The 138756-nt window shown below is 37.4% G+C and overlaps 16 protein-coding genes across 21 annotated transcripts in view; 9 read left to right on the top strand and 7 right to left on the bottom strand.

The window, feature by feature from the left end:
• Positions 1 to 11187: 11187 nt before the first annotated feature.
• On the top strand, positions 11188 to 15032 carry LOC112182318 (serine carboxypeptidase-like). The gene is made up of 9 exons (XM_024320782.2): positions 11188 to 11556; positions 11793 to 11961; positions 12521 to 12640; positions 12897 to 13040; positions 13126 to 13276; positions 13533 to 13621; positions 14082 to 14340; positions 14434 to 14567; positions 14689 to 15032. Exons 1-9 carry the CDS (start codon positions 11225 to 11227, stop codon positions 14815 to 14817), a joined length of 1527 nt encoding a protein of 508 aa, XP_024176550.1. The 5' UTR covers positions 11188 to 11224; the 3' UTR covers positions 14818 to 15032.
• Positions 15033 to 19200: 4168 nt separating this feature from the next.
• LOC112174455 lies at positions 19201 to 22667 on the top strand. 2 transcript variants are annotated; one of them, XM_040511351.1, is made up of 8 exons: positions 19201 to 19420; positions 19774 to 19847; positions 20175 to 20216; positions 20701 to 20742; positions 21023 to 21106; positions 21544 to 21631; positions 22076 to 22177; positions 22261 to 22667. In XM_040511351.1, the coding sequence occupies exons 1-8, from the start codon at positions 19255 to 19257 to the stop codon at positions 22296 to 22298; spliced, it is 636 nt and encodes a 211-aa protein (XP_040367285.1). In that variant the 5' UTR covers positions 19201 to 19254; the 3' UTR covers positions 22299 to 22667. The 2 variants fall into 2 exon arrangements, with proteins under 2 accessions (XP_040367285.1, XP_024168004.1); XM_024312236.2 differs by having other exon boundaries at positions 19202 to 19420; positions 22076 to 22173; positions 22261 to 22645.
• Positions 22668 to 44410: 21743 nt separating this feature from the next.
• On the bottom strand, positions 44411 to 45587 carry LOC112182326 (U11/U12 small nuclear ribonucleoprotein 31 kDa protein). Its single transcript, XM_024320802.2, has one exon. It carries the CDS (start codon positions 45537 to 45539, stop codon positions 44748 to 44750), a length of 792 nt encoding a protein of 263 aa, XP_024176570.1. The 5' UTR covers positions 45540 to 45587; the 3' UTR covers positions 44411 to 44747.
• A 1829-nt stretch (positions 45588 to 47416) lies between these two features.
• Positions 47417 to 51394, top strand: LOC121049643. The gene has a single exon (XM_040507492.1). It carries the CDS (start codon positions 47417 to 47419, stop codon positions 51392 to 51394), a length of 3978 nt encoding a protein of 1325 aa, XP_040363426.1.
• A 177-nt stretch (positions 51395 to 51571) lies between these two features.
• On the top strand, positions 51572 to 52300 carry LOC121049645 (secreted RxLR effector protein 161-like). Its single transcript, XM_040507495.1, has one exon. The coding sequence runs from the start codon at positions 51572 to 51574 to the stop codon at positions 52298 to 52300; it is 729 nt and encodes a 242-aa protein (XP_040363429.1).
• A 2995-nt stretch (positions 52301 to 55295) lies between these two features.
• Positions 55296 to 56111, bottom strand: LOC121049647 (putative F-box protein At3g58860). Its single transcript, XM_040507497.1, has one exon. The coding sequence runs from the start codon at positions 56109 to 56111 to the stop codon at positions 55296 to 55298; it is 816 nt and encodes a 271-aa protein (XP_040363431.1).
• Positions 56112 to 58498: 2387 nt separating this feature from the next.
• On the top strand, positions 58499 to 60303 carry LOC112182325. The gene is made up of 2 exons (XM_024320801.2): positions 58499 to 58659; positions 59377 to 60303. Exon 2 carries the CDS (start codon positions 59404 to 59406, stop codon positions 60193 to 60195), a length of 792 nt encoding a protein of 263 aa, XP_024176569.1. The 5' UTR covers positions 58499 to 58659; positions 59377 to 59403; the 3' UTR covers positions 60196 to 60303.
• A 725-nt stretch (positions 60304 to 61028) lies between these two features.
• LOC121050648 (U1 small nuclear ribonucleoprotein 70 kDa-like) lies at positions 61029 to 67352 on the top strand. Its single transcript, XM_040511436.1, has 3 exons — positions 61029 to 61313; positions 66377 to 66423; positions 66687 to 67352. Exon 3 carries the CDS (start codon positions 66718 to 66720, stop codon positions 67216 to 67218), a length of 501 nt encoding a protein of 166 aa, XP_040367370.1. The 5' UTR covers positions 61029 to 61313; positions 66377 to 66423; positions 66687 to 66717; the 3' UTR covers positions 67219 to 67352.
• On the top strand, positions 67305 to 71554 carry LOC112189156 (SART-1 family protein DOT2). Its single transcript, XM_024328429.2, has 6 exons — positions 67305 to 67579; positions 68271 to 68412; positions 68500 to 68554; positions 70908 to 71021; positions 71122 to 71218; positions 71384 to 71554. Exons 1-6 carry the CDS (start codon positions 67488 to 67490, stop codon positions 71502 to 71504), a joined length of 621 nt encoding a protein of 206 aa, XP_024184197.2. The 5' UTR covers positions 67305 to 67487; the 3' UTR covers positions 71505 to 71554.
• A 4464-nt stretch (positions 71555 to 76018) lies between these two features.
• LOC112182331 (probable prefoldin subunit 2) lies at positions 76019 to 78485 on the bottom strand. Of its 3 annotated transcripts, XM_024320806.2 has the most exons (4): positions 78044 to 78485; positions 77841 to 77902; positions 77583 to 77632; positions 76019 to 76686 (listed from the first exon to the last, which is right to left on the bottom strand). In XM_024320806.2, exon 4 carries the CDS (start codon positions 76680 to 76682, stop codon positions 76245 to 76247), a length of 438 nt encoding a protein of 145 aa, XP_024176574.1. In that variant the 5' UTR covers positions 76683 to 76686; positions 77583 to 77632; positions 77841 to 77902; positions 78044 to 78485; the 3' UTR covers positions 76019 to 76244. The 3 variants fall into 3 exon arrangements, with proteins under 3 accessions (XP_024176574.1, XP_024176575.1, XP_040374022.1); XM_024320807.2 differs by lacking the exon at positions 77583 to 77632 and having other exon boundaries at positions 76019 to 76688; XM_040518088.1 differs by lacking the exons at positions 77583 to 77632; positions 77841 to 77902; positions 78044 to 78485 and adding an exon at positions 77470 to 77577 and having other exon boundaries at positions 76019 to 76688.
• A 192-nt stretch (positions 78486 to 78677) lies between these two features.
• Positions 78678 to 83823, bottom strand: LOC112182329 (protein FLOWERING LOCUS D). Its single transcript, XM_024320805.2, has 6 exons — positions 81973 to 83823; positions 80800 to 81561; positions 80659 to 80704; positions 80390 to 80511; positions 80199 to 80243; positions 78678 to 79364 (listed from the first exon to the last, which is right to left on the bottom strand). Exons 1-5 carry the CDS (start codon positions 83735 to 83737, stop codon positions 80212 to 80214), a joined length of 2727 nt encoding a protein of 908 aa, XP_024176573.1. The 5' UTR covers positions 83738 to 83823; the 3' UTR covers positions 78678 to 79364; positions 80199 to 80211.
• Positions 83824 to 84942: 1119 nt separating this feature from the next.
• On the top strand, positions 84943 to 102294 carry LOC112182333 (exocyst complex component SEC8). 2 transcript variants are annotated; one of them, XM_024320809.2, is made up of 27 exons: positions 84943 to 85381; positions 85887 to 86062; positions 86860 to 87072; positions 88840 to 89013; positions 89551 to 89655; positions 90156 to 90265; positions 91649 to 91822; positions 92507 to 92663; positions 92753 to 92859; positions 92978 to 93285; positions 93385 to 93548; positions 93692 to 93807; positions 94776 to 94846; positions 95238 to 95368; positions 95484 to 95533; positions 96899 to 96999; positions 97552 to 97664; positions 97805 to 97912; positions 98382 to 98579; positions 98752 to 98837; positions 99857 to 100043; positions 100124 to 100201; positions 100522 to 100623; positions 100772 to 100846; positions 101426 to 101521; positions 101615 to 101664; positions 101750 to 102294. In XM_024320809.2, exons 2-27 carry the CDS (start codon positions 86021 to 86023, stop codon positions 101835 to 101837), a joined length of 3204 nt encoding a protein of 1067 aa, XP_024176577.1. In that variant the 5' UTR covers positions 84943 to 85381; positions 85887 to 86020; the 3' UTR covers positions 101838 to 102294. The 2 variants fall into 2 exon arrangements, with proteins under 2 accessions (XP_024176577.1, XP_024176578.1); XM_024320810.2 differs by having other exon boundaries at positions 85907 to 86062.
• A 6102-nt stretch (positions 102295 to 108396) lies between these two features.
• On the top strand, positions 108397 to 113707 carry LOC112169784. The gene is given in 2 exon segments (XM_040512521.1): positions 108397 to 108496; positions 111015 to 113707. A coding segment is annotated over 1 exon segment (2499 nt). The 5' UTR covers positions 108397 to 108496; positions 111015 to 111046; the 3' UTR covers positions 113546 to 113707.
• Positions 113708 to 118349: 4642 nt separating this feature from the next.
• On the bottom strand, positions 118350 to 127728 carry LOC112182334 (kinesin-like protein KIN-UC). 2 transcript variants are annotated; one of them, XM_024320813.2, is made up of 21 exons: positions 127323 to 127728; positions 127147 to 127247; positions 126901 to 127023; positions 126616 to 126801; positions 125983 to 126204; positions 125729 to 125873; positions 125247 to 125396; positions 124849 to 124937; positions 123897 to 124109; positions 123592 to 123726; positions 123159 to 123329; positions 122719 to 122895; positions 121783 to 121902; positions 121495 to 121623; positions 121262 to 121421; positions 121034 to 121126; positions 119885 to 120010; positions 119483 to 119608; positions 119105 to 119248; positions 118898 to 119026; positions 118350 to 118744 (listed from the first exon to the last, which is right to left on the bottom strand). In XM_024320813.2, exons 1-21 carry the CDS (start codon positions 127531 to 127533, stop codon positions 118596 to 118598), a joined length of 3099 nt encoding a protein of 1032 aa, XP_024176581.1. In that variant the 5' UTR covers positions 127534 to 127728; the 3' UTR covers positions 118350 to 118595. The 2 variants fall into 2 exon arrangements, with proteins under 2 accessions (XP_024176581.1, XP_024176580.1); XM_024320812.2 differs by having other exon boundaries at positions 123159 to 123338.
• A 2893-nt stretch (positions 127729 to 130621) lies between these two features.
• On the bottom strand, positions 130622 to 133996 carry LOC112173661 (putative ribosomal large subunit pseudouridine synthase SVR1, chloroplastic). Its single transcript, XM_024311347.2, has 10 exons — positions 133504 to 133996; positions 133309 to 133388; positions 133126 to 133226; positions 132972 to 133038; positions 132709 to 132802; positions 132577 to 132625; positions 132189 to 132339; positions 131870 to 131926; positions 131321 to 131376; positions 130622 to 131123 (listed from the first exon to the last, which is right to left on the bottom strand). Exons 1-10 carry the CDS (start codon positions 133955 to 133957, stop codon positions 131036 to 131038), a joined length of 1197 nt encoding a protein of 398 aa, XP_024167115.1. The 5' UTR covers positions 133958 to 133996; the 3' UTR covers positions 130622 to 131035.
• An 800-nt stretch (positions 133997 to 134796) lies between these two features.
• The window catches only part of LOC112182339 (glycerol-3-phosphate dehydrogenase SDP6, mitochondrial), a 4579-nt gene continuing 619 nt past the window's right edge, over positions 134797 to 138756 (bottom strand). Inside the window, exons 1-7 of the mRNA XM_024320817.2 lie at positions 138577 to 138756; positions 137797 to 138270; positions 137033 to 137364; positions 136245 to 136405; positions 135744 to 135999; positions 135312 to 135618; positions 134797 to 135211 (exon numbers count right to left, since the gene is read on the bottom strand). The exon at positions 138577 to 138756 is cut by the window's right edge and continues 619 nt beyond it. Of these exons, the coding sequence (XP_024176585.1) occupies positions 135319 to 135618; positions 135744 to 135999; positions 136245 to 136405; positions 137033 to 137364; positions 137797 to 138270; positions 138577 to 138756 (1703 nt within the window). The 3' untranslated portion in view covers positions 134797 to 135211; positions 135312 to 135318. The remainder of the gene's footprint in view (positions 135212 to 135311; positions 135619 to 135743; positions 136000 to 136244; positions 136406 to 137032; positions 137365 to 137796; positions 138271 to 138576) is intronic.

Consider the following 138756-nt stretch of genomic DNA (forward strand, 5'->3'; position numbering starts at 1 on the left):
GTTCAGGTTAGTAAATGAATCACTCTATTTGTTATTTTAAATTATCTTTGTTGATTTTTTGTAACTGACTGTGACCTATTTTATAATAGGGCAATGATATAGGGCCTCAATGAGGCCTAAGATTTGTGGCCTCAATCCTAGGTGTCAAGTCATGTCACCTATACACCTCACTAATTTGTCAAATCATGTCATGTCATTCTTGAATAAAAAGACTATCTTATCATTTCAAAATCTAATGGCTCTAAATTATTTTAGCTTTCTTTTAGAAAAGATACATTATTTATTATTATTTTTTTTATTATATATATATAATTCGTCTAAAAAATTATATTTATATATTTTTGTGAATATATATATATATATATTTATCTATAATTCGTCAAAAAAAAAAATATATATATATATATATATATATGTTGTTGAATATATAACGGCTCTAAATTATTTTGACTTTCTTCTAAAAAAAATATTGTTTGGTTTTTTTTCCTTTCTTTCTTTTTCATTATTTTGGATTTTTTTTCATTATACATATTCAAAAAAAAGTATGGGTGTATATATATAATTCGTTAAAAACAAAGTTATATATATATATATAATTCGTCCAAAAAATTTATATATTTTCGATGGAGAATGAATGTGGTGTGTGTGTGTGTGTGTGTGTGTATATATATATATATATTAATATCGTAATTATAATCCATGAAATCTGGTAAATTAAAGTAATATTTAAATCTTTTAATAAATAAAATTAATGGAAGATTACTACCTTACATTAACAAGTTAATTTGAAAAGTCAAAAATTAAATTGGATTCACAAAAAATGGAAAGAAAATGTATTTAAATCGTAATTTTAACTCATAAAATCTGGTGATTGAAAACCTAGATATCTAAATTGATTGGGAAGTTGATATCTGAAAATAAATTGCTTAATATGGAATACAATATATTGCACATGAGGAAATTAATTTTTGAAAGTATACTTGTTTTGTTGATCCCAAATTTTTCAATAGACAATAATGATTTTTAAATGTGAATGATAGCTTCTATTTTAGTGTAAATATGTCATTAGAAAAAAGTTCCCAGTGAACTCTACTTGTTCATTATTAGCTACTTAGTACTTTTTTGTTCGTATAAGACATGTTAGTACTTAGCTGACTTTCATTTTCAATGTGAATGATATATGGCTTCAATTTTAGTGTGAATATGTTATTAGGGAAAGATTCCCCGTTGAACTTTACTATTGGCTATTAGTACTTACTTGTTCGTGCAAGACACACTAGCTTATTTTAAGTTTCAATGGATGATGGCTTCTATTTTTGTGTGAATATGCCATTCGGGAAAGGTCTCTAGTAAACTTTACTGGCTCATTATTAGCTACTTGGTACTTATTGTTCATGTAAGACATGCTAGATAACTTTAAATTTCAGTGTGGATGATGACTTCTATTTTAGTGTAATTATGTCATTAGGAAAAGGACCTCAGTGAACTTTACTAGCTCATTATTGGCTACTTAGTACTTATTTGTTACTGTAAGACAATGTGGATGATGACTTCTATTTTAGTGTAATTATGCTATTAGGAAAAGATCCTCAGTAAACTTTACTAGCTCATCATTGGCTACTTAATACTTACTTGTTCGTGCAAGACATGTTAGCTTTTTCAGTTTCAGTAGATGATAGTTTCTATTTAAGTGTGAACATGCCATTAGGTAAAGGTCTCCAGTGAACTCTACTAGCTTATCATTGGCTACTTAGTACTTATTTGTTACTGTAAGACATGTTAGCTGACTTTAAATTTCAGTGTGGATGATGATTTCTATTTCAGTGTAAATATGCCATTAGGGAAAAGTCCCCAGTAAACTTTACTGGCTCATTATAGCTACTTATGACTTATTTGTTCGTGTAAGACATGTTAGCTGACTTTAATGTTAATGTGGAAGATGACTTCTATTTTACACCTTCCTTAATTGCACTTTTTCTTTGATTATTGCTGTGTTATACACCTATTGTTCATTGAATTTCTACATAGTATTAATAACATTATAATTGTTTTTCATGTAAACATAAACGAACAGTTGTATTAATGAAGTCTCACTTGACCTTTAAGGAACACTTCCTAATGTTGCGTTTGGATAAGACAATATTAAATTATCGAGAAATTTTGAAATGATGGAATCTAGAATTTTATCAATTCAATTTATTAATGATATTTTCTTACCTCTTCAATTACCAGATTTCATAGGTTTTACTTACGATTTCAATACATTTTCTTTCCATTTTTGTGGATCCAATTTAATTTTTGACTTTTCTAATTAACTTGTTAGTGTAAGGTAAACTAATCTTCCATTAATTTTATTAAATTCATTTATTAAAAGAGTTGAATATTACTTCAATTTACCAAATTTGAGGGTTATAATTAAGATATTAATATGTTTTCTTTCCATTTTTGTGGAATCAATTTAAATTTGACTTTTTTTTAATCAATTTTTTTTATTTTGTGGGTTAGAATTATGACATTAATATATATATATATATTTATTTATTTATACACACAAACACATATTTGTATATAATTTTTTTTTGACGAATTTTATATATATATATAATTATATATATAACAAAAAAAAAAAAACCAAAATAATATATTTTATTTTTAGATGAAAACCAAAATAATTTAGAGCCATTAGATTTTGGAAGGATAAGATAGTCTTTTTACTCATGAATTACATGACATGATTTGACAAATAGGTGATGTGTGTAGATGACATGACATGACACCTAGGATTGAGGCCACAAATCATTTTCCTTTATAATATTGACACAATGAGAATTTTTAAATTAACAATTGGGTGACTAGAGTATTTATAATTTAAATTATCAATTGCACTCCTAAATACTATCTACCAACTATAAATTTGAAAACTCTCATTGACTCTTTATTACAAGGTACACTATCGTTAGAGACTCTCATAATGTTAGATGAACCAATCTTTTAGGTACAATATAAAAATTACCTTATATGATAGAACATGTGCTTTTCAACAATTAGCCAATCAAATAGTTTTTATTAATGATGTAATTATACCAACATGAGTTGTTGTTGCAATGAAATACTAATACTTCTTTTTTTAAGCGTAAATGTCATCCAAAAAATTTTCATTAACTAAATTTTTTCACAATTAATCATAAAAGATAAATATTGAAGTCAGCAAGAAATTTTGTATTCGTAAGGTTAAGTACTCGGGAAGGATCCAACATTGAAATAAATTTTAAGAATTTTCTTTTATGTGAGAATTATAAAAACATTGTATATGTGTGCATACATAATTATAAGTATACCTTATGGTGGAACTGAACCATCTAGCTTCTTGTTTGTCGTGAGACAGACATTTATGCAAATGAAAACTATGAAAGAGGAGGAGGAAGCTAAAAAGATAAGGCAGAAGCTGAAACGTATAAATTCGTGGATGGAACGAATTGAATTCCCTTGGCCAAGGGAAGAAATCGAGACAAAAATTAAAGAAAAGTTGCAAGAAAACAAAGAGGCTAATGTTGAGAATGTATCGACTCTATTATCTTTTGTACCTTTGGACTGCTACGAAGATGTAAAGAGTGACGTCTGCTGGGCGATGCTAGAGGATGTAAGTCTTCAACCCCCCTCTCTCTCTACGTGTTCACTGTTGAGTTCTTAAGTAGTTCTATGTATATGGATCATCATATATTTTAATTATGAAAAGCTAGCTAAGCGCGCAACAACTTAAATGCAGCTTCCAGTGTTTAAAGATCATATGGGTAGGCGTTTGTTGTTCTACATTTCTGCCAGGATGAAAAAGGAGGTGTACGCCGAAAATACTTTGATTGCTGAAAAGTACAAACCATTGGATCGCATGGTTGTCATTACAGAAGGGATTGTGGGGGTCCACACGACTAGCACGGACTCCTCTCCATCAATCATTCAAGGGTCTCTTGAGAAATGGCATGTCTACGGAGTTGAACAACTACTGAGTTGGGCCGCGCACTCAACCAACGGAAATATCGACAGCCTTCCTATCTCACAAGAAACCGTCAAGTGTCGTACCAAAGTAGAAGGATTTGTTCTCACAGCAAGTGACTTGAAGGAATTGCTCTCTGGAATGGGCATAGATCACGCGGCAATTAGTAATAATATTGAGGGGGAAAGTTCTTCTAGCCTGAGATCAGCCCTTCGTTTTCGGCGACACCTTCAAAGAGTTCGGCCTGTATTAGATTTCGACCCCTCTAGCTACAGAGGATTGTGAGAACCTGTGGAAATACGAGTCTAATGCTAGTGTAACCACTGTATATTGGTTGCACAAAACTAATCAGCTGTGATCAGCTGGTATCCGTATTTTTATTTTATTAAATTTGTATTATGATTTATAAACTAGTACATTCATTTTCACAAATAAACTCTATGAGGCTCCAAATCAATTTCAACTTTAGCCGGATCATTACTACCATGATACAATTATACTTCCAAAGTCCTTTCAAGTCCTATTAAGGTTGGATGACATAATTATAACTTATAAAAATGACATATACTAAACCAGTTAGTTGAGTCTAATTCTCCAATTTATTAACCTCTTCCATACATGAAGATATATGTGGATTCGCATCCTCTTCACTTCAATCTTACATTATAGATTACAATTAATAGAGGTTTTGAGTATGAGTCATGTTGAAGTGCTCGATCAATTGATTTATTTTCTCGTTATATCAAATATTTTTAAAATTTAAATTTAGTCCTGAAACTTAATAAAGAAGATAAACTCAATCTGAAGACAATTGTGTACAAATTGTACCATACAATTAAGATTAAAAAAAAAAAAAAAAATCGAGCGTATGAATGGAACTCCCTCGAGTGGACTAAAGCCATGAAATTTGAAGTAGCATCACTCGAGGAACCATTAGATTGGTTCGACATCTCAGTCCAGCACAAAGCCCCTCTCTCGTGCACTCGTCTAACTATGAGCCGCTTTACTCGTAATTACATTAATTACTAGACGGTTGACCAATTCGATTGGATTTGAAAATATGGTGAAATTGGCCAATTTTTTTACCACACTCATAATTTATTGTAATAATGTCATCCAACGGTCCATTTTTCCATTTTCTTTGAATTGATAGGGGTTGCTCTTTGGAGTGTATGATATATAGATATAGGTTTATAAGAGTAACTAAATTTGACCTAGTTGATCGAATTCGAAACGAAAATCAAATTAGCTGAATTTTTTACAATCACCATAAAACATTACAATCTCTCAATCGAGCGGTTGATTTCTCTAAACTCATTTTCCACTTCATGGTTGCTTTAGAATGAAACTCAACAATTTAAATGCAATATATAAGTCATACAACTTTATGAGACAAATTAATATAGGCCAACATTTTTGTAATTAAAATTGAAATTTTTATCTTATGTCCACGCACATCCATCGATGAAATATTTACAGACGTGATGTGAAAAAATAAGCACGTTTCGCGGTCGTTATGCCATCGGTCAACCAAGAAAATATACAAGTGACGACGGTTGACCAATTCGATCAGATTCGAAAATATGGTGAAATTGGCTAAATTTTTTACCACACTCATAATTTATTGTAATAATCTCATCCAACAGTCCATTTTTCCATTTTCTTTGAATTGATAGGGGTTGCTCTTTGGAATGTATGATATATAAATATAGGTTTTTAAGAGTAATTAAATGGGTTTTTGTCCATTTACACCATTTTTAGAGATTTTTTTCCCACTTACCCCACTAAGTTTTTTTAATTCTCTCTTACCCAAAACACTCTAAGGAGGTCTTCCCTAATACCCCATTAAGATTTTTTTTTTGTTTTTATTATTTTTTTAATACCATTTTACCCTCACCATTGTTACTTAGAGAGAGAGAGAGAGAGAATGGAAGAGAGAGAAACCATAGGGGACTTCGCCGGAGTCCGATCACCGGCAGCCGGATTCCGGTCACCGGCCGCCGGAATCCGGCCAACTTCGCCTGAATCCGGTAAGCGGTCGCCGGAATCCGGCCAATTTTCGCCGGAATCCGATCACCGGCCGCCGGATTCCGATCACCGGCTACCACCCACCGAAAAGTTTTTTTGCCCCCAATAGACGTCTATTGCCCCCTAATAGACGTCTATTGCCCCCCAATAGACTACTATCAGCCATGTATTGCCCCCAATAGACGACTATCAGCCATGTATTGCCCCCCAATAGACGACTATCAGCCATGTATTGCCCCCCAATAGACGTCTATTGCCCCCCAATAAAGGAGCATTAGACGACTATCAACCATGTATTGCCTCCCAATAGACGTATATTAACCATGTATTGCCCTCCCAATAGACGACTATCAGCCATGTATTGCCCCCCAATAGACGTCTATTGCCTCCCAGTAGACGTCTATTGCCCCCCAATAGAAGTTTCGATTACCGAAATGAGAACTAATTTTTCTAAAATTACACAAATATAACTTTAATTAAAAAAAGAAGAAGGAGATTACATTAATTTAAAACGTCTATTGCCCCCCAATAGACCTGTATTGCCCTTGACATAACACATTTTGTATCTTATTACTCCAATAATTTACATTTTATATTACCACAATTTCTCATTAAAAGGCAAAAAGATGAAAAGAGAAAAAAGAGAAGAAAAAAAAAGAAGGACCCGGTGTTTAGAGGTACTAGTCACTGGGGCAGGTGACGAAATTGATTTGGGCACCCTTCTGCCTTCTGTGAAGCTGTGAAGTTGTGAAGTCTCACCGGAAAACAGCCTTAGGTGGGCTCGTTGGTGAACTTTAGCCGGGGGAGGGAGAGAGTGATGTCGCCGTCGACCCCACCGGAGCTCTATCACCACCCCCGCCACATCTTCGCTTATTCTCAACAAATCAGCCGAAGATCTACTCCTCCGAAGCTGAGTCAACCATAAGCAAACTCCAAAAAAAAACGATTGCCGTCGCTGGCGATCCCAATCGGAAAAAATATGGACGAAAATCAGACGAATCCTCAAGGATGCTAGCGCAGACCTCAGAGAGCTCGGCCTCGACCTTGGATCTGTACTCCTTGACGAGCGCCACGTCCTCCTCGTTCTTGCGGCCCTCCTCATTCTGCTCGATGCGCTCCTCGACGGTGAGCTCCGACGCCGTGGTGGATCCATCTCCTCGTAGCGCATGGCTACGACGACTGAGCCGGGGGAGGAAGCACATGGCTAGGAATCTGGCGTCGGCGATCTGCATCGAAAGTAAATCACAGCGAGCAAAACCGAGGGGGAGATGAGGAGAGAGAGAAACGCTGGCAATCTACACGGTGAGAAAATCATAGCGATCAAAAACACAGGCGGTGATGAGGAGAGAGAGTCCGGCGCCGGCGATTGCACCGAGGAGGGAGAGGGAGAGAGAGAGAGAGAGAGGGAGAGGGAGAGAGAGAGACTGCGTCGTGACTGGAGAGAGAGAGAGAGAGAGAGAGGAGAGAAGGGATGTGGTTGTAATTCATTAATTAGACTAAGGGTAAAATTGTTATTTCATTTCAAATTGGGTTAGGGGGAATAAAAATCTTTTGCTGGGGTAAGTGGGATAACTTTGGCTCATTTTGGGGCTTTTGGTCAAGGACCCTAATTAAATTTGACCTAATTGATCGAATTCGAAACGAGAATCAAATTAGCTGAATTTTTTTACAATCACCATAAAACATTACAATCTCTCAATCGAGCGGTTGATTTCTCTAAATTCATTTTCCACTTCATAGTTGCTTTAGAATGAACCTTAACAATTTAAATGCACTATACAAGTCATACGACTTTAGGAGACAAATTGATATAGGCCAACATCTTTGCAATTAAAATTGAAATTTTTATCTTATGTCCAAGCACATCCATCGATAGAATATTTACAGACATGATGTGAAAAAATAAGCATGTTTCGCGGTCGTCATGCCATATGTCAACCAAGAAAACATACAAGTGACGACGGTTGACCAATTCGATCGGATTCGAAAATATGGTGAAATTGGCTAAATTTTTTACCACACTCATAATTTATTATAATAATCTCATCCAACGGTCGGTTTTCCCATTTTATTTAAGTTGATAGAGGTTTCTCTTTGGAGTGTATGATATATAAAATTATAAATATAAGTTTATAAAAAATAGAGAAAAATGCACCATCAGTGTCTCAACTCTTGTGCACCGGTCAAGTTGATACCCGGACTCTCAGTGTTACCAATGTGATACCTGAACCCATATTTCGCTATCAATGAGGAACTTCCGTCAGATTTAGCTAACGGGGACGTTAAAAAAGTCACATGCCAAGCACGTGAGCCTAAAAAAAAGGACAAACACATCTTTTTGCCCAAAATGTAGCCCAAATTTTTTTTTTAATACAATTTTCTCTCTCCTCTTCTTCTTCTTCGGATAAACATGTTCTTCTTCTCCTTCTTCTTCCTTTGTTCAGTTGTTCAGTCCAATGAAGAAGGTAAAGACCAAGTCTTTATGTGGTGAACTATGTGCTTTATAATTCAATAGCAGCGATCCCATTTTAGATTGATGCTCTTCCATTTGTATCCCTTCCGATGCCGTGCGAAAAGACAAAGACCAGAAGCGATGCAAATTGGTTTTAATCCCAGCAAAAACCCTTGATTGCGGTAAAAGGTTTGTAATTACAGCTTCAGATCTATGGAAAATCAAATCTTCCTCCATCCAACCAGTGTATTTGTGCCCAAAAGAAAAGTCGATTTCTATCCGAACAAGGTTCCCTGTCTTCTGCAATTGAAATCTTGCAACGGCTATCACGCTCGCGTTGATTGCATCTGATCATTAGATTAGTGAGGACAGAGAAAACCCTGGCCACGGTGGTCGCCACCTCACAACAACTGCAGCCCAGAACCCAACTGATTTCTATCCCATTTTTGTATTTGTTCCGTCAAAGGTGGACCTCCCCGGACTGAAAAAGGAGGAAGTGAAGGTTGAGCTGGAGGAAGGGAATGTCCTTTAGATCAGTGGAGAGAGAAGCAGGGAGCAGGACTGCAGGAGGAGAAGAACGATAAGTGGCACAGGGTGTAGAGGAGCAGCGGCAAGTTCTTGAGGAGGTTCAGGCTGCCAGTACCGTCGCCGCCTCCGCACCGCCAGAGCCTCGAGTTCACCGTCAAGTCGCCGGCGGTGAAGTGCTATTTGAAGAAGGCGGCGGGGATTGAGTCCGGGAGTGACAGGCCGAGACACCTGGGTTTTAATTTGTTCGGTTGTTCCTCTGTTCTTATGTTAAAGCTTGAAGCTTTTAATGTGGGTTTGGATTAATGGGTTTCTCTCAAATTGGAAAATATTCTTCCGTAAGTGATTTCTGGGCAAGCATTGATTAATGGGTGATCTAGCTCCTAAGGAAAGAAAGCATAAAGCTTGAGTTTATGTTTAACAGATGGTTTTTTGATTTTGAATGAGGTTAAATGCCAATTGATTGGATAATATATTGTTTTCCAGATTTGGTGTTGGTTTGTTATCGGATTTCAATTTTAGTCAAGACTTGCAAGTGGAATTGGAACAATTTAATTTGAAGCTCTGAGATTTTTGGGATGGTGAAGCACCTGCATCTGTTTGTGCCTGATTTACAATGGCAATGCATTCATACCATCTACGTTCTGGGCACTTGGGTTATGTATGTGAAGTAAAGCTTATGAAAAAGAAAAGGGATGATTTGGATTGGATTCAAGGACATGAACAATTGCTGGTTTTTGTTTTTGCTATTTTGGCATCTTGGTTAATGGTTATTCTGGGTTCAAGAGCATGAATAATTGCTAGAATTGAGGGATGAAGTTCATAAAAACTAAGCGTGAAGCAATCATGATGTGGTAGAAATTTTAGAGAAGAATATTTGGAAGAAGATTGAGATCCCAGCAACAACTGAACAAAGGAGGAGGCGGAAGAAGAGAGAGAAAATTGTACCAAAAAAAAAAAATATATATATATATATATATATATGGGGTCATTTAAGTCATTTCAAGGCATTTTTGGGCCCACGTGCTTGGCATGTGACTTTTTTAACGTCCCCGTTAGCGAAATCTGACGGAAGTACCTCATTGATAGCGAAATATGGGTTCAGAGAGAGAGATTATTCAGAGCACCGTTGTGCACTTGCACCAACATAAATGAATGGTTAGATTGCATTAAATACACTTTTTGTTTATTAAAAATAAAGTTGATAATAAATATCAAGGGTTGAGATTATTTTATAAGCGTTGGGTCACTTACACCATCGGTGCATAGAATAATTTCCATCAGGTATCACATTGGTAGCACTGAGAGTCCGGGTATCAACTTGACCGGTGCACAAGAGTTGCGGCACTGATGGTGCATTTTTCTCTAAAAAATATTATCTTTAAAGATTTCTTGTAAATAAAGCCCGCAAGGCCCTCGAGGCCCGCATTAAATGGATGGGCTTGGATCCTTCAATTTATAATAAAGCCCGGCCCGCTACTATTTAAAAATGGAGTAAGGCCCAGCCCGGCCCGTTGATGAGGCCTATACTCATGCATACATAAACATCTAACAGTTGATTTGCGCTAATGTAATTAAAAAGTGAGTATTCCCAAACCATTGATTAAAAAGTTCTCATAAAATTCTCATTTTACATTTAAATTTAATCCTAAAACATAATAAAATAGATAAACTCAATAGTCAATCCGAAGACAATCGAGTACAAGTTGTACTCTACAATTGAGTAAAAAAGAAGAAGAAAAAAATTGAGCATATGAATGGAACTCCTTCGAGCAGACTAAAGCCACGAAGAAGTAGCATCACCCGAGGAACCAAGCCATTAGAAATTACTCATATTAGAATGGATCAACATCTGAGTCCAGCACAAAGCCCCTCTCGCGTGCTCTCCTTTTTAACTGTGAGCCGCTTTACACGTAATTACAACCCCCTCATTCCCTTTTTGCTTCTTTTTTTTCGCGCCCCCACCTCACTTTTGCTTATTTTAATTCTTTTCGTTTCTTTCAAGCCAAAGCAACGAGGACACGTCACCACCACAAACCAAACCGCCATCTGGCGCTTAATCCCGTCCGTTCCACCCGACCGAATCATACATGGACCAACACTCCAACGGCCAGGACTCATTTTCCTTCCTGTACCTTACCACACCGAATCACCCCTCCCCCACTCCCCAACAACTACTTAACAGTCCCACCATTTGAGAGACCGTTAGCTTTTTCTCTGAAACCAAAATGGAGCTCCCGATTTCTCTTCTTCTCGTCTTCACCCTCCTTCTCTCTCCTCTGACCGCCCTCGCCGGAGTCAGCGACCCTCGCGCCCTCGGCCTCGCCAGGTCCAGCTTCCCCTCCGTGCACGCGCAGCAGCTGATCAGAGCCCTCAATCTCTTCCCCGACTCAGATGCCAACATCATCGACGGCGGAGATTCGTCCCCCGTCGCCGCCGGGAAGAGGATCGTCGAGAAGCTGTTCACGCTCCCCAACGTCGTCGGCGAGTCTGGGGTTTCCGTCGAAGACCTCGGCCACCACGCCGGTTACTTCAAGATTGAGCATTCTCACGCCGCCAGGTCAGTTTTCCAGACGTTTTAGGATTAAGGAATTCGATGCTTTCTGAATTTGACTGTGGAATCTGAAGTCGAATTTGTTTGGAATTTATTCGAAATTTAGGTTTGATGACTAGCTGTGTGCTAAAGTTCTATGGAAATGAGTTTGAAATTTGTTAAATTTTGGGAAATTTGTGATTTTGATGCGGTTTGGTTTTTAGCTTTGGTTTGCTTACTGTTCAATTTGTGTGATCATGTAGGATGTTCTACCTGTTCTTCGAGTCTCGCACCAACAAGAAGGACCCTGTTGTGATATGGCTGACTGGAGGCCCAGGTTGCAGTAGTGAATTGGCGGTGTTCTATGAAAACGGTCCTTTCTCGATTGCGAATAACTTGTCTCTTGTATGGAATGAGTATGGTTGGGATAAGGTAATTGGTCTCTGTTAATTTATTTCTTCCGTGTGTATGGTTGGACATGATTGTGTATTTCCCTTGTTGGAAGTATTAAAGGATTGATACAACTTTGGTATATGTTGTTAGAGGAGTTAATTGCAACTTCTATGTTCGGGTCTCTGCTATTGATCAATTCATTTTATCTATATGCCAAATTGAATCGAATAATAATTACCCGTGTGCCTAATCAAAATTGTTTCTCTTGTTACTTGAGAGTCTTGAAGAGAGAAGTTGCAGACTCAAGTCCTTGAATATTTATTACTACTCTTTATCTTTCTCTCTCAGTTGTTGTCAAATATGAAATTGTTAAGAGGGTTTATATGATGTTTTCTAGCTTGGTTGGTCATGTTGTGGTCAGTGCAAAGTTTATAATCTTTTCCAATTGCGAATTATAAGTATGCAGACTGAGTACTGCATGTCTTAAGGCCATCCAAAGTATAAACTGAATAATTGAATTGAAGGTCTGTGACTCTCTGTATATTGGTCTATGTTCCTTTGCAAGAGATGTAACAATGCTCTTTCCCTTCTTTTGCAGGCATCTAATCTGTTGTATGTTGACCAGCCTATTGGTACTGGATTCAGTTATAGTTCTGACAGACGTGATATTCGTCACTCTGAAGATGGTGTTAGTAATGACCTCTATGACTTCTTACAGGTGTGTCATTTAGCCTTCATTGCTAAAACAATGAAGTTCAGTGTAGTTTTGCTAGAGTTACTAAACTTTTAGTTTCTAAAACCACTGAACTGATAGTTAAGTACTTAAGTTGTTTATGGTATATGTAATGAATATCAAACTTGAAGGCAGCATCTTTTCGGGAAAATCTGCTTTTTCACCTTTAGAATTTCGGTGGAGGAAAGCAAGATTTTAAGTTTATTAGTATTGACTTATTGTGATCTTTCTATGATATCAGGCCTTCTTCGCTGAGCATCCTGAGTTGGCAAAGAATGACTTTTACATTACTGGAGAATCATATGCCGGGCACTATATTCCAGCTTTTGCCGCTCGAGTTCACCAAGGAAACAAAGCTAAAGAAGGAATTCATATAAATCTAAAGGTATGGACCTCCAATATCTCCTAGTTTTGAGAGTTTTAATGGATCATTTTATGGCTTATTAAACTGAGAAAAATGGTTGGAACAGGGATTTGCCATCGGCAATGGGCTCACTGATCCTGCAATCCAGTATAAAGCATACACAGATTATGCATTGGACAATGGAGTAATCTCGAAAACTGACTACGACCGTATTAACAAAGTTCTTCCTGTTTGCGAAATGGCTATAAAGCTGTGTGGTAAGTGACAATGAGTGGTCCCTTCTCATTTTGTAGTAACTGTTTTTGAATTCTCTCTCTGTTTTTTTTTTTTTTTTGGAGATTCCTTCAATCTCCTGTCTTCTTTACTCCATGAATGTCTATTACTATTTTTCTATTGGGTTGAGTTCTATTAAGCAACACCATCTCTTCTCATTTATTATCCATAGTGGTTGGTCAAGGGTCACTGCCGACTCACTGCTACTTGTTTAGATAAATATTTGAATTTTTGTTTCAGGTACTGATGGTACAGTCTCTTGCATGGCTTCATATTTTGTGTGCAATACCATATTCAGTAGCATCCTCGCGCGAGCTGGAGATGTTAATGTAAGATGACTTGTATTTCTTGCCCCCTAGGCTCTGGTGTTTCAGTCACTTTTTGGGTCGTGTTTCTTTGAAAAATCTTACGCGTTATTGACAGTATGATTGGTCTTGTTATGATTTCACCTCAATCAACTTCTGCGAAAAACGCATGTGAAAATTATGGCTGTGAAACTCTATAGGAATTGGTTCTTCCAACCTTAATAATTCTAAAGAAGTGAAACTGATTCTCAATCGAGTTCTGTCAAATATCTGATTACTTGATTAGCAAACTAGCATGTTACTCAACTTTTATCTAACTTCACCAAAAAGTATTTTTGGACAAAATTTAGCAACTCTCCTAAACATTTGTTACTCAAGCAATGAGTCAAATAATATGTTGTGGGTCTTGCCATCCTCAAAGATAATGGTGCCTATGGAACACCTTATAGTCTTGAACTTTGACGATCATTATTTCACCGTGCAGTACTATGACATCAGAAAGAAGTGTGAGGGGAGCCTCTGCTATGACTTCTCAAACATGGAAAAATTCTTGAAGCAGAAATTTGTTAAACAGGCACTTGGAGTTGGGGACATAGATTTTGTGTCATGTAGCCCTACGGTATATCAAGCTATGCTCGTGGACTGGATGAGGAACCTTGAAGTGGGCATTCCTACTCTTCTTGAGGATGGAATTCAGCTGCTTGTGTATGCCGGAGAGTATGATTTAATCTGCAACTGGCTTGGTATGTCATTGGCTTCTATTTGAGATAAACATGTATTGCGATATATTTATGTTATGCGATTCTTACCAATTGGTATAAATATGTATGTTATAGGTAATTCAAGATGGGTCCATGCCATGGAATGGTCTGGTCAGAACAAGTTTGTGAATTCTCCAGAGGTTCCTTTTGTTGTTGATGATTCCGAGGCAGGAGTTCTTAAGAACTATGGCCCTCTTAGTTTCCTGAAGGTCTCTCTCTCTTCCCCAATCCCCACACAGAACAAACTTGCTCACACACATATCATCTGCTTTTACTTTAATAAATGATGGATGATTACCAACGATGACCTAATTTATATGTTCTAAACAGGTCCATGATGCGGGTCACATGGTTCCGATGGACCAGCCCAAGGCCGCACTGGCAATGTTGAAGATGTGGACTCAGGGATCCCTTTCTGAAGCCACGGCTGAACCTGAGAATCTGGTTGCTCAGATGTGATTTGTGCCCAGAAGAAAATAGTGACCAGTATATTTCCCTGGTTTCTCAATGTTTGTAAATATGTTAGCTACCATGCTGAAGCATTACTGGGAGTTTCCCTAGTTTCTAACTTTCTATACAATATGTTATTTTTGCTTAATAGTTGATATACTTCAAAATAAAATAGACTGCTTGTGGATGGTTGTGTATAGTATTGTACTTTCATGTTTTCATTCTGTCTGAAACTTATATTAAGAGGAATATAATTCTGACCTCCAATAGAGAGAGTTCAATCTTACAAGGGAAGTGAACTGATAAATGGTGTAAATAATGGTTTTCTATGGCTTTTGTATGGTGAAGTACGTCACTAACAAAACTTACGATTGTTACGCCACAAAACTCATGTGCTAGATCCTCCAAAACAAGCTTCAGATGAGCTTCAATTGCTCGGGGTAAATATACTTGAGAATTTGCATCTATGAAACTCAAGAGTGGGTTACTAATGAGCAATGCCCCTCTGTAAAGTCTAAGCTTGTCGGTTTTTAATCTTTACTTTTCATAAGCCCCACTTGATAAAGAATATAAAACGTAGAAAAATGTCTTCTTCTTTTTTTTTTTTCCTTTTTTTTTCCTGTCTAATAATGTTTTTGTGGTACTTTGTGCTCATGGTGGCTGGAGCGCACAGCTGATACAATATGACAGCCACCATAGCTATGTTTATACTAGTGTATTGTTGAATTGTAACCTAACCCAGATGCAAGCTAGCATATAGTAGTACAGACTATAGACGACATATAATTTACATGCTAGGTTGGATGCTCTAGTATCTCATGGTTTTATTAATGTAATAAAATGCTTCTGGTGCACAGTATCACGAATTGGCAGCAAAAGCTTTCTACTTAATGGCTATTGTCTTTGACAAACTGGGAAGACTAGAGAGGACAGAGAAGAGGCTGCAGCTTCATTTAAGATCACATTTTGGCCCTTTGAGAACCCTCAAGATGAGGAAGATCCTCTGATCGACATGTTTAGAAGGACAACATTGATGTATGTATATTCATATCTGTATAGATTAGATGCTTTTGAAGAACAGATATTTTGAGGACAATTTTAATAGATGAGAGTCGAGTAACCGCCGGGTTTTAGGCCTTGGGGCTGATTTCTCACTGGCAAGGGCAGGTCATTTCTAAGGATCTTCCAACCTTTTGGTACCCTATTTGGGATTTGATTCTTCAAAGGGTTGCCTATCTCTAGCAATTATGTCTAGTATTGTATCATCTGAATATCATATCTTAAAGAGTTGAGACCAAAACCACATTTTTGACCAAAAGTCGAGTTTAGTTATTATGTACGTGTTAAGCTAGGTTCGACCCCTTGTCACTCAAGTGAATTGAATTGAAGCGTCTGTTTTGTCATGGCATTGTTGACATTACTTTGCTGGGAACCTAATACATACAAACGCTAGCATACAGAGTTTGCCAGTGTCATAGTGATGACTTATCATCAACGTTGATCATGCTATCTACCATGCCAATACATGTTTTATAGCTTATATTTTTATCTATTCATTACGGCTAATTCAAACAAAAGCATATTGTTTCCTGTTCAAACTTGTGGAATTGCCTTTACTCAAGGTTACAGTGACAATCCAAATCCTGTAGGTTAAAATGGAACTCTAATCATGGTAATATGGATTCGGAAAAGTGCCTAGGGGAATTTTATGTAATTTCTTTTTTTGGATGAAACCTCGACGAAGCGAGGAAAATTTAGTTCGAAGTTGCAATTTCACTAAGAAGTAAGATATGTTATATGGAGAATGCTACAGAAGTTTGAGATTGTCCTGGCTAAATGGATTTGAAATTACTCATTCCAAAAGTTTCCTAACTAAGCAAACAGAAGGGTTACCTGTATAAACATTTGTGGTGAATATGGAGTAGGAAGACAGAAATGTGCTAGAGTCCACAGGCAGTCAGTATCATGAGTCTGCAGTGGTAGTTCCCTAATCAACCATTTAAGAAAATGACTTGCTTTGCTAAACACTAGCTTCACCTATCTTCATTCTTGAAATGTGGCAGTGTGATTTGAAGCTAGCAAATAGTATAAGACAGCCAAAGCCAAAATTCCAGATTTCTTATGTGACACCTGAGATGTGGACATTGAGGCCAGCTAAGTGCATTCACACATCACTGTTCTAATGGCATGTCCATTTCTGCCTCATAAATCAAGTAAATTAGTATTAAACTCCCCTTTCATTACGTGGTGTCCTCATTTGTTTATTATTCCTGATTACTTGAAGCAGAATAAAAAATTATGCAGCATATATAATTGATATAATAGTTCATTTCTAAATAGTTGGCCGCGTGCCCCGAATGCTCTTCTAACCTATATTTTATTACACAGTGTTATATTATTCTGCAGTTACCTTCTACTCTCTTGAATTGACCAATGTCTGCATCTGCTTCCATGTAAATCCAAACCCTAGCATTTGCTTTGAAGTTTGATGGGTCATTCTCTGAAAATGAGATAAGTGTGGTTTCAGTTTGGTCAATATGGATTCCTGTGAAGCTTTCTTTTCTTATTGTTTTACAAACCAACATCATTTTCAGCATCTGTAATTTTTGTGTCTTATTCTGCTACCACCACCTTCAAAACTTAATCTGCATTGTTAGCCTTAATATTTATAGCTCTTTGAAGCATCCACTTTAGCATAATATCTGGGAGGTGAATCCTAGGCAGGCAGCTAAGACAGCAAAGTAGAATTTGTAAGAAACTATGGGGAAGAAAGTAAGCCAAACATCAGTGAAAATATATAAGAAAGAGAAGGAGGAGTTTAACAGTTTGATTAGACTCTTGAGGCCTAAAGTCTACATCACTGATTGCTCAAGCTTCAAGACCCTTGTGCAAGACCTCACCGGCAATGGAAGCTCTAATATCTCAATCACTACTTCCTCATCACACCCTCAGCAACAGCACAGAGTACCAGTTGTAGATGTTGAGGAGTATCAAGTAGAGCCTGAAAGGAGTACTAGTGTCAGTAGTGTGGATATCTCAACTGATGCATCATTTGATCCTTCCGAGCTCTGGAACCAAGAAATGTTTATGAATGACCAAGAAATAAACCAACTGTGTTACCAGATGTATTCAGATGAGTTGCCATTTCAAGATCTTGAGTCATGGCTTTTGAGGACTGAGCCTTTTGATCCTTCCAATATTAATGGTTATGGTCAGATTGATCAAGAGGTCAGCATATTTGACTATGAGCTGTCAGGGCTACTATGATCAGATTGTTTGTTCTTCGAGTATTCGTTATGTAGTCTGTAGACTGTAATATTCTTCCCTTCTTCACACTTCAGTACATTTACATCTACACAGCAATAGATTTATTTACTCAATGTGTATTACTTCTTTGTATAGAGAGCCCATTTGCTCTTTCACAAATTACTGTTTTTGTAATTTGTTCAATCTATACTTTGGGTTCCATATAATTTACCCCATCCATGTTCAGTTCCGGATACTTGTACAATATGAATGCTACTTTTGAAGATTCAGTGGGGGAAATCGTTTGGTATAGTTAGGTAATAATTTGGTGAATTTTGAAGATTCACAATTATAATGATCGACTTTATATTTACCAAAAGTCCAAAACCCTTGCTGGTGCTTTCACGGTTTCACCAAAATAAGCATTCAATATTGCATCTTGATGAAAGAATTCCATATGTTTTACTACCAAGTACTATGAACTTAAAAGATTTGGAATCAACAGAGTGAGAGTGCGGTGCACTCTTAATTTGGTTTTAGAAAAATTGAGTTTATTGATCTGAAATGAGAGTGATCTTTTCCATCACTCAGCACGTTTGAGATTTTACGACTTCAAGTTGCTATTCTGCACACATTTCTCTGCATAATCACAAAGAGTGATAAACTCATCTGCACGTCGATGTTTGTTTGGTCATCAATGCTTCTCACATGAACAGAACATTTCAACAAGTGGCGTGTACAAGTTTGTTTGTTACTAAAGAGTGATAATTCTCAAACACTTTTTATTCGAATGTGCAATTACAATGAATAACAATCTTAATAGACACGAAAGGAAAAACAACAAAACGAAAATCCAGCAAATAAAGTAGTACGGAATTACTACTTAAACACAAATGATATTTTCAAACCATAGTAGAAGTAGAACAACATTCTACTACTCAAAAGTCAAGACATGGAAGGAGAAATCTGACTACAAATTACCTGATGGTAACTAAAGCTGTTTTACGAGCCTCGCATTTAAGTAATTAAACCATCAAACTTGGTCTAATTACCTGATGGTAAGCCTAAGGCTGTTTTACTATGCCCCGGTAAAAGAACAATTTTCGCGTAAAAAACTACAAAAGAAAAACAAACCCGCTTTACATATATCACTTCAATGTGGAGAGTGGAGAATAGAAAACACAAGAACAGTGTATTCAAATGGCATCTGCTCTTGCCTTCTCTCTGAATTCTCATCTGCTTTTGGTTCCTCCTTCAATTTCCTTAACTCCTTTGCTAGCTCCACATATTTCAACAGTTTCTTCATCATCAGCAACCAAAACCCATCACTTGAAGCTCAAGCACTCACCCAGAGCGTCTGCTGAAGGTAACTTTCTCCTCTTGTGAAACTTCCAATTTCAGAATGAAATGGACGTTTTTGGTGATGGGTTTCTGCTATATTCAGTGTCCAGAGCTAAATTTTGGTGCTTTCTGGTCATTTGTGGGTGCTGGTTTGCTGTAGTTAATATTTGTATTTTCTTTTGTGTATTGGTGCATGTTGTTTTAGTTGTTAAAAGAAAAAAAGAAGAAGAAAGTGTTAATTGGAGTTCCTCCATTGCTAATCTCTATGTTGAGATTGAGTTTGTTCAACAATGTTTCTCATTACTTCTTTTACTTTCCTCAATTATACTTCCTGCTTACTTTTTTGCTTATGTTTACTTTTCTCTGCAATTTTTACAGGAGTTCCCAGTGAATTGGGTGAAGATTCCAAATTCGTTCCTCTTAATGCTGAAAGTATGATATTTGGTCCACCTGTAAGTTGTGGTCAGTTTCGCTCCAGTTATCAGAAATGTTTCCTGTCATTGCTTCTACCTTAACATGTCCTCCTTAGAACTCTTATCTAAGGAAACAAATGAATGACTTTGAGTAACAAAAGCTTTTGAAATCGATAAAGTTGCCTACTTTAGTTTTAGCCATTTGTTAACTGTGGTCATAATGAATTTTCTAGTATTTGAAAGAATATTGTTTTTTACATAAACTTGGATAGTACATGTATATCCAGGATTTATCAATGAAATGATACTTGTTCTGGAGATTAACATAAGGACTAAGGTTAAAGGTTCAGACCTTTTGTTTTTCAGGCTTTGTTATTGTTGGGCTTTGAAGTGGAGGAAGCTGCGACGGTAACTTTTTATTCCCTATTGTACTTTTCTATTCATGAATCTGGTTGACTAGTTACTATGATTTTGTTTCTTTGACTGGGGAAATTTTATAATCACTTCAGTTGCCCCTTTTCCAATTTCTAAATTATTCAGTAAATACTTGATAGATTATGAAGTTGTTGTACTTCTGCTGTAAAGAATGGACTTCTACTTCAACTTGTCTACTGAAACCATTCCTGCACGAGAGAAGTTTATACTAGTTTCAGTAGCTTATATGCTGAAGCAATCCTATTATGTCTTTGAAACTGAAATTTTTGAAATGAACCAAACTTTTAAATATTACTCACTTTCACCTTCCCATAAAGCACAGAGCAGAGATTTGAGCCTTCAACTCAGAAAGTAGATAGTTTTTGTCTCTATAAAGGGTTAACGTGTAGAGTGAAACGTACGAACATTGGTTCTGGCTCATGGTGCTCACCATATTCTCTTGTGTTTCTTGGTGCAGGTACAAGATTTTCTGAAACAGATAGGAGGTGATTTCCTCAAGGTAACTTTACATATTATCAGCAGTTCATTTTCTATCTACAAAAGAACAGAATAGAGGCAATTTTTCTTGTCAGGGACCTAAGACCGAAGATCGTTTGTCAATCTTAACTTCAATAAAGGATTTACTGATTGCATAGTGAAATTGTTTAAACATTATTTTGGCTCATTGTCATGTGTTATCAACTTATCACTAATGGAATTTTATGGGTGGTGGACTCTTATCTATCATGCCTTCCCATTTGAGTAGAATACTAATCATCATTATCATTCTTGTTGTGTAGGTTATTTATTGTACTGAAGACATGATCACTCGTTCACTTTGGGAAGCAATGAATACAATCCAACCCAATTTGGAGGAAGTGAAGGTCAAATTTTCTTCTTACTAATGACTATTTCTTGCTCAAACCATTTTGATTTAGAACGTTTATGATTCACATATGGGTATGTGTTCCTTGCTGTGCTCATCACACATGTTCTAGTTGTTAGATCAATGATGATAACGTGATATGGATTTGACCACCATAGGAACTAAACGATTCCACCTTTCCGATACTAAGTTAGATTTTACAACTATTCCATAGTTTTCTCGTTGCTTAAAGAGTTTCTAAAGCATCAATTTGCAAAACCTTTTAACATTTTTTTAGTTTTGTGCAAAATTGACCAACACAAGATGCAGTTATAGTTTTTCAGTTCAGTGGATTTTGGGCAGGAGGCTGTTTTCTGTATCACCATATTCCCCAATTTGTTAAGTCCTAACTTACAGGTATAGTCTGGAATAATTGTGGTATGTCCTGCTCTGCAGATTGCTAAGCCGCTGCCGCGAATCTGTTTCTTATCTGGTCTTAGTGGGGAAGAGATGATGATGTTGATTGATGATTTTCCAGAGACAGGTGCCTTATCCATCCCATAGCAAGTTATCTTTTGGCATCATGATTAGATTGCTAACTTCGACCTCAAAAAAGAAATAGTAATTTCAACAAAGCTTATAGATTCATGAGTTCATAGTTGTGCATTTAATTGAATAAGTTTGTAGGACTGTACGAGTAAACTTAATTTTTTTTTTAAGAATCTCAAATATATGTTTTTCTTTAGCCTGAAAATATACTTTTCAAGCAATTCAGATCAACTGTAATACTCAACAGTTAATTACTGTGTTATAGATTTCCCAACCGCCTAATTAATTGGATGTCACTATATGTTTAATTTCCTTCCCCTTCTGCTCATCAATGCTCATCAATATGAAAACTCCTTTACTGAAGATAACCCATTATCCCTCGAGTACTATTAGTCATTTTCTTATGCGTGACTGGAATTGCTCCTTTGGGTTTGTACAGGACTTGAACCAGCTGTTTTTGCAGCTCTTGTTCCCAACAGCGCTGAGAAACCGATAGAGGAGTTGATAGACGAGATTATGGCAGATCATGAAATGATAGTGAGTAATATTCTTGCTCCATTCATATAAGTATGCAGAAAATCATCTCTCTCATCTGATCTATTATACTTTCTTATTTCCATATAGACCAAGAAAATGGAAGAGGGCATAGGCAAATCCGATAAATGATGGAATTTTGTTGCTGTGGTTGAGACTCTAAGTTATGCCAATTCTAGATAAAATCTAGTTTCCAGAAAAAGCAATGTAATAGTAGAGAGGGAAGTTTCGTTACACTAACAAAGTCTTCACTGGGACTTTCACAATTGTGTCTGCACTACGCAAGCCTACACTGAACTGATATGTACAGCAGTTGCAAGCATACACTACTGATATGTGACTTGCATCTGCAAGGGCTATGTGTTTTTTGTATTGTTCTTTGTTAAATAAATTTATCAATAATGATTTAGATTCGATGAATGTGAGGATATCATCCTATCACATATAACTCGAACAAAGGTCAAGTCTTGCTTTCCATGTGATATTAGCACACTGTATATTTCATAGCACAAGATAAACACACTTGATCAACTTGAAAGTCATAATTACATCAAAACCAGTATCCTCTGTTATCTCTAACTAGAACATCGAATCGCACATGCGATGGGAGGATCTTTTTTATGCAATTGAGCAAGGCCAACAGCAACAAGAAAGTAAATCAGATTCAGGTAATTTGATTGTTACAGTTGTCTCCTGCAGAAAGCAATATTGGAACTTTCAGAACTGTATGAAAATATGTTCTTATGTTTAAAAATCTAGCAATTCAAGTCCCATGAAATCAACAATGCTAGTTAAAATACAAAAATCAAACGATATTTTTATGTCATGCACCATAATCCTGTCTTTCTTGCTTGATTTCAAATCATCATTCGAACCATGTCTGTTTTTACTAACCGACCTAGAAATTAATTATGCGGCAAACCCGAAACAATATAGCTTACCCTAATTGAGCCGATACAAAAAATCCAAATCGAGTGAAGAAGAAGAGAATTAGAAGAGCAGATATTTATCAAAATGTAATAATAAGCACTAAGCTTGAAAGTTATGGATTGCGAATACTCAAGTATTAAGAATGAGTATATTATCTAATATAAAGATGAGATTGACATAATACTAGTTGAAATGTCAAAAGAAAATTCAAATCAAATGTTAGACAGATCCTAAGTTTATGGATAAGAAATTCATTGATAAGAAAGAAAAAAGAGGAGAAAACAAACGAAAATCTCAAAAAAAAAAATGTTATTTCAATTCAATAATTAGTTTTTGTTTAAGTTTGGGGGAGTGGTTTGAGAAAGTGGAAATTTTGAGCATCTTTAGTTCTTAAGTTTTTAATCTCATAAAGATTGTTGCTTATTTTTTTAAAAGGAATGATTGTTGCTTATTAAGTTGCTCGAAAATTGTTATTCCATTCCATTTCATTTCTTTAACCCTTCACCCTAAGCCTCATTATATCCAATAAAAACCCTTCTTCATCCAAGATGTGATTTTGTTGATAAGTGGAGATAAGATTGAAGAGCAAGCATATGACGGTATTGCACGAGATTGTTTTGAGTGTAGAATAGTTAGCCCCTAAACATTTGTGTGAAAACTAGAGTGAATATCTTGTGAGTCTATGGTTAACATGGTTTGACAAGCATTCTCAATTTTGGTATGTTGAAATGACAAATTAGAGACATGCTACACATTTCAAAACGCAAGCATTTGATCCATGATTCGTGATCCATGAAGCTTTAAGACTTAACTTTATTTCCTTGCCCTATCTATATTGTGTTCTTTGAGGAAATTGTTGGAAGGATTAGGTAGTTGTTGTAGTGTCGGATTTGGGTTAGTTTACTTGAGGACAAGTAAAGTTCAAGTTTGGGGGTATTTGTTGGATCATAATTCATATACATATTTATGCCCTAAAACATGAAAATTACTTGTTCTAAAGTCCGATTTAATGTTGACTAATCCAATTTCATTATTTTTCTAATCTTGTACTTTACTTAATCTTTGTGTTCATTTGTATATATTTATTTTCCTTATCATGTTAGGAAATGATGGAGAAGCATGAAAATGCACTAAAAAGTCAAGCTTAGCACATTTTTCTACTCCGGATAGGAGAAAGTGAGCTAGACAAGAAAGGAGGGGTATCCGCCTGACCAAAAGAATTCCGAATGAGTTGAAACTTTCCAGTTTCATCCTAGACATCCCAAGAATCATTTGTTATGAAGAGTGCCAGAGCTAGTTTTGAGCGGAAAGCCTTCAAACAGTCAGTCCAATTTTCTGAAAGACGAAAACTGGAAAACCTGACCTGTAGGTATTTCAGAAGCATTTACGGCCGAACCACAGTGAATTTAACTCTGAAATTTTACCAGGATGATCTAAACTCATGGAGGAACATTTGATATGTAGAAGTCAGAGGCCCATTCTGAAGTCCTAGTGGAGAATTAATTGAAGGAATAAAGGGGCAGAAAGTGATCTAAAGTCAGAAAGTGGAGAATTAATGATGAAAGCTCAACATTCATCATGTTCATGTTTCCCACCCACATAAAGAAAGCTAGATGCTTTTCTCTTTTTCCTTAGATATATTTTTCTACTCCAATCTCTTTAATGGATCATCATTACTTCCATACTCCACCTTCATGCTTTGTTTTTATTCATCATTACTTCCCTATTTTTCTTCTCTATATAAACCATCACCCATATACCACTCCATCACATCTTTTTCTCTCTATATTCTCTACAATCTACTATCATCTCCTCCCCTCCATCACCACCACCATCAATCCACAAAACCTCCATCACCACCAAAGCCATCATATTTTCCATCTACCCATTCTATTTCATATACATAAAGCTTCACCATTCCACCATTTCACAACTTCATCATTTCTACTTCTCATATTCCATCATCAATCTTTGAAGAAGAAGGAGAGGAGTTTAGCATCACTTGAGGAATCATCATCACATGACAAAACCTCCATGAGTTCATCTACATCATCCTCAATTTGATCATCACTAGTCACTTCTCTATCCCTACTTTTTAGTTTGATGTTCATAAACATGTTAGAGCTTATGTATTTGATTATGAGTGAGTAGTTAGTTTGTTGGGGCTAGGGCTTTCTTGTATGACTTTGATGTAAATGTTATGTTTGATGCACTTTTCTTTAGCACCTTAACATGCTAGTTCAAGAGTTAAATGTTTATGCTTAAACTTAATCAATTTGGGTATAAATATTTGCCATGACATGAGAAATAATTAAGGCTTGATTAACCTTGGTTGTTTGAAGCATGATAGCATATCATATGTGCATGTTAGGGTTGTGAACTACAATCACTTAGAGATAAGCTTGGTTGGTTTGCATAATTTCTTCATCTCCAAGCTTTATGCACTTAGGTAAATGCATTAGATACCTAACTGGATTGAAATGCATGACTTAAGTGGTTAAGTACTACACCCGAGAGGGGTTGCTTGATAACATCAAAGGAGCATGTCCCTTGTCATACCCGAGAGGGATGTAAAGAGAGAAATTGGCTAATTAAAATGGCAACATTCATTATAGAAGCATCATTGTTTGCAAGAAAGGCTAGAGGTGAAAACCTTAAGTCTTAACTCTCATCCATTTTATTACATCTAATTTAGCTTAGGCTAGTTTACATTTCAAGTATTCATTTAGCTATTGCCAAATCAAATCATCTCCAAAACCAAAATCAAAACACTACCCCATCTTGCATATAATCACTATGAACTTTGGTTCACTTGTGAGCCCTTGTTTGTAATTTGTACATTTGCATATTCATCTAGCATCCTTTAGGTTTTCCTTAGTTAGAGTGAGTTTTTCCAATCCATTGGGTACGATATCCCCTACTCATAATCCCTACACTATAACTTGGCCCTTATACTTGATGGTGGCTATTTGGCTAACAAGTTTTTGGCGCCGTTGCCGGGGATTGGAGTAAAATCCTATTCCTAGCTCGGTTTGCCTTCGGGTAGCTAGAAATTTTACTTTTTTTGTGTTTCAACTTATGTTCTTATATTTTCTTTGTTTTGTTAGTTTTTGTGGTAGTCACCTTATTTTCGAAATTGTGGTAACTACTTTGATAAGTAAATTAGTAAATTGTGGTAAGAAAAAGATAAAGTGTGAGCATGTTGAAAATATAAATAAAAAAAATAAAAAAATCTTGCTTATTTGCTAGTTGCTATTTGCTTATTACTTATTGCAATTTCACCTTTTAGTTGTAAAATTAAATATTTGATACTTAGATTTATTTCTTTTGGATTAGAAGTTGGTAGAAATTTTGAAAAACAAAATAAATAAATAATTATATTAATTAGAGTAAATTAGATTAGGAATTTTATCTTTGTAACGTCGAACTTACTCGCTCAACATAAGTAGGCTTACCCAATTAATGCGATGTCTAGGCAAGGATCGAATAAGAGAAAGGTAACCGAAAGGTTGAAAAGTGAGCATTACTCCACCGAAATCTTTTCCCTCCTTATCTGGTCGCATTGAAAGGAATTACCGAACTATTGTGTGATAGGCAACACCCAAAGATCGGATTCCTCTTCTATTTACTTAGAGAGAGAGAAAAAAGAAAAAGTTGTAATTTTTAATTTTTGTATATACCTTGCATTTTTTTTTAATTCTAGTTACTTATATCCTTCACTTTGTGTGTTGTTTAGGTGTATATGAATCTTATAGCTCAATCAAGTGAAGAGCATCCATCTCCTCCAAACACACCAAGTGACGATCAAGACTATATCATTCAAGAGGATAGTGGTGAAGAAGAACCTCGTCCCATCGGTCCACCCACTCTACTTCAATACGTTGATCAAAGAGCAAAAGAGTTTATAAGGCATCTAAGGGAGGAGCGTCCTAAACTAAAGATGGGTGATGAACCAAGGCCATTGAAGGACTACACCGTTCCTACTTTCACAAATCATCCAAGTTGCATTGTCTTGCCACCATGTGCTCATGCTTTTTCCATTATGCCAAGTACCTTGCAACTTCTACCGGCTTTTGATGGTGGCTTCACCGGTGATCCATTTAGGCACATCAAGCTATTTAATGAAGTTTGCTCAACGGTCCAACTCAATGGTATTCAGAAGACAACCTTAGACTAAGGCTTTTCCCCTTCTCATTGAAGGATAAGGCCAAGGATTGGTTGTACAAGATTCCGGCGGCAAGTATCAACTCATGGGATGACATGAAGGCTGCATTCCTCAAGAAATACTTTCCACCATCAAAGATCAATGCATAAGGAATTCACTCATGACTTTTCATGGAATGACATGGAGAAGAAATACTTCTCATGGTGGAATTCTTCTCCATGACTTTTCATGGAATGACATGGAGAAGTGTAGGAATTCTTCTCCATGTCATTCCATGAAAAGTCATGAGTGAATTCCTTATGCATTGTGTGACGTCCCGAACCCGGATTCACCGGTTTACTAGTCATTTGGACAGTAAACAACTTTTACTTTCACTTTTACTGTCGTTTCAATGCTTTTAGGGGGCCCTAAAAGTTGACTTTTTGTTTGGGTCAAAATTTGAGAAATTTTCCTTCATGAAGGTTGTAGAGGACGTTAAACCGAGCGCGTGCATATGTGGTACGTAAAAATCGGACTTCGTATGCGAGAGTTATGGCCAAAAATGTGAAGTTACTGTTCATGGTAATTTTTGATTAAAATAGAAATTTACCCTGGGTAGGTTTCCATTTCCGGAAACCCACCCCAGCTCTTTCTCTCTCCTCTCCCCCGACCTCTCTCTTCTCCGGTTCGACCATTTTCCCTTTCCCTCCGATTTCCGGCTATTCCGGCCACCAACCGGCGTGCCACCTGTCACCAGAGGAGCGCCTCCTCCCTCCGAGCACCCTAGCAACCTTGGTTTTCCACGATTTGGCCGGAAAACCACGGATCGAAGGAAAAACTCCTCCGGCTGCAGTTTGAAGCTTTTGCCGATTTCCGGCAATTCCGACCACCTCCGGTCCCCATCTCGCCGTCGAAGGTTCGGTTTTCATCACTGATCATTTCCCCTATGGCCTTGTATCACGATTTGTTGTGTAGATGCTGAATCGACGAATTGAAATTCTAGGGTTCTTGAGGATTTCTGGGTTTTTGTTCATTGAATCGATTTCGGCCATTTTTAATTGTTATTTGGGAATGTTGTAGTTGAGAAGTTGAATCAGTGTGTTGAGAAGGTGCTACTGCCAAATTTTGGTGGCCATCGGAGATGGTGGCGGCGGCGCCGCCACTGTGGGCGGCGGTAGCGGCGGCTAGGGTAGTTTATAAATTTCAATTTTTAGCTAGTTAAATTCTATAATTATCATAGAGCTTATATATGAAGTTTGGTGAATTTTGGAGGAGTTTGGAATTGTTTGTGAATTTTCGAAGTTTGGAGTTTTGTGGTGGAATTATGGGAAATCCGGCCGTCGGATTTCCCTCGTTTTCATTATGGAATATGTAAATTGAGGAATTAGAATTGTGGAAGAGATTTGGGTTGAATTTGAGAAGTATTGGAGATAGGGATTTTCGGATTTCGTTTAAGTTCGTAATTATTTTATCGGATTGCCGTTTACGGAAATATAATTGTGTACAGGGCAATGTCGCGAGCTACGGTTAGATGAAGGAACTCGTTTGCGTGGTTGCCAATAGTACTGTGAGTGGACATTTGTTTTTAAATTAATTCCGCATGCAGTATTATTATTATTTTCTTCCAATTGAGATTTAATTATGTTTTGAATATTTGAGATTTAGTTTATCGAGATTTATTTATGGATTACGAGATTAGTATTGAAATTCCTTCCCGAGGGCTTTTAGTAGATTCTTGAGATAGTCATTCATGAGTTATTGAGTTGGGAAATGATTTTCGGGAAGTGACTGATTCGGAAAAATATTATGAGAAGTATTGTTTTCGATTATCAGTTTTTTATGAAGATATACGAGTGCGAGGGATTTAGCAAATATTTGAGCATGATTGATTTATCGAGATTTATTGGGTTTTGAATTCCGCACTTATCAGACTGGGGTTAGATGGAGCTTTCTTTCCGAAAGCAATTATTGAATTATAGAGTATGTGATTATGCTTTTGAGGATTTATTGAGATATCGAGGATTGAGTTAGTGAGTTATTACTGAGTTATGCTTTCGGTGAATTATTATTGATTTATTGAGGTAATATCGAGTTTCTTTCCGAAAGCAAGTGATTGAAAGAGGTTATGTTCAGTTCTTGAGGAGGCTATTCAGTTTATTAAGGAGGCCAGTTTTGGCGCATGCGTATCTTACCTAGTTGGCAGTCCCTTCTAGGTAATAGTCTGGTTGGCAGTCCCTTCCAGACTACAGCTCGGTTGGCAGTCCCATCCGATGCGTCACCTGGTTGGCAGTCCCTTCCAGATGACATGAGGTAGTTAGTCGGCAGTCCCGTCTACTACCTGTAGTTAGTCGGCAGTCCCGTCTACTACATGTGGCTAGTTGGCAGTCCCATCTATCCACCGCCTCCTATTCCGGTTGGCAGTCCCTTCCGATGCGTCATCTGGGTGGCAGTCCCTCCTAGATGGCATGAGATGACTAGACAGCAGTCCTTTCTAGTCATCAAACGAGCCTCATGAAAAGGGATGTTTTTATAAGGATTGAGGATGAGATTTTAAGAGATTTCAAGATGTTCTTGTTACGTGATTGAGATTTCAGTAAAGAGGATGATTAAGAGTGTTTTCAAGATTGTTACTGCATGCGAGATTTTAGAGAATAACTTGGGAAAGCATTAAGTTTTACTTATTCATTTGAATTACTTATTTTTCGTCCACTTACTCTAACGGATTTTAAATGTTTTCCCCTGGGCCCTTCGGTTTTAAATGCCCAGTTTGCAGGCCAGTTTAGCTTGAGGTCGAGCGTACTTGGGGTTGAGGCATAGCTGTCATAGCTTCCGCATTATAAAAGCATCGGTCATTTATCTTGCTTTCTATTCTCTTGTTCGCCTGTATATTAGATTGCTCTGATAACCTATGAGATTAATATTCTTAAGTTTCAGAATTGTTTGGTGATATGAGAGATGTTGTGATATATGGAGCAGGGTGGCTCCAGGAGAATAAGGATGGATGATTTAGAAGTGTAATTGTTTTTCTACAGGTTTTGGGTTGTCCATTTTTTGGGGAAGTTCTGTCAAATTTTTGGTAGAATTTCTTCTAAGGTGGGCCCCGCAGGGCCTCTTCGGATTTCAGGGTGAAATCCGGGGCGGGTCCTGTCAGTTGGTATCAGAGCACTAGGTTTTAAGATTCTGTAGACTTGTTTCGATCTGGTTACCTTATATGCTTGATGTTACTCAGTACCTCCCGAGTGATGGCCCGACTGCAGCGGTTCCCCATCGTTTACTCTTCGGTGCTGAAGTATTCATCAAGTATGTAAGGTACGTGGTTGGTTGATTTTCCTTCAGGTGCTATGCCTCTTATACGCCGACCTCATAGGGATCTGTCTGCATATCAGATTGTTTAAGTGTCTTGCACCTTTTTATGGTGATGGTGATGTTAGATTACTCTACAGGTTTGAGTTATGTTACGAAATGTGATCCGAGGGAATGTGGTGGTTATCTCTCCCTCGATGCCAACAAGTTTGTTGGGGCAAGGTTTAAGGTGCAAGACTGGAGTTCGATTTTGTGTTTGATTGTTAGAGTTGAGTGGACATAGCTTTGGGCTATCTCTGGTTGCTATAAATTGCTTTGGAATCAGAATTTTTGATGGAAATGGAACTAGTAATATTAGTGGTTTTGATGTTGAACCCAGTTTCAGGATTTGTGGTACATAATGTGATATGTCATGTATGTGACATTTGTAATATCATTGATAGTTGTTGGAGATTATTTGGAAATCATGACTGGTCATCTTGGGCCTTTGACCTAACCATGATATTTGGATCTAGTTTTGTTTGGATTGGAAGAAATTGATTTTAGATACATTGACTTATAATTGATCCTTTTGAAGTTTTGGATCGTATTGAGTAAGGAGATAGACAGAATTTAAGTTTTTGATATAGTTTTATGTTTGAAACTTGAGTATTTAGTTGGACGCATAGAGCTTTACAATCGAGTTACGATCTTTGCCAGTATTTAATTGAGAAGATTAGAAACAACTTTTGTATATGAGATTGTGCCTATGCGTGTACTCAATTGGTTATCCGTTTTGGTTGAAATGGTTGTACCTAAAAATTGGAGAATAGTGGTAGTGTTCTCGTTGGGTATTCATAATGGTGCAAGTGGAATTACTTGTGATACGGAGTATGATTCGAGTTATAAATTGTGGAGCCTTAAAGATTAATTGTGATAGATTCTTGGTGAAGTTTTTGCTAGACAGTTGGATTGTGATATTGTAAGAGTGGTTAGTGGAATAACTTTGAGGAAATAAGTTTCCTAGTTGGCTCCGGAAATACTTCTAATTAAGGTTTGACCAGAATTCTTGTTATATGTGGGTCAAACGTAATACGGTATGTCTGTGTAGTGGCGTATTTCAATGGTAATTAAATGGAGGAATTGGATCGCCTGGTGGTTGGATTAATTTCAGATCCAGGTACCGCTTTGTGTGAAATGAGATGTTGGACGGGTGTCTGTTTTACATCAAGGTTGTTGTCCGAGGAAAGATTCTGTGAACGGTGTTTTATCATCTAGGAAAAAAATTGGTTGTTGCTTGAGTTGAATACGTACATTAACAGATTGCTTTGAAGGAATTAAGTGAATTTTTCTACCTTGGTACCGTTACTGGTGGAATGGGTTAAACAGTTTGAAATTTAGTTTTCACTTTGATTGATCTTTCTACCGTATGGTGGCCCTTGATTGGAGAAGTATAGAAAGCTGTTGGTACGATTGATATTCGGTCATCATCACGGGTTTATAGGTATGATGACTTGGCAAAATGTTCGAGTCGAGTTTGGAAATTGTTTGTTTGGACTTGAGTTTTATCAAGGGTTTCAACTGACACTTGAAGTACTAGATTGTTGAGAGACTATGATTGAGTTGTGTTGTTGGATTTATGCTTAGCGAGATGAGGATTGAGAAATTTTGGTGCAATCTTAGTTAGCGCGGATTAGTTTTTGAAATTGTTGTTGTAGCTGGAATATTATTGAATAAGTGTTGTTAGAGGGTGGATCTTCAGCTACTTTATCCTCAGTTTAGTGATGACAGCGTCGCTTAGGGATACCGGCTTTGAGCCATGTCAGGAGAGTTCGCTATACTCAAGTACTTGCAAGTTTGACGTTGATTATTGGAAGATTATGGTGTGGAAACATAGAGAAGAAAGAATGGACTATCTTGCTAGCAGTCTGGTACAGAAATTTTGAACATAAACAGGTGTGTGAAATGTGGCGCCTTATGGCCAGCAGGGTATGTATCAAAGAAGTTTCTCTAGTTGACTTAGATGTCATCTCAAGGCTTTGATCAATGTTTTAGTCAGGTATCAAAGTAGCGCAATGAAAGTGTAGTGGCCCCATAACATGCATGATTAAGAACTTATAGGTTGGTTCGAGGCTACTCTTTGATATGCTTGACAACTATGGGATCTCTACGTGCACGACATTCGATCAGAAATTTAAGCACAAACAGACAAAAAGCAAGTGCGGTTTTGTGGTTGCTAAGGAAATTGGTTGTTTCAGACATGTGGGTTATCAGTGAGCATCTTGTGGTGTTTTATTAACTGTTGGACTTTACATAACCCGTGTACGAATCGAAATTGTTTTAAGTGTGAGTAAATGTATTATCATGTTGTTGATGAACAAAGTGGATCTTCACTGTACGAGTTATATGAAAAAGAGTATGAATGCTACTATTCAAACTGAATAGTTTGTGATATTGATACCATGAGTCATCTGAACTATTATTTGACCTAAATTTCTTGACGTCGAAGTTGTGTACTTGTGAGTATGTACTATTACATAGTTAGGTAAGACAAGGGTATCCAACTTGGAACATTGATACATTTGGGGTTCTAAGTATATGTTTTTGGTTGCTTGTGTAATCGAGATTGTCGAGATTATCAGCTACTCCAGTCGTTGACTTAAGATTGCAAAGGGAAAACTTAATCCAAAGAAGATTTGATTTTCGTTGTGCAGTTTCAAGGTGTAGTTTTTTTTAAGTAACCGACCTTGATTTAGTCTTGAGTCTTTATTCTGAGAATTTTAGTAGGTGTTTCTGCTCACATAGTTGAACAGTTTGCAGGTTGCTTCAAACATAATGCTTTGACGATGTTCTCCCTTAGTTGTTAAGGACTGTCAGTAATGAGTGGAAGTAAATCTACCTACTAAAACACTGAATTTAGTAAGAACGCTGTGGGAATTATTCAGATCGCAATAATTGGCTAGATTTCAGCTAGAGAATTGTTTCTTATAAGGGTTGATCTCCATGTTCTAATTGGTCAAGTTTTGGATCAGTTTTGAAGGTAATTTCTACATGATTTGAGCAGACTTGCACATCTTTTCTGTGCCTTATCATCGCCACGGCCGCACGATTGATGTGCTATTCATCTCGTGACTGTTTACTATGGATTGGCGTGTGCACCCATCTCTACTTCAACAGTATGGAATTTCAAGGACGAAATTTTTATAAGGTGGGGAGATTGTGACGTCCCGAACCCGGATTCACCGGTTTACTAGTCATTTGGACAGTAAACAACTTTTACTTTCACTTTTACTGTCGTTTCAATGCTTTTAGGGGGCCCTAAAAGTTGACTTTTTGTTTGGGTCAAAATTTGAGAAATTTTCCTTCATGAAGGTTGTAGAGGACGTTAAACCGAGCGCGTGCATATGTGGTACGTAAAAATCGGACTTCGTATGCGAGAGTTATGGCCAAAAATGTGAAGTTACTGTTCATGGTAATTTTTGATTAAAATAGAAATTTACCCCGGGTAGGTTTCCATTTCCGGAAACCCACCCCAGCTCTTTCTCTCTCCTCTCCCCCGACCTCTCTCTTCTCCGGTTCGACCATTTTCCCTCTCCCTCCGATTTCCGGCGATTCCGGCCACCAACCGGCGTGCCACCTGTCACCAGAGGAGCGCCTCCTCCCTCCGAGCACCCTAGCAACCTTGGTTTTCCACGATTTGGCCGGAAAACCACGGATCGAAGGAAAAACTCCTCCGGCTGCAGTTTGAAGCTTTTGCCGATTTCCGGCGATTCCGACCACCTCCGGTCCCCATCTCGCCGTCGAAGGTTCGGTTTTCATCACTGATCATTTCCCCTATGGCCTTGTATCACGATTTGTTGTGTAGATGCTGAATCGACGAATTGAAATTCTAGGGTTCTTGAGGATTTCTGGGTTTTTGTTCATTGAATCGATTTCGGCCATTTTTAATTGTTATTTGGGAATGTTGTAGTTGAGAAGTTGAATCAGTGTGTTGAGAAGGTGCTACTGCCAAATTTTGGTGGCCATCGGAGATGGTGGCGGCGGCGCCGCCACTGTGGGCGGCGGTAGCGGCGGCTAGGGTAGTTTATAAATTTCAATTTTTAGCTAGTTAAATTCTATAATTATCATAGAGCTTATATATGAAGTTTGGTGAATTTTGGAGGAGTTTGGAATTGTTTGTGAATTTTCGAAGTTTGGAGTTTTGTGGTGGAATTATGGGAAATCCGGCCGTCGGATTTCCCTCGTTTTCATTATGGAATATGTAAATTGAGGAATTAGAATTGTGGAAGAGATTTGGGTTGAATTTGAGAAGTATTGGAGATAGGGATTTTCGGATTTCGTTTAAGTTCGTAATTATTTTATCGGATTGCCGTTTACGGAAATATAATTGTGTACAGGGCAATGTCGCGAGCTACGGTTAGATGAAGGAACTCGTTTGCGTGGTTGCCAATAGTACTGTGAGTGGACATTTGTTTTTAAATTAATTCCGCATGCAGTATTATTATTATTTTCTTCCAATTGAGATTTAATTATGTTTTGAATATTTGAGATTTAGTTTATCGAGATTTATTTATGGATTACGAGATTAGTATTGAAATTCCTTCCCGAGGGCTTTTAGTAGATTCTTGAGATAGTCATTCATGAGTTATTGAGTTGGGAAATGATTTTCGGGAAGTGACTGATTCGGAAAAATATTATGAGAAGTATTGTTTTCGATTATCAGTTTTTTATGAAGATATACGAGTGCGAGGGATTTAGCAAATATTTGAGCATGATTGATTTATCGAGATTTATTGGGTTTTGAATTCCGCACTTATCAGACTGGGGTTAGATGGAGCTTTCTTTCCGAAAGCAATTATTGAATTATAGAGTATGTGATTATGCTTTTGAGGATTTATTGAGATATCGAGGATTGAGTTAGTGAGTTATTACTGAGTTATGCTTTCGGTGAATTATTATTGATTTATTGAGGTAATATCGAGTTTCTTTCCGAAAGCAAGTGATTGAAAGAGGTTATGTTCAGTTCTTGAGGAGGCTATTCAGTTTATTAAGGAGGCCAGTTTTGGCGCATGCGTATCTTACCTAGTTGGCAGTCCCTTCTAGGTAATAGTCTGGTTGGCAGTCCCTTCCAGACTACAGCTCGGTTGGCAGTCCCATCCGATGCGTCACCTGGTTGGCAGTCCCTTCCAGATGACATGAGGTAGTTAGTCGGCAGTCCCGTCTACTACCTGTAGTTAGTCGGCAGTCCCGTCTACTACATGTGGCTAGTTGGCAGTCCCATCTATCCACCGCCTCCTATTCCGGTTGGCAGTCCCTTCCGATGCGTCATCTGGGTGGCAGTCCCTCCTAGATGGCATGAGATGACTAGACAGCAGTCCTTTCTAGTCATCAAACGAGCCTCATGAAAAGGGATGTTTTTATAAGGATTGAGGATGAGATTTTAAGAGATTTCAAGATGTTCTTGTTACGTGATTGAGATTTCAGTAAAGAGGATGATTAAGAGTGTTTTCAAGATTGTTACTGCATGCGAGATTTTAGAGAATAACTTGGGAAAGCATTAAGTTTTACTTATTCATTTGAATTACTTATTTTTCGTCCACTTACTCTAACGGATTTTAAATGTTTTCCCCTGGGCCCTTCGGTTTTAAATGCCCAGTTTGCAGGCCAGTTTAGCTTGAGGTCGAGCGTACTTGGGGTTGAGGCATAGCTGTCATAGCTTCCGCATTATAAAAGCATCGGTCATTTATCTTTCTTTCTATTCTCTTGTTCGCCTGTATATTAGATTGCTCTGATAACCTATGAGATTAATATTCTTAAGTTTCAGAATTGTTTGGTGATATGAGAGATGTTGTGATATATGGAGCAGGGTGGCTCCAGGAGAATAAGGATGGATGATTTAGAAGTGTAATTGTTTTTCTACAGGTTTTGGGTTGTCCATTTTTTGGGGAAGTTCTGTCAAATTTTTGGTAGAATTTCTTCTAAGGTGGGCCCCGCAGGGCCTCTTCGGATTTCAGGGTGAAATCCGGGGCGGGTCCTGTCACATTGCTCTTTGATGGTGGAAAGTATTTCTTGAGAAATGCGGCCTTCATGTCATCCCATGAGTTGATACTTGCCGCCGGAATCTTGTACAACCAATCCTTGTCCTTATCCTTCAATGAGAAGGGGAAAAACCTTAGTCTAAGGTTGTCTTCTGAATACCATTGAGTTGGACCGTTGAGAAAACTTCATTAAATAGCTTGATGTGCCTAAATGGATCACCGGTGAAGCCACCATCAAAAGCCGGTAGAAGTTGCAAGGTACTTGGCATAATGGAAAAAGCATGAGCACATGGTGGCAAGACAATGCAACTTGGATGATTTGTGAAAGTAGGAACGGTGTAGTCCTTCAATGGCCTTGGTTCATCACCCATCTTTAGTTTAGGACGCTCCTCCCTTAGATGCCTTATCAACTCTTTTGCTCTTTGATCAACGTATTGAAGTAGAGTGGGTGGACCGATGGGACGAGGTTCTTCTTCACCACTATCCTCTTGAATGATATAGTCTTGATCGTCACTTGGTGTGTTTGGAGGAGATGGATGCTCTTCACTTGATTGAGCTATAAGATTCATATACACCTAAACAACACACAAAGTGAAGGATATAAGTAACTAGAATTAAAAAAAAATGCAAGGTATATACAAAAATTAAAAATTACAACTTTTTTTTTTCTCTCTCTAAGTAAATAGAAGAGGAATCCGATCTTTGGATGTTGCCTATCGCACAACAGTTCGGTAATTCCTTTCAATGCGACCAGATAAGGAGGGAAAAGATTTCGGTGGAGTAATGCTCACTTTTCAACCTTTCGGTTACCTTTCTCTTATTCGATCCTTGCCTAGACATCGCATTAATTGGGTAAGCCTACTTATGTTGAGCGAGTAAGTTCGACGTTACAAAGATAAAATTCCTAATCTAATTTACTCTAATTAATATAATTATTTATTTATTTTGTTTTTCAAAATTTCTACCAACTTCTAATCCAAAAGAAATAAATCTAAGTATCAAATATTTAATTTTACAACTAAAAGGTGAAATTGCAATAAGTAATAAGCAAATAGCAACTAGCAAATAGGCAAGATTATTATTATTTTTTTTTATATTTTCAACATGCTCACACTTTATCTTTTTCTTACCACAATTTACTAATTTACTTATCAAAGTAGTTACCACAATTTCGAAAATAAGGTGACTACCACAAAAACTAACAAAACAAAGAAAATATAAGAACATAAATTGAAACACAAAAAAAAGTAAAATTTCTAGCTACCCGAAGGCAAACCGAGCTAGGAATAGGATTTTACTCCAATCCCCGGCAACGGCGCCAAAAACTTGTTAGCCAAATAGCCACCATCAAGTATAAGGGCCAAGTTATAGTGTAGGGATTATGAGTAGGGGATATCGTACCCAATGGATTGGAAAAACCCACTCTAGCTAAGGAAAACCTAAAGGATGTTAGATGAATATGCAAATGTACAAATTACAAACAAGGGCTCACAAGTGAACCAAAGTTCATAGTAATTATATGCAAGATGGGGTAGTGTTTTGATTTTGGTTTTGGAGATGATTTGATTCAGAAATAGCTAAATAAATACTTGAAATGTAAACTAGCCTAAGCTAAATTAGATGTAATAAAATGGATGAGAGTTAAGACTTTAGGTTTTCACCTCTAGCCTTTCTTGCAAACAATGATGCTTCTATAATGAATGTTGTCATTTTAATTAGCCAATTTCTCTCCTTACATCCTTCTCGGGTATGACAAGGGACATGCTCCTTTGATGATATCAAGCAATCCCTCTCGGGTGTAGTACTTAACCACTTAAGTCATGCATTTCAATCCGGTTAGGTATCTAATGCATTTACCTAAGTGCATAAAGCTTGGAGATGAAGAAATTATGCAAATCAACCAAGCTTATCTCTAAGTGATTGTAGTTCACAACCCTAACATGCACATATGATATGTTATCATGCTTCAAACAACCAAGGTTAATCAAGCCTTAATTATTTCTCATGTCATGGCAAATATTCATACCCAAATTGATTAAGTTTAAGCATAAACATTTAACTCTTGAACTAGCATGTTAAGGTGCTAAAGAAAAGTGCATCAAACATAACATTTACATCAAAGTCATACAAGAAAGCCCTAGCCCCAACAAACTAACTACTCACTCATAATCAAATACATAAGCTCTAACATGTTTATGAACATCAAACTAAAAAGTAGGGATAGAGAAGTGACTAGTGATGATCAAATTGAGGATGATGTAGATGAACTCATGGAGGTTTTTTCATGGTGATGATGATTCCTCAAGTGATGCTAAACTCCTCTCCTTCTTCTTCAAAGATTGATGATGGAATATGAGAAGTAGAAATGATCAAGTTGTGAAATGGTGGAATGGTGAAGCTTTATGTATATGAAATAGAATAGGTAGATGGAAAATATGATGGCTTTGGTAGTGATGGAGGTTTTGTGGATTGATGGTGGTGGTGATGGAGGGGAGGAGATGATAGTGGATTGTAGAGAATATAGAGAGAAAAAGATGTGATGGAGTGGTATATGGGTGATGGTTTATATAGAGAAGAAAAATAGGGAAGTAATGATGAATAAAAACAAAGCATGAAGGTGGAGTATGGAAGTAATGATGATCCATTAAAGAGATTGGAGTAGAAAAATATATCCAAGGAAAAAGAGAAAAGCATCTAGCTTTCTTTATGTGGGTGGGAAACATGAACATGATGAATGTTGAGCTGGTTTTAGGTCACTTTCTGCCCCTTTATTCCTTCAATTAATTCTCCACTAGGACTTCAGAATGGGCCTCTGACTTCTACATATCAAATGTTCCTCCATGAGTGTAGATCGTTCTTGTAAAATTTCAGAGTTAAATTCACTGTGGTTTGGCCGTAAATGCTTCTGAAATACGTACAGGTCAGGTTTTCCAGTTTTCGTCTTTCAGAAAATTGGACTGACTGTTTGAAGGCTTTCCGCTCAAAACTAGCTCTGGCACTCTTCATAACAAATGATTCTTGGGATGTCTAAGATGAAACTGGAAAGTTTCAACTCATTCGGAATTCTTTTGGTCAGGCGGATACCCCTCCTTTCTTGTCTAGCTCACTTTCTCCTATCCGGAGTAGAAAAATGTGCTAAGGTTGACTTTTTAGTGCATTTTCATGTTTCTCCATCATTTCCTAACATGATAAGGAAAATAAATATATATAAATAAACACAAAGATTAAATAAAGTACAAGATTAGGAAAATAATGAAATTGGATTAGTCAACATTAAATTGGACTTTAGAACAAGTAATTTTCATATTTTAGGCCACAAATATGTATATGAATTATGATCCAATAGTGTTCGTCTCATTTCTTACTATGGTATAAACCCGTAGCCATGATAATGACTGATGACTGGTCCTCCCCTCTCTCTCCCTCCAATAGCGTGGTAGGTAAGCATAAACCAAATCAATGGGGTGGACTTTGGGTTCCTTACATTAACTTTTCGAATAGTTGGCCGTTGTAAATTCTCTTCATGGCAAATTCCTCCACTTCTCATATCACATATTGTCATTGACCACGTACTTCCCATAGATATTCCTGTGGTGCAAACTCCAGAATATGTGTTGTTGATGAGCTAGGTGCATTGCATCAACAGTTTTGATTATGAACGTTACTTTGAGATTAGAGAGCAAAACATCATGCAAAATGTAACTATTTATGTTATCGAATATGTATAAACCCAGCGACAATTAAGCATGACTGACTACAAAATCAATTAACTAACTGATATCAATGTGTTGGAATACATATATGTGATAAAATGTAACAGATTCATCTTTTGGTTGAAAAAAAAAAATCTCCTAATTCAATATGTACCGTTATATTTTGATTTCAAACTATTATGAGAAAAATTATTAGGAATTGAAATATCAATTGTTACAGTCTTACACTTATACAAGCCCTTGGTGGTGAGCACAAGTGGTGAGAGAGGGTGAAAAATCATGTTAAATTATGCTAGATCAATAGATTCTACCTTTCCCTCCAAATAACAAAGAGCTTGCGTACTATGAGTACCCGGCTGTTACTTGATAGATTCATCATCTAGGTTGATAGCTTGTAATCACTAAAGCAACCAGTTTTAAGAAAACTTTGAACATTAGAATCTGTCATCCGCACAAGCCTTAAAATTAATGGCGGGCAGTAGTGCAGTACTTGTAAGCTAATAATAACAAGCCCTAAACACTAAAGACTTCTATTGCAGGAACGGGATACAACAAAGACTAAACTCTTCGCAAGATAGAGTTTCGAGTACAAATAGCCCCATGTAGCCTTTACAAACTGGACTTATGTGTTCCAACTCAATGTTCAAATTGGTAATTTTTGCTACTTTCCCGTCTATCAACTTCCTCAAAGCTTGGGGGGGGGGGAGATGATTTGGTCCGGTCATCTGAGTACCATATCTGAAACCAGAAGCCCAATTCGATCTTCTTATTGTGATTGGTATCAAACGAGTTACAAGGTAATAATTTTGCAGCACGCATGACAATGATCCACACATATCGCTGTGCACAAAGTTGATTAATGTGAATATGTGATTAACATAATTTTATGTTTCATGACTGTAACAGAATCTTGGGTCGATAATCAGCAGCAAGCTAATGGCCGCCTACAATAGCAACCCATGATAAAATATTGATGAAAGAAAAAGGATCTTCGGAATCCTCTAACAAATAGAGTCTTTACTGTTACACAAGGTACAAATAGGGAAGTAGTTCGCTTAGTAGCTAGTGATATATGTTTTCTTATCAGACAATCTAATATGTTATATTGTTGAATTTTCAGTTATTATTCTAAAGAAGTGATTACTTGCCAACATAATATATCAAATGCATTATTTAGGTACGTAATTACATCATTGATAACAATTACATGCTTATACGTCAGGGAAGACGTACCTAATTAGGATATCAAATGTTAGAAGTGCATGGAGTTTCAGATCAATTTCTTGATTCAAAATCATCGAATGGTGCTTGGTGAAACAGAAGGTTCCTACACTGATGAAATCACCTTAGATTCTCTTGATGGACAAGTTGGACAGTCCTACTGTGTGCTTGTCGCAGGTGATCAATCCCATTCAGACTATTACATGGTGGCAACTCCTAAATTGCTTAATAACACAGATGTGACCAATTTTGAATTGGTGTGCTGCACTATATATGATAACTCCACCACAGCTGCAGCCTGCTGGTGGACCTCTATCAATTGGTCCTGATCCGTTTGATCTAGAATTCTCCATCAATCAAGCCTAGTCCATCAGGTAAACACCAAAACCAGCCTTTGTTGTTGTGGGGTTGCGCTCTTAATTCCTTGTGGTGATCTTGTGCTTATAGCTAAAATGACATTTTATTCGAAGTTCTGGGTTAAAGATTTTTAGTTTATGTTTATGATTGAAGATCTATATCAGAAAAGCAATTAGACGAAATCAGAAAGTGAACGTCATCAGACGATCCATACTCTTGTTATACAGTCATCTTATTAAGACTGAACTTAAGTAATCCCTTGTGAAGTTGGAACCTGACTACAGGGGCAGCAAGGCCTAATCCACAAGGAAGCTTCAACGTTCATAATGTGACATGATCAGAGACATTCATACTATGTGCATCAACAGCAGAGATTGATGTGCACCCAAGTTTACCGTGAACAATGTGTCTTACTTAACCCCAGATACACCATTGGAGTTGGCTGATCACTTGGTCAACGTACGGCTCTGGAGTTTACGAACTTGATACTTGTTCTGGAGATTAATCATAGGGTTGAAGATTCAGACCTTTTGTTTTCCAGGCTTTGTTATTGTTGGGCTTTGCAGTGGAGGAAGCTGCGACGGTAACTTTTTACTCTCTATTGTACTATCCTATTCATGAATCCGGTTGACTAGTTACTATGATCTTGTTTCTTCAACTGAGAAAATGCTGTAATTACTTCAGTTACCCCTTTTTGAACCTTGAAATTATACAGTAATATTTTTTTTTTTTTGGCTGAAGGCAAAGGTTAAGAGAGGCAAGGAGCCACCTTAACCTTTGAGAATTTATTGAAGAAGAAAGAAAAAATACAAAGGGAGGGGGAACAAAAAACAAAACCTCCCATACCAAACAGAAAACAGCTATAGGAAAAAACAACTAACAAAAAGGGAAATTCGGCATTCCCAAACTGTCACTCGATCTGACAATGTCTGTCAATGAAAGGAGGAGCTAGATCCCACCAAGTCAGATCACTAGAAGTCGCACCGTAATTCACTAATGCATCTGCAACGCGATTCCCTTCCTGAAAGATATGTGAAGATCGGAATTGTATTTGAGAAATACGATATAAGCAATTACCCCACTCAATACGAAGCTGCCAAGGCACTAAATCCGGGGACTGCAGATTATGGAGTAATATTTGATAGATTATGGAGTTGTTGTACTTCTTCCTAACAGAATGGAGTTCTACTTCAAGTCATCTGCTGAAACCATTCCTGCATATATAAGAGAAGTTTCTACGATTTCAGTAGCTTATATACTTGAGCTATCCTATTATGCCTTTGAAACTGAGATTTCTGACATGAACAGATCTTACAAACATTAATCACTTTAATTTACCTTCCAATAAAGCACAAAGCAAAGATTTTGACCTTTGAAACTCTCAAGAGCCAGTTTCATTGCAAGGAGCCTTCAACTCAGAAAGTAGATAGTTATTGGCTTATTGCCTCTATAAATGGTTAACTTGTAGAGTGAAACCTAAGAACATTGGTTCTGGCTCATGGCGCTCAGCATGTACTCTTGCGTGCTTTTTGGTGCAGCTAGATACGAGATTTTCTGAAACAGATAGGAGGTGATTTCCTCAAGGCAACTTTACATATTTATCATTGGTTCATTTCCTATCTACAAAAGAACAGAATAGGGGCAATTTTCCTTGTCAGGGACCTAAGAGCGAAGATCGTCAGTCAATCTTAACCTCGATACGGAACTTACTGATTGCATATATAGTGATATTGTTTAAACATTATTTCGGCTCATTGTCACGTATTATCACTAACGGAATTTTATGGAAAATGGACTTTTATCTCTCATGCCGTCCGATTTGAGTAGAATACTAATTATCATTATGGTTCTTGTTGTGTAGGTTATTGTACTGAAGACATGATTAATCGTTCACTCTGTAAGCAATGAATACAATCCAACCCAATTTGGAGTCAGTGAAGGTTACATTTTCTCCTTTCTAATGACTAATTCTTGCTCAAACCATTTTGATTTAGAATATTTATGATTCACATATGGGTATTGTGTTCCTTGATGTCCTCATCACACATGTTCTAGTTGTTAGATCAATGATGATAACTTGATATGCATTTGACCATCATAGGAACTAAACAATTCCTACTTTCTGACAGCAAGTTAAATTTTACAACTATTCCATAGTTTTCTTGTTGCTTAAAGAGTTTCTGAAGCATCAATTTACACAACCTTTTAACATTGTTTAGTTTTGTGCAAAATTGACCAACATAAGATGCAGTTATAGTTTTTCAGTTCAGTGGATTTTGGGGGGAGGGGGAGGCTGTTTTCTGTATCTCCATATTACCTAACCTGCTCTGCAGATTGCTAAGCCGCTGCCGCAAATCTGTTTCTTATCTGGTCTTAGTGGGGAAGAGATGATGATGTTAGTTGATGATTTTCCAGAGACAGGTGAGAGAACATCCATCCCATAGCAAGCTATCTTTTGGTCTCATTCTTTACGTTGATTAGATTGCTAACTTCGATACCAAAAAAAACAAGTAGTAGTAATCTCAACAAAGCTCATTAGATTCATGAGTTCTTAGTTATGCACCAACTTGAATATGAAATGGGGATCAACATATCAAGATACAGTCACCAACTTAATGCAAATTCAACACCATATATGCATAAATAAGAGAAGATCACTACTCACTAATCTCTGTGCTTCTGATTTAGCTTAAACCAGCATAAATTTGTTTTCTTTACATTATCAAAATCATCATAACTTCACTATCAAAATCCCATATGAAGCAGATTCAAATTCTAAAAGCTAGGCTAAAACCAAATTCTAAAAGAAACAAGAGCCACACCTTGACGAATGACCCACTTGAAATCTCCCAATTCCAAACAAAACCCCACCTCATAAAATCAATTACTTCCCTAATCCTCATCATCATGATCACTCTCATCACTAAAATACCCAGCCTTCTTAATCTTCTTCTTCCTCTTCTTCTCCTCCTCCTCCTCCTCCTCCTCCTCACTCAACAGCAACCTCTGCCCGGCCCCACCATCCACCACAGACGCCCAATTATCATCCTCAAACCTCTCGCCCCCACTCTCCCACTCCCCCTCGTCCTCCCCACGCGCCTCACCCCCTCTACCTCCACCTCCTCCTCCTCCTCCGCCGCCGCCTCTCCTTACTTTCTTCTGCGGCGGCCGCTCCCTCGGCCCCAGCTGGTTCTTCGGGCACTCATAACTCAAGTGCCCCTCGGCGCCGCACTCGTAGCACCGGCTCTTGTCCTTGTACTCCCTCTTCTTTATAAACTCGGCGGCGCGTCCGTTATCCTCCGCGATCGACGCCGAGAGCTTCCGGCCGTTCAGAATCTTCCCGTGCATCTCACGCGCCGACCTTACGGCGTCGTCGCGCGTGACGAACTGGACGAAGGCGACGCCGCGGCTCCGGCGGGTGTCGCGGTCTTTGAGGACGGTGACGCGGGCGATCTTGCCGAAGCGGGAGAAGAGGGTGTGGAGGTCGGAGTTGGTGAGGGAGTAGTCGAGGTTGGAGACGTAGAGGGTGGATTTCGACGGGGCTAGGGTTCCGGAACCCGAACCCGACCCGGTGGGCTTGGTGGTGGGCTTTTGGGCCTGCGGGGCGGAGGGGTAGCGGTTGCAGAGGGATTCCAATTCGTCTTCGTCGTCGTCGTCGTTGCTCCTCTTCTTCTTTGGCGCCATTGCCCTCACTCCCCAATTTCGCTTCGGCCCTACCTAAGTATTTGTGTTGCTCGGATCACGTGAAAGTCACGTGAGATGCTTGAAAGGTTAAAAAAAAGTAAAAATAAATATTACCCGTCACGTGTTGATGAAATTTACCCCAGCGTTTTTAAGTTTTGCTGATTTACTCCTTGCGGTCAATTTGTAGATTGTAGTGCCCTTATTATGGTAAGACCCGCATCTTTAGAAATAAGGTATAGTTGAGGGGTCGTTGTGTTTCCTCAGTATAATCTTGCCCTTAACAGGAGGTGCCATCCAACGCAAAGGGTCTTCCAAGTCCTTTATATCTCTCTCTTCTGTTGGAGGATTCTTCACCGCCACATAAAGGTGGAACAGAGTTAACGGTTTCTCTGAAACTTTCTGGAAAGATGATAGCCTACATACAATATCATTATTCACAATATGATTAACAGATGCACTAATTAACAGATATTGATTAGGGTTCAAAACTTGTAAATCTACGTACCTTAAAATCATTAACAAAGAAGACTAAATATTTAGTATTACGGCACAATTCTTCAAGAAAATCTTTCATTACTGGAAAATGTTTCCATGGCCCTTTGAAAGTTGGTGATTCTCCATTAAAATCGTCCAAAAGTACGGTGTAGCTCGTGTGAAAGTTTTCTGTAGTTTTCAAATAAAGTTTGGACTTCAAATAACCCTTGAAGTACATAACGCTTAGATCTGGAACATCATTGATTCTCCCCACCACATTATGGCATCAAAATAAATCTAACCGTTGCAAGCGTGGAGCAAATATATTTGTAAGTACTTGGACTACTCCCTTCAACACATGACTTTTCCAAGATCTCAAGGACAACAGACATGCAAAGAACTAGGAGAGATACTCTCCTAATTGCTCACAGAAACAAAGGAAATAAAGGAGGATCGCATGAAGAGAATTTCAAGGAAGCAATTTCACTGATCTTGAGATAAAGGTCTATTTAATACATATCATATTTACATGATTCGAAATTGATTTGCATTGATTTTAATTGATCTCAAAATCTCTTTATATATGCATAACCGATTACATGCTAAAAAGAGTTTTAAAACCCTTCCATGTTTATCTTATTCTGTGATTAAGATACGATTTGATTGAGGGGGAGTCCTGCTCCTATAAAAGGGTTTTCAAACTAATTCATCGAACAGAGTTTTTGGTTTTTGCATAAAATTGGTTTTTGCTTGAACTTCTAGTTTGGTTGTTTATATCGGTCTTTGAAAACTCTCAGTGGTTGTTTCATGTGTTTCATTGCTTTATCAATCACTTGCATAATTCATTCTCAAGATCAGTGAGAAGATTGAGTACGAGGATGATTGAATACAGATTAGCTAGTAGTAGTTGATGTTGAAAAATTAGAAGTTAGAACAGTTGTAAAACAAGTTAGCATCTGTTGCTAAGTGAAAGTGTTTGTTATGAACAACACTACTTGTATTCTGTAAACTCTATTGATTCATATTGGATTGCCTTTTCGTGTTGGCTACGTTAAAAGCGACGCAGTGAAGTTTCCTCAGTGGAGAGGTTTACACTGCGTTAGCAAATCTCAGTGTTATGAATCATATTTTCTTTGGATAAACTTAGATACGTAAAGTTTTCTCTAATATTGGTTCCATCTAGTATTTTCAATTGGCATCAGAGCGGGTTCTAGAATCTTCTAGTGATCCCGGGAAAGATGGAACATTCACGTGATAGAGCTGCTGGCGGATCTATAAATAGTCCTCCATGGTTCGAGGGTGGATGTGAAAAATACACTCAGTGGAAAATATACATGAAATCATATCTCTATGCTCAAGATGAACATGTGTGGAATATTGTAGAAAATGGTTGGACTATACCTATGGCAAAAGCAAAAGGAGAAAGCTCTTCCACTGCCACTCCCAAACCAAGGAAGGATTGGACTGAGGAAGAAGTTCGTGATTTGCAAGCAGATTTCAAGGCTAAGAATAGCATTTTCACAGCCCTATCTGAACGAGAAAAATTGAGAATCAGTCACTGTGACACTGCCAAGCAAGCATGGGATCTTCTACAGACTACGTATGAAGGAAACAAAAAGGTACGTGCACAGAAACTGCAAGCACTCATATTTGAATTCGAAACCATGACTATGGGAGATGATGAAACCGTGGATGATTTTCATGGTAGAATTCTTAAAATTTCCGGTCAATGTAGTAGTCTGGGAGCACCTTTTGATGAAGATAAGATAGTTAAAAAGATACTCAGGGCCCTGCCAGAAAAGTTTCATTCAAAAGTCACCAGCATAGAGGACTCTTTTGACACTGACGAGTATCCACTCGATGAGCTCATTGGAAATCTTAAAACCTATGAGATGAGGCTAAAACCTGAGAAGAAAAACAAGGGTGTAGCCTTCAAGGCTGTGAAAGGAACAAAGGAGGAAGAGGAAACACCAGATCTTGCCCTACTGACAAAGGAATTCAAAAGATTTCTCAAAAACAAGAACTCTTCTAGAAATTCAAATGCTCCGAGAAAGAATACATATACCGGCAGTGGTAGCAATAATGACTACACCAACAAGAGTGGAAAAGGAAACTTCAAAGCAAATCACTCAGGAAAACCTAAATGCTATGAATGTGGTGGCTACGGTCACATCTCTACTGATTGTGGAAATAGGAAGCATGAAAATAGCAACAACAAGTCTCTTCTTTCAACTTGGAGTGATGATGAGTCTCAAGAAATCGACAACGTGGCTCTTGTATCATCACTTCTACCTGATTCTGATAGTGACGAGTTTTTCTATGATGATGAAACAAATGTCCGCTGCAGACAACTCTACAAAGCTTCAAAGGCAACCCTACAAAGAAACTTGAGTTTGGAAAAGGAAGTAGATTTTCTTAAAACCGAAAAAGAAAAAATGGAGCAATTATTGAAGTCTTCACAATCTACATGGTTACTGGAGAAAGGCAAACATGTAAGTGAATCAGCAGATCTACAAGGTAACCAAGGGTTAGTGACATGGAAGACTGAAAGGGATGAGTACCTCAACAAGATCAAATTGCTGGAACTGGAAGTTAAAGGACAACAAGCATTAAACTTGGAACTGTTGGCTAAAAATGAGGCATTGCAAGAGGAGTTAAAATCGACTCAAGAAAGGTTCACCAAGTTCGATGTAAGTTCTATTGCCATGTCTAAATTGCTCGGATCAGGAAAAGCTCCTCATGACACTTGTGGGTTAGGATACACTGGAGAAAATTCCAAATGTACCAAGTTCGTAAGAGCATCAAGACCTTCTATAGAAAAGAAAGAAGGCTCCACTGATGATTCTGTCAAAAATGTGAAGGAAGGTCAACCGAATCAAAACTTTCAAGTAAAACGTAATCAAGAGTCTCCCACTGATCAGAACAGGTACACAAACTCAAGAACTTTTATTCCTACTTGTCATCACTGTGGTAAGATAGGCCATATCAGACCTAGGTGTCATGAAAGATTTTCAAACTCACAGCTTTCTCAAGAAAAATGCACTGTTGAATCTCTAAGTTTTGAACTTAAAGAACAAAAAGAACTCATTAACAGATTAACTGAAATTGTTTCGAAGAAAAACTTTCAAACTGAAAAAAGAAAAGTCGTTTGGACCAAGAAAAATGAAAGCAAAAGCCTTCAGTCTTACATTGATAAAGCTAATAATACATGTCTGTTCGCTTGTGCAAACGAAACTCAACAAAACCCTCACATTGAGGCTACTTGTTTGGTAGCCTTGACTGCATTAGCTGACAAGAGACGAGATTTCTGGTATGTCGATAGTGGCTGCTCTAGACACATGACCGGAGACAAAACCTGGTTTACTTCATTTAAAGATGAAAACACAACTGGATCAGTCACGTTCGGAGATGGTAGGAAAGCAAATATTCTGGCTCGAGGTACAGTGAACACCCCAGGTATACCTAATCTCAAGAATGTATTATTTGTTGAAGGCTTAACTGCAAATCTGATTAGCGTAAGCCAATTGGCTGATGACTATGAAGATGTGTGGTTTAACAAACAGAGATGTTTGGTCTTAAATCAGAAAGGAGAAGGTATTATGGGAGGTAAGAGATCTTTTGATAATTGTTATCATATTCAAGCTAATGAATCTTCCAGCTTGCAGCCTTGTTTGTCTGTAAAAACCACAGAGGAAACCTTTGAGCTTTGGCAAAAAAAGATGGGACATGTAAACTATCAGGACTTGCTGAAATTATCTTCCAAGCAATGTGTCCGAGGCTTACCAAATTTAAAGGGCAAAACTGATAAGATATGTGGAGATTGTAAAATTGGAAAGCAAACCAAGGCTCCTCACAAAGTGGTGAATTCTGCAACAACCTCAAACGTATTGGAACTGTTACACATGGATCTCATGGGACCAGCTCAATCTGAAAGTATTGGAGGTAAGAGCTACATGCTAGTAGTTGTAGATGATTTCTCAAGATACACCTGGGTAAATTTCTTAAAAGACAAGACTGAAACGTTTGAGTCTTTTAAAAATTTAAGTCAAAATTTGATCATTGAAAAGCAGTCATCAAATACTAGCATAGTGAGAGTAAGATCAGATAATGGTACTGAATTCAAAAATGCCTCTTTCTCTAACTATTTTCATGAGCTTGGTGTGTCGCATGAGTTCTCAGCTCCAATCACTCCACAGCAAAATGGCATTGTGGAAAGGAAAAATAGGGTATTGCTGGACATGGCTCGAGTAATGTTACATGCTGCAGGTTTGAGCACAAACTTTTGGGCTGAGGCTATAAGTACTGCTTGTTATACAATAAACAGAGTATTTTTCAGACCAGGTACTGATCAAACAGCTTATGAGCTTTGGAAAGGTAAAAAGCCAAATGTTGGACACTTTCATATTTTTGGCAGTCCTTGCTACATCTTACGAGATAGTGAGCACCTTGGTAAATTTGATGCTAGAAGTGATGATGGTGTGTTCCTGGGATACTCTCTAAACAGTAGAGCTTATAGGGTTTACAATAAACGAACCAGAGTTGTTATGGAATCCATTAATGTCTCTATTGATGATCAATGTGTAAAACAGGAAGAATCATTTGCAGATCCATCACCTTCCTCTATCACACCACCAATAGATGCAGAAGCTTCAACTGATGAAGAGGAAGAGGAAATCTCTGACAATATTTTTGAACCAGCTCCCATCCAAAGGAAAGGGTTCAAGCAAGTTCAAAAGGACCACTCCTCTCAAGATATCATCGGAAATCTGACAGATGGACCGACAACTAGAAGAAAAGCCACTGCTCAGGTAAGCACTTCTGAGGTAAGTGAAGGGAATGTGTTGCTATGTTTTATTACTGAAAATCTGCTAAGCATGAACATTATATCTCATTTTGGTTTTGTGTCCATAGTTGAACAAAAAAATATTAAGGCAGCTTTATTGGATGATAACTGGATTAGTGCCATGCAGGATGAGCTGAATCAGTTCACTAGGAATGATGTGTGGTACCTGGTACCTCGACCTAGTAAATGCAATGTTATAGGAACCAAGTGGATTTTCAGAAACAAAAGTGATGAAAAGGGGAATGTGATTAGGAACAAAGCTAGACTAGTTGCTCAGGGATACTCTCAGGTCGAAGGTCTTGACTTTGACCAGACATTTGCCCTTGTAGCTAGATTAGAATCAGTTAGATTACTTCTGTCTGTTTCATGTCATCTCAGGTTCAAATTGTTTCAAATGGATGTCAAAACTGCTTTTCTGAATGGGAATCTTCAGGAAAAAGTTTATGTGGAACAGCCACCAGGTTTCCAAGATCCACATAACTTGGATCATGTCTACCGGCTTAAGAAAGCTTTGTATGGACTAAAGCAGGCTCCCTGAGCCTGGTATGAGAGGCTCTCCACTCATCTTGTGGGAAAAGGGTATACTAGAGGATCTATTGATAAAACATTGTTTGTAAAACGAACCAAAAATGACATTATCATTGCCCAAGTATATGTTGATGACATTGTGTTTGGCTCCACTTCCAGATACCTTGTCAAAGAATTCCAATCTGTCATGGAAAGTGCATTTGAAATGAGCATGTGTGGTGAACTAACCTTTTTTCTTGGACTGCAAGTAAAGCAGATGGACACAGGTTTGTTCCTCTCTCAAATAAAATACGCTGAAAATTTGATCAAGAAATTTGGTCTTGAATCTAAGAAGATAGTGAGCAATCCCATGAGTACCACCACTAAGCTGAGCGAAGACCAGGATGGGAAATCAGTTGATCACGCATTGTATCGCAGTATGATAGGCAGCTTGCTCTATCTCACCGCCAGCAGACCTGATATATCTTATAGTGTGGGAGTGTGCGCTCGCTTTCAAGCTAACCCTAAAGAATCACACATGGAAGCTGTCAAAAGAATCATCAGATACATCTCAGGTACAATTGGATGTGGCATTTTCTATACCTTTGACACTAACGTAGAAATTGCAGGATATTCTGACGCTGACTGGGGAGGAAACTTGAAGGATAGAAAAAGTACTTCAGGGGGATGTTTCTTCATAGGCAACAATCTGGTTGCCTGGCATAGCAAGAAACAAAATTGCATTTCTCTTTCTACTGCAGAAGCTGAGTATGTTGCAGCTGGGAGTTGTTGCACGCAAATGCTTTGGATGAAGCAAATGCTTCATGACTATGGCATCCCTCAAGGTAAGTTGTCTATCTTTTGTGACAACACTAGTGCCATCAACATCACTAAGAATCCTGTTCAACATTCTCGAACAAAGCACATTGATCTTTGATATCATTTTATTAGGGATTTAGTTGAACAAAACATACTTGAATTAAGCTTTGTGCCCACTGAAAATCAACTTGCTGATTTGTTCACTAAGCCCCTTGACATTGCTAGGTTTGAGATGTTGAGAAATGCACTTGGGATATGTTCTAAGCACTAAGGCACAAGAATGACTGTCCACTGTTGTTTGAGAAATTTGTGATCTTAGTATCCTTTGACCACAGTCTCTAGTGAATTGTACATACTTTCCGCTATGTATCCCTTGTTGACATGCCTTATTCTGGACAAAAAATTGTGTACTCATGTGTAGTATCTTATTCAGAAAATTCTCATATGCACTAGCATATGTGGTGGCCTGCTCATTGTTTACTATCCAGAGAGATTCGGTGAAATAAGTGAAATACTTGAATTGCTTAAATGATCCCTTCCCTCTTCTCAAAGTAATCAGGTCCTAGTTGTGGTGAACTTTCTAGGATTTGTAAGAAACGAGAATGGATAACTATATCCCATCTCTCTGAGTAATCAGGCCTCAGTTGTGGTGAACTTTCTAAGGTTTGCAAGAAACGAGTCGGTGAGTGATATTTGCACGTAAAATAAAATAATGCAGACAACTACTCGAGACTCTCTCCATGGAGCATCCTTGTTATGTTTAGTACCCTACGAATATCTGTTCTCGGAGTTGTTGAGAAGAGTCTTGTTACATGAGTACTAATTGTCACAAAATAAAAGAGGTCTATGACTTAAATAAAATACGTGCCTAGGAACAATGTTTCCTACCCCTTCTCAGGAGATATCATGAGCTTAGTTCACTTATTTCGATCTCCTATTTCACTCTTTCTCTCTGTCACTAAACGTGTTTCTAAGCCCCACATACTGGTTATACTCACTTTTATCACAGGTTTACTCTCTAAGGTCTAAATATGAGTACCAATTTCCTTTGTTGATAGAATACATCATGCTCCATACGTTAAACTATGTTCACTTCACTACATGATTTGTGCTCTTTGTGATCAAACTATGCTATTTTTTCTCTCATCGATATGACCTATGCATTCATTGTCTTGATTCTTAGCAAAGGAAACGATCATCTGCTATAATTGCCGATTCTACGATTGTTTTTTGTCTATTCGTTTCCTTCCTTGATGGCCATCTGACTATACTTAATTTCCATAATGATTATGCCTAAGTTGAGGGGGAGAAGTTCTCTGCATGCGTACTTCTAGGAAAAATAAATTGTCATAACTTCTCTCCTCAATTGAGACGCTATCCCAATCGGTGTGTTCTTTGGTTTTCCCTAAACCTAACTGTTCCATATATATCCTCTCTTGTCTCCCTCGAATTTTACTCTTGGTTGTCTCTGTGTGCAGGTTCGTTCATTAACTGGTCTCTCTCACCATGGTTCGCACGCAGCAAACAACTCGACTTGGTGGACATCGCCGCCTGCCTCCTCCAGAGGAAGGCCTTCAGGCCGCTGCAAGAGCCGGGATTCTCCATCCCGGCATGCAGCGTCAGCGCAGTCGGAGCCCTCCTCTTCGCTCCTCTTCTTCTGCTACCTCTGCTGCTCCTCCTCCTGTCTCTCTGGATAGTCTCCGTGACCATATCATGGTGGCTGACTGGAGGATTGCCTGCCTCACTACGGACATGGACGACATGCATTCCCTCCTAGTTCGTACTCGTCATGCTCTGACCACTCTCACAAAGGAGATCCGGAACATGCAGCGTCACCCTCCCGGGTTTTACGCTCCCGGTTCCTCCACTGCTGTTCCAGTAGCCGTCGCCCCTGAGGAAAGCTCAACTTCAATGGACAGCGAGGAGTTTAAGGATCATGTCGTCAAGCTTATGGAGGAAGTCGAAGGGCATTCCCATTCAAAGGGGGAGAAGTAAAAGATTTTTCTTTGTTATTTCTGTTTCTGCATGTTTTTAATTTTTTATGGACAAATTTTTTTTTTTAAGGTGTAAGTGCATAAGCACAGATACTTTTGGGATGCTTTCTATTATTATTAAGTAACTTTATTTTGGCGACTTGGATGGGAAAAGGATGGAAACTGATTCCTTTATCCTAGTAGCTATTTGTCACAATATGTATATGTCTGTTGAAATCTAACATGCAGGAATACCAAGTTGAAAAATTGTCATGTGTTGAATGGGATTGCCCAAAGGGGGAGATTGTAAGTACTTGGACTACTCCCTTCAACACATGACTTTCCCAAGATCTCAAGGACAACAGACATGCAAAGAACTAGGAGAGATACTCTCCTAATTGCTCGCAGAAACAAAGGAAATAAAGGAGGATCGCATGAAGAGAATTTCAAGGAAGGTATCTCACTGATCTTGAGATAAAGGTCTATTTAATACATATCATATTTACATGATTCGAAATTGATATGCATTGATTTTAATTGATCTCAAAATCTCTTTATATATGCATAACCGATTACATGCTAAAAAGAGTTTTAAAACCCTTCCATGTTTATCTTATTCTGTGATTAAGATACGATTTGATTGAGGGGGAGTCCTGCTCCTATAAAAGGGTTTTCAAACTAATTCATCGAACAGAGTTTTTGGTTTTTGCATAAAATTGGTTTTTGCTTGAACTTCTAGTTTGGTTGTTTATATCGGTCTTTGAAAACTCTCAGTGGTTGTTTCATGTGTTTCATTGCTTTATCAATCACTTGCATAATTCATTCTCAAGATCAGTGAGAAGATTGAGTACGAGGATGATTGAATACAGATTAGCTAGTAGTAGTTGATGTTGAAAAATTAGAAGTTAGAACAGTTGTAAAACAAGTTAGCATCTGTTGCTAAGTGAAAGTGTTTGTTATGAACAACACTACTTGTATTCTGTAAACTCTATTGATTCATATTGGATTGTCTTTTCGTGTTGGCTACGTTAAAAGCCACGCAGTGAAGTTTCCTCAGTGGAGAGGTTTACACTGCGTTAGCAAATCTCAGTGTTATGAATCATATTTTCTTTGGATAAACTTAGATACGTAAAGTTTTCTCTAATATTGGTTCCATCTAGTATTTTCAATATTCATGTCTTTCAACTTGACACAATTGTCCAACACCAAATCCTCAAGCAATGGTGAAACCAATCGAAAAGATTCAAGATTTACAGCTTCACCAATGCGTAGACCGATGAAATTGCATTTATCAATATTCAAGAATTTGAGACTCGAACTAAAGAGATGCTGGCAATAATCTCTGCAATTTTCAAAAGAACATGAAGTTAATGATAGAAATTCGATGACAGGGCACTCCCAAATTAGGGGAAAGAGAGCACCATGGTCGAATTGCACAGTTTTGAGGGACATTGTTTTCAAAGAGGGAAGAAGGCATTTAGATACAAGATCATCAGCTCTAGGAACCATCGTCCTCTTCTTGACTTCATAAGTATAGGAATAATATCCATCCATGTTCTTTATAGTCACACACTCCAAATTCAGACTAGTTAAAGATTTTGCATTAACAAGCGTCGTATGCGACACAGAATAGTTTTCCAAATCACCAGTTATTCCACTAATTAGGCTGATATCTAACTCCTCGATGCTTCTCTCAAATAGCAAACTCAACCATTTATCTACGTTAGGAGCGTCGCTGGATAAGTACCTCCTCATGCAAAGCCTGAATTTTTTAACTGCTAAGAGTTTAAGTTCTTGATCATCACAAAATTTCAAATACCTTTTCAAGATGTTGTTGATGAACTTGACAAACTTTTCATGCTGGGCATGGCCATAGTAATTGCCAATACTCTCGTCGAAATCTAATATCGGATCTGAAAACCATACACCTTCCCATTGCTTGGAAACAAAGATCATGCGGAACGAATCGGAGAATTTGGTGGATAACAAGGTCTGGAAGATAAGGCAGTACCGTGCTGAGTGCCATGCCGCGCGTGTATAGGTTATTTTGATTCTTAATTTGCTTCTGAGTACTATACGCACTGTTAGATAGGGTTCAAATTGCTTCCTATGTGTTTTTCTTCTCTATATATATAGAGTATGCTCAGCACTAAAACCTTTAAGATCAGAGTAGGAAAGGGACCCTAATTTAAATTGAATATTTTGTTGATTCTCTTCCACGTACTCTTCAGTTTTCACTTCAAGAAAAAAAATGTAATTATGGGGTATAAAAACACACTATTACAGATTTACAGGCCATACTGTATAGGACATTATTGTTTTAAGGTGTTTTCTTTTTTCATGTCGTAAATAAAAACACTGTAAAATTATTCATTGCCACTAATGTGCAAAATTGTAAATAATTGTTCACGGGCCGTTTCCACATTGTAATTATTATCGGCACATTTTGCACGTTATAAATTGTTTTCAAGTAAATATATGTTAAATATTATAAATACACATCAATCTAGTAATTTTTCCAGTTTCTTAATACTATATATATATATATATATATATATATATAGAAAATTACTCATAAGTGTATAATTACTCATAAGTGTATATTCACTATACATACAAGGGTATTTGACCTAATTGGGAACTTCCCTTAAATAATTACATCCTAGCTTGTTACACAAGGAAATTATCTAAAACAAGAATGTACAATGAGGCTTAGGCCTGGCAATTCGGCCCATGACCCGTTAACCGCCCATTAACCGTCCGCTAAAAACTCATTTATTTCCGCCCGATAACTTAACGTGTTAATGGGCTGCCAACCCGTTAGTTAACGGGCGGAAACGGGTTGCCCGACGGAACCCATTGAACCTGATTAGAAGAGAAAAAAAAAAAAAAAAAGATTTTTTTTTTTTTTTTTTTTAGAATTGTGAGCCCAATATGTATTAACTTTTGATTTAATGAAATTCAATAATGAAAAAGAGTTATAATGGGTAATGGGTTGGAAGAGGGTTTAAAAAAAATAATAAATATTTTTTTTTTTTTTGAGAAGGGTTTTAATAGATAATGGGTGTGAAAAAGAGTTTAAAAAAATGCAAAAAAAAATAAATAAATAAATTCATTTTTATGTTAACGGGTCTTAACGGGTTTCAATGGCCAATTTATTGTTAACAGGTATTAACGGGTTTTAGTGGGTAATTGATTAGAAAAGAATTTTAAAATAAAAATTAAAAAATAAAAAACCTTAGCAGTCTTAACGGGTTTCAACGGGTAACCCGGGAACCCATCGGGCTCAACCCGTTATAACCCGTTAAGTCCGCCCATAACCTGCTCGTGACCGCACTGTTGCCAGGCCTAATGAGGCTGACCACATAGAAGGATGTTATCAGGGGAAGGCTCTCTTTTACAAGGTTGGCATCCGCATCGTAGACTCTCACATATAGCTCTTCACCCAAATACCAATTTTGATTTCAAGTTTTGTGACCTCAAATTCCACATTCCAGGGTTGTCAAGGTATGCATATACTGTACTCCACCCTCCTGGCCTCCTGGGTACTGTACAACACACCATTGGATCATAAATATTTTGTGTGTGTGTGTGTATTAGAAAGTCTTTAACATTTCTGTCTAATGTTTAAGTTTTGTTGATTTACTCCTTGGTGTCAATTGTAGTTTATAGTGCCCTTATTTTGGTAAGATTGAGTTCTAATGAGGATCACTAAAATGAGGACTATTTGAGGACTCCTTAATCAACGATTTGAGAGATTGTTCAAGACAATTTTTTTTTTTGTTTGGAGTAAAATTCTTTATTAAAAAAAAATAGTTTTATTAATTAAATAAGATTAAGCAAATAATCTAAACTTCAACAAACAAGTCGAGTTCGAACTTGGTTTTAGTTGTCTCGTGAATAAATACGACTTGCTAAGAGCATCTTTACCATGCTCTCTATTTTAGCTCCTTAGCTATTTTGGAGATCATGTTTAGTTTTTTTTATCTATTTTAACAGCTGCATCAGACTCCTAAATAACTCTCTATTATAACTTTTAGCTATCTCGCTCCTAAATATAGAGAGCGAGGTGAGACTATCTATAATTTAAAACATTCATTTTAATTTATTTTATGTAATTTATAAATATATTTAAACTATTTAATCATAATTTAAAACTAACTAAAATAGAGAGAATTGATGCAAACGTTTTTTAAGAGTGTCTAGCCAAAAAGACTTTAGTGTACTTTATTGAGATAAAAAAAATATAGGGGTAGATTGGTAAGTATCAGAAAAATTTTGGGACGATTCGGCAATTTAACCTAAATTGTTTTTGTCTCTAGTTAAGTTACCTGCCGTTGGTTTAGACAGATGGAGAGAGAGAGAGATGAGACTGAGAAATCGTTATGAGAGATGAAGGAAGCTTCTGCAAATTGAAAGCTGAGAAGGAACCAAACTGGATGATTGGGAATCAGATTATTGCTCACACCCAGTTCTAGGGTTCCTGTAAGCTAATTGATAAAAGGTGCCAACTTTTCTTACCTTATAATTGGTTGTTTTTGTGCTTGAATGAATCAATGAAAGATCGTATTTTGAGAATTGGGTATTGGATGTTTTGTTGTTTTCTTAGATGGGTATTGATTGGAATTGCATAATTTTGGATTTGGGTGAAGGATTTCGATTCTGGAAGTGGAACTTGTTTGACCTGTTTATGTTTGTGTCTAGCAAACTAGGTTCAAGAATTTAGTGTTTGATTAGAGGTTAAAGAAATATAGTTAATTTTATGTTTAACATGGATATGTTGAATCAAGAGAGTTACCTTATACCTGATTGCATAGATATACAAACATGATTTTGTAAATGGTTAGGAAATATATGGTTGTAGGATAAAGAAGGAAGTATGTATAATCTGCTAAATATGAAATACAATGAGCAAGTAATTTGAATGGTGTTGGGCACACAACTAGTAAGGTCATCAGAATCCAGATAGAGCTAAACGGAAATCTGAAGTGGGCTTGTGTTTAGTAATTGCACGATAAAGAAGATCATGTATATGAATTTGTTTCTTATAGCTTAGAGCTGAGTCAACAGTTCATAACCCTGTTAATTGAATCAGAAAGCATACAGCCATTAAGTATAGGTTTTGCTTGTTCTGTTTCAGTTGGTAATCTACAAAGATCTGCTTCTGTAACAATTCCATCAATTTTTGCTAATTTCCCCTCTTCCATTTTTGACAAATCAGTGATGAACTGCCTTATGCTTTGAAAAGATGCATGGATTCTCCACCGTCGACGGCTTTGTTGAGATAACTGAATGCTTGGGAGAGATGATTAAGTATGTGGCAAACGAACCCTCAGTGGGGCTTTATTATGTTCAGCAGCACACTCAAAATGCTGTGCCCAATCTCGTTGGTCTCAGAAATAATGTTGTGAACAAGTCGCGTGAAACAACTTTGCACACTGAAGATTCTGAGGATTCCATAACCATGGTGAGATCGATGAAAGAATGTGGATTCCCCGTTGCTGATGAGATGATTAGAGACATAAAGAAATCTCTTGTACTTATGTCTACAAAACAACCAAAAAGAGGGCTAATCAACAACCAGGGATCAGCTTCTCAGCTGGGAAGAGGAAGTTCTTGGAAACCAGCCAGTTGGAGTCGTTCACCAAGTGATGCCCAGCAGGATAGTGGAGGCAGTTATTTTTCCACTGTATTAAAATCTGCAAGACAAAAGGCCAGCAATTTGAAGTGGCCGCAACTTGATCCTAAAGAACTAACAGAGGTCGCCTCCTACTCTAACCCACCAGTATCAGTTGCTACTGCAAGCACTAGTTCGTCTCTGCCAGATACAGAAGCTGATGAGCTGCCCTTGTCGAGTCATATTACAGATGAACCGCAAGAAGAACAAGTTGATGAGAGCTTGTCGACACATAATTTGTCTTCATTGTCAGAAAACTTTGATGAGTTCAAGGCTGATAAAGAAGTTAAACTACGAGAGTGGTTGGAAGGGACCGACAATCTAGTTAATCCCGGAGGAGCAAGTGATGCAGAAAGATCTTAGCCTGTATATACTTATGTAACTTGTGTTATTATTTGTTGTGAGTGATAATTTATATCACGATATATTGTTCAATTTTCAAGGGTGATGTTGAAAGAAGTTCTTGTCAAATTCTTATTCTCTTTTTCAATATTGGGTGGATGAGGTTCAGATAAATAAGCATAAAGGTTGTTAGGGAGTGATATTTGTAGGGTTTGAAGAGGACCAATCATGTGGGAAAAGAATTTCCTCCGCTAAATACATTACTTGCTTTACAAGTTACTAACCGTCTTAGTGTTGATTTAGAAACCTTAGTCCTTATGCATGTTTCTCTCGCTTCACTCATGAGGCATACCATAATTAAGCTAGGTTTTCAAACTCAAAAGACGACCTTGAAGTTGGGGATTCGACAAACCCAATTGATTCCATCCCCATGAAATTGTCAGACACAGAGAGCAAGATGCAAGATCGCAATCATAAAAGAGTTGCAAGGTGTCCAGTCTAACTAAAAGTCTTAGCATACTATTTATTGATGAAACAGAATACAAAGGGGAGGACATAAGACCTAAGCCCCATGAAAAAATACAATGATTCTCATAAAGCATGTCTCGAATAAAAGTGGGAAGCTCATTTAAACATTAATCATCAATATAATCATAAGTAGTAAGGTCTGCATGCTCATATCGTTTGCTTTATGGTAAACATGTTGAATATGAAGCAAAAAAAGGGAGTGAAATTCACACTCCTTATTTTACATAAACCCCACTATTTTACAAAATCCCTAGAAATAGGATAAATGGACAAAAACCCAAAATTATAACAAAAAAAGAGAGTAGAAGAATGAAGAGGAGTAGAGGCTTGGTTAAAAAGTGAAAAACTCGCAAGAACCCCAAAACCTTCTTTGTTTAACTCATCGTCGCACTTGCCCGTTTTCGAACCCAAAACCAAAATCTCTTCACCCCACTATTTCTTCTCCTCATCATCATCATCATCTATTCTCAATTCGTTTCGTTCCCAAATTAGGGCACTCAATTGCCTCCGAAATCTAGCTCTACACTCTCCCCTTCTTCTTCTTCTTTTTCTTGCTTTCTTCGTCCCTGAATCAATCCCCAAACCAAACTAATTCCAGTCGGACCTGCAACATATTGAATATTGGCTTTAATTTGATTGGTGGACAAAATCAAATGTGAAGGGCCCATGGGCTGCCTAGGTTAATTAGGATAACATATATATATATATCCATGTCTAGATTGACTAGGGTATATATATATATATATATGCTGCTGCAGCCAGAAATAGAGAGAGAGAGGGAGAGTTAACCTAGTTATTGGGTTATTGGGATTTTGGGTAGAGTTTATTCTAAAACTCAAATTGTATTCTCTCCAAATTGATTATAGTGGAATTTCTCGCCGGCTCCGAAGTGGACGTAGCTCAATCACATTGATTGAGTGAACCACTATAAATTCTTGTGTTCTTGTGTTTGCTTTTTTTTTTCATTGTTTGGTCGCTCATCTAGTTCCATATCAATATTGTGTTTGTTACGCTTCCGCACAACAAACTGGCATCAGAGCTCTGGTTCTGAATTGGGAGTTGATTCATTGATTGGAAATCATGGTTGACGAGAAAAAGAAAGGGACTGAGTCTTCAGGTTCTTCGCGTTGGTCGACTTCCAGGGCATCAATTGGTAATGCCAAATTTGAAGTTGAAAAGTTTAATGGCACCAACAATTTTGGCATGTGGCAGTGTGAGATGATGGATGTCTTGTGTCAATAAGAATTGAATATAGCTCTGGAAGATAAACCTGCAGACATAGATGATGTAGAGTGGGCGAGAATTAACAAGTGGGCTTGTGGTTCTATCAGAATGTGCCTTGCTAAAGATCAGAAATTCTTTGTCATGAAAGAAACTTCTGCAAAAGCGTTGTGGAAGAAATTAGAAGACCAATATATGATCAAGAGTGCTGAAAATCGGTTTCACCTGAAGAGGCGGCTTTTTCGATTTAATTATCGACGGGGTGTTTCTGTGTCTGAACACATCAGTGATTTCAATAAGATACTTGCAGATTTGGCTAATTTGGATGTGAAAATTAGTGATGAGGATAAAGCGTTGTGTTTGCTAAATTCTCTTCCTGACTAGTATGAGCATTTGATTACAACTTTGTTGCATGGAAAGAATGATGTGAAATTTGATGATGTGTGTAATTCATTGATAAATAATGAGTGCAGAAAGAAAGAGAAGCAACTTCAGAATGTTTCAAGTGAAGCACTTGTAGTAAGGGGCAGATCTAATGAGAGAAAACCTACTGGAAAAAGAGGTAAATCTCGTTCCAAGTCAAGAAGTAAATTTCCTGCAAAAGATGAGTGTGCTTTTTGTCGCAACAAAGGTCATTGGAAGAAAGATTGTCCTAAGTTGAAGAATAGAGACAAGAAGGATTCTGAAGTGAATGTTGTAAGAGATGATGAAGATGACGATTTTGATTTTGCTTTGAGTTGTTCATCAGCTTTTGAAGATTTTGAAAAAGAAGAGATTGAGTTTGCTTTGGCTAGTTCATATGCAGTTGGTTATTCTGACAAGTGGATTATGGATTCAGGTTGTTCACATCATTTGTGCCCTAATAGGGAATGGTTATCTCCTTTCAAGGAGTTGAATGGTGGAGTAGTTTTGATGGGAGACAACAGTCCTTGCAGAACAAGAGGGATTGGTACAATTCGTCTCAAGATGCATGATGGAGTAGTCAGAGAATTAACTAATGTCCGGTATGTTCCAAATTTGAAGAAAAATCTTATCTCTTTGGGAACTTTAGAATCAAAAGGGCACACAATTACATTGAAAAGTGGAGTTGCTAAAGTTGTCTCTGGTTCACTTGTGATGATGAGAGGTGAAACGTTTAGAAATTTGTATTTTCTACAAGGGAGCACAGTGACAGGTGAAACAGCAATATCTGAGACTACATATGATGATGATGCAGACAATACAAAATTATGGCATATGCGTCTTGGACATGCTGGTGAGAAAGCAATGCAGGGATTAGTGAAGCAAGGTCTATTGAAAGGTACAAAGACAGGAAAATTAGAATTTTGTGAACATTGTGTCTTGGGAAAACAGACTAGAGTTAAATTTGGCACTGCAGTTCATCAGACTAAAGGTACTCTAGATTATGTTCACACTGATGTATGGGGACCTACCAAAACTGCATCTTTGGGAGGTAAGCATTATTATGTCTCTTTTGTTGATGACTTCTCTAGAAGAGTATGAGTGTACACCATGAAGCATAAAGATGAAGTCTTAGATATATTTGTGAAGTGGAAGAAGATGATTAAGACTCAGACCGGTCGAAAAATTAAGAGGCTCAGGTCAGATAATGGTGGTGAATACAAATCTGATCCGTTCTTGAAACTATGTCAAGATGAGGGCATTGTGAGACACTTCACAGTTAGAGAGACACCACAACAAAATGGGGTGGCAGAGCGCATGAATCGGACTTTATTGGAGAAAATTCGGTGTATGTTGTCTAATGCTAGATTAGGCAAAGAATTTTGGGCTGAGGCAGTTGTGTATGCAAGCCACCTTATTAATAGGTTACCTACTGCTGCACTTTAGAGAAAAACTCCCATGGAGGTATGGTCTGGTAAACCTGCTACTGATTATCATTATTTACATATTTTTGGTTGTCCTGCTTATTTTCATGTCAGGGAAAGCAAGCTAGATCCAAGGGCCAAGAGAGCTATATTCTTGGGATTTAATGAGGGTGTTAAGGGATTTAAGCTTTGGTGTTCAGATGTGAAGAAAGTTGTTGTAAGCAGAGATGTGACTTTTGATGAGGCTATTATGGTTGATCAGAACAAGTAGAAAAATTCTGATGAGCAGAGAATGACCGTAGAGAGTTTGCAGCAGGTGGAGTTAAAGAAAAAAATTGTTGAAACTCCACTTGATCCAGTGAGTCCTAATGTTGATTCAGATGATTTAAATATTGAGGACATGAGTATTGAAGTAGAGGCTCCAACCCAAGAGCCTACACAGCAAGATGGACCAATTGCAACTACAAAGGGAAAAAGGAATGCTCAAAAGCCAGCTTGGCGTAATGATATGGTGACTTATGCACTTCCAGTTACTGAAGAAGAAATTCCTACTACTTATGAAGAAGCTGTCATACATGCAGATTGTGTAGAATGGGAAAAAGCTATGGGTGAGGAGATGAAGTCTCTTCACAAGAATAAAACATGGGAGTTGGTTCAGTTACCGCATGGGAAGAGAGCAATTGGTTGCAAGTGGGTGTTTGCTAAAAAGGAAGGATCACGGTATAAGGCTAGATTGGTAGCTAAAGGCTACACACAAAAGGAAGGAATTGACTACAATGAGGTATTTTCTCCTGTTGTTAAGCATTCTTCTATTCGTATTTTATTGGCCTTGGTTGCACAGTTTGATCTTGAGTTAGCACAGCTTGATGTAAAAACTGCTTTCTTACATGGTGAATTAAAAGAAGAGATATATATGACTCAGCCAGAAGGGTTTAAAATTGCTGGTAAAGAAAATTGGGTCTGCAAACAGCATAAATCATTGTATGGTTTGAAACAATCTCCAAGGCAGTGGTACAAGCGGTTTGATAAATTTATGTTCGGTCAGAATTACACTCGGAGTCTTTATGATCCATGTGTTTATTTTCGCAAGCTACAGGATGGGACCTTCATTTATTTGCTCTTATATGTTGATGATATGTTAATTGCATCTAAGAGCAAGGTGGGGATAAATAAATTAAAATCACAATTGAGTGGTGAATTTGAGATGAAGGACTTGGGAGAAGCTAAAAAGATTTTGGGCATGGAAATTGAAAGAGATAAATCAAGAGGCAAAGTTTGTTTGTCACAGAAGCAATATTTGAAGAAGGTACTGCATCGGTTTGGCATGAATGATAAATCTAAACCTGTAAGTACACCTCTTGCCTCTCACTTTAAGCTTAAATCTACTATGTCTCCTAGCACAGATGATGATATGAAATATATGGCTACAGTTCCTTATGCTAGTGCTGTTGGTAGCTTGATGTATTGTATGGTGTGTACTAGACCGGATATTTCACAGGCCTTAAGTGTGGTGAGTAGATATATGCATAACCCAGGTAAAGGTCATTGGCAAGCAGTGAAGTGGATTCTACGGTATATTCTTGGTACTGTGGATGTTGGATTAGTTTTTCAGCAGGATAAGACAAGTCAATGTGTTGTTGGATATGTGGACTCTGATTTCGCAAGTGATTTGGATAAGTGCCGATCTACTACAGCTTATGTGTTTACTCTTGCTAGTGGACCGGTGAGTTGGAAGTCGAATTTGCAATCTACAATTGCTTTGTCGACTACAGAAGCTGAATATATGGCGGTAACAGAGGGTGCAAAAGAAGCAGTTTGGCTTCGTGGTTTACTTGAGGACTTGGGAATTATTCAAGAATATGTGGATATTTTTTGTGACAGTCAAAGTGCTATTCATTTAGCAGAGAACCAAGTTACTCATGTGCGTACTAAACATATCAATGTCAAATTTCACAAGATTCGTCAGATGGTGGAGGATGGTGATGTTCAACTCCTCAAAATTGGAACTGCAGATAATCCTGCTGATATGTTGACAAAGTCGGTTCCATTGAGCAAGTTCAAGCATTGCTTGAACTTGATTGGTATTTGTAGAATTTGAAATTCCCTACGGGGATGTCGGAGCGGCGATTGTTTTGAAGTTCTACTTTAGAGAATTTACATCAAGTAAAGCCAAGGTGGAGATTATTGAATATTGGCTTTAATTTGATTGGTGGACAAAATCAAATGTGAAGGGCCCATGGGCTGCCTAGGTTAATTAGGATAACATATATATATCCATGTCTAGATTGACTAGGGTATATATATATATATATATATATATATATATATATATATATATATATATATATGCTGCCGCCAGAAATAGAGAGAGAGAGAGGGAGAGTTAAACTAGTTATTGGGTTATTGGGATTTTGGGTAGAGTTTATTCTAAAACTCAAATTGTATTCTCTCCAAATTGATTATAGTGGAATTTCTCGCCGGCTCCGAAGTGGACGTAGCTCAATCACATTGATTGAGTGAACCACTATAAATTCTTGTGTTCTTGTGTTTGCTTTTTTTTTCATTGTTTGGTCGCTCATCTAGTTCCATATCAATATTGTGTTTGTTACGCTTCCGCACAACACAACAATCGTATTGAAGCATCGCTTACAGTGACACCGAAACCTTACGTGAGGTATGTATCACCCTGTCTGTTTCTTGTTTGAGTTTACTTTGTGTTCATAGCTGATTAGCTAGTTAGGGTTTTTCAATCCTTCAATGCGTGTTATACATGATCTATTTCTGGTTTGTTCTCGATAATCTAAGTAAAGCAGACGCAATTTGATGTTATGCAAAGTGATTGACGGAAATTTTTAGTGTTGATGGGGCAAACTCGTGCTTGGGGAAGTTAATGCTGTATATTTTGGTTTGATTTGTTTTACTATATGTTAATTTCAGGGTTGGAGTTTTGTAGTTTGGTTTGTTCCGAATGGATGTGGAGAGGTATGAACAGCGTGAGGAGAGATATGATCGAGATGACTCTCCGGTGAGAGAGCAGCGGGAGGATGGGAATTCTGATGATTTAGAAGAGAATGTGAGCAGGCATAGGAGCAAGCATAGGAAGAAGAGTAGCCGAGGGGAAGAGAGGGATAGTAGAAGTAAAGACCGGGATAGGTCGAGGAGAAGTGGTGGTGGTGATGATGTTGTCAAGGAAAGAGAGAAAGAATCTAAAGATTTGGAAAAGGATCGTGTGTCTAAGGAAAGGAGGAAGGATGATAGGGATGAGCGATATAAGGATAGGAGTAGAGATAACAAGGTGAGGGAGAGAGATTATGATCGAGAGAAGGAGCATGAGAGGGGGAAAGACAGAAAGGATCGAGGGAAGGATAGAGAGGGAGACAAGGATGGTGATAAAGGACGAGACAAAGAGAGGGCGAAAGAGAAGATTAGGGATAGGGAGATCGAAGGAAAGGGAAAGAGACAGGGCTAAAGAAAAAGAAAGAGAAAAGGAGAGAGAAAAGCATAAAGATCGAGAGAAGGGGAGGGAAAGCTTGAAGGATACAGATAGGGAGAAGGGGAAAGATAAATATAGGGAAAAGGAGAGGGAGGCAGATCAAGATAAGGAAAAATAAATCAAGAGATAGACAGAGCAGGAGAAGCGTGGATGCGTATGAGTCGAGCAAGATTGGGGAAAGGGATGAGAGTGCTAAGCTTAATGATGACGACAACAGGGATAAGGACATTATTAAGCAAGGTAAGATGTCCCATAATGCTGCTTATGAACAAAATGCCGAGGGTTTGTCAGGTGGAGCACATCTATCAGCATCCGAGCTTGAGGAACGCATGCTGAAGTAAGTACATGTATCTTATCGATTTCCATATTTATTACCTTATGTTCTTTGTGAGGCACTAAAGAAATATATATAATCTGTCTTTGGTTCTGCTAATGTGAAATGTGGGATTTATATCATGTTGTCTAAACTGAATCTACGGACACTCTGAACTTGTAGTTGAAATGGTATATTAATAATATGCTTACATGAAGTTGTTGAAAGGTAAATTATGAAGAAAAAAGATGCACTAGTTGTGTAACACTTTTCATATAGCTACCCATTGTTTTCCAGTTGGTTTCTTGTTTTCAAATGAATTACATAATTTGGATAGTTTAAGATTTACTTTAGTTGAGGAGAAAGATAATTGCAGCATTTGAGCATTCTTTTACTGGGAAATGTAACTTTATATGATGTCATCTTATATAATTTTTGATTGAAAATATCATGTTGGCATTCTAGTTGCAAATTTGGCCTGTGGTGGATGCAACTATAGTTGTTCATTCTTCTAATCTTTGTCTGGATTAGTGTCTTTTATTTTTAATTTAGCTGAATATAATTTTTTTATTGGGTTTGAACACCCAACAAATGCATGTTAAAGGTGGATGTTATTACCTAATGTTCTTTTGTATACATAGCTGTATGGAACATCTCTTTTCAGGACAATGGATGCATTGCATGACTTTTTCTTTCGGTTTTGCTTTTTGTTCAGAACGAAGGAAGAGAGGTTAAAGAAGAAAACTGAAGACATTCCTGAGGTTTTAACTTGGGTTAATAGGAGTCGTAAGCTCGAGGAGAAAAGGAATGCTGAAAAAGAGAAAGCTTTGCAGCTTTCAAAGATCTTTGAGGAACAGGTTAGTTGGATACTGTTTTCTTTACATCATTATGTTTCAACAGTCTGTGGATTTTAAGATTACCATTCATATTGTGCATTTTCTCAGGACAATGTTGCCGAAGAAGAAAGTGAAGATGAGGAGGCAGCTCAGGATATGACTCGTAAGATTCCTTCTTACTTAAAGATACTTTAAATTTGCTTACTAGCAGCTAGTTGATTGAAGGCTGATTGGTTAACAGTCCTTTAGCGTTTTATCTTGTTTGAGCATACGTGCAGGGCTATATTGAAGACATAATGAACATGTAGAATGTAGTCTTACAGTGTTTTGTTTTTTATTTATTATTTATTTGCATGTCTGATCACCAGCCATATAGAATTACTTCATATTTAAGTACTTGTGCGTGTGTCTAACCATTAGTTCAAGTTGTGGGACCCAATGTTGGTAGTATATTGATGTAGTACTAGGATGAATTTAAAGAATTAGGTGGAGATTTAAAGAGAGGGCAAATTAGGGCGTAAGAAGAGGAGAATAAAAGAGGAAGACAGCTATAGAGGCTCTAAGAGACCTTTTTTTATTTATTTATTTATTATTATTATTATTATTATTTTTTATCATAATCAAGTCTACCTCTATCGAGTTACTTATAGAGGCCAAAACTCACAAAATACCATCCTTGAAACCCTAATTAAGAGAACTTTTATTTATTTATTTTTTTTTTATCATAATCAAGTCTACCTCTATCGAGTTACTTATAGTAGGGCTGGGCACGGGCCAGGACGGGCCGGTTACTGACTGATACCGAGCCCGGTACCGAAAATATTATTCGGGACGGGACGGGACGGGATTACGGTTTTTCAAGGTTGGTACCGAAGGTACCGAAACCGACTGGGATCGGGTCGGGCCCGAGCCCAAGTCGGGATACCCGATTCCTTTTTCTTTTCTGTTTTTCCCCACTTTTCTGTTTTTCCCCACACAGATGATCACATTATCTGATTCAAACTGTGGATCTGAATGAACTAATTCAGTAATAATCCACTCAACAATACTATAAACAAGTGGAAACCGGAACAAGACCACCCCACATCATAGATATAGAATCTACTGCAACCAAAATATGTCATATTGAACGATTAAGCCGAAATCACATTATGCAGAAACAAGTGGTCAATTACAAACAGGTAAAAACATGGATTTTCTATAGTACCTTGAGCAGTGTATCCACGCTCACATCGATCCCTGAGAAAAGGAAAGTCTTGTGAACCAAATATACCATTCTAATACCAGAAAGAATCATCATTTTGCTTGATCTCAACCAAGTCCAGAACTCAAACCACAAGATTTGCATCAACGTAGCACATAATTCAAGTGGCAATTCCGATATAAAACATCACAATTCACAAATCTGAGGCCGTAACAACAATTTAAAGATCCATCTGATAAAATAAAGAGAGACCCGTAGCTTGTAATAGATCCAAAGGAGCGAAATTATGAGAAGAATTCAGTAACTCCTGAAGAAATTGGAAACCCTTGCGAAAGAGGACGAGATACTGAACCCCAGATCTTCAACCCTCCCTCCACACCTTCGATTCTCCTCGATTTCAAATTCAAAATCAAATCGATTTCATATGGCACAGATCGAACAGATTAGCGAGTACCAAGCCTCCTTGATTGTTGATGATGACGAAAAAAGCCATGATTCCGGGTCGGACTGCTCCAAATCGAGCTCCTCCTCGGTTGTTTCTGATCTGTTCGAAAGTAAGGTCGAGGATGGTGCTTGAAGCCTTGAATCCTCACAATAAAGTAAGGATTGGGGATCGGGCTTGCTGTGTGAAGGGAAATTGGAAAGATATTGGGGATCGGGCTTGCTGTGCCTGTGTGAAGGGAAATTGGAAAGAAATTGGGGATCGAGGATTTAGATGAAGAACAGAAGAAGAATTGGAGAGTGGAGAAGAGAGTGGAGATCGATCGATGTCTTTGGAGGTTTGGAGAGTGGAGAATGGACTAGAAGAATTGGGGATCGATCGGTTTAGGGCCTTAGGCCGTTTAGTTTAGGTCAAATTGTTTTGATCAAGTGTGGTCATTCCTTTGTGTTCCCACAAACTACCCAATCAAAGCCAATCAAGTAATATAAAAAATTAAAGATTTAATTTAATTAATTTTACCGGGACGGGACGGGATCAATCTGTTTCGACTAAGCTAGTACCGGTACCGGGCCCGTTTCCACGGGACGGGACGGGACGGGCCCAAATAGTAAATTTCAGAATTTGGTCCCGGCCCGTACCGACTGATTTCGGGACGGTTTCGGAACGGTACCGGGACTTCGGTTTTGGATGCCCAGCCCTAACTTATAGAGGCCAAAACTCACAAAATACCATCCTTGAAACCCAAATTAGGGAACTAGACGCTGAGTAATTGACATTCATTGATGTCTTGGTCGCTGAATAATTGTTATGATCTTCAAGTTTATTTTGGGTTTCTTGATTTCTCAAGTTGCTCACAATATGTGTTTGCAGATAATCTAGCTGGGATTAAAGTTCTTCATGGCATTGATAAAGTGATGGACGGTGGCGCAGTTGTTTTAACACTCAAGGATCAGAACATTCTAGCTGATGGTGACATTGATGAAGGTAAAGTAGCCTGGCATCACTTTGTATTTTAAGGGCAGGATGCCCCTTATAAGCATCACATGTTTTTTATTTATTAGATGTCTTCGTTTTAATGTAACAGATGGCGATATGCTTGAGAATGTGGAACTTGGTGAGCAGAAGCAGCGAGATGACGCTTACAAGGCAGCAAAGAAAAAAACAGGGATTTATGCTGATAAGTATGTTGGCCGTATCCTGCAATTCTAACATAAATACGCAGATGGCAACTTATTTACTGTGTGACATTGTCTATGCTGAATTAATCTACTACCGCATTTATTCAAATATCTTATTGCCATGCTCTGGGGTTTATTAAAGCTTGTATGTATTATTGTGTATATCAGGTTTAACGATGATCCTACTTTAGAGAAGAAAATTCTTCCACAATATGATGATCCTGCTGCAGATGAGGTCAGTATTTCTTGTCTGTTTCCCCCACTTTTAGTTTCTGCAGCCGAGTTTTAACTCATTCATTTTCATATAAGGGATTGAAATTGGCTTCCCTGTTTTACAAACCACTCTTCTTTAGGTTGCCAATGACGCCGATCTGTTGGTGCTAATAAATCTCATGGCGGCGGTGACAATTTTTTAAGACCTTGTTTGTTATTGAGGGCTTTGAAAAGGAAATTCATTCATTTCTTATGTTTTTTTTTTTTGAAAGGTTCATTTCTTATGTTTGGTGTGCATAAAGAAAGTAACAACTTTTCTTTAAGAAGGGAAAATATGAGAGAAATTGAATCATCTCATCCTCCAAATGATTCATTTTCTCTTCCACTTTCCCTGCATTAATTGTGCATTAATTATATAGTATAAGTACATTTATATCATTGTTAAATATTATTATTAACAATTTTATTTAAAAATTTTACGAGATTTGTGTCTATATATGAGGATATAAATGGAATATTAGTATGATTTTGTTTAATTTCCTTACACAAACCAAACACTAGAATAGAAACAAACACATATTTTCTACTTATTTTCCCAACATTTTCAAGCAGCGGAAAGGAAAGTTAGTGGGAAGTTTGTTTTCCTTTCTCATAGGATTTCTTAAGGAATTGATTTCATTTCCATGAATCAAACGAGGCCTAAGTTGCTAATGACGAAAGTCTGGTGGTGCTATCAAATCTCATGGCAGTGGTGAAGCACCGATTATGGACGATGGAACAAGTCAACCGCCGGAGGTGTGGCTAGCTAGCTTCTGTTGGGAATGGCCTTGGACCTTGATTCTGAGCTTTTCATGGACCGACGATTATGGTTGGGTTAGAATGAGTTTTTGGGGAGGGTGGCTTGTCATTCTTATATACTCATTAATACTTTGTTTTTTTTTTTTTTGGCAAACATTAATACTTTGTTTTGTAGCTAGCTAAATAGGAAAAATTTCATATAAAATAATCATTTTGATTAAAGAATCTTTCAATCCTATCACAATTGAGTTCATTCGCGGTGAAATGTTTAATTATTTGTTTAGATTATTGGAGGCGTTTTGTTTTTTCAGGCTTATTTTTAATAAAGGAGCGACAATATACTAATCAATGATCCCTTGAAAAAAAAATATACTAATCAATGATATTAATTTTTTCTAAACTACTTTGGTCACTAATTTAAGGCACAAATATAAAGATCTATTGTATGTGATGTTCTGGTTTACATAACAAAGAATCAATCATCCTAGTTCACATGACACTTTCCAGGAGAAACGAACTTCGCGAGCGTGTCAAGGTCAAGCTCACAGTAGTTCTGCGACATATATAGTTATGGCAATTACGTACAATAGTAAGATGGAGTTGGCTACCATGGGATTAAGGTTTAATGAATCAATCTTTTGTAAAAATTAAAGTAAAAACTAAGTCAAATCTGACATGATTTGTTATATAAGTTCAATAAAGTTTGACCTATATATAATCGACAAGAATCTAATTCCCATAGCACACTCGATTGTGACCCTTATAACCAAAAAAATAAAATTAAAACAAATCATCCCAGAGTAAACAAGACATGTCTATCTTTTCTCTAGTGAACGATGTGGATATTGCATGCTTTGAAGGGAAATGGGTCCAACTAAGAAGCATCAACCATGCATGATATAGAGATCGGCTAAACCAAGACTACACAAAACTAAAGTCCACTCTGTAATTCGTGTACAAATTACACAACAAAAGCATTGAGAAACCCAAAGTTCTTCCGGTGATAAACTAAACAAGGTTTTCTTCCGACTTCCGTGGGATTTGAGTATTTGCCCTCTATTTCTTTTATACATCGACTGAAATGGAGAGACAACAAAGAGGATCCAAAGAGAGTTTACCAACTTCATATTTTATGCTAAAAGTTGGTTTAGGTAAGGTTAATACCAGACCAGTTGTCCTTAACTCTCTCATTTTCTCTGCTTCATATAATTTGAGCTAAAGCTGTTTAGGGATCTCTAACATTTACAAATTAGGTTGTGGGTGAATGATGGATGAGTATGATTCCAAATGCACAAGTTGGAGAGATAGCCATAAACGAGTAAGCCAATTATATAAAATCATGTAGGAGAATCTTGGCATGCATTGCCTAATGCCTATGGTGAGCTTTTACTTTTCAACAAATCAAAGGCTGTTTATTCTGGACAAAAAAACAAAAAGTGGAACATAGATTCTCAATGATAATTTATATAATTTATTACAAATAGGGAATATGGGCACATATTGGCCAAGGAAAAAGCCGGAATATGGGCACACAAATGTAGGTTTGTGTTTGCGTTTGTGTTTGTGTGTTTAATTTGTAGATTAGTGCATATGATATTGGTAGATATTGTGTGCATAGATATGATAAAAACAACATGCTCACACAAAACCCAACTTTAGAATCAAAATGTGCATGTTTCAAAAAGTGATATTCATTGTAGATAAAAATGTAAACATGTGGTCAATTACCGAGATATAGGCTGGTGAAAGGCTGAAAGCACCTAAATTCTATGTGGGAGTGCATTGAAGATTTATCATTACAGTTAGAAGATAGAAATATGGATAATCAAATATTCAATCAATCACCAAGTTAAAACGAATTGGAGTCTCTACTAAACAAGTTCTCGAGTTCTTTTAATCATCTTAGTCACAATATCATATAGACCAAATTTAACGGTAAAACTAGTATATACTAATAAAAGAAAAATCCATTAATCCAAATAGCTCCCTCGAGCCGGTCTAAATTGATTTGATGTCATACTGATCATGTCATAGAATCTTCATTATTAGTATAGAAGGGGGTAAACAGGATGACAACAGCTCAGAGAAACAACCAAACATAGAACAAGATATGACATGATCTTGAGCCAAATAATTGAAAATAATGCAGTTGCGGAGAAGAAGCATATATTCATGTTGGGAAAATTGTCAGGTTCCATCTCAATCAAGTCCACATTGATTGTCCTGGAGCTATAGATATTTAAAAATTTGATCTACAAAGTCCAATTCCATACATGCAATATTCTGTCTAGATATAAATATTTCATCAGTAAAAGTTAAACCCACCAATATAAACATACCCTTATTTACTAGAATAGTAGCTGCAATTCAATTATTCAAAACAGAAATAGACAGAGGGGTCTTGGTGCATGGTTGAAGTTAAAAAAGCATGTCAATTCAAGATCATTCAAATAGTTCAAAGAATCTGGCAAAAAGTTTTGCTTCCAAAACAATGGAAACAGTTCTGTGAAAACTTTGCTTCTTTGGATCAAAAACTGGAAACAGTTTTGTCAAAGATAGTATTTGTACTCTCATCATGTATCAAAAAGGGGAGGTTACAGTACTTCTTCTGTCAAACTAGTTACAGCTCCAGTTACACCGCTTAGAATTAGTTTTCTCGCCTCGGGAATTGTAGTCTGCGCATGCATTTGAAATTTTTAAAAGCCAATCCTTCTTTAATTTCCTGTAGGATTTGAAGCCCTCTGCTGTTGTTCATACGCATAAAGACAATTCACATTGCATGCTGCAATTTTAAATCTTATGTTGGTTGTCTTTATCCATTGTCAAATCCAACATGAACGAAAGCTTAAGAGAGGAGGCATGGATGCTTGGTAGAAATGGTTCAAAGGATCATAGAAAATTATGAACTTCAGTTTTGTATTTCTGCAAGTCTAGTTTTCAATTTTCGACGTAGTGTTATATGATCTAAAATGAAACCTCATATCTAGTTGTATGATCTCCTACCATAGTGTGGTTTCACTTATGAATTGTGAAGCACTCTAGTTGTACAGGTTTTTACACCAAAAAGTGAAAAACACTTGAAACTTCCAATGAAAGACCTCAAGCACAATGTGTTTAGGGTTTAGGGTAAAATTATCTGTACAAAGATTATCTGTACCCTAAAATTTTACAGAAATATAATTCAACTGTTTTAGTGGCCTCATTCTACAGCTGTAGAACAAGCACACTCATCTTCTCAAGCTTAACATGCCTTTCCCACGATTCTTATCACCATCATCTCTACAAATAGTCAAACTAGTCAAAAATTTTCTAGACCAAATTAACTACTTTTCTAACTCTCAGGAGTAACAATGTACAAATTAGAGTGTAAATGGGGTATATATAGCAGCTGCCTTGATCCATTACCATAGATTAAGTTGTCTTGCTGTTACTATTACATTTTCTATCTTCCAAGTCTGGGCTAATGGAGGAGAGGTCTCAAGTTTGGGCTCAAAAATAGGCCCAATGTGTCCCAACATTTATCCCCCCAAAATCCAACACCATCCAAATTCGGTCTTAGCAGTACCACAACCGAGTCGCGCATATTCGCCCAGGTCCCGATAATGTCACCCTTGCCGTTTTGGCGGAGTACTGGGTTTTCACTGGCAGAGGGTTCAGGAGCTTTTCTACTGAGGATATCAAGACAGAAAATGTATATTTTGGGTCATTTGACTCGTTTCTTTATGTTGAATAATGGAATATTTTGGCTCAACTCACTACTCAATAGCATTGTATATCGAAAATTTTGAAGCATAATTTTGATAAGATTGTTCTTGTTTTTCCTTAATCCTTCCTAAAAGAAAGAACCGCATAATTAAAGGTTACAAATACAAAGTCATTGATTCAGTGCAAGAGTTGTAATATTCTACTAGTCTGGACCATAAACCCCAAATCCGTAGCACACCTAGTACACTTGAAAGCACACTACATTTAACAGGTTTCAGAAAACAAGATGAGTGTGGTGGAAGAGCTTTATCATTCATTCGCTTCCACCAGCAGGGCCGACCAGGACTCCTTGAGCAGTTCCTTCTTTGCGAGCACCATCATCCTTCTCCTCACTGTCGTTCTTTCTTATCCGGATCTTGTACTTGGCCTCAAAGTCAGAAATTTCTTTTTTCTTCCTTTCCAAAGCCTCATTCAGCCGAGTAATAACCTCCTCAATCCCTTCTTTGTTACGCTGCACAGCAGGCAGGACCTCCTTGATGGTTCTCTCCACCAGCACACCTCCAATCATTCGGAAGCACCGCCTGGATGGGTCGAGTGGCTGGATGGCATTGATCACCAATGAGTGCTCACTCACGTCCATCTCTAGCTCAGTGATTTTAGAGTAAATTTGGTTGAGTTCAGACCTCATGGCAGCAAACTTATTTGCAACTGCTTGCTCATTTACAGGTTCTTCAGCTTTACTACTAGACATGACTCTCTACAAAAGATATAACAACAGCATTCAGGAGCAGGAAGCATCCTCATAAACATAATTTCAGGTGTACCAATAGTATCACATCGTCACAACAACAACAACAACAGAAGCAACAATAACAAAAAGTCTACAGTACATTGCATTTTGTAGAAACACGGAAACTATAGCCTTCACTTCTCTTATGTAAATCATCTTCTTAAGAAAAAACAAATCTTACAGCCTTATCTAACCTTACTGATACTAAATTCATGAATCTGCTCCTTATGTATATCAAAGTAAACTACAGAAATTTAAATAAACTTCACCTCGTGAATGTTGCAACTACAGAACCTATTTGAAATATATAAAAAGTCCAGAAAAGAAAAAGTGTATACAATGAGCTTTATTAGCTTCATATGATGAATAAAAGCTTTCTTACAACTAATTGGTGCAACTACACACAACTAAGGATGGATTCTTAATCAAAAGGCATCCCTGCAGAGCGGGGCAATTCATTTTGTTAACTCATCTATGTACAACATCCTTGAACATCCAAAGAATAGTAACTCCGTCGCAATACTGTTTTTCCCCATTGTTAATCTCAAGTCCGCGATCACCAAGTATCTTAAACCGGACCCAAATGTCAATCTAGATGATGAGTAAATTGCATATTTATATTCGTTACCTATGTTGAACAGGACCCAAATCTGTGTTTCTAGAACTTTTACAAATTCTATTAATTTGATTAACAGAAACACTATGCTAAAGAAATTTCTGTACATGATAGAACCAAATGATAACTTGCCTGGACCCAAATCTCAGTATTCAGATTCTCACTTAAGTTTTTCCTTTGGTTTTATCATGTACAGAAATTTGGAGGGACTGGAATTGAATTGAAAACTGCAGTTTGATACTTACTCCGTCTCTGTGTGCGGTAATTTGGCAGTGAATCGAAGCTTGCAAAGTACCTATAAAATCAAAATTCACATAGGACATTCTAAATCAGAAGAAGAGTAGTTAGACTTAAACCAGATAAACAGCCATCTAAACTCATTAAACAACAAAGGTTAACCCGAATTAACAAACATTTGCATTTCTCTATGTGCCGTAACAACTAGTACAAAATCACAGTGAATAGTTTGTATGTTTTGGCTCATTGGGCGCTCGAAAACTTACTCGAATAATCCAAGTTGAAGGCTTGTAGATGAAGTACGAATCACAATCCCATCAGGACACGACTGCAAATAACAATGAAATTCCCCTTGTCAGAATTCAACATCAAGATGTTAACTTTCTTGTTCAAAACTCAAAACCCAAAAGAAGCTTGCAACTGCAATATACTGTAAATTTGGGGAAAGATGGAGAAGGAGAGGACTTACAGTGAGTTTGATTCGCTGCTGGGTTTGAGAGAGAGAGAGGCGGTGATAGAGTGGTTCTTGGTAGGCTTGCGAAGATGTGATTACGCGAAATTGATGAGGAGCTTACCAAGTACCAAAGGAGGTTGAAGAAGCTGGGGTCCGAGAATGCTTTGGGTTTGGGGCGTGTGGTGGAAGAGCGAAGGAATCGGGTTTTTTGAAGACACAGAAGAGATCGATCTATGAGCTTAGGTGGTTTGAGTTTTGACGGCAGACGAGGGTGGGAAGAGAGGAGCTGAGCATCAAGGTAAAGTCATAGAGAAGATGAGGACATAATAGAAAATTTCATTTAATGAAACACTGTTCACTCCGTGTTTTCTCAGAAAATCAGCTTCCTAAAGCTGCTTTTCAATTTCAGCTTCTTGGAGAATCAATTCAGACCAAAAGCCACTTCTAAACATTTTACCAAACAGCATAGCATAAGCCCAAAAGCAGAAGCAGAAGTTCAAAATCACCTCCAAAATCAATCCCAAACTAAGCCCAAGCTGTTGGAGAATTGCCACCCACAAAGAGAGCAAGTTGCAATACCAAAACCCTAACAGATTAAGGGGGAGAGAGCACTTTTTCTTTTTTCGTCCATACTATTATGATGCATTGGTGATATAACTATAAAATCTGATCATAAAGGTATAAGTAAAATTACAACCATGTTCACTTTTATAGTTTTTGTAATTTAGTAGTAAAAGACCAACAGCTACAATCAGTGAACACTGGGACCTCACTGAACACATTAGCTCCACCTCTAATTGCACAAGTCGTACACTTGGAAAAAGGATCCCAGCTACACTATCATTCTATCAGTGAACATTGGGATCTCATGCATTGATAGACTACTCGGCAATGGGCAGCACCCACTTCTACAAGCCACTTGGCAACAGTGTCATAGACTGTTCATGAGTTTCACCTGAAGTTGTCCTCATCCTAGCCAAACATGTTTACCGGGATCATCATCTCCTTTCAATTCGATGATGGGGATCTTGAAAGATGGCAGAGAACGCAGTTGCTCTTGCTCAATGTACTTATTTGGTTTCCATTGGTCCTTGACCAGTGTAGAAGCCAACAAGTCGGACAAATTTCTTCAGAACTGAGAAGGGAGGTGTGACTCGGCACAAACTAGCTCTAACAAGGCTGGCAGCAGAAAATTCGTGGTGGCCATTTGTACAGAGTCAAAGGTCAAGAGGAACAGTCCCATCAATTGGGCAAAGCATGCCCCAAAAGGGCCAATTCCCTTGGGCTCAACCAGCCAAGAATAAATCTCATGGCTAAAAAAGGAAGACACTGCTCCCTGTTAAAAGAAACATAACTGAACTATTATCACAAAAATAATGACAACACTAATAATAAACCTGCACTACTTTTAAATAAGAGAACTTTAAAAATACTAAATGCTTAATCCAATTTGTTGGCCTGGGTATAGATTTAATTTGCATGTTTCATACAGCTTAAGGTTCTCATTTCCAGTACTTGTGTTCAGCATCCACTAATGAAAATGAGAATGTTAAGATACATGACCAGCGTGAATCGGAGGGACAAATTATAGAGTATTAGAGAAGTATTATCTGGCCAAAAGATAAACTGGAAACATGAGGATGGCTAACACTGGTCTACACCCACCTAAAATTTGCTGCTATCCTACCATAAACAGAAAAGAATATAAGATGGGAATCCATGGAACTACACTTGTCCATTTGGGACAAAGCTAAGGAGTGGATGTGCACTAGAAGGCATGACCAATGCTAATGAACATGACTTAGAAAAAGATGATGAATAGCATAATAGTGAAAAAGTCAAACACAAAGTTGAAATGCATAAAAAGACCAATGCTAAATCTGGGACTCGGATGTTTCATTTTGCCAATTTTGGCCTAAACTTTTACCATTTAGGCACTGCAACTGGTTAATGTAGTCTTTTAAGTCTGTACTATAATTCTAAGTTATAACCACTAAAAATAAAACCTACAAACCAGATTATATATGTGGGTATGTCCCTATGTTATCCACTCCTGATATACAGTTAACCTGGGTACATACAGTTACTGAGCTGCCTCTGTACAAAAGAATAAAACATGGAAATCTGATTTAACAACTAAAAACGCAAGGAAGAGTTAATGACAGCTCACCAGCAGGCACTATTCATTGCTTCAACACCTCAGAATCGTTTTGGCCTGGCAAAATACAAAAATACCTTATGAGAATTTATGGGAGGACTCAAGTTTGATTTTAAGCTTTCTAGCCATCTAACTACATTATCTGAGGGAGAGATTCCCCCCCACCACCCAAAATATGCAGAGTAAGAAACCCTCGAATTTACCTGAACCGATTGTGTTGGAGACTACTTGAACACTGTTCTTATTTTCCTCTGGGAGTTTACTAGCCAAGTTTGAATTAGCAGAAAGGGGAGACGCATTAATGCTGCGCATTATTTTAGCCCTTCTGGAAGAATTAACAAAGATAACAAGAACATACATTAACAATTTAAGTGAAATATAATTTGATTGAAATAGTAAAACAGAAATCTTTCTCATAGGAGAAAAAGAGATATATAAAATAGACGTGCAACAGAATTTTCAAATCTTATACCTGACCAATTTTCGTTTCAAAGTGCCAGGTTTCAGCTTCGATGTACCTTAAACAACAAATTTAATTGTTAATCATTTCCGCAATTACTAATTTTCATCCTTTTAACAAAAGTTATTAAGGACATTAGTGTTAAGCACTCACCAGACTTAAAAGATGATAAAGTTGAAGCAGGTTTACGATTGCCCCTCTCAGCTTTTATTAAGGCAATTACAGAATCAGCTGAAGGCCCCAAACCCTTTCTCCCCACAAGCTTCACTCCAAGCTTTTCACAGAGGTAATTCAACCTCATCTCATCACCACCTCGTACTTCTCGGAGCTCAAGAGCCTGCTGCCTAGATAACAAAGTGTAAACATGAAGCTGCTGCTGCTGATTAAAATGTGACTGAAGCTGCTGAAAAAGTAACTTATTTGAGTGCTGTTGATCAGGTCTTGAACCGTCATGACTCTTCTTCCGAGGGTCATTAAATGTCACCCTTAAAATTGCTGTTGACTTGGGATCAGCATTTCTTCGACCAAAAATAACAGAAAAACTCCCAAATTCTAAATCAGGCTCTCTGAATAAATCTGCAAGAAGGGAAGCACAAGAATGGGCATTCTTTGATGGGTTCCTGTTAAGCTTTATCCTCAGAGCTCGAGCATTAGCATAGTTGGCCATATTTGCAGCTTCTCTGAGCCCACTAAGGAAAGCTCCGTGCATAGTTGCAGGATATCTCCTATTGGTAGCCTCACCGGCAAAGAAAAGTCGCCCATCTCCAACACTTTCTGCTAAGATATCATAATCATCTCCTGATGCCCCAACTGCAACATTAGAGTAAGAACCGAGGCTGAAGGGGTCACTTCCCCATCTGGTACAGACTGTTTGGATGGGCTCTGGGACACTAATTCCTTGTGGTTCATAAATACCTGGAATGAAAATGATAATTACTTCAACATCAGCAGCTAGCCTAATTCTTTTAATTCAAAAACTAAAAAGTGCACTACAACTGATACTCAGAATATTATATAGAAATACTCATGATTATTACATTTAAAAAAAGGAGTATTGAAATTTCCATCCAGTCTTTTTTACTCAGATTTATAGCACCACATACAATTATTTTTTTTAGAACTGTTATGATAACTTGTGATTTTAGGAACTCCATACATGTATGCAAAGTGCGAATAACAAGAATAAATTCGTATTAGACCCATCTAGTATCATTTCAAAATTAGATCGACTATCTATTCAAACTATAGTATGAGTACAAAGTGTCCATTTAAGACCAAACTAAAGCTACAATTATTGTAATGTAAATTCATGAAAGAAATGGTTACCCTTAAGAATCTGAAGAACCCGGGTCACAGCATCCGTAGGGGGCATGCTCTCAAACTTATGTGCAGCTTCACCTGCTACTAAAGCAAGCAAGAGAGGACCACCAGCAACTGTTGCATAGCTGTAAAACAGGAAGAATTCCCCTCGACGGCTTGAATCATCAGACAGATGGCCGAATGTATCAAGATCTGTGCCCCAAAACACATGAGGAAAAAGCATTGCAACCTTATTCAACAAACCAAACCCCAACCTCTTAATTCCATCAAGCTTTCGCTGAGGCAACTCAGGAATAAACTTGATGGACCCACTCTTCAGAACACCAAGCGGAACAGTGCACAAAACCATATCACCCTCAAAAACCTGGCTTCCAGCAAGAATCTGTACCCCGTCACTACCATACCTTATGGTGTGAACAGTTTTCTCATATAGGATCGGCACATTCTCTGCCAAAGCCTGCACCAGCCTTCCATTACCACCAGGTAAGAAGCAATGGTCCCCTCCCATATCATATGGATCATCTTGGTCCCAAAATGCAAGCGAAAGTTTCGACAGTAAACCTGCATTTGCGTATTCCAAATTCGCAAGATGCCAATTGAACAAGTTCATCTCCTCAGCATTCACAGCATTCCCAGAAACATGCCAGAATGTTTCCAATGCCGAACCAAGAGACACATCAACCGAAACCCCACCCATTAACTGCCTAAGCCTACTTGCCTTATCTAAAAGATGATTAAAAACACTTTCCACCTTCATATCCATATCATGATCTACCGGTTTCCCCTCCACATTATAAAGCGGGCACTTGTCTCTAATCTTATGAAGCGAGTAGCCCAATTGGCGAGCAACAATGCCAAGTGGGTTCCCTAATGTACCAGTCAAAACACTACCCCCTAAATCCGCCGCTGCTTGACATGCCCTAATTCCTCCCTCCATTTTCTTAGTGTACACCCGCCCACCTGCACGCTTCCTACCCTCCAAAACAGTCACTTTAAACCCAAAACGCATCATTTGCCTAGCAGCAGCAAGACCAGCAAGCCCAGCACCAATGATAATCACACTCGGCTTACTAGGCTCCGCGGGAATCTTCTCTTTAATGGCCGGTGCAATCCCAAAATTAATATATCCATGTGAAACCAGATAGTTATAAGTAGAGTCTAAAAGAGCATGACAATGCTTGGGTATAGAGTTAACAAAAATATCCTTTGTGACCCAATTGGACACATTTTCGCGCCATTTCGCAATGATATGGTTCCGAATGAGAATGTAATTGACCTGCTCTATTCCCCCAATAACCCGAATAACCCCGAAATCGATTTCCTCCTCTGTGAGAGAATCGGCTGGAAACCCAGCCGAAAGCGCAATCAACGCCTCGGCCGTGGACTCCTTATTGATCACAATGATCTCGTCGGACATATCCGGCCCTGCCTTTGCAGAAGAACTAGGGTTTTCCGCATTGTGTCTAATCTGATGAGCTGAGATTGAGCCAGAAGAAGAAGAAGCAAGGGAGTTACTATTGAAACCGCCGTTGAGTATTTGAGGTACCTGAAACGACGTCGCAGGTCGGTGAGGCCTGCCTCGCCTCCGCTTCTTCGGGACCGTGAATGAGAGTAGATGAGCGGAGCTAGGGTCTTCGACTGAGGTCTGACTCGGAGCTGCGGTTGAATTAGGGTTGGGGTTAGGGTTAGGGTTTTCAGGGGGGACGAAGAGGGCGAATGGAATAGGAGGGAAAGACGAAAAATCGTCGGGGAATTCGTTTGGAGGATTCATCACTGTCGGAGTGGTGTGGCCGTGCTTCCCGGCAAATTTTGGGCACGGTGAACTATATGAATGGGCAGTGATCAGATACGGTGGAATCTTGGCAGTAATTTTGTGACACGTGCTTACGTTGTGGACGGCCCTGTTGTCCTTTAATAAAAATAATTTATTTCGTCAAATTATCGTTATTAAAAACAAATTAAAGTTCCAATTTCTCAAAAAAAAAAAAAAAAATGAACTCATGTACGATATTTTGATTTAGTACCATAAAATTAGTGAAAAGTATTGGAGTTTAATTCTCGTAGTCGTGCTGCTAAGGTGTTCACATAATTAGTAATTGACTAAGAAAATTATGCTCCATAATCATTAGATGTAAATTTAATAATGAAAATAAATTTTTATAGTTAGCTAGGAAAATTATGCTCTATCATTACTGGATGTGTGAAAAGTTGAGTAACTCAACTTGTTGGATTTACATACAATTGTGATTGAACATAATTTTCTTAGTCAATTACTAAAAAGGTAAACATTATTGTTGTCGTATAAATATAATAAAAGGAAATACAAAAAATTACATTTAGGTACAGTCCAGCAAACCATATCAAAAATACTCATTATATAAAAAAATATAGTTATTGGTTACAAGCTTATTCTCACCTCCAAATATACAAATTTGATTGATTGACTAACAATTTCTCACTTAAACCTATATTTGTGATTGCAACGAAGTTATTAAAAATCACCGATCCCTTACAAGTACTTTTTAGAAGACTAATTTGGAGGATGACCCAATTATCTTGTCAGAGCACGGTCACCATCCCCGAGTTAACCATCCACGAGGACCTCCGGTGTGGAACATTTGCGCCAATGCCCAAGTATAGTAAAAACTAGGTCTGACATTCAAACCCGTAACCCGCAAACCCGCACTATACCTGCACGTTAAAAACCCGCACAAACCCGTCCATTTATTAATCCGGGCTAAAAAAAGCCCGCACGCAAAAAACCCGCAAATTAATGAGTTTTGCGGGCTAAACCCGTTGGAACCCATTAACTCAAAATCCTTCCCAAAAACCCATTTTGGGAAACTAAAAAGGCTTGTAGCTCCATTTTCCCAACAGTCCAACAAGTCTTTAATCTTTTTTATTTATTTTTGTTTAATTCTTTTTTCTTTTCTTTTTTTTTAGTAAAAAAGGTTGAAAGCTGCAGGCGTGGCTCTCTCATACTTCTCTTCTTCGAATCTGTGTAGACACACACCATCGTCATTTGGATCCGTTCTCACGCGCTTCCACTTCCAGCTTCGAGACTACCCGATCCACACCTAGCTCCGAACCCGACCCGCTCCAACTCCCAGCTCCTACCTCATTCTCTCTCTCTCTCTCTCTCTCTCTCTCCATTTCAATCCACTTCCATTGTTCCTCCCCACAATTCCACATCTTCAACGCCACTCTCTCTTCCTCCCCAGATTCAAATAGTTTTCTCCGCTAGGAAAATCCTCAATCTCTCCTCGAATTTTCACTCTTCGATTTTCGATTCAATCTCTCTGATTATGATGATGATGATGATTCTGTTTCTCTGTTGCGATTGCTGTTAATGGAAGCTTAGGCCTTTCGAAATTGCTTCAGCTCCGGCGTTTCTGTTTATCTACTGGATCTAGAGGTACCTCTTCTCTTTTCTGTTCTGTCATATTTGCATTCGCTTTGATTGCTTAAGAAGATTAGTGATGGAATTGACCGGGAAAGTTTGTAGTAGTTGCGGCGAAGCTCGATAATGCTTGTTTTAGTTGCTCATATTTCCATGAAGAGTAGAAAGGGAATTAGGTGTGACATTTTTGGTTGTTTTGCTTAGATGAAGCTAAAAGTTCAGCTCAGAAAAGTAGCATTGCTTTTGTTAATTTTGTTTTCAATTGTGAGTCTGATTGTTTTACATTTCGTTTAAACTCGAAAGCAAGAAGTAGCATGTGCAGACTTCAATTTTTTTCGAATATAGGTTCTTTGTTGGATACAAAATAGAGTGTTTCAGAGGGTTTGAGTTATGCATTATTTGCTGTCTAGTGGTCTGTGGAATTGCCACCGGCTGTTTTCGAGATTATTTGTTTTGCAGTTAGAAAATAACATATATAATTTGGGTGATATGTCCTCTGAACCTATGGAATTTTTCATAGGAATACTGCTGGACGAATAGTTTTGGTGTACTAGTTGAGCCATTGAGGAAACCAGGTACTCCATCTTCATTTGGGACTATGGCTTTGTCAGAATGACTTGACTTGCACAGCATCTGTTGACGTGAAAGCTCAATATGGGAATTTTTGATGGATTGCCTGTGTCTCGAGACAAGGAAGTAAGTTCTATTTTTTATTTTCAGTTATACCTGAATTCCTTTTTCATGTGTGAATTAGTTACCTATCGAAATTGTAATGTTGCATTCTCATCCCATATAAGATATTACACAACAAGGTGCATGTGACCTTTTACGATTTACATAGAAATGCATAATATGTTTGTTCTTAATCTAGAACAATTTGTTTATTCCTTTCTAAGATTATGAACTGGGAATCCTACTGAATAGTACATCTAATATATATTATCTTTTTTTTTTTTTCTGACTAATATTTTTAATCTGTGAGTATGGGGGTTTCAGTGGTTTGGATGGCATTATCTCTTATTCTAAGATATTCATATATAAAGGGTTTGCATAGAATATGTTTCGGATAGTTGAAAAGTTGGTTCTGTGTCTTGGTCCCAAAACTTCAAAGTTCATAAAATATGTTGGGCTATTTTTGCCTATTTCCTTTTTCCAGAAAATTTTAGACTTTCACTTTATAAATTATCACAGGAACCTGGAATCCCGAACTCAATAGCTGCGAGAGTGCAGATCATAATATTATTGCTCATTAGATAAAAAAAAAACTGCGTTTCTTAGTGTTTAGGTCTGGCACTCTGCATAATGCAAATGTTGAAATGATGACGATAATCTTGTGAGGTAAAAATCTTTTAAAGTTTTACTGTAATACAGTTCACTATCTAGAATCAGACCCATTTAGGATATACTGTTGTTTTAAATTAATCCTGTGGTTTGTATACTGCAATTTAATTATGCCTTCTGATATTTTTCCTGTGATGTTATGGTAACTTCAGTATCTGAGGGAAGAGATTTCAAGAATAGATGAGAGCTGGGCTGCAGCTCGTTTTGATTCATTACCTCATGTTGTTCATATTTTGACATCCAAAGACCGTGAAAGTGAAGTTGAGTTTCTGAAGCAGCAAAGTGATGTTGTTGAGGAGGTTGTGGATGAAGTTGTACACAATTATCACAGTGGCTTCAACAAAGCAATTCAAAATTATTCCCAGGTTTCTTATAGTTTTTCTTGTTCGATATATATGTAATGTGTCTGTCCATGTTTTATGTAGTCTTTGTTCAATTTTCAAGCTTTCTAGTATGCTTGCTGAGAAGAAATTGAACCGTTTAGGTGTAACTACTAATAATACATTTGCTGTTTGTTCATCTTTAAGTTGGGTGTGATAACAAATAATACATCTTAGGCGTAAGAATTTTTTGGACACCTATAACTGAAGAAACACGTGCATATAAAGAAACCGGACAAAAGTCAACAATAGTAAACAATAATAATTGCTTCATAAAATTTATTGGATTGATTACTTGTCACATTCTTCGTATGTTCATGATGATGTGAAATACTTGGCTGCCTTTGGCGGAAACTCCACATCTTCTAGTCTCTTGGACGCTGGTTGAGAAATTGAAAGAATGTTCAACTTTTGGAAAATAGCGCTTTTGACTAGGGAGGAGAGGCTTGATTTATGTTCATGATGATGTGAAATACTTGGGCTGCCTTTCGAGGAAACTCCTCATCTTCTGGTTTCTTGGACACTGGTTTAGAAATTGAAAGAATGTTGAACTTTTGGAAAATAGCGCTTTTGGCTAGGGAGGAGAGGCTTGGTTAAATGGTGTTTCTCTACCCCGCTATTTATTATTTCTCCTTGTTTTATTTAACTATTGGCAAAAAGGTTTGGATAGCCTATGAATGTTTCTCGTTAGAAGGAGTGGATGGAGGAAAAGAGTGACCTTTTGGTGAGACTGGAGGCTTAGTGTTAAAGTTATGTTTGTTTTGTAACGATCTGAGGATTGAAGGTGGTGTAATGGTGGAAATTCTGTATCTAGAATGACAACCTTTGTAATGAAGCTGTTGTGGTGATTTCTACTAGGGATAGTTACTCTGTTCAGTTTGAAGTGGTGGCTACAGTTTCAAGGCTTCAAGTTGTTGTTCGTTTCATTCTGGGTAACATGAAGAGAATTCATCTTTCGACGGATGTCTAGTTTGTGTATTCCACTTACCTCCAACTAACTATACTGGCTTTCCTCTCGTAATCCATATACAACCTCTCTTGAAAATCATCTAATGATCACACTGTTCTCACTATCACTCCAGCCATATAAAAAGCTCAAGTACCTCTCGAGGTGCAATTTCTTCTTGGATTGTTCTCTTGGGAGAGTGATGTGTTAATACTAGTGAGATTGTTCAATGGAAGAGGTCTTAGGTTTGCCTTCCCCTCACTGGTGTACTCATTTGCAAAGGAGCAGCTGAAAGGATTTATCACTTTTTCTATTTTTCTTCCTAGCTCAGTGGCATTGAAATTGTGGAAGAAACTGAGGTTGCTAAATTTGGTGCAACCATTCTTTTCATATTCTTTTTTTTTTTTTGGGCTGAAATGTGGTGTGCTTTTGGTGGTGGTAATGGCTTAGGTGTTCTGTGCTACACATTTGTTAGGTGCTTGGTCTGAGATAAAGAGTTTGATTTTCGGCTTTGAGGAAGGATATCCATTGAATTTCTAAGGGACAAGGCTTGAATCTAGTCTTTTCTTAAGGCGTTGATGTATTCTGAAATGAGAAATTGCCCTCTCTTGCTGAGGAAGTTATGTCTTTATTGGATGTTTCTTTGATTTGCTTGTGTCTTAGTTTCATGTTTATCTGGCTGTTCTGCTTTGAGTATATTTGTTAAAAGTGTACTGCTGCTTCAGGCCAAAAACAAACGAAAAATTTATTTTCTACGGTGAATTAAAGAAATGCTCCTTTCTCACTCTTTCTTCAATTCCTTCCAGATCTTGCGATTGTTCAGCGAATCTACCGAAAATATTGGTGTCTTAAAGGTTGATTTGGCTGAAGCAAAAAGGCGTCTTAGTTCCCGCAATAAACAACTGCATCAGTTATGGTACCGGTCGGTGACATTGCGCCACATAATCTCCCTATTAGATCAAATTGAGGGAATATCTAAGGTTTGTCCAATCCTGTTTCCTGTCTTCGGGTCATATCAGGCTCATGTTAGTTTCATAGTATTAGTTTAGTCATGCATAATTATAATTTATGACCACGCATGCAAAACATGCGTATGTAATTTGATATGCCTGGATATGTATCCGACCTGACAACTAATGAATTGTTTTCACACTTGCAATCACACCCACCCACACAAACACACACCTTTTGACTTAAACTCATGAGCTACCACTGATAATCAGAACACACCCATGTGTTCACATACACAGAGTCAGTTTGGCTTTACTACTCATTAGTTATCACTCCAGTCAGATTTAACAGATACACACCCACACACTGAATCAGTCTTTGAACTTACAACTCATGAATTCGCTTACAGTTGCAGATTATTTTACACATACATATGGTTTGATGCATCCCTATTGTCTAGTAACCTCACCTTGGCACTGAACTACTAGCAAAAATATTTGTCCCAACTGCATCATTTTGCGAAAAATTCTAAAGACCTATTATATCCTGTTCAAAATGTGGTTCAGGTTCCAGCTCGTATAGAGAAGCTCATTTCCGAAAAGCAGTACTATGCCGCTGTTCAGTTTCATGTTCAGTCGATGTTGATGCTTGAACGTGAGGGGCTTCAGACGGTAGGTTTATCAACCCTTTCCTTTAGCAATCTTATCACATAATTTTTTTTTCTTTCTCTTATGGTGACTTCCTGGAAGGTTACTTTCTAGTATTTATACCTCAAAATCCTAGATCCTAAAACGGTACAACATTCTCAACTGGTCAATTGTCCAGGTTTGATCTCTTTAGCATCCAATATCATGGTCATCTTTTCTTTCTCTCCTATGATTCCGAGATTCTCTGCACTGAAGGCCCAGGAAAAAAAAAAAAAAAACTATTTTGATGATAATAGATACTGCATTGTTATACAACTAATGAGTCTTTAAACCTTTGGGTCTTTCTTTCTAAAACTTAAGAGCATCAGAACGTAAGCTAAATAGAAATTCATGCCGTCTATCTTATTCTTCCATTTTCCTTTCATGTTTTATTTCCTTGAGGCAGTTTTGCATTGGTCGGAATATTTTAAAGGATACCTTTTTTGGTGATTTGTTTAAATTGGTTAATATGATTACTGGCCCAGGTTGGTGCCCTTCAAGATGTTCGCTCTGAGTTAACAAAGTTGAGAGGAGTTCTGTTTTATAAAGTGCTAGAGGATCTACACGCTCATCTTTATAACAAGGGGGAATATAGGTATTTACTGATCCTTCGTTCTTCCTTTTTGTCTACTTTCCCGTACGTTAACATCACTTTGGCAGTAGCACTTTTCATTTTTTTTTAAAATTTATTTATTTATTTTACTTGCTAAGGCTAAGAGAAAACCCCATAGCGTTTGGTAAAGGTAAAAAGGCCAGAACCCTTTGGGGTTGTGGGGTGCTAGCTGTAGTTTGGGTGGTCTGGATGGAAAGAAATAAAAGATTATTTGAAAACTATGGAGGGGTGGAGAAGGAAGACCTGTGGGAGAGAGTCAAGTTCTGGGCATCCTGATGGGTTTCTATTTCTAAGTAATTCAAGGATTATAATCTTTCTTCCATTATACTTACCTGGCAAGCAGCTCTAGTATACCTGTGGGAGAGAGTCAAGTTCTGGGCATCCTTATGGGTTTCTATTTCTAAGGAATTCAAGGATTATAATCTTTCTTCCATTATACTTACCTGGCAAGCAGCTGTAGTATAAGCCCCTAAGCCTTGATTAGTATTATGAGACGAGATGCTAGGCCTATAGCCCTAGCTGCCCTCTTTAGATCATTAAAGCGGACTCCTTGTCCGCTTCCCTGTATCTTGATTTTTGCTTTTTTAATAAAAAGCTGTTTCTTCTCAAATTTTATTTATTTATTTTACTTTAAGCCTGTTTTGTTTATTTGCATACTTAATTGGTGGTTGGGACTTGGGAGGTCCTGTGGTGACTGATACTCAGCAGTTATCGAAAATCTACTGGTTACTCATTTTTGTACCAATTCATGTTGGGTGTACTGTGTATAATTCTTGATGCTGCTGCTTGCATGCTACCTTTTGAATTCCTCAGGTTTATCATCGATCTAATTTTGGTTTACCAATGGAGAAGAGGGGAAAAAATAATAATAAAAATCCTTAGAATTACTTCTGTTTGATTGTAATATGGAAATGAACAAGAAAGGTGGAGAACTCTTAAGTTTTCAATTTTCCTCTCAAACTTTTTCTTTCCGCAAATCTTATGTATTCAAAGAGAATTAAGTTAATCAACTGGCAGCAGTAATTCTATCCATAATGTTCAACAGCATCCCAAGTTGAAATCCCCCTCCCCCTTCCCTGCCCAAAGATCAATGTAATAGTTACCAAACCAAATACAAGTATAATATTAATATATTCTGTTTTCTTCCGTGCCGGACCTAGAGTTAGTATTTTTCTAATTGACTCAGAAAATTGTTTATGGTGATTTTGAGACTGAAATCTTCCCTTTGGGGGCAGCCTTTTTTGTTGTTCCTTGGGAGCTTGGGGGTAAATTGCTAAAACTTGCAAGATCTGTCATCTTTCCAGTCACTTAGTGCTATATTTTTAAAAACTATTTGATTTTCGTTTCACTGTTTCTTATCTGTAGCTCTGCTGCATTGAGCTTACATGAAAGGGAAGATGAGGTACCAACCACCACAGCCGTTGTATTTTCGATGAGTAATTCACAATCCCTGTCTCGAAGAACCAGACTGTTAAAAGGTGATAATCAGCTTGGTATTCATGGAGATGGATCATATAGGGCAGGTTCTGTTGATGGAGGGTAAGATTAGAAAGTTATCTGTACTGGTTAAAGCTTGCTATTATATTCTGGATTTTGTTCTACTGATATTTTATTCATCAATTGATCTGCATTTGAAAATGATATTAGTTTTTAAATTGTAGCACCGTTGAATATTTACCTTTCCTCTTCAATCGAAGTAGCATATAATGTTTCAAATCATCAAGTGTCCCATATTTGTTACTTGTCATTTTCTGCAGCTGCATTTTTCTATGCAGTTAATTTCTTTGTCAAAAGTAAAAACCTCCTGGAGGTGTATGAGACAATTCTATGTTCATCAGGATTAACATATGTTCTAATATGGGAAGCAATCAAGGTTTAACTAATATGCTTCCCAAATGATTAATTTGTTGGAGAGAAATACTTCTTATATAGACATAGCTGCTTAAATCCTGTTCTAACTAGTACTTGAGATTTGGAAAAAGGTTAATTAGATATTGATTAGTATGGTTTCTGAATACTATAAGCAGGCAGTTGTTTGTACAATAGGTCTTTCAGGATAATCTATATCCATTTGCTACTGTACAGCCGATTGAAAATCTAAACCTTTCGATCTGACATTGCTGAGTTACATTTATTCACAGAAGATTATGAGTTCATAATGTTATTGTTTCTACTTCTATTTGGTAAACTTTCTGTAACATTCTGAACGTTTTATCAATTTAGTTCTTCTGTTGATGGTCCTGACGAGGAGGGCACTGAATTGCATGATGAAGCTACCTCAGATGGGCATTCAACATCAGCTAGGGCCAACGGTGATGTCAAAATTATTCCTCGTCAAATGCCAACATGGCTTCAGTATTCCACTCCGGATGAATTTCTTGTAAGAGAACTGTCAATTGATATCTAATTTTTCTTCTGATGAATTTCTCTTCCCTGTTCTGAAAGTTTTGGGTTTATACTTGGGTTTAGGAAACAATCAAGAAAAGTGATGCGCCACTTCATGTCAAGTATTTACAGACTATGGTCGAGTGCCTTTGCATGCTTAGGAAAGTTGCGGCTGCTGGCGCTATGATATGGTTTGAGTCTGGCTGACTTACTACTCTCATATGGTTTTAATTATGGTAGTTCTTTCACTTATCTGTATGTTCAAGATGACTCATCAGCTTCTTTGATATTGTGTTCTCCCAATAACAGCCAAAGACTGCGACCTACACTTCATGATATTATCACATCCAAAATTAAAACTCATGCCGAACTAGTTAATTCTTCGAGGTCTGGCATCGGTCAGGCTGCCAGAACTGCTACTCCTGGTCTACATTTCATGAAGGGACAGTTAGAAAGTTATCAGTTGCCAAAACATAAGCGTCAGAATGGGATATCACTAGCTGGAACTCTATTGGCAGCGAGCCCTGTCTCGCCTGTGATGGCACCTGCGGGGAAAGCACAGGCTGCAGCAAAAGATCTTGTGAATTCTATTTTGGATGCTGTTGTTCGGATATTTGGTGATTCCTTTTATTCACTAATGTGTATTTATTTCTATTTTTTTAAAGTTTACATTTGTTTTTGACATTGAAACTGAATTCATTTGTCTGATTGTTCAGAGAACCATGTTGTTGTTGGGGAGCTTTTAGAATTAAAGTCGTCTCAACAAGCAGACATGAATACACCAAAATCATTGCCAACAGACATAAATATTAATCCCGATTCTGAATCATCTCAAGTTACTGGAGGCTACAGCATTGGTTTTTCCTTAACAGTATTACAGGTAATGGATCATCCTTAATTTCTTATGATTGAATAGCGGATGGTTTAATCTTTTGAATCTTGCAAAAGGAACCCTGCATCACATTTGTCCAAAGATCTCTTTCATATATTTTCCTAACTTTGTTTCTTGTGTTTCTGTTAAAGAGTGAATGCCAGCAACTTATTTGTGAGATACTGCGGGCAACTCCTGAAGCTGCATCTGCAGATGCTGCTGTACAAACAGCTAGATTTGCGAGCAAGGCCCCTTCCAAAGATAAGAGGCAAGTAAACTCAATTCTCTTCCATGTTACCATATAACATGCCTTAAATTATTGTATCTGAATTTTTGAAATTTAGATTTTGTTAATTTTCTTTCTGGTATTGTGTTTTTTGTCTGGGACTTGGAACATGTGTGGACAAGACAACATGTAGAGATGAAGGGACAGTGAACCTCAGGTTCAACAACCAAATTATTGAACCTGAGGGGTAATTTCTGTTTAGGGTTGGACTTTGTTTTGGAGATTAATGGTTGTTGTGGAAGAGGGTCTGTGGTGAAACACATCTAGTGAATTGCTAAAATGGTACTGGTAGTGTGGTGGTTAGGGTTTAGGCTGTGGCTTTGGAATGTTGATTCTAGCCGGAACAGTCCTATTTCCTATAAATTTATATTATTAGACCCACACAACTCTTTTGGTCAAAGTACTATTTTGGGGAGGGAGGAGCACGGCTGGGGAATTTGCTTTATTTTCTGTTTGGTTTTGATTTTGAAGGTGTGATGTTAGCCTCTGGTGACATTAGGAAACTTTAGGTTGAAATGGGATTGCCCTTGTAGCACATCTGATATCGGGAGCGTCATGAGTTGCTTTCTTATGGTGGAGTTGTCAAGCTGCTAGATAGGTTTGTAATAGCCACATTATAGAGGCGGTCGAGTATTTTGCTAATTGTGGTGACTACTCTGTAATCATTTGACTGCTCGACATCTCTTAACATCAGATGCTTACCCGACAACTTTTATCTGGGTTTTCTTCATTTCTTAACCAATCCTTAGGTTGCAGCCTGAAACATTTGCTACAGCCTGAATTTGTAATGACTAGAAATGCCAAATAGTTCCATATGCCTTTAATTTCTGCCCTGGTATAGCATTTTTCACATTTAGCTCCCTTTTCTTACTCTTGAGTCTTGAGCATATATATCTGCTTTTCTGTTTGTTTCTATGGCTTATGCCAAGTTTTTTCCTGATGGGTTACAGGGACAGTTCAGAGGAGGGTCTTACCTTTGCTTTTCGCTTCACAGATGCTACTATTTCCATTCCCAACCAAGGTATGGAGATTTCACTTCTGCAGTACCTTATCTTCAGACAGACTCACAGACACCCACATACTGACGGTGCTTAAATAATAAATATACTGTACCTATCCCCACTAAAAGATCAGCAATGACAGATGGATAAAGTTGAATTACCCCATCCTTTAAATCCGATTGACCTTGTGGTTTCCACAACTCTCTTATTAGATTTATGTAATTTATATGCAGTTTTCTGTAAATGATGGTTTTACTGAATGTGAATTAAATTATTATTGCAACTTTACAAGGACCCATCACTTCACCTTGCTGTACCTGTGTCAAGGATTCAGTTTTTGGCATTGTCTGGTTTACAATTTTTAATGATTATAGTAATATTTTATGGTGGCTTGCATCTTTCATTCTACAGGGGTTGATCTCATTCGTCAAGGCTGGAGTAGAAAGGGCCCAAATGTATTACAAGAAGGTTATGGGTCGGCAGCTGTCTTGCCTGAGCAAGGCATATATCTAGCAGCATCTGTATATCGGCCTGTTATTCAGGTTTTAGACTTGTTCCTTTTACTTTGGCCCATGGTTTATAATATGCTCTTAATCATGTTCTTGATGTCAGATCTACCATCTCTGTGGTGTCCTTTTCTGACTATGTGCATTACAGTTTACAGATAAGGTCGCTTCTATGCTTCCAAAAAAGTATTCCCAGCTAAGGTCAGCCTCAAAACTATATTGCTCTCTTTTCTTTAGTGCTTATATGTATAACTTCATGTTAACTTGCTGTGGAATTGATGCTATTAACTTATGGCTTATATGCTTTCAGATTTATAATTATTTCCCTTGCTTATCAGATATTGTTGCTTGCCATGAGAAGTAAAGCTCAACATGCTTTTTCTACTATATATATATATATATATATATATATATATATATATATAGGGCCCTTCTAGTGAGGGATCCCTTTTTTTGGTCTTTTATAGGGATATGCATTATACCAACTTTTCGATCATATTTTCACATTTTAACCGTTCAGTTTTTAGGTCCTAATGTATAGATCACTTCTGCAAATTTTCAGCCAATTTGGTGATCGTTAAGGCATCCAAAACTGCAATTTACCATTATAAACACGAATGGTTCCGGTTCGACAGATTCGGTCCGTTCGTGTAAATTGGAGTTTTGGATGCCTTAATGATCACCAATTTGGCTGAAAATTTGCAGAAGTGATCTATACATTAGGACCTAAAAACTGAACGGTTAAGATGTGAAAATATGATCTAAAAGTTGGTCTAATGCCTATCCCTATAAAAGACCAAAAAAAGGGATCCCTTAGTGGAAGTCCTCTATATATATATATAGTAGAAAAAGCATGTTGAGCTTTAATCTGAAGTTATCTTATCACTCTGATCCTAATATATATATATATATATATATATAGTAGAAAAAGCATGTTGAGCTTTAATCTGAAGTTATCTTATCACTCTGATCCTAATTCAGGACAATCACCATCTTATATATTGACATCTGTCTGCGTACATCAATAACAAATCAACTTTCTTAACCCCCCTAACCTGTGATATTTTGGGTGGAATTTTATTTTGGACAGAGAAAAAGTGTGAGAATTTTATCTGTTGGTTCCCTACTTTTCTATATTGAACATTCAAACGCATAAGCAAAAGGATGTATAACGAAAATTTGTCCTCCTCGGTCAGAATTAAGCTCTTTGGATATAAGTAATTCCAGAAATCTGGTAGAAAAGAATAGAAACAAAATTCCCAAAATCCAGTATAAGTAATTTGATCATAAAGAATTACATAATATAATTGCTTTTGCTGGAGGAATATGGGTTGCAATTTGCTAGGCCTCTACTTCTGATCCATTACTTGGGTTCTTTCTGTTTGAAGTTGGTAATGCTTGGGTTTTGTTATGTTATCTGTTTGATTTGATATTATCCACAGCTGAATTGGTTCACCACCTTGGTCATCTTCATTCTGTTTCCTAGTCATGGATTAGGATGTTGCAATTCCTCTTTTCTGTTTGCTTTATTGGAAAAAATTGTAATACCAACTTCTGGACCTGCAGTAATGATGGGTTGCTGGCTTTTGTGGAGAACTTTGTGAAGGACCATTTCTTACCAACGATGTTTGTAGACTACAGAAAAGGCGTACAACAAGCTATATCAAGCAAGTTCTATAACTAATTACTCTAAAATGACTTGTTTCTTCCATTAACTTGCATTAGAATGCAATTATATATATTTTTTATTATTATAATTTTTTTGTTTTTGTTTTATGAGCAACCTATTTGGAATGTGTGCGTACAACAATAGAATACAAGTCATCAAAGGATAAACTTAACCCCAAAACAAAACATCTCCAACATAATAGAGCAGTTAGTGGGCCAGAAAGTTGTGGAGGACAAGTAATGCATAAACTCTAAACTTCCCAGACATTTTTATTCAGCCTAATGAAATAAAATTAGCATTACTCTTAATATTTATAAGATCTCCTGCATTGTATTTAATTTTGATTTTTTGCAACCCGGTCTATGTATGATGATGAGTATTTCAGTGCTTTTCAAAAATAAAAATGAAAAGAAAAGGACAAAAGGAATGAAGAGTATGTCAGTGTAGTTGTTATGGTTGTCAGTCTTTAAGAAACAATTAATATGGTCCCCAGGCCCTTGGGATCATCCTTCACAATAAAATTTCTGATGTTTTGGGAGCATTCTTATAGGTCCAGCTTCATTCCGACCAAGAGCTCATGCTGCTGCATCTTATACTCCTTCAATTGAGAAGGGTCGTCCCGTCTTACAGGGACTTCTGGCAATAGATTTTCTAGCAAAAGAGGCAAGTTTTAGCGTTTGCTTCTGCTGATATTTATAGTACTCTACTTATCAGTCAACTTACTTGGTCATGGACAGTAAAGCTTTGTTTCTCTGCTCCAATCTGGATGATTTTTTAACCTTTTGCTAGCTCATTTACTCTAGGTGCTTGGTTGGGCACAAGCTATGCCTAAATTTGCTGGTGACCTTGCGAAGTATGTTCAAACTTTTCTGGAGCGAACCTATGAAAGATGCCGGACCTCATACATGGAGGCAAGGATACCTTTCAACTTTTCTATTGACTTGAGACACCAATATCTTTCTTTAGTTATGTTGATATTCTTTTTTCGCCTCCATTGTTTTCTGTCTATTTGTTGTTTAGGTTTTTGTTAAAATCTTAATGTTCTTCTGAATTGGTAGTTCCAGCTGTGTAGCCTATTGCTATCTTTTGGCTCCATGAGGGAGGAAATGTAGAGTTCAAAATTAAACCGCTACCTAAAAATAAATAAAATAAATCATATCTCACAACTTTGATCAAAACAATGTATTAACCTTGTCACCAACCATACCCTAATATGTAACTGTCAACACTAATGAATATTTGCACATCCTGTAAGTTATGAGTTCTTGCTTGACCCCTTGGCAAATACTACTAAGGATGGTTAACCACCAGATATGGCACATCACAACCATGGAAAGTGCTCTCTTAATAATTTGATTCACATTTTTAGTACTTCCTCAGGCTGTTCTGGAGAAGCAGAGTTACATGCTCATTGGCAGACATGATATCGAGCAATTGATGCGACTTGATCCTGCAAGTGCATATTTACCAAATGCATTTGGGCAGTCAAACATGGAAACCCATGCTTCGGATGCTGAAAATTTTGAGGTTGAACTAGAACTGAGTGAGTTACTGTTGAATTTGCGGCCTATTAAGCAGGTATCCTTCTACTTAAGTGATTACATGTTCACTCCTGTTTTTTTCTTAGTTGAAGATGTCAGACTTAACTTGTCTGCATGTATTGTTAATAGTGAGGTTGCTAATGAAGTAGTGATCATTTCCTTCAATATTAAGATTTCGAATTGATGCTATATATTTAACCGTTTCAAAGGATAATCTGATTCGTGATGACAACAAGCTTATATTGCTGGCTTCCCTAAGTGATTCATTGGAGTATGTTGCAGAGTCTATTGAAAGGCAAGTTATCTCATCTGATTGCAGTCCTGAATTAATTCTGAATTGATTCTGGGTTAGCAAGAAACTTAAAGTTTAAAGAAGTATCAAGATCCTATTTCTGGGGCCTATCGTTTGATTATGTGGCAATCACTTGTGGTATATAAGACTTATGGATTCTAATTGTGCAAATGATATTACTGTCCTAACACCATGATTGCTTAGGTGGCTTAGCTGCATTGTTGAAATCCGGTATTAAGTTATTGTGAGAAGAATCATGCAGCTACTTTTCTGAGCAGCATGCTAATGGAATCGTTTGATATTGTCTTTGTTCCCTACACAATGGACACGTATTTCCAAAAACTAATTTGTCCTTATGTATACAAACAAACTGATTGCTGAAGTTTGAGCTTTCACCCGTTCTTGCACGGAGTTCTTAGCAGTATAGTAAACAAGGTTCTTAAAAATGAGCCTTAAATTAAAAAATGAGCCTTTGGTAAGGTCTTATATAAAAAATAATAATAATAATAATAATAAAATTGGAAAAAAAAAAAAACACAAACAAACAAACAAAGGTTGCTTTGTTAAAGCACCCAAGATGCTGACCACAACATGCATGCTTAATCTCAAATAGCAATTTTCCCTACTTTAGTTATCATTGACTAACCAGTTGCTGACCACATGTATGCTCTATGGAAGATCCCTAGAGATAATAATAATAATAAAGAAAAAACATTGCTCAAAAGTTTATATTTTTCTCTAAATATTTAGGTTCGGTGGTTCACCTTCTTCTCTACCCTTATATGAGAATAGCTAACGTAGGAACTTTGTAATTCTTCTCTATCCCATATTTATCATTTTATAGGTAATTTCACAATTTTTTTTCTGTACACTACATTTTCAGAAGCTCATTTGTTTGATGTATTTGTTTATGGTATCAAAATGGGATACTCGTGAGTATTTATTATCGGCATGCGTTTTATATCATTTTGATGCAGTTTATGATAGCTTAAAATGGTTCATAATTGTTGTGCATTGTATAGGCTTGGAGAGACTACATTTAACGCTCCAAATCAAGTAGAAGATAATGGCAAGAACCGTCACCGACGAACGAGTAGTGCTCCTGCTAGGGATCTGGCATCTTTTGCAGATGAGTACAGAAAATTGGCAATTGACTGCCTTAAGGTTTTACGTGTTGAGATGCAATTGGAGACAATTTTCCATATGCAGGTATGTCAGATGTAGATTCAAAGTTGTCTAGTTTGAGATTGATTGCAACATTGTCTGACTGGAAGTTGTGGTGTAAACAGGAAATGACAAACAGGGAATATATGGAAGACCAGGATGCTGAAGAGCCAGATGACTTCATTATTTCACTGACTGCACAGGTTAGTACATTCGTTTCCAGTATTTGGCAGAGGTGACACTGCAAATGATGTTGTGGCCCTACTGTAGGACCTATATGAAATATCAACTTTCCAATAAATTGTACCATTCCTCTTGGGCCTAAAACTTCCAAAACAACTCCCAACTCTGCTAGCCAGTTAAGTACATGGAATAGTATCAAAACATCTCTCTCTCTCTCTCTCTCTCTCTATTACAACACTGTGACTATTATGTATGCTGCTTGTAAAAGAAAATATTTCCAGTTGTTGCGAGTGCCACATGTTCTCAAGTCCTTACGTATTGTTCTGTTTCTCTTCCTTAGATAACGCGTAGGGATGAGGAGATGGCACCTTTTGTTTCGGCGCTGAAGCGGAATTACATATTCGGTGGGATTTGTAGCGTTGCAGCAAATGCATCCATCAGGGTTTGTACTTTGTATACAAAATTTCTGTTAGATCATTTATGAAGTTCTCTAAGCTAAATTCAGGTGTACCAGTATTTTTGTGTATTTTGTATATTGTAGCATTTAGTTTATTTCTCTTGTTCACTTATGATATATGCAATCTTAACAGGCTTTGGCTGATATGAAATGCATTAATCTTTTTGGGGTTCAGCAGATATGTCGGAATTCAATTGCACTTGAACAGGTAGGTTATTATCTTATACGTCATGTGATGTACTTGGTGCTTTTCCTGGTTGCTGGACATATATGCTTATGCTGGCTCTACGTCAGACCTTCATGATGCATTGTTAGACTAATTGAACTCAGTGAAGTCGATTTAAAAGATGTGATGAACGATGAACTGCTTGTTATTTTGTTTCTCTTATGTTGACAATGCCCAATAGAAATGCACTTCTTTACTGTAAGAAAAGCGTCCAAAACATAATTGGTAACCAGCACCAGCTATTAACATGTCCTGTCCTTTTGGCAGTGTCCAGTCTTACCTCTAGCTGGTCTTGCTGGCATTTGACATCCTTTACAGGATTGACATTGAGCAAGTTGGCTTATTTATTTTTTTAATTTTTTTATCATCAATAACTGGTCCTCCTTGACTCAAACTCGAGATGATGCCACCAGACCAACTTTTGACCTAATGGGCATTTGTATACTTCAGTCCATAAATTCTTACCCCATATTGTCGAAAGAGTTTTAGATCAGGTTTTCTGAGTTTGATTTTGACTTCAGCAATGATTACACCTTTCTATCATTGTCATTGGCGTTGCAGGCACTGGCTGCTATCCCAGCAATTGACAGTGAAGGTGTACAACAGAGACTTGATCATGTCCGAACTTACTATGAGCTTCTAAACATGCCATTTGAGGTGAGTCATTTGAAATTAAATTTTTCCTTGTATTGTGTGCAAATTCTGTATTTCCAACAGAGATCCTTGATAATATCATCTACCTTTTTGCAGGCCGTGCTTGCCTTCATAACGGAGCATGAGCACTTGTTTACAGCCGCCGAGTTAGTCAATACATCTCTGTTATCTATATATCACAGCTAGAGTAGTTTTAGTAGCTGCTAAATAACATGTTTGATTCCCTGGCAGGTATGCAAATCTTCTAAAGGTCCAGGTACCTGGTAGGGAGATTCCAGCAGATGCAAAAGATCGTGTATCGGAGATTCTATCCCGTTAGTTTTTCCTTTTCTGGATTTTGGATATATTATTTGTTCATCAAGATTGATTCTGGAAAAAAGGGCCGACAAGCATGTAAAGTGTTGGCCATTATTTCTCACAACAGCGGAAGCAGCAAAAGCAGTTACAAAAGCAAATTTTGTGGAAGTTGCCACTCAGTATGTTGGTGGCAAGTGTTTTGACGGCAACATCGATCTCTGTGTTTCTATGATTTGTTGGTGTATTAATAATTTTTTGTGTATGTGTCCCATTGTGCAAAACTCACTTAGTTTGATTTTAAAGATCCGAAAGCCAGTGTAAATTTTTGTGGTGGTTGGTAATTGTAAATCAGTTGTATCGATTCTTGAGAGAAGTCAGCTGGATCATAGTCTAGGACTACATTACAGCTCCGTGCACTTTTTGTGAAATTATTTTAGTTTTGAGAGTGATTTACTGAAATCATGCTTCTCTTCGTTTCATTGGAAGACGGCTCAAAACATGTCCCAACCTTTCGGGCAAAATGTCTTGTTGCTTTGTTAGCTCAAAGTTTCTGATGGAAAATAAACCTAATCATTTGTTGAGCTTCATCGCCAAGGAAAATGCTATATCCTTATTACTAATCAATCCCATAATTATTTTGCCCACAAAGTATATGCGAATTAATATTTTTGAGACTTTTTCCACTGGCAACAAGGAAGAAGCTATAACCCCATTAGGAATTACTCCCCTAAAAGTAATTTATATGAAAAACTATATCAAACGATACATCTGATGTATTTGCTCCATGGTTACAAGAATGATCAATAGGTGTTATCCTATCTATTTTGTCACTTGGGCTTTAATAAGTTACTCATAATATTAGATATAAACTCTTATCTATTCTCAAGGTGCAAAGGGAAAATAAAAGGTTGAAATGAATTTATTCTTAATTTCATGGAAGATAGATCCCATAACTTTAAAAAATAAAAAATAAAATTAAAAAATCCTCAACAGCATAATTTCTACCATAAGTTGTGGATTATAGAACACAATTTTTTATTAAATTAAATGTTTTTGTTTTTTCACCAAAAATTTTCATCCCCAAATAATAACTTTTAAACACTTCTCAAACGTAATTAAAAATTGCAAACACAATTTTTTTTTTTAGGATTCACCAAATTTAGAAAATAATAAAAGTCATTAAAAAATTCAATCAAGGTTTTAGTGCTCCGTCAATTAGAACATGTTCTAAAATCCTACTCTACAAATGGTGGCCTTATGGTATAGGAGAATTGTAAGGAAAAATAGTATTAACAAAGTTTAACAAGTTTTGACATGCGTTGCATTCCACAAATACCCCCAACTCCCCAAGGCACCTCCCAATATACCAAATCATGCAAAGTCTCATACCTATTCAAATTGACATGTTTCTTAATCTTACCATTGGAAAAGGCATGATTGTTAGAATGTGTTTCAATTGACAATATACTGAAACGGATAATCCGTTAGATATTTTTGTGTTCTCATGTTTAGGTATATATTCTAAAGTCATGCTCTATGAATAGTAATACTAAGCTGATGGCACATTTGGATTTCCAATGACACATGAAATTTAGAAGATGACTCTCAGTCCCAGACACGACCAGACATGTCAAACCATATCAATTCCTATTTTTATTCAGTCTTTCGTGCCATGAACTCACTATCCATGCTGCTCAGGCATACTTAGAAGATATTGCTGCTGTGTCTAGAGTCAGAAGATCTGGCATGTGCTATCACACTTAGTTGTTCTTTTTCTTTTGTTTGGGTCTTTTTGACCCCGCTTGTAACCAAAAAAAAAAAAATATTGACCCCCAAATTTAGTAGCATGTTTTTTTTTTAATTAGTAGAAATAACTTGTATTTAGCTGACTATGAAATTAAGAATTCGTTGTTAAAGTTGTATAAAAACAACTTGATACTTTCTGCTTATTCAAATTGATAGTTTCATGATTAACTATTTCTCATATGCGTGTTCATTCGAATCTATATGCTTAAATTTTGCACTTTTATCTCGTAAAGATGAGATTCGATTGGTCATGCGATGGAATGAATTGGCTTTGTCGAATCCCCAACTTCAAGGTCTTTCGAGTTCGAAAACCTAGCTCAATTATGGTATGCCTCATGAGTAAAACAAGTGAAACACGTATAAGGACTCAACTCACTAAAAGTTTCTAATAGAAGTAACACATTATAGTAAAAGATACAGCTCCTTGGAAAGTGGATTGAAACAGCATGTATACGTACCCTTCTTCCACTCCATGTCTTCACCTACTTATTCAACAACCATATATTATATACGTGACCCAACTGAGTCTAACTGGACTACTTGTACTTGTTTTTCTGCTACATAGAAGCTACAGGCAAGTTTGGCCACCATTTTCACACCTAAACCTTCAGATGTAAGCCATCACTCATCAGTTGTACGAACATTCGAAACCCGGCCAACTGAAGGTATGAAGAAAAGTAACTTATCAACCGATCGAGATATCTGCCTCCATGCTCAGTGTTTTTCCAGCTGGTTGCTAGACCTCTTTGCTTATATATGCTAGCTCTATCAACAAGTACGTAGTTCATGTTTTAAAATTTTCCTCCAAGTAGTCCTTTTCTAAAACAATAGAATGAAACAAGATTCTCTAGGACATGCACAAGCTAAATACCCTTGTGATGATGAAGCAGTGTTAGAGTAATTGAAGAAGTCAGTGAAGTTCACTACAAAAGATGTGATAAATTGGGAAGTTTAATTGTCTTTTATGTTTTCATGCTAAAACCACAGCGACAATGCCCAATATTAATGCACTTCTCCACTGTAAGAAAAGGGGTCTCAGCTACCCGAAAACATATTTGGTAAAAATCTGCCGGCACCAGCTATTCACAAGTCCTGTCCTTTGGCAGTGCCCACGTACCCTTACATCTAGCAGGTCTTGCTGGTGTTTGACATCCTATAAAGGATTGACATTGAGTTAGCTGTGACTTGACTTTTAATCTAGCTAGTTTGTTTTATTTTATTTTTACCAAACAATTAATTGTCCTCGAGTCGAACTCATGATAACTTCCCTTTTCTTTTTTATTTTGGGTGCGTGTGTTTGACAATGCCACAATGGCTTCTCATTTGGGTGTCAATGAAAATGCTATAATAACCTCATTTAGAAGCAATTGAGCTTAGGAATTTCCAGCGTTAGAGAAGCCTAGTAGATAGCTCATCTTTCTTTTAATTTACCCCTTTCATAAGATTAAGAGGTATCAAAATTTATCAATAGAAAATGATATTAAGCTAGGAATATATAGAAACTGCAAAGCAAAAGCCAACTAGACCTATCAAATAATAGAAACTTTACAAAAGAAAACTAGGAATAGAATCCATAAAAGATATAGATATAGATTAATAATGGTGATAAACAAGAAGCTAATTAGACCCGACTAAGAAAGAAAGAAAGGGAAAAAAAAGGGGGAAAAGCTAACCAAAGCAAGCAATTTGGTCTTGAACTGGTCAAAAGAAAGAAAGACCGGATTTTTAAAGCTCACTGGTTGTAAACAAAAGCAATAGGAACAGCACATATTATTAGCCAAATAGCCACCCTCAAGTATAAGGGCCAAATTATAGTGTAGGGGATTATGAGTAGGGGATATCGTACCCAAGGGATTGGAAAACCCACTCTAGCTAAGGAAAACCTAAAGGGTGCTAGATGAATATGCAAATGTACAAGTCATAAACAAGAGCTCACAAGTGAACCAAAGTTCATGGTGAATATATGCAAGATGGTGTAGTGGTTTGATTTTTGGCTTTAAAAATGGTTTCGAATCAAATTAACACAAAATGAAACTTGAAATGTAAACTAGGCTATGTTAAACTAGATGTGATAAAATGGATGGAAGTTAGAGCTTTAGGTTGTTCACCATAGCCTCCCTTGCATGCATTGATGTTCAAATTATAAGTAATGCAATCCCAAATATCCAATTACCCTCTTAGCATCCGGATAAGACTACTAAGGCCTAAACTCCTTTTATTTTATCAATTTCCACCGGATAAGTGTGAAACTAACTACCCAATAACAAGTTACATTACCGGATAAGTATCAATTCCTTGCTCCTAGATGCATAAAGATTTGAGTTTAGATAATCAAGCAAGCAAACCAATCCTAGATCTAGGTGATTTTAACTCACTACCCTCACATACACACCTAGTGTGCTATCATGCTTTCAATGTCTAAAGCTAGCTATTATCTAAACATTGTTCATGTAATGACAAATACAAAGTATTCAAATTAGCTAGATTCAAATACAAGCATTTACTTCTTGAATTAGCATGTGAAGATGATCATGGAAAATGCATCAAATAAGACTCAAACATCAATTCATTACAAGTTTGGCTAGGGCTTTCAACCCTAGCCCCAACAAACTAACTACTCACTCATAATCAAATACATAATAAGCTTCAACATGTTTATGAACATCAAACTAAAAAGTAGGGATAGAGAAGGGACTAGTGATAATCAAGTTGAGGATGGTGTAGATGAACTCATGTGATGCTAGACTCCTCTCCTTCTTCTTCAAAGGTTGATAATGGAATATGAGATGATCAAGTGGTGAAATAGTGGAGTAGTGAAGCTTTTTGTCTATGAAATGGAATGGGTAGATGGAAAATATGATGAAGGTTATGGTGGTGATAATGGAGGTTTTATGAAGGAGATGAAGAGAGAAAGAAGATGTTATGGATTCAGGAATTGGTCCTTGAGAGTGAGAGGAGAATGTGTTTAAATAGGGAAGAAAAAGAAGAGTGAAATGATGAGTGGCAGAAAAATAATGAAAGTGGAGTATGGAAGGGGTTTGTAAAATATGAAAAAGATGGAGTAATGATGAAATGAAAGCAAAGCATGAAGGTGCAGAAATATGGAAGTGATGATGATATATTAAAGAGAATGGAGTAGAAAAATATATCCAAGGAAAAGGGAAAAGCATCTAGCTTTCTTCATGTGGGTGGGAATATGTTGAGTTGTTTTTCAGGTCACTTTCTGCCCCTTTATTCCTTCAATTATATCTCCACCAAGAATTCATAATGGGTCTCTGACTTCTTCATATCAAATGTTCCTTCATGAGTCTAGATCATCCTGGTAGAATCTCAGAGTTAAATTCATTGTGGTTCGACCGTAAATGCTTCTGAAATACGTACAGGTCAGGTTTTCCAGTTTTCATATTTCAGAAGATTGGACTGACTGTTTGAAGGCTTTCCACTCAAAACTAGCTCTAGTACTCTTCATAACAAATGATCCTTGGGATGTCTAGGATGAAACTAAAGAGTTTCAACTCATTCGGAGTTTGTTTGGTCAGGAAGCTACTCCTCATTTCTTGTCTAGCTCACTTTCTCCTAGCCGGAGTAAGAAAATGTTCTAGGGTTGACTTTTTAGTGCATTTCCATTATTCTCCATCATTTCCTAGCATGATAAGAAAAACATAATAAATAAATATAAATAAACACAAAGGTTAACCAAAAGTACAAGATTAGGGAAATAATAAAATTGGATTAGTCAACATTAAATTTGGATTTTAGAACAAGTAATTTCCATGTTTTATGGCACAATTATGTATATAAATTATGATCCAACACATATTTTGTTAAAGACTTAAATGTTCTGGATTCCGACCTTAAATTTTTTACCTGTGTATATATCTTGGTCTCTTAATTCGTGTTTGCTACTTTACATGCATATATATATATATATATATATATATATATATATATATATATATATATCTTTTCAATTAGTAACTACTTTACTTGCATGTATATGCCTCCGTACGTGCATCTTCTTTCAGCTTTCAGCTTTCAGCATCATGTGCAATCTTTCTGTACGTATATAAATACTAAATAATGAAAAACATGCATGTTTGATAAAACCTTGGAATACGTTGATTCTTAGTAAGGCACTGTTCTTTCCAAGTACACAACTGCCCCGAACTTAAAACCATATAGTGAAGCTAATTAGTAATGTAGAAATTGGGTTCGAGCTAGAAAAGATAAAAGTTTATGTACGTGACTTCTGGAAACCTCATTGTGGCAAGACAATCAAATGAAAATTTGTTATTGTTCTGTTTTGTGCCAAAATGCCTATTAGGTCGCAGTTTTTCAATAAAAATCTTCTTTTTTTTTTTTTTTTTAAGTTTGTGATATTCTTTGCATGAATGTGAAGGCAAATTGTTATAACCTCACCGGAATTGGTCCAATAATTGTTTTTTAGCAGACACATGGATAGTTTTAAAGGGGTGAAACTTGCACATTACCTTACAGTGGACAACAGAAAAATTAATTTCACCTCAAAACTGTTCTGGATACTTACAAGTGAAAAATGGACTTGGAAAACTCTTTCAAAAAAAAAAAAAGGAAAAAAAAAAAAAGCTCAGAACCTGATGCTTTGAGTGTCTTACCCAAAAATAGACTTAGAATCCCGACAACGGAAAAGAGAAAAAAAAGCAAACTAAAGCAACAGTTTCGTCCTTCCCTGGTCTCTCCAAATCTTCTATTTACTCTATTAATTAGTAACTACTAACTAGCTACGTACATTGCTACAAACTTCGGACTCCAGAACCAGCCATGGCATCCATGTAACATCTATGCATCTCAACCTCATAGATTGACTGATCGCACAATAAGCATCACTTGAATCAGGTATGCTCGCATAGCGTAAATTACTCCCATCTTTTCTGTTCTGTACATAATTCTTTATCTTAACTGGAATATTGCCATTGTTCGTCTTTCTTCTACTTACCAAAATTTCCCATTAATTGTAGTACATCATGTGTCTCTTTATCTCTCTTTTTCTCAGTGTTATATAATTTAAGGCTTTTCACAGTCTTATGGATCATGTTTCATTTTATTGTCATTTGAGGATGACCATAAACTGTGCTGGTCTGTTTTTCTCTTTTCTGGCGCCTTGGTTGGTCCGTCAAATGTGATGTATCACTTTTCGATCTGAAGTGAATTAAAATTGAAGACATCAAGCTTAGCATCTCTGTCTTGATATTATACTTCGAGTTTTGTTGCCGTATTGAATGCTTTGGAGTAAGGATTAAATTAAGGGGCTGTGTTTGCAATTTTGAAGGTGTCAATGTCATTTCCCAAAGCCTTTCCTTCCCGGCCAAGCTATTACATTAATCTTTTGTCGGGACTCGGGAAGGAAATAGATTAGTTTTTTTTTTTTTTTGTCTTACATCCAAATACACAGAACAACAAAAGTTCCAATGTCTCTGACAAAAGAGGGAAAATGACCCCAACAGTGTCCGACCTTTTTCCCATTCTAAATTTTCGTACCTCACCTTCTAAAACTATCAGATTGGTATCTGAGGTTTTCACCGCGACCCAATTTTGGTATCTAGAGCCGTTAGCTCCGTTACCGAGTTTGCCAGGTGGCAATTTTTAAGGGTATTTTGGTCTCTTCATGTCTTAATCTTTTTTTTTTTCTTTTCTCTAAGCTTTTTTTTCCCCTTCTCTGTCTCTCTCTCTCTACTTCTTCTCTGTACTTGATCAACCCAACGACCATTCATCTGGAATTAAGGTTGCAAAAATTTGAAGCTATGATGTCCCGTAGAGATTGTACTTCACGCTGTAAAGTCAACTTAACAGAAGAGCATATCAAGCTGCATAGAGGAGAAGAAGAAGAAGAGAGAGGGGGGGAACTGGAAGAGTTGAAAGAGATTGAGAGAGAATCAGAAAGGTGATTCTTTAGGGTGATGACGCAATGACTTGAAGAAGTGGGAATTATCATGATATGTTCAATGGCGAGTTAAAAATGGAAGAGGGAGGGGTGTGACTCAGTCGGAAAGATCACCTAGGTTTACAAGCAATAAACCTAAAACAAAAGTTCTGGAGTCCACCAGAGATAAGAGAGAAAAATCTCAATTTGATTGATAATATGATAAAAGATAGGTTCTGCAGCCATTTAAGGTTGCATATATATGAGAAAAGAAATCCTAGGGCGACTAACAATGAAACCCTAAAGCCCACGGGTAAAAATAAAACAAATCCAAAATAAACTAGGAAACCGAAAATTCTGAAAAACCAGTAAATTGCATTTTTGAGGCCCTAAACGACCCCGAAAACCCGAAAAATAGCCACGAGTTTTGTTCCTGGCGCGATTCCCTTTCCGGAAAGCTATGGCACGATCGAATCGGACACCGAATGCGAAAGTTGCAATAGTAACTTGGGTTTTCCTCCTTTTGCACGATCGAACTGTTCTTCAATTTGGACTGCCATTCGTTCTACATCAGGGTGGGTCGTGGCTTGCCACTCACTTTCACCAATATAGAAATAGGTAAAGAGAAAGAGAGATGCTGCAGCTCTACCCACCATCCTTGTTCACCCTCCGCCGTACCTCCCCACAGACGCACCAGAATTAATATCTAATTCTTATCGGAATCGAGCTCGTTGATCACAATCTCAATCTCTGAATATGGGATTTGGTTGCAATGCTTCACAGAAAATGGGGTGGGTTGGCTACAGTGCTTCAGAGAAAGGGGAGATGGGTGCTCATAATACATTTGTGGGTGCCCAGATCAAATTTGGATCCCAGAAGGAAAATAAATCGATTAAGACATGAAGAGATGAAAATACCCTTAAAAAATTGCCACCTGGCAGACTCCGTAACAGAGCTAACGGTTCCAGATACCAAAATTGGGTCGGGGTGAAAACCTCATATACCAATCTGATAGTTTTAGAAGGTTGAGGTACGAAAGTTTAGAATGGAAAAAATGTCGGACACTGTTGGGGTCATTTTCCCGACAAAAGAAGCCAAGACACAATAGATAAAAATACTAGTAGTAAGGTGGACCAGGAAGATCATCACTAGTGAGAACCAACTGCATGGAGGTTGGAGGACCATTAGTCCAATACAAAGTGCACAACCTCTCTTTGGCTAGCTTGGCCGTTGCATCAGTTGCGCAGTTAGCTTCTATTGAGATCCAAGACCAAAAAATGTGATGGAACTCATTTTTCAATCGGTGAAACTCTCAAAGCAAAGGATAGATTCTCCAATTGCCTCTCTCAATCTTCATATTTAGAGCATTAATTACCTCCTGGCTGTCACATTCCACATGAACGTTCAAAAGATGAAGTCTGTCCATTTCATTTCAAGTAGAGCATATAATTTTTGTGTGCATGTATATATACTGACCTAGTTATTGATTACTAGCTAGCTGACGAACGATAGAAGAGAAATCAAAAATGGATAAGCAGCAGCTTAAACACTTTGGTCACAGGCACCCATTGATGTTGAAGGAACAATATGGCGGTCTACCAATTTCATGTGAGGCATGTGGCGATGCAGTGCTAGGTCCTCACTACAGTTGCAACCAATGTTTCGACAAATTCATTCTCCATAAGTCATGTGCGCAGCTACCAAGGGAGATGCTTCAACACCCTTTGCACAGCAAGCACCCACTTAAACTTCGGACGAAGATTTCAAGAGGCAAATGGTTTGAATGTGATGCTTGTCGGGCACAATCCAATGCCTTCTCCTATAGATGTCGCCCATGTGAGTTCCACCTCGACGTCAAATGTGCTTTCAATTCCAGAAACACAGACAGTATAGTACATTTCAGTCACAAGCATGTATTGAGCTTGAGTACTGAAAATCAATCTGAAGAGGGACCACCACTCTTGTGTACTGGGTGCTTAGAACAAGTCCTTGGCCCTAGATACATTTGCGAAATTCCTTTCGAGAGGGAGAGAAGCTGCTCATCCATTGTTCTACATCAATCTTGTGCGAAGCTATCTCGTGAGATCCAGCACCCGATGCACCACCAACACCCACTTATTCTCAATCAAAATGGAGCACGAGAATCCCACTGTGATGCTTGTGGCAAAGATTGCAGCCGCAGATTCAATTACAGTTGTTTCCGATGTGACTTCAACCTCGACCTCAAATGTGCTTCCGAGAAAGGCTTCAAACATTTCAGTCACGAGCATCCATTAATGTTCCAGAAGGGGGGAGGAGACGACAAGAAGAAAGGATATACTGGTCCACTAGTTGTTTGCGATGGGTGCCAGAACCACATACTTGGCCCTAGTTACACTTGCATCAGTACATATCGCGGTCTTAAATGCTGTTTCAATCTCCACAAGTCATGTGCAGACTTACCCCTTGAGATTCGGCACCCAGTACACCGTCAACATCCGCTTTTTCTTCTCAATACAATTGAGAATATCAGAGTTAAAAAATGCTCATGTAATGCCTGCAACCAACCTTGCAGATATCGCTACAGCTGTTCCATATGCGATTTCAACCTTGACCTCAATTGTGCCTCCAATTGGCGAAAAATTATAGACACTGAATCTCATGAGCATCAGTTTACGGTGATCCCCAGGAAGGAAATGGCCCAGCTCCACCTTATATGTGACGTTTGTGGGGAGTACTGGAGTCGCGCTGCCTACTACTTCTGTAGCATCTGCCAGCTCTGGGTCCATAAGGAATGTGCTTCATTTCCACGCGACACCAAAATACCGGAGCACCAACACCGCCTCAAGCTAACCTGGTCCCTTGAAGACATTTACCCCAAGGACCACGTTTGTAAAATCTGCTCTACGATTATTGATAAGTGTCGTACTGTATATTATTGTCAGGAATGTTGCGGATATGTTGCCCACACTACATGCATGGCAGTTGAGTACTTCCAGGAGGAAGCAAACAAAAACAGAACCGGTAGTATTGAAGATGATGATTATGAGTCTGATGATGCTGCGGAGATCAAACACTTCAGTCATTAACATCGTTTAGTCTCTAATGATCATCGTCAGGAGGTTAATAAGGATGACAGAATAATTTCTTGTCAGGGTTGCATTCGACCCATCACTGAAGACTTCTACAGCTGTACTAAACAAGATGAAGAATCTTGCCATTTCTATCTCCACAAAACTTGTGCTCGATTGCCAGAAAGGACGCTTCTCCCTTTGCTTCACCAACACCAGTTAATACTCCTCGCTCGGGCGCCTTCTATTGACGGCGTGTTTCAATGTTCTATATGTGGTATCTTTCACCAAGGCTTTGTATACAGTTGTGAGGATCAATGTGCTTTGCCAACCGGAAAAAACCCTTTCTACCTTGACCTTGAGTGCAGCATTTATTGGGAGAACAGAGATCTTAAACATGAGTCTCATGCTCACCCCCTCCTCCTCGAAAAAAATTGGGAGGACGTCTGTTGCAGGGGTTGTGGTTCAAAAATATTTTTCTTATTCAGTTGTAAGAGATGCAATTTTCATCTTTGCATAGCCTGTGTTAGATTACCTCTTACTGCTAGGCACCAGTACGACAAGCATCCTCTAAAGCTCACCTATGAAAGTATTGAAGACGAGCTAGGTGAATACTACTGTGAGATATGTGAAGGAAAAAGGTATCCAGCACATTGGTTCTACTGGTGCAAAGAGTGCGAGTTTGACTGTCATCCTCATTGCATTATAGGGAGGTATCCTCAAGTTAAGTTGGGGAGCACTTACAAGCACGACGCTCATGTCCAACACCCCGTCACTCTTGTTAGCAAGTGGAAGAGCCCCATTCGAGGCGATAAGAGAGACAACATTCTTCCTTGTGAGAAGTGCGGTGAACCTTGCCAAGGATTAGTATTTGAATGCAGAGAGTGCAATATAAATTTCCATCGAGACGGATGTTGTGGAACTACACTTTCAGAAAGTTCTCGCAGGTCTCCTCAGATCGAAGAGCTAAGTTAATGTCCCTGAATTTTCAAATTGTTTCATTCTGATTTTCAAGCTAATGTTGTGTGAGATTGAGTTCACTATTTGGAGAAGGTGATGACACATTCTGCCACCTTTTGTTTTCTTTTGGTTATCTATGTAATGACACTGAATATTGTATATGAGAATGCTTTTTTTTTTTTTTTTGTTCTCTCTCTGTTGCAATTTTCTGTTACACAATGGAGTTGAATCCATGCCCATTAATTTCCCTGAGACCCTCATTCTTCTTTAGTCCAAAAAGTGAGTTTCGGTTGTTGAGTTACTTGAGTACACAGATGACAAAATTAACAAAAAGCTACATATATTAACAAGTTCTGTACTTTTGGCGGTGTCCACTCTTACCTCTAGCTGGTCTTGCTGGCATTTGAGATCCTCTACAAGATTGACATTGAGCATGTTGGCTTTTTTTCTTTTATTTATTTTTATTTTTTATCAATAACTGGTCCTCCTTGACTTGAACTCGGGACGATGCCACCAGACCAACTTTTGACCTAATGGGTATTTGTATACTTCAGTCCATAAATTCTTACCCCATATTGTTGAAAGAGTTTTAGATCAGGTTTTCTGAGTTTGATTTTGACATGCAACGATTGCACCTTTCTATCATTATCATTGGCATTGCAGGCACCGGCTGCTATCCCAGCAATTAACAGTGAAGGTGTACAACAGAGACTTGATCATGTCCGAACGTACTATGAGCTTCTAAACATGCCATTTGAGGCGAGTCATTTGAAATTAAATTTTTCCTTGTATTGTGTGCAAATTCTTTATTTCCAACAGAGATCCTTAGTAATATCATCTACCTTTTTGCAGGCCGTGCTTGCCTGCATAACGGAGCATGAGCACTTGTTTACAGCTGCCGAGTTAATCAATACATCTCTGTTATCTATATATCACAGCTAGAGTAGTTATAGTAGCTGCTAAATAACATGTTTGATTCCCTGACAGATATGCAAATCTTCTAAAGGTCCAGGTACCTGGTAGGGAGATTCCAGCAGATGCAAAAGATCGTGTATCGAAGATTCTATCCCGTTAGTTTTTCCTATTCTGGATTTTGGATATATTATTTGTTCATCAAGATTGATTCTGGAAAAAGGGGCCGACAAGCATGTAAAGTGTTGGCCATTATTTCTCACAACGGCGGAAGCAGCAAAAACAGTTACCAAAGCAAATTTTGTGGAAGTTGCTGCTCAGTATGTTGTGGCAAGTTTTTTGTGTGGTACTATTACCTGACGAGGGCAACATCGATCTTTCTGTTTCTATAATTTGTTGATGTGTAGTAATAATTTTTTGTGTATGTGTCCCATTGTGCAAAACTCACTTAGTTTGATTTTAAAGTCTGAAAGCCAATGTAAATTTTTGTGGTGGTTGATAATTGTAATCAGTTGTATCGATTCTCAAGAGAAGTCAGTTGGATCATAGTCTAGGACTACATTACAGCTCCATGCACTTTTTGTCGAATGGCACTTTAAAGTTTAAATCTCCATTGAAATTATTTTAGTTTTGAGAGTGATTTACTGAAAGCGTGCTTCTCTTTGTTTCATTGGAAGACGATTCAAAATTTGTCCCAACCTTTGAGGCAAAATGTATTGTTGCTTTGTTAGCTCAAAGTTTCTGATGGAAAATAAACCTAATCATTTGTTGAGCTTCATCGCCAAGGAAAATGCTATATCCTTAATACTAATCAATCCCATAATTAATTTGTCCACAAGGTATATGCGAATTAATATTTTTGAGATTTTTTCCACTGGCATGCAACATGGAAGATGCTATAACCCCATTAGGAATTACTCCCAAGTAAGTTGTATGAGAAATATATCAAAAAATTTACGATACATCTGATGTATTTGCTCCATGTTACAAGAATGATCTTACCTATTGGTGGTGTTATCCTAAGAGCATCTCCAACAGTGATACTTATATTCATATGTAAAAGTAGCTAAAAGTGAAATATAACAAGTAATTAGCTAGTGAGTTATGCTTTAATAGTAACTTATAAAGTTATAATATTAGCTATAAATTCTTATCTATTCTCAAGGTACAAAGGGAAAATAAAAGGTTGAAATGAATTTATTCTTAATTTTGTGGAAGATATATAGATCCCATAACTTAAAAAAAAAATTAAAAAAATCCTCAACAGCATAATTTCTACCAAAAGTAGTGGATTATAGAACACAATTTTTTATTAAAATTGCATGTTTTCATTTTTTCACCAAAAATTTTCATCACCAAATAATAATTTTTAAGTACTTCTCAGACGTAATTAAAAATTAAAAACGCAATTTTTTTTTTATGATTCACAAAAGTTAGAAAATAATATAAGTCATTAAAAAATTCAATCAAGGTTTTAGTGCTCCGTCAATTAGAACATGTTCTAAAAATCCTACTCTACAAAAGTACAAATGGTCGCCTTATGGTAAAGGAGAATTGTTAGAAAAAAATAGTATTAACAAAGTATATAACAAGTTTTGACATGCATTGCATTCCACAAATACCCCCAATATGGCGGAGGCATGATTGTTAGAATGTGTTTCAATTGACAATATACTGAAATGGATAATCCGTTAGATATTTTTGTGTTTCGCAAGTTTAGGTATATATTTTAAAGTCATGCTCTACGAATAGTCAAATACTAAGCTCATGGCACATTTGAAGTTCCAATGACACATGGAATTCAGAAGATGACTTTCAGTCCCAGACACATCTAGACATGCCAAACCATGTCAATTCCTATTTTTATTCAGTCTTTTGTGCCATGAACTCACTATTGGTAAAGCATGATTCGAAATGAATTGAAAAGACTCGAAAATATTGACCCCCAAATTTAGTAGCATGATTTTTTTTTAATTAGTTGAAATAATTTGTATTTAGCTAACTATGAAATTAAGAATTCGTTGTTAAAATTGTATAAAAACAACTTTGATACTTTCTGCTTATTCAAATTGATAATTTTATGATTAAATATTTCTCATATGCGTGTTCATTCGAATCTATGTGTTTAAATTTTGCATTTTTATCTCCAAAAGATGAGGTTCGATTGGTCATGTGATGGAATGAATTGGGTTTGTCGAATTCCCAACTTCAAGGTCGTTAGAGTTCAAAACCCTAGCTCAATTATGGTATGCCTCATGAGTAAAACAAGTGAAGCACGTATAAGGACTAAACTCACTAAAAGTTTCTAATAGAAGTAACACAAACTTAGAAGTAACACATTATAGTAAAAGATACAGCTCCTTGGAAAATGGATTAAAATAGCAATTACGTACCCTTCTTCCACTCTATGTCTTCACCTACTGTATTCAACAATCATATATTTGTGAGCCAACTGAGTTTAACTGGACTACTTGTACTTGTTTTTCTGCTATATAGAAACTACAGGCAAGTCTGGTTACCATTATCACACCTAAACCTTCAGATGTAAGTCATCACGCATCAGTTGTACGATCTTTCGAAGCCCGGCCAACTGAAAGAGAAGTAACTTATCAACCGCGATCGAGATATATATCTGGCTCCACGGTCTGCGTTTTTCCAGCTGGTTGCTAGACCTCTTTGCTTATATATGCTAGCTCTATCAACAAGTAGTTCTTGTTTTAAAATTTTCCTCCAAGTATTCCTTGTCTAAAACAATAGAATGAAACAAGATTCTCTAGGACATGCACAAGCTAAATATATACCCTTGTGATGATGAAGCAGGGTTAGAGTAATTGACGAAGTCAATGAAGTTCAACACAAAAGATGTGATAAATTAGGAAGTTTAATTGTATGCTGTCAGAAAAGGGGTCTCAGCTACATTGGGAACTACTTTGACAATGCCCAATATTAATGCACTTCTCTGCCGTAAGAAGAGGGGTCTCAGCTACCCGAAAACATATTTGGTAAAAATCGGCCGGCACCAGCTATTCCCAAGTCCTGTCCTTTGGCAGTGACCACCCTTACATCTAGCTGGTGTTTGACATCCTATAAAGGATTGACATTGAGTTAGTTGTGACTTAACTTTTAATCTAGCTAGTATGTTTTATTTTATTTTTACTAAACAATAACTGTCCTCGAGTCGAACTCATGATAAAAAAAAAAAAAAAAATTGTGCATGCATTTGGTAAGGTGGCAAGACAATGGCTTCTCATTTGGGTGCTAATAAAATTGCTATAATAACCTCATTTAGAAGCAATTGATCCGAGGAATTTCCAACGTTAGAGAAACCTAGTGGATAGCTCATCTTTCTTTTAATTTACCCCCTTTCATAAGATTAAGAGGTATCAAAATTTATCAAGAGAAGGATATTAAGCTAGGAATAGATATTACAAAACCAAAGTCAATTAGACCTGTACGTCAAAGAATAGAAACTTTAGAAAAGAAAACTAGGAATATAATCCATAAAAGAGAGAGAGAGAGAGAGAGAGAGAGAGAGAGATATATATATATATATATATATATATATATTAATAATTGTGACAAAGAAGAAGGACCTGACTAAGAAAGAAAGAAAGAAAGAAAAAGAAAAAAAAAAAGGGAAAAAGCTAAGTAGCTAACCAAAGCAGGCAATTTGGTCTTGAACTGGTCAAAAAAAGAGAGACCAGATTTTTAAAGCTTACTGGTTGTAAAAGCAATAGGAACAGCACATATTTAGTTAAAGACCTAAATGTTCTGGATTCCGACCTCAATTTCCTACCTGTGTATATATCTTTGTTCTCTTAATTCGTGTTTGCTAAATTGTTTCATTCTGATTTTCAAGTTAAGGTTGTGTGAGATTGAGTTCATTATTTGGAGGAGGTGATGACACCTTTTGTTTTCTTTTGGCTATCTATGTCAATATGTAATGACACTGAATATTGTATGAAATTGTTTTTTTTTTTTTCCCTTCCTTCCTTTGTTGCAATTTTCTGTTACACAATGGAGTCGAATCCATGCCCATTCATTCCCCTGAGACCCTCATTCTTCTTTAGTCCAAAAAGTGAGTTTCGGTTGTTGAGTACGCAGATGACCAAATTAACAAAAAGCTACATTTGGGTGCAATCTGTACATCTTTCTATTCCGCATGGATCTCAGTCTGAAATTTTGAACTCAATCTCAATGTCTTCTTTGCTAAATTTCGGATATCTTCCCTACTGGATTCATTCGATATTCGTACAAGCTCTTTCAGCCCTCCACTGAATATGAAATCGTTGGCATTGTCCTCTACATGAAACGAAAAACAGCGAGATGACTGATTAGGGAAGGGATTTAAACCTACACTAGATCACAAGTAAGATTGAATTGCAGTTGTCCTGAATAATTTCAAATGTGCAATCCAAAACTAAAAAGCTCAAGCTCAGTAGGTGGGTGGATTACCATTTTGTGCTAAATGGCAGAGAGCAAGCTCAATATGGCGTTTTGTTGAAGACGAGGTAGTATTGGAATTTCCAATCAACCAAGTAAGGGCACCATCTTCGATCAAAAGGGAGTGACCTTTTCTATGTCCTGCATATGTTAAGCTTTTTAGACATTCAAGACCCATGCAACACACTACATGTCAACTAAAAGGCAACTTCTACCAACCTTGAATAGTTCCGCGAGATTCACACTTTGCAAAATTAGCCATTCCTCTAGCAACTTGCGCAATAACGTCACTACTCCCAGACCTTGCCATTTCCAAGAGTGCCTTAATGCCTCCATCATCTTTCAGCATCATGTGTAATCTTTCTGAAGTAACAAAACGGGGAATTTAAAAACACTACAAACAGGTTTATTAAAACATGGCATTTGTTATGGCTTAGTAAGGCACTATTGTTTTTTAAGTACACAACCACCCGACCTTGAAACCACATATTGAAGCTATTTGTAATAATAGCAATTGGGTTCAAGCAAAGACGAAAGTTTATACTTAAAATTTACGGTTCTGTTGTAACAAAGGACTCTAAATCATCTGAGGGTTACCATTTCCACATAAATTAGCAAGTGCTCCAGCAACCATTCTAAGAGTTTGTGGATCATTTGTCTTCGATGCTGTCCCTGCAAGTAGCTGCGCTCCACCTCTACTCATAATTAAACCTTGATTTACCTCTGATAAAGTTAGAACGGAAACAGAGAATAGGTTAATCTTACTAAAATACCACAACATAACAGGATAAGCAACATTTAATAGTTATCAACAAATATGCAGTTACATAGTAGCAACAAGTATTTAAGTTCACTACTTTCTTAAAATTTATTAGCATCATCACAAGCATGCTAATCAAAACAATATTTTTGGACTGCAATCTAGGTCGATAAAACGATGGAAAGCAAGGGAGAAGTATAATATCTTTACTGACTAAATGTGCCCAGAATCAGGAATACCATTCATTGCCAAATTGGCAATTGCTCCAGAAGCCACTCTAAGAATAGTTGTATTTTGTGAGGATTGCAACAGCATAAGCAAAGCATCTAGACCGCCTTCCTCCATGATCTTTTCCTGATTCATATCTGAATATATAGGAAAACCGTAATTAGCGCGACCCTCATGATAATTGTCCTATTGACAGAAGAATATTAGCACTGAAAATATTGCCTAGATCAAATATTGCAAACAATATTATGGTAGCAAGTGCAGGATCAAAACTAGTAGAAATTTAAAATATATCAACTGTTTCTAATCTTTGATGCTGAAAACATACAGAAAGAAAATCTGTTGTAGTATAGACTGGACCAAAAAAGAAAAGGAAGTTCCCTTCTATGAAAAAAAGGTATTTGTTGGTGTGTTTCTAATCCTTCTTATCTAAACAGACCCATATTTAATAAACAGCCTAATATCAAGATGACCTATATATTTGTCTAAAGAGATTATCTGCAAATAATTTAGTTTTCTTTTGACTGAGATCCGAGCAAAATATGGATCGCCAACAAGTTAACCCTTTCTTATCTTGATAATTCCAGACTTAAGAATTTCAGTCATACAGATGAAAATGACACAAAATATGTATGCTGTCCATAAGTGGCCAAAAGGCCAATCTTTCTGGACCATTTCTTATTAAACAACTCAAACATATTCCATGTTTTTTCATGAAGAGAACGGGGGATGAGAACAGGGGAGGGTTATTATCCAATAGTGGTCCTTTTGTTTTGTACAATCATGCTAATACCAGACAATTTCAGCAATTATAAAATAGCAACGCGCAAGGACAAGAAACACCATCTGAGAAGCAATAAGTTATAGTAAAAGATGTGGAGGGAAAGAGGCAAGGGTCAGATACAGCATCCATATGACTCCCTGGAAAGGGATTAAAAGTATGCATGCATACCCTTCTTCCACTATATGTCTTCAGTTACTGAACTCCCCGAAGGCACTAAACTGTAGTCAACAATCACATTGGCCTAGCTGAATCTTACCGAAGTATTTCTACCTCAATTCTCAAATATATGATCTCTTACCGAAGTATTTCTATCTCAATTCTCAAATATATGATCTCTACATACTTTCTGTTACAGAAACTACAGGAAAATGTGTACCTTCAGCTGCAAGATTGGCTACCATCTTCACAGCATGGGTTTGGACATCTAAATCATCAGATATCATCAGTTGTACAATCTTTTGAAGCCCAACTGAAGGTATAAAGAAAAGTAACTTGTCAACCGAAATATCTCAGCAACTGAAAATGGAAAAGATAAACAAAGTTCTGCAGTCCAGACTTTTTGACGGCTTTAGGCCTTTAATTAGATATAAAAAAAAAAACTTGCCTTCTTCACATATTTTTGCAATTGTAGCCCTCTGATTAGAAGGTGTCTCCCTCTGGCTAGATAGCAACTCCCTTGATGGATTTGAATTGTGTAAACCCATTGGAGTCCCCAAAGCAGAAGACCCTTTATATATATTTTCCTTCATATATGATTTCTTGTCCTGGAAAGTTGTGAATTTAAGACTATATACAGTAACAATGAACATGATATTTGAAAATGCACAAACAACTTACCACAAAATCATCTTCTTTCTCTGGTACATCCTTCTTTAGCATGACCAGCTCATTCTTTATAGTTTTCCTCTTCTTCTCTTCCAATAGAAGTCTTTGCTTCACATCTTGAAGTTCTTCATCTAGTCTAGCCTGAATAGTCAACATTTAATGAATCACTTAGTATTTTTAACTTTAACTGAAAACTAAACTCTTATCATCTAGAAAAAATAAATTTAATTTTTTTTTTTTCCCGATTTTGAGGAAAAGGAATTTAAACTACGCTAACATCATATCATAAGTTAACCATACCTTCTCTTCTGATAGATCAGAATAGTCTGATTTCAAGGACTGAAATTCGTTTAGAGTTGATTCGTGCAGCTGCTTCATGTCTTGTAACTTCACTCTAAGTTCATCGCTCTCCTTCTTCCCCTGATCAAAAAAAAAAAAAATACATATATCAATATATTGGAAATTTTGACAACCAAATAACGGAGTCTAAATATAATCAACTTTTTCACAACATTTAGAGGATTATCAGCAGTAGCTAATCAGATGGCCGCTGTATAAAAACATTTCAAGTTCAGTTAAAGCATTAATACCAAGAATTACTTTAAAAACATATTCCTTGGTACTGAAAAAAGTTGCACAAAGGTAAATTCAATCAAGTCCTGAATGCACAGAAAACTTAAGGTGTATTTGGATGAAGGAAAATGAAAATTAGGAATTCATAATTTCTAAACATGAATTACCTCGTTTGGCATTCTAAACTTAGAAAATATGAATTTCTCTGTAGAAAAAAAAATAAAGAAATTAATTGTTCGAATTCTTCACTTCAATTTCCATCAAAATAGGTATCATTTCGGATTGCCTAGCAAAAGTTTCTTCTATTACTTTATTACTTTCCAAAACAAGGTTTTTTTTTATTGTTTTTAATACTTTCTTACACATTCCAAATTCTGAACAGATACAACTAGACAATGAAAATTGCAATTAATGAGATTTTAATTGAGGGAGTTGTAAACAATAAAATTTGTAGGCATGCTTTAGTTGAAAAGGTGATATATACAATGAATTTGACAATCTTATTACGTATGAGGGAAATTTGAGTATCCGAGGGAGATTGAATCTAAGTCCAGAAGGAGAGAGAAGAAAAAATCTAAATGCCACCAAAAGCACATTGGACTGGTCAAAATCCATGGAATATTAAAATGAGCTCCTTCAGTAAGATTTGAGGATAAATTTAACCTTCATTGAACTTTGTTGATGACGTAGCTTCTTTGCCAAATTAACTTGTTCTTTGAAATCTTCAAAACGGGAATGCTCATCTTCCAATTGCTCCATTAGCTCGGCTATTTTCCTCTCATACATCTGAGTTGTGTCAGCAAGTGCTTTTTGATATGTAGAATGTTCCATCTCATGTCGCTACAAAAGAAAAAAAAACATTATAGTTTGTGCTCAAGTTTCTATAACTTATGGTAAGATATAATGCTTTCATGGTTTGCAACAAAACAAACAGCAAAAAAGCTTGAAGATTGAAATAAAATGGATGAACATAAAATCATTTATTTGAACAAGTATGCATTAGAAGAAATCATATCTTAGTTTCTCCAAGAATGTTGCAGAAAAGTGTCGGCATTAAAAATGAAACACATGCCCTTTCCTGTGATAAATACTGAATATGTTACCTGAATAGTCTTCTGGCCATCAGTCAGAAGCTTCCTCATCGCATCTAACTGATCCTCTGTGCTTCCATAACGAGTATGCTCATCTTCTAGCTGCTTCATCAACTTTGCTATTTTCTCTTCATACATCTGAGTGGTATCAGCTAGTATTTTCTGATATGTAGAACTTTCAACCTGGTGTTGCTACTAACAGTCAGAAAAGAAACATTAATGTTCGGCTCATAAAGATTAAAATATTCAATACGAGATGATGAGAACAATATAATTAGATGTGCATGAGCTTGTGGCAAATTTCTGATCGCCATCATTCCCGAAATTAATTTTTTAGGATGTGTGCCAATTAGTGAGAAAATTTGCACTAGAATGGTAGCAATAAATAGATAATGACCAAAAAAATACAAGGGAAACAAGCATTCAATATTAAAAAAGGAAATACCTTGCCCTGTTCCAAACTCGATTCAAGCTGTGCCACCTTATCATGCATCATATCATGGTGTTCTTTCTGACTGTTCAATTCATATAAAAGATCTTTCATCTCCAACCCTAAACGAGTATTTTCCTTCTCCAAAAACTGCAAACGTGAAAAGGTATCAGAAAAAAATTAAAATAAAAAAATAAAAACTCTTAACTATTGATGTGTCAACTGACTCAAATTTGACTTGAATAGAATCACACAACCCTCATCTTAAGACCACTATCTCATCAACCAAACCACAAATGGTTTCTAGGATAGACAACTACCTCAGACCTTGTGATCAGATTTTCTTCGGCCTCAGCAAAAGAGTGTTGACACTCTGTCAGCTGTCTTTCCAATTCATATTTTTTACTGTCCCTCAACTTCAGTTGCCGTTCAAATTCTGCAGTGAGATTGTCTATTTGGTTCTCAAGCTTCCGACATTGACTTTCATAATCAAATTCTTCTTTAAGTTTTACTGTGTTTACTATTTTCATTGCCTGCAGAAAACAAGAAACATTTAGTTGTAGTACCATCAATATCAATGAGCTAACAAACAGCATGGCATTAGCAGTTGGGAATGTTAAAAGAACAAAACCAAAACAGATACTTGACTGACATGGCAACTCAGTTCAGCCATATATGAATGTTAACATAAATTATCCTTAAATTTTAGCCTTTAATTTTCATCCCAGTTGCTTATCTCCTTGGTATAGTCTTAATAAAAAAGCCACCGCATTACATTCAAAACTGACTAGTTTAATGAATAAAATCCCTCTCGTGTCTCTCTTATTTCCTTGAAAACTTCTACCTTGATGCTACACACACTGGGGCTTACTCCTCAATAAAGTGGTAATTGGTGTTCTTAAACCCAGACAAGACCAACTAATTGAGCAGGTCATCATCTACAATATTTATCAGGAGTTCAGGATAACAAAATGGCCTCGACTTGTTTGACCAGGCCACTGACTAAAGTGGAGGCACGGCTATTAAGTTCTAACATTTAAAACTCATCTAGGCCACAACATTCCACTCTGCATCAATTGGAAAGAAAATAGACCATCAACAAAATCTAAGAAGATAATGATGCATACTACTTGCCACTCTTATTAATAACAAATACATACTCATTAGTCAATGCAAACTAGTTTAATCAAAATAAATGAACCCTCTTATCTGTATAATTATAGAGACTGGAGAGAGTGTGTATCTGCAGGTACAGTTTCCAATCTGGCTTACCCGTTGTCCAAACATTACTGTGCTACTGGTCTCTGCATAATGTCGTGCTGATGGTCCAATCGTTATTATAAGTGATGTCCTCGCTGTACCTGTTTGGTAGATTAAAAGAATGCAATTTCGGTAAGAAAACGATCTAAATAAAAAGAGCACAATATGGAACCAAATATAGTGTTTGTGTGTGTGTGTGTACACACCTACAGTGAGAAAATATGTTATCTATCACTGGTGTCGCATGAGGAAAGGAAAGTTCTTATGTATTTTGCATATGAAGTCTACTGGATGACCAAATGATCTAAACCCAAATACATATCAAATAACACCAAGTCTAAGTATTGCAACTTCTACAGCATACTTGGATATTCAAAATATGGAGAAGAATATAAATATATTGGGACAACCTCCAAATGAATCACGTAGCAACCTTGTAAGCTTGGAATCTCTGGTTGGGATATGTGGACTGTTTTCAGCCAATGCATTTATACATTTCCCAAGGGAAGTCAGTGAAAGATTAATAAATTTAGCCTCCTCGAGTAAGTGGCCCTCACTGCCTGCAACATGAGAAATTAGACATGAGATGCAGGAATAATGATGCCATCAAACCAACATAGCACATCAAAATCTTAAAACTGACAACTGCAGATTATATTAAAGTAAGGATAAATGTTATGATTGTTCCTAGATTTTAGTTAACATATAGCTAATGATTCCAAAGACAAGATACTGAAGAACCCAAATCAGCAACATCTCAAGTTCAAGTACAAAGGATTATTACAAAGAGGGTAAAAAGAAAATGCCAATCATCTATAATTAATGAGGAGAAATAAGTGGTGGACACGCAATCTTTAAGTATTAGTTCAGGTGTGCAATGTCAAGGACGCACCAGATTTATCAACTCTTTCGGATCCAGCAAGATCAACAATGAGCAACTTGCTTCTTCGAATTATAGGTAAGCCGTTTCTCGAGGCTTTCTCCTGAGAAATGATCTCATCTGTAGATTTGTCTTCCACAGATCTACGAATGAAAACCTGTAAACATACACAAATTAAAATAGAGGAATGAGTTCAGATCATCATTGTGCAAAATGTATAATATCTACAAATATGAAAGCAAACATTAATCAATAAGTTCACCCACCATGAGAATGGCATGACTACGAGAAGATTCCGTGTTTAGATTTGTGTTAGCTGCATGCCGGTTTGCCTCACCAATTTGCAGAAGTTGTAAGAAATGATCAAGGTCTTTGATTCTTACTACCGAAGCGCCAGGAAGTGACACCTCACCAGTCTTAGGGTCCTCGTGAATGGGAATATTAGTATTTTCTGGTGCAAGTAAATCTTGTATAGATTCCATGTACAGCTGGAGCAAGAAAACAGGTCTGAATGAAAAGAGCAATCATCCAGCATAACAGTAACACGAATACACTTCAACTAATGTTCTGATAGTTTACATCTCCAGGTTTTCCATAACTTCCAAAAATTGTTATAAGACTTGCAATGTAGATCTTTCATTCCATACTTTTAGCAGACTAGCATTGCGACTCAAAAGAAACAAACATTGTCAATTAAGGTTTAACATGGGGTAGTGAAAAAAACCACCCCCGAGGTGGAATATGCAAGTATGCAACCATTGAACATTAAAGTCTACTATTGTGAGCATTGACACATTTGAACACCAAATAGGTTGAAATACACCAAATAGGTTGAAATCAGAACAAAACAAGAAATGCAAACATAGACGTTAACATGGCTACAACATAGACTACCCCACCTGCAAGTATGAAACTTCCACAATATCAGACTCTGGAGCGGTACTCGAAATAATGTCCTCCAAAGCTCTAACCATAATACCACGCTCCGATGCATCATCACAACCCAGCCTACCAAGTGTGTAAGTCTTCCCAGTACCAGTTTGACCGTAAGCCATGACTGTCCCATTATATCCATTTAACACACTCTGCAAAATCAAAGCCAATGTACATAACTAAAATAACATCCAAACCTCCCGAGATCAACCAGAGATGCAATAGAAACAAAAAAAAAGTTGAGAATTTACCTCAACTACAGGCTTTGCTACCACTTGGTAAACACGGTTTTGCGAGGCAGTCTCAGTAAAAATTTCATCAAATCTATAAGACTCGGACATCCAATTGTTTTTCCTCAACTTTAACCGCTTCAACTAGAGTGAGAAAAACAAAAAACAAAAAGAATGCAACTTGTTAATTTCTTGCTGAAAATGCTTCAATTTTCAAGAATCATAATTCACAAAAGCAGCTGGGAAATAGCAGAGTCGAATAATCACCTCTGGCTGGACCTCAACACTGTCGCCGTAATCCGAATCGGAAATTCGATCCTCATCATTTCTCGGCCGAACTCTAACAGCAACCCTCACTCTTCCAGCATCTGTATCAAAAAAAAATATTAAAAATTCAAAATCTTCACAAAAATTCAATGAAAACCAAATTAACAGATACAGACCTTGCTGAAACTCGGAATTGGAGGTCGGAATCCGAGAAGTAGGAGTGACGGAGCGCCGTGAAGTTGAAGAAGACGCCGGCTTAGAGCGAACGGACGACGTCGTTTGTCGAGCGGGATGGAATTGCTGCCTCTCGGACCTTCCGACTCCGCCATTGTTCGCCGCGGGCGCTGCCGTTGTCGTTGACGAAGATCTCAACGACGAAGAAGCCATCAATTTCTGAGCTCCGAGGACGAACAGTGAATCCAGATGCAGAGAATTTCAGGTGGAGAGAAAGAGTCTTGGGGGTTTATTAGGAGTCATGAAATATGAGAGAGAGAGAGAGAGAGAGAGAGAGGCCGGCACGATGGGAGAGAAAGAGAAGAGCTTTACTGGTTCCCGCGTTGTGGTGTTGTAGTTGTGGGTTACATTTGAGGGAGACGGCCGTTATTATTAAAATTGAATATTGAATATTTGAATACCGTAAAAAGGAGTCAAAGGGGATTTCGAAACACTTTGTTTTACCTTTCCAATGCCATTATTACCGTCTCTTTTGGGGTCGGTCTCGAAGTGGTCGGACCAGTAGGATTGTCCCACCGTCTAATTAAGTAATGTTATGTACTTGAATTTGAAAGATGTTGAAGGTGTCTTCTTATTATTTCACGTGAGATGCGTAATTATTTAAGCGTGTGAAGTCTTTGACTGGTGAAGTGAATTGTGACCTGTGTTGTTACATGTCTAGTTCGGTTGGATGGTCATGTCACGTGGCATGTTTTAATCACCAATCACATCTAAAATAGACGTGATTGTTGGGATATTTTCGAGTCGTTTATTAAAACAGAATGCAATAATCATGTATTATGTAATGTTAAAGAGATTCCATTGATGAATCAAACGTGAGATTTTTTGTAGCTACTCTACCTATACTTTTTCACTTTTTCGATTCTTTTTTTACTTTATGCTTTTGTCTAGAGTCATTATGAAGATAAATGTGGAGTCAAACCTCAATTGGAATCGATGGAATGAAAAGGAAGTATGATTATTTAATGATGTGATCACCATCAGCTAAAATGTGGTAAAAAGAAAAGTGTGGTCATGTAGTAAAGGACGATTAGTTGGGTTGTGAATCTATGTCTCCTTTGGTAGGGCCTGTGATGGATGCTTGAATTGTATAATAGAGTAGAGCTAGCTGTGTCTTCCATGTCGGTTCCCCAAAATGAACGAAATGGGGAATTACTTGTTAGGACACTTTTCTGGCGAGGGAAGATTGCAAAAGCGACCCTCTAGGGTGGAGCACATGTTGTGTTTTTGGCCACTACAGTGAAACAAATGAATGATGTTATCGTCACATTTCCATGTTTATTATACGGACTATGATACATTATAATGTTCTCTAACCCTCTCATAGTATCACTTGTCTTGATATGTGAGAGTGGGGAGAAGGAGACACTAATCGCAATGCGTGTGAGGTCGATTCGTATTGGTTGTGGAGGTGTGGGAATAAATTCAGAAGTTTCAGCAAAAATTTAATTTTGAAAAGCAATATTTACCATATAAGTTATGAATGCCTAAGAATTGTTTTGGAATGAATAAAACTCTACATCCCCTAAGTTTTTAGGCCTCGTTTGATTCGCGAAAAGAAAAGTAGTTTCTTTATCTTTAGAAATCAAATTTCTCACGAACTTTCATTTCTGATATTTAGTAATATGAGGAAAGTTATTAGGAAAGTTGTTAAAAAAATTGTTATTAATGCGATAAAATAATAGAAAGTGAGTAATGAATGTAAGGAAAGAAGAGGGGAAATGAATCCCTTTTCCCCATATCCTTGTTAGAGTGTGGAAGGAAGCACATTCTCTATATTTTCCTTTCCTTTAAGAAAGTTTTTCCTTTCCTTTTGCATCCCAAACACAAGAAATAATTGAATTTTCTTTCTTAAGACTCTAATTCCATAAACTAAACGAGACCTTAGAGTTTAGGATAAAGAATTATCAAGAATTAAGTAAAAAGTAAGTAAGAGATAAATCTTTGAGGTTATCTAAAGGGTCTTTCTAAATGTACCCAACAAATATCTAAGTAATACCCAGCAAACTTTTTATACTAAATTTCCCGATAATACCCTTATTTCAAACTTAGCAAAACTTCATCGGAATGAAGATTAACAAACCCAACAAACTCTTCTGTTCATCTCCCTCATCCTCTTCACCACCACAGACAACCCAGTACCCATCACATCCTTGTAAGCTGACCCCAATCCTCCATTTCCCAAAATCTCCGTCGCGGCCTTCATCAAATTTGGCAACCCAAACGTGCCTCTCTAATCATTCACCATCAACAACTCATTCACTACATTCTTCCCCCTCTACGAACCCTTTTATCCCAAGTTTCTTGCTCCATGTTTTCCTTCCCAAGAAAACTAAAATGTTCCTCCCTCCGTTGTCTCTTTTGTCTAATATTTGCAACTTTTTAATTGTTTTTTGGTGTTAAAATTGGGGGTTTTGAGGTTTTTGAAAGACCCAATTGGAGATAGCCGAGTAATTATATCAACTCTAATGTGTTGTTGAGTTTTTGTGCTTATGGTATTGGTGATTTGACTACTAGGTTTGTAATTCTTCATCTTTACTGGATTTACTTAAACATATGGGTATTATTGAAAAATTACTGAGTGTAAAAAATTTACTGAATATACTTAGATATTTACTGGCGTAGTGTGTTCCTAATACTTAGATACTTAGATACTTGGAACACACTACGCCAGTGCGCCACGGTTTCGATCCCTCCGATAGTCAATTCTAATAATAAAACAATACGCCTGTAACAAAAAAATATTCTGTCTCTGTTTTGTCAATTTTGTCTTGTACAACTTTACAAAGTCCCCACAAGCTGCTGCCGCCCCAAATTAGCCAGTCTGTTCTGAAACGTCATTCTCCCTTAAACTAAGTGATAAGCTGACCCCTTCAAATCCAATCCAATCTCTTTTTCTATTCAAGAACAACAGTCCCATCTCATTATTTTGCATCATGAACATGCATTGGTGGAACCCAATTTATTATAGCTTCTCAAACAAACAGTATCTCCTTCTGTTCTTCATCCCAGTTACCCATTTGATTAACAAAGATTAATCCACATTAGCACCAATGTCATATGGTCATTGGAGAATCGAATGAGTTGGATTTGTTTGGTTGTGTTTATTTGGCCGGCAATGTACTACACCTAGCTGGAATGAGACAATAAGTAGGTACCTTTTCTTATTCTTCTTTTCCAGTGCGAAGCGATAAAAAAATTAAAATCCAACTAGTTACAGGAATGATAGTTGCCTACCAAGAGCTGAAAGCTTCCAATGTGGAAGTGATTAGTTGTTTCGTTTGATTTACAATGAAAGGTCTATGCATTTGCCTCAGTTTTGGATCGGTAAATGGCATATGAACGGCAAAACAAGCATTTTGTTACTATATCATTTGCAATATACACAGACAGAGATGCATCTGCAGCCCAGCAACTTTTAGACTTCAGAGGTTAATAACATCAGCTCAACACTTGCTACAAGTGTGACTTGTACTCAACCATCGGCCATGGATAAACTTCAACCCATAGCAAACATTCCAACTAGCGTACCCAAATACTGCCCCCACAAAGGGGGATGGGGACCCAATTCAACATCTCTGACCGATAAGCGACTGGTGAATTTTTTGACAGTGACTCGAAGATGTATTAACTCAGGGCAGAGCTAAGATAAATGCTACCTTCCAGCAGTCGCAGCAACTTTCTTTGTTTTCCAACCCAAGGCAGAAAGATCACCTTGTCTTAATTCCATGTGCGTGCCAAGTCTGACAATAAGAATACAATTAGCTGAAAACTCAAAGGGTTGCACAAGCATGAACTCCTTGTACAACTTAAAGCAGCATCAGATGTTATAATACCAATCAGACTGAAATAGTGCAGGACTGTCTACACATAATTTTGAAAATCCGTTATTTCACCCAGGTACTAAACATTTCCAATCAATGTGAATATAGATGATTACCCGAGGTTTGTTGGAAGTCTGAAACCACCTATGCGTACGCGTTTTAGTGAGTGTATCTGGAACAAGAAGAAACAATAGTAAGCACCACAAGCAGAACCCAAAATGTCACCAGTATAATCTTAAAGTCCAAAATCTCATCAAAGGTCACATATACCACTATATCTTAAGTTTCTAGCGTGAATTAATAAAACCACAGAGATCTCTAAATCATTACATATACAAACACCTGTAACTCTCTGGCAGTTTTGAACATTGCACAATGATGAAGTAAAACATTCTAAAAGAAAATGAAATAGATATCATCAAAGAAACATATATGTTTTTGACCCTAAACAGATTACAATCCTACTGCAACAGAGAAAAATATTTCTTGAATATTGATATAGATTCTCACACAAGTCAAACTTTAGAGGATCATGAAACCTCCTTCATATTTCTTCATAAATTTCATCAAATTTGATTGATTGAGGCCAGAAATTAAAAGAACCGAACAAAACCAGAATTCATTTTCCAATGAACAAAACACTCCTATCAATAAATGAATCTAACCTCAAGTCCAGCTTTTTTAACAAGTTCTCGTACTTCGTGGTTCCTCCCTTCATGAACCTGCATGAATCCAGTTTGACAAAATGAAGGCCATTACACAGTTGACATTGCATGCGTTTGTGAGTTCAGTATAACTACAATTTTAATTTTCCCATAAGAGTTATAAGACTTCCAATCACATGTTTGAAAGGTTGATTCGTACAAGAGAATTACAGTCCACAACCAGATGATATGAGAAACAAAAGTCATATGAAAATGTATGTCAACTTTTTAGGTTATTACAACAGTGAGAGAGAGGGAGAGAGAGTCACTGAGTCAGTACCACAATACGCAAACGGGATCTTGACATTTCTGGCTGTTGTGGTAGTAACTCCACGGAATCTGGGGTACAATGGACACCATCAATGACCGTTCCCTCACTGATGGCTATCAGGTTTCGCTTACTAACAGAACCTTCTATTACGGCAATGTATCTACAGTTAGTGTGAAGGAATAAGTCATCAGGATTCATATTCCATGCAAATTACTAGTACACAAGAACGTATTAAAAAGGAAGAATAAACAGATGATAAGTACATTATAGCCTTCCAGATACATATGCCCAAAGTTTTTGAACCAACTCCCAATTTCTCACATGACTATAATACATCTGACATAAATTCACACAGAAAAGAAAGTACTAAGTGAACAACAGAAAGATGCGGACTTACTCCTTTGTTAAGTTTGCTGAAGGATGTGATATACTTTGAGCAAAATCTCCTGAAAACATATAACATAAGATTTGACATTAGATATCTACTGATTCTATTCTATATCAACTCATTATAGACAATGTACACTACCATCATTTGTCACAACAATCAATCCAGTTGTGGCAACATCAAGACGGCCAACAGTAAATAGTCGTGGTCTGGGTGTTCCTGGGTTTCTCTTATCCTGAAAATACAAAACTACAAGTCAAGTAACTGACAAAATGAATGCATGTATGCTATCAACACATGATTCTAAATCTAAAAGCCTAAAATCTATCCTTTAATTTCAAATTGCTTATATAGGCCATATGCACCAGAACGCAATATGCATGAAATTGCAAGCCTCAACATACCCAACTCTTTAAGTAATCATCGAACAGACCCAAGACAGATTTATTCTCCCCAGCAGCGCAAATGTACCTATCATAATACAAATGCATCAATTCCAAAGCTAAAATTTCCAAAGCAAATATCGATAGTCTCGCAAACAATAGCAGCAGCGCATACCCTTTCGGCTTGTTGAGGGCAAGATAAACCTTGGGAGGCAGTTTCTTCGGAAGCCGTCTCCCATTGACATAAATAATATCCCTCCCAGGATCAACTGGAGTCTACAGATAAACCACAAGTTACTGCTACAGTAAAACTATGTGTACTCTCTCAACTTATGCCAATATAGTAAAAGAAGCTTACTTGAGGAGTATTGCATACAGAACCATTCACAGTGACCTTCCCATCAAAAATAAGCTGCTCACTGCTCCGCCTCGACGCCACTAAACCAAACCAACCATTACACCAAGTGAAACTCAACTCCAATTTGAATTCATTTCCACAATGCAATTCATCAAATGATGTAGTAATTTCATGTAATAATTCAGATAATTCTACCTCCGGCGGCGGCGAGGACCTTGCTGAGGCGCTGCGACTCTCGGAAGTTCTCATTGTAAAACCTACGCGCGGCCTTGGAATGCTTGGGCTCGGCGGCCGGCACGCGCTGCTTGGCGGCGGTGTCCTTCTTCTTCTTGTTGGCCTTGGCCTTGGTGTCGGCTTTGGCCATCTCGTGGAGGAGACGCGCGGGGGGGTGGGACTGGAGCTTGAGCTTGCCATCGTCGCCGCGGACGATCCAGGGGATGAAGAGCTGCTGGCCGGAGTCGGCGAGGGAGTCCGGGTCGGGTTTGGAGGATGCGGGTTTGGGCTTGGGGGCGAAGGTGATGTTGAATTCGAGAGAGGAGGAGACGGAGCAGGTGAGGCGAGGGAGGGTGCGGAAGGGGGTGAGGGAGAGTGAGCGTTTGAAGAGGAGTGAAGAAGAGAGTGAAGCTAGTGCTGCTAGTGAAGCAGCCATTTCTGGTTTGCGAGGGGTTTATGGTTTTCGTTTGAGGTTTTATGGATATGTTTTTGTTTTTCTAAAATAAAGAAAATAGAATTTCTCAAAAGAAAAATAAAAGAAAATAGGTAAACGTATAGAAATACATATTGGGAGTTGATGTATAAATATGCTTAAAATTAAAAATAAATTATAGAAGGACATGAAAGAGATTTTGGGCGGCGATTTGGAATATGGATGTCCCAAATCTGAATTTGCTATCTGTTGGGAAAGCAGTCTTATGTGTTGTTATTTGGCTAATTCGATTGATTTTTCTTTTTTCTTTTTTTGGCTAAGGCTAATTAGATTGGTTACATAGTAAAGTGTTCGGTGTGTTTTTTTTTTTGACACTATACTAAAAAACTTATCACCAGTTCACCATTATACTGATAAATGAAAGACTTATCACCACTGTACTGGATATAATCAATCAAGGTTAATTTTTTTAACTGATATTCTTTAATTAACATCAATTGAAAAAGAGATATAAATGATCCTAATCATGAGAGCTACAACTCTCTTTCGACAAATTTAGGGCTACAAACCTAATAAGCCAATGATAGACCGTCCAAAACAGTTACAACGTCAAAATCAACGAGTGTGTCATGTGTTCATATATGTTGAGAGTCACAACTCAAAAGCCACCATTAGAACTTGCAACAAGCCGTGATCCTAGATTCAAACATAAAAGCAATATATGGATATCGATGAAAAAGCGTTGTATAACTCGTGAAGAAGAACAGCTCATGTCATATTTTGGTAGATCAAGTACAGTAGCGGGATTTCTTTTCTTTTTTTCCCAACATTATAAACCATAATTGAAACTCTGAAAGACCAAAATAAAATGGGATTTCTTTTCTTTTTTTCCCAACATTATAATCTGAATTTGAAAATGGGGAAACCCAATAGCACACCTATTGGAATTTGAAAAACCCCAATACCGTGCCTATTAGAATCAATTTTGATAACACCAACTCTGGAGGAGAGATGATATTCTAAAACAAATTATTTTGGTCGATGACCAGAAGTCTGTAAAACAAGCAATAGTAAATTTTTGAAGCTATTTGAAAACTATAACCAAATGCTGTGTACGACACACCGGCTCTTCTGCTCAGCTGAGTAACTTAGAGAAATGGGGAGAAAGAGGCATTTATAGTTTTATACTTCATTGCGCCAGACTTGGACGACAAATTGCTGTCAGTTGATGTATCCACAAAGATTGAACTCACAAACCTAAAAGCAGAGACAAGTGTCAATAAGAATCATTGATACTAGGCTAATTTGCTGATCGGAACTAAGAGAGATTTAATTGTCAAAGAAAAGGTCAATGTACCTTACTACTAATTGTGTTTCCCATCATGGAACTGAGCATTTTTTGAAGATTTGAACGTTTCCAAGAATTTCCGGGCCATCTCTAACTCTTGCTTCTGTCTTGATTTGTCCCATTTGTGTTCAGTTGCCAATATTTCAATTATGCGTGGCAACGCCCTGCCTGCCGCATCAGTATCAAGGAAAGCAAGCCGAGATCTCCGAGCAATAAAATCAATGGCTGATTCACAGTACTCATTTCGTGCACAGTAAGCAACTTCCGCCTCTAGAAAAGGGTACCCATGGGCAAGTCGCTTCCCCAAGTTTTCATTCTAAATTTGAAAAGAATCAGCTATAAACCACCAGCCTCAGAAACACATGATTAATAAATAAATAAATAAAAGGACTACTATGACGATTGACGCCAGTAGCATATTGAGGAGCAAGAAAATCCAACCTGTGCAATGGCAGCAACCCGTTCGGCAAAAGTACCATACGCATGGGATAGATGCTTTGCTGCTGCAGTGTCCATTACTGCAGGTACAACTTTACCATGACTCTTCTTCATGCGCCTGTATTGTTGAGCAATAACTGTGAAAGATGCAGGGTCCCATCCATCTCCACCGACAATCTGTAGCTTTGAGGTTACACATTCATTTCCTGGGGTCAGCTTTCCGGACTTTATAGCTGCATTAACTGCATCTTCTGCCATGCTGCAAAATTTCTAGTCAGCAAAATACTGTGGCAGAAAAATAGGTATGCACACAAAAGGAGGATAGGGGTCATAGATTATAATGCAGCAGCCAAAAGGGAGGGACAAATAAAGAAACCTACACAACTAATGAATATTGTTGCCTAGACTAAAACGGAAACAAACCACTATAGATGTGTAGCCTAAGTTAGCTAAGGAGAATCTAACTAATAACTCAATAATGTAAGATTAACCCAATAAGCATACCTACGGTAAGTAGTCCACTTCCCACCGGTGATTGTGACAAGTCCAGGATAATCTTCACACACAACGTGATCTCTAGAGATACTCTCGGTGTTTTTCGCAGATGGATCTGTTGCCAATGGGCGAATACCACTCCAAGCAGAGAGAACGTCAGTACGTCGTACCTAAATTTTCCCAGCAACACATTAGATCCCACAAGTAGAAAAGGAAAAGGAAGACACCTAGAGTAAGTCACAGCACTAAGTGTCTTCCAATGCTACTGGATTCAGATATCAATTATCAACAAGAGCAAGATTCAACTTGACAGAGCACTGCTTGTCATCAACTGCTCATTTATCAATAGAAAATAGCTTGTTATTGACTGGTGAAGTCCTTGTGTACCATTGTCTAGTCATACAAACCCCACAAGACCCAAATATCTACTTTTAGCATTCAAGTTAAAGCAAAGCCCCACTTCTTTATCTCCTTGAGAAGTAAAATCAACCATAGATGATAGATGCTTATTTGCTTAAACCTTCTCCCATACAACAATATAAGAAAGGTGGAAAATGAATTACATGAAAATACTACTTGTTGAAAAAATGGATAACTTTTGTCAGCCACCAATAGAAAGAGCCAGAATGATAAGCCCAGAAGGCCAGCACATATGCAATACTTAAATCCCAATAACACATTTAGGAAATTGGCTTGAACATGCTATTAAGTTTACACACAACACTAAAACTCGTATAAGCTATGCAGGTAAGGATAACCCACACAAGTAGACAGAAGATAACTTCATAACCACATACCTTGACATTAAGGTAATCAGAAATGGCATCCAGTATGAATTGAATCTCATCCTCATGTGGTTCAGGAAGTAGAGTAATCTCTGTGTTAGAATCTGTGGTGCCAGCAACTGTTCGTCCCAACCATGGCAGCATGAAGACAACACGTCCATCTTTAGTTTTAGGAACAATCAATCCCATACCCTCAGGAGAATAATAATCTGGAAGTACAATGTGTACACCACTGCTTGGACATATCATAGGTCTTGCATCTTTATCAGTCATCTTCCTTACAGAATCACAAAATGGTCCAGCAGCATTGACAACAACTTTTGCATATGTATCAAACTCTGCTCCTGTTAAGTTGAGAAATACAATAAATCACAACATTCAACTAGGAACTTCTAAATCATCATTGACAAATTATATCTGTGTCCATTGTTGAAAATAAAATGTTCCATGAAAATTTCTTATCTGAAAACAAGACTCTCTTATCTGACGGGAACAAATAAAAAAACAAAATAAAAAGTCTTTGCAGAAACATGCCATGTTAAATGCGAGCTTAGCAATTGATAAGTAGCCAACCTTGACTCTTCTTTTAACAATTGCCATAAGTAACTGTTTACTACTACTTTAACAAAGAAGTTTTCATATCATGAGCAAGTCATCCTTCCTTTTCTTTACTCTGGAGGCGATGTTAAATCAATCCTCTCATAATCATCGTTACACAAATGCAATCTAAGATAATCACTTAATAAATCACTCGTGAAAGTGTGTGCTCATTATACCTGTTAAGTTGTCTCGGATTCTTGCACCAATTGTCCGATTGCTCTCCTCATCCTTCAGGAAAGAAATCACTTCAGCATGGTTAAGCACTGCCGCACCAGCGATAGCAGCAGTGCACGCCAATCCAACATTAAGACGTGCATCATTCATCTGCCCATCATAATACACCACGGTGCCCTTCAAGCTTTTATCTTTACCATTCCTTGCAAGCGTCGGGAAGAGCTCAACAGACTCTTGTGCAGAGTAATATCTCGACACATGTAGCAGGCGTAGTCCTGCCACCAAATCGTACATTTTCAACCCCATCCAGTAGTACACCACATCGAACCAGTCAAAACATGGTGTCATGCACGGCAGAGCATGGCACAGGTGCGGCGCATTGTCAATAACCTGTTTACGCTCCTCAAGCGCATGAAACACCAACTTCAGCTGCCCATAGTCGAGATTAAAAACAGCTTTCTCCAAATAGCGAACACCTAATAAAATAACCAGAAACAAATTAGGATGAAATCTGTAGCTATATAAAAGCCGAAATTTATATCCATCAGAGCTCACAGCCACTTCAAAACCAACAATTATGACAACAAAAGAGTAGTACAAAACTCCATATGATCGTCCAATTTGCAAAAGACAAAAATATCAATGTCAATGTAACTCAGAAGCACCAAATATACTTTCAGCGTTTCAACATACGTATATAACTACGTACATACATACAAGCCTGCAACTACGACTACATGTATAATCGAACAACCATACACAATACGTTTACGGTTACTGACCTCCATGAAGTAGCTTGGTGGACCTGGACGAAGTTCCCGAAGAGAAGTCCTCCCTCTCAACGAGACCAACTCGAAGGCCTCTGGTAGCAGCATCAAGAGCGACGCCAGAGCCGGTGGCACCGCCGCCGATTACCAGAATGTCGAGCGGGTTGCCGGAGTTCGCGCCGATCAGAGCCGACT

The sequence above is a fragment of the Rosa chinensis genome, chromosome 1 (assembly GCF_002994745.2).
Source record: "Rosa chinensis cultivar Old Blush chromosome 1, RchiOBHm-V2, whole genome shotgun sequence".
NCBI classification, from domain to species: domain Eukaryota; kingdom Viridiplantae; phylum Streptophyta; class Magnoliopsida; order Rosales; family Rosaceae; genus Rosa; species Rosa chinensis.

Excerpts from the sequence above, each read along its gene's own strand:
- LOC112182334 (XM_024320812.2), bottom strand. The coding sequence starts at position 127,533 with ATGGCTTCTTCGTCGTTGAGATCTTCGTCAACGACAACGGCAGCGCCC. Across the intron at positions 125,874-125,982 it reads GTAGTCATGCCATTCTCATG|GTTTTCATTCGTAGATCTGT; the intron begins GTGGGTGAACTT and ends GTATGTTTACAG. Across the intron at positions 119,027-119,104 it reads ATCTCGCGGAACTATTCAAG|GACATAGAAAAGGTCACTCC; the intron begins GTTGGTAGAAGT and ends TAACATATGCAG.
- LOC112182331 (XM_024320807.2), bottom strand. The coding sequence starts at position 76,682 with ATGTCTAGTAGTAAAGCTGAAGAACCTGTAAATGAGCAAGCAGTTGCA.
- LOC112182333 (XM_024320809.2), top strand. The coding sequence starts at position 86,021 with ATGGGAATTTTTGATGGATTGCCTGTGTCTCGAGACAAGGAA. Across the intron at positions 87,073-88,839 it reads CAATTCAAAATTATTCCCAG|ATCTTGCGATTGTTCAGCGA; the intron begins GTTTCTTATAGT and ends AATTCCTTCCAG. Across the intron at positions 93,286-93,384 it reads TGCTGTTGTTCGGATATTTG|AGAACCATGTTGTTGTTGGG; the intron begins GTGATTCCTTTT and ends CTGATTGTTCAG.
- LOC121049643 (XM_040507492.1), top strand. The coding sequence starts at position 47,417 with ATGGCAAAAGCAAAAGGAGAAAGCTCTTCCACTGCCACTCCCAAACCA.
- LOC112182325 (XM_024320801.2), top strand. The coding sequence starts at position 59,404 with ATGCATGGATTCTCCACCGTCGACGGCTTTGTTGAGATAACTGAATGC.
- LOC121049647 (XM_040507497.1), bottom strand. The coding sequence starts at position 56,111 with ATGATCTTTGTTTCCAAGCAATGGGAAGGTGTATGGTTTTCAGATCCG.
- LOC121049645 (XM_040507495.1), top strand. The coding sequence starts at position 51,572 with ATGGAAAGTGCATTTGAAATGAGCATGTGTGGTGAACTAACCTTTTTT.
- LOC121050648 (XM_040511436.1), top strand. The coding sequence starts at position 66,718 with ATGGATGTGGAGAGGTATGAACAGCGTGAGGAGAGATATGATCGAGAT.
- LOC112173661 (XM_024311347.2), bottom strand. The coding sequence starts at position 133,957 with ATGGCTGCTTCACTAGCAGCACTAGCTTCACTCTCTTCTTCACTCCTC. Across the intron at positions 133,227-133,308 it reads CTGTATGCAATACTCCTCAA|ACTCCAGTTGATCCTGGGAG; the intron begins GTAAGCTTCTTT and ends GTTTATCTGTAG. Across the intron at positions 133,039-133,125 it reads GCCCTCAACAAGCCGAAAGG|GTACATTTGCGCTGCTGGGG; the intron begins GTATGCGCTGCT and ends GTATTATGATAG.
- LOC112182318 (XM_024320782.2), top strand. The coding sequence starts at position 11,225 with ATGGAGCTCCCGATTTCTCTTCTTCTCGTCTTCACCCTCCTTCTCTCT. Across the intron at positions 11,962-12,520 it reads ATGAGTATGGTTGGGATAAG|GCATCTAATCTGTTGTATGT; the intron begins GTAATTGGTCTC and ends CTTCTTTTGCAG. Across the intron at positions 14,341-14,433 it reads TTTAATCTGCAACTGGCTTG|GTAATTCAAGATGGGTCCAT; the intron begins GTATGTCATTGG and ends TGTATGTTATAG.
- LOC112189156 (XM_024328429.2), top strand. The coding sequence starts at position 67,488 with ATGTCCCATAATGCTGCTTATGAACAAAATGCCGAGGGTTTGTCAGGT. Across the intron at positions 67,580-68,270 it reads CTTGAGGAACGCATGCTGAA|AACGAAGGAAGAGAGGTTAA; the intron begins GTAAGTACATGT and ends CTTTTTGTTCAG. Across the intron at positions 71,219-71,383 it reads ACAGGGATTTATGCTGATAA|GTTTAACGATGATCCTACTT; the intron begins GTATGTTGGCCG and ends TGTGTATATCAG.
- LOC112182326 (XM_024320802.2), bottom strand. The coding sequence starts at position 45,539 with ATGGCGCCAAAGAAGAAGAGGAGCAACGACGACGACGACGAAGACGAA.
- LOC112174455 (XM_040511351.1), top strand. The coding sequence starts at position 19,255 with ATGGCATCTGCTCTTGCCTTCTCTCTGAATTCTCATCTGCTTTTGGTT. Across the intron at positions 20,743-21,022 it reads TAGGAGGTGATTTCCTCAAG|GTTATTTATTGTACTGAAGA; the intron begins GTAACTTTACAT and ends CTTGTTGTGTAG. Across the intron at positions 22,178-22,260 it reads AGATCATGAAATGATAGTGA|ACCAAGAAAATGGAAGAGGG; the intron begins GTAATATTCTTG and ends ATTTCCATATAG.
- LOC112182329 (XM_024320805.2), bottom strand. The coding sequence starts at position 83,737 with ATGAATCCTCCAAACGAATTCCCCGACGATTTTTCGTCTTTCCCTCCT. Across the intron at positions 81,562-81,972 it reads GGTTCTTCAGATTCTTAAGG|GTATTTATGAACCACAAGGA; the intron begins GTAACCATTTCT and ends TTTTCATTCCAG. Across the intron at positions 80,512-80,658 it reads TTGAAACGAAAATTGGTCAG|AAGGGCTAAAATAATGCGCA; the intron begins GTATAAGATTTG and ends TAATTCTTCCAG.